Source organism: Kogia breviceps, chromosome 7 (assembly GCF_026419965.1).
Source record: "Kogia breviceps isolate mKogBre1 chromosome 7, mKogBre1 haplotype 1, whole genome shotgun sequence".
In the NCBI taxonomy this organism is placed as follows: Eukaryota; Metazoa; Chordata; class Mammalia; order Artiodactyla; family Physeteridae; genus Kogia; species Kogia breviceps.
Window position 1 is genome coordinate 65,309,930 of NC_081316.1, and position 121,568 is coordinate 65,431,497.

At 52.0% G+C, this 121,568-nt stretch overlaps 2 protein-coding genes across 5 annotated transcripts; one reads left to right on the forward strand and one right to left on the reverse strand.

The window, feature by feature from the left end:
• The first annotated feature begins 6,287 nt into the window (after positions 1-6,287).
• Positions 6,288-84,522, forward strand: ARRB1 (arrestin beta 1). 4 transcript variants are annotated; one of them, XM_067038483.1, is made up of 16 exons: positions 6,288-6,446; positions 58,577-58,607; positions 60,324-60,384; positions 62,365-62,409; positions 63,160-63,356; positions 64,702-64,761; positions 65,565-65,632; positions 67,837-67,972; positions 68,842-68,926; positions 69,356-69,428; positions 70,422-70,559; positions 71,742-71,825; positions 73,046-73,069; positions 75,737-75,807; positions 76,586-76,637; positions 78,198-84,522. In XM_067038483.1, exons 1-16 carry the CDS (start codon positions 6,427-6,429, stop codon positions 78,307-78,309), a joined length of 1,257 nt encoding a protein of 418 aa, XP_066894584.1. In that variant the 5' UTR covers positions 6,288-6,426; the 3' UTR covers positions 78,310-84,522. The 4 variants fall into 4 exon arrangements, with proteins under 4 accessions (XP_066894584.1, XP_066894583.1, XP_058926848.1 ...); XM_067038481.1 differs by lacking the exon at positions 6,288-6,446 and adding an exon at positions 55,366-55,629; XM_067038482.1 differs by lacking the exon at positions 73,046-73,069 and having other exon boundaries at positions 6,330-6,446.
• Positions 84,523-93,044: 8,522 nt separating this feature from the next.
• On the reverse strand, positions 93,045-95,755 carry TPBGL (trophoblast glycoprotein like). The gene has a single exon (XM_059070843.2). It carries the CDS (start codon positions 95,752-95,754, stop codon positions 94,576-94,578), a length of 1,179 nt encoding a protein of 392 aa, XP_058926826.1. The 5' UTR covers position 95,755; the 3' UTR covers positions 93,045-94,575.
• Between the last annotated feature and the right edge of the window lie 25,813 nt (positions 95,756-121,568).

A 121,568-nucleotide genomic window follows, 5' to 3' on the forward strand; every position in this document is an offset into this window, starting at 1 on the left:
TGGCTAGGATCTCTTGTATCAAATTAAATATAAGTGTCGGGGCTTCCCTGGCGGCGCAGTGGTTAAGAATCCACCTGCCATTGCAGGGGACACAGGTTCGATCCCTGGTCCAGGAAGATCCCACATGCCATGGAGCAACTAAGCCCATGTGCCACAGCTACTGAGCCTGTGCTCAGGAGCCCGCAAGCCACAACTACTGAGCCCACGTGCCACAACTACTGAAGTCTACGTGCCTAGAGCCCGTGCTCTGCAACAAGAGAAGCCACCACAATGAGAAGCCCACACACCACAGTGAAGAGTAGCCCCCACTCACCTCAACTAAAGAAAGCCTGCACACAGCAATGATGACCCAACACAGCCAAAAAACAAAACAAATAAATAAATTTATTAAAAATAAATAAATAAAATAAATTTAAATGGTGAGGACTGAAAGCCTGGCCTTATTCCTGATCTTATGGGGAAATCATTCAGTACTTTAAGTGTCATGTTAGCTGTAGTCTTTTTATAGGTTCTCTTTATTAAGTTGAGGAAGTTCCCTTTTACTGCATTTCACAGTAAAGGGGATATTTGTCTTTTTTTTTTTTTTTTTTTTGCCACTCAGCCTTTAAACTCCTTACTCATGTTTGGGGAATCCTCCACCCTTTGAGTCTTGGAGTAAGTTAAAGCCTGCCTTGCAGTATAGAATCACAAATGCCAACCACAGATTCTCAGTGTCCTTGCAGCATGGGTAGGATCACACGACCTAGTGCAAGGGGACATGGCTAGGCTCAGCCAATCAGATGCATAGGGGACTTTGACTGAAAGATGTAGGGCCAGCAAAGAAACCATTCTGGTGACAGAGGTGACAGTGGCCATATCCTGTTTCTGGGGCAGCAATAGGGCTAGGTTTGGTTCTGGCAATAGTGGGGGTATGAGTTGTGGTATCCATCGTTCAGCAGTAGTAGCTACATGACTATCTTGCCAATACATTCTTTGTATGATTAAGTCAGCCAGAATTGGTTTCTGTTGATTACAAATAAGAACCTTGAATTGTCCAAGTAGTTAAATACCAGTAAGCCCACCATAAAGAAATCTTGTTAGACAAACTGGAGATCTTGTTAGACAAATGTAAAACAGCCCGGGCCATACTGGGGAGCTGACCCATCTGTGAGCTTTCTTCCTCAGGATATGGCCCTCATTCTCCTTTCCAGCTCCTCCCCTCCCCTCTCTGTGCTTTGGCTACAGATCCATCTGAATCCTTCCAAAGTGTCATGCCCTTTCCTTCCTCCGTGGCTTTGCAGCTGTTGAGTATCTTCTCCCTGGAATGCAGTTATCATCCCTCCCTAAACTGTTGACACTGCCTCCTAATTGGTCTCCCCCTCCACATCCCCTCAGGCCCACGTCCAGTCCATATTTCATACAATGGCCAGAGCCATCTTCTCAAAATGTATGTCTGAGCATGTCACCACTCTGTTTAAAATCTTTCAAAGCTTCTTTATTGATCTTTGGAGAAAGACTAAATTCCTTAACACGACCCTCCAGGCTCAGCATGGTCTGGCTCCTACCTACCTCTCCAGCTTACTGGAAGACACTTAGAGGTAGAAGCAGGGGACTGGATTGATATGAAATGAGGGAGGCAAAGGAGGAGTCAAGGATGACACCCAGATTTCTGGTTGGGGCAGAGGTAGGGAAGCTCCTTAGTTTATTCACCTTTAAGATCTCAAAAGTGTGTACTAGTCAGCCTCACATCTTTTGCTGAACAGGGAGCTGGAAATCCATCCACCCACCCACCCACTCACTCACACTTCAGTCTGACAGTCAACTACCTGACCAGCCAAGCAGAGGCTTTAGGAGTGAGCTGAAGCTCTTTTATTTTTCTGTCTTTGGCTTAGGCACTTTCCCTCCGAGTGTCTTCATTTTCTCATCTATAAAGCAGGAATAACATCAATACTTTCTCTCTTCCCTTCCCTTCCCTTCTCTCTCCCTTCCTCCCTCTCTCCTTGATAAAAAATTATTGTAGGTGGTAAATTGCAGGCATGTGACTGGCCCAGGTAGGGACATAGCTGGAGATGACCATTTCCTATGAGCCTCAGTAATAGAATCTATTTGCCTTTTAGAAAAATCACTCTGGTTTTCGGGTGGAGGATGTATTGCAAATAAGTTGAGACAGGAAAGAAGAGGTCTCCAGTCTTCTCAACCCTTGGAGAAATGTGTGGGGAGGTGGGCTACATGGAGGGTGGAACAAACAGACCTGCCCCCAAACTCAGGGTAATCCTGGATCCTCCACTGTCCACAGTCCGTCCCTCAGTACGTGCTGTCGGCTCTACCTCCAAATATAGATGAAACCCTTTACTTTTCTTTTTTTTTTTTTGGCCATGCCACATGGCTTGTGGGATCTTAGTTCCCCGACCAGGGATCGAACCTGGGCTTCCTGCAGTGGAAGTGTGGAATCCTAACCACTGGACCACCAGGGAAGTCCCACCCCTTTACTTCTCTTCATTTCTGCTGCCATCACCTTAGTCCAACCACCATCTGTTCTCTCTGACCTACTCCAATAACGGGATGCCCCGCCTCTGATCCTGTCTCGCTCCAAAACATCTCCATCCATCAAAAACTCTAGAAACAATAAATGCTGGAGAGGGTGTGGAGAAAAGGGAACACTCTTGCACTGCTGGTGGGAATGTAAAATGATACAGCCACTATGGAGAACAGTATGGAGGTTCCTTAAAAACTACAGATAGAACTACCATATGACCCAGCAATCCCACTACTGGGCATATACCCTGAGAAAACCATAATTCAAAAAGAGTCATGTACCAAAATGTTTATTGCAGCTCTATTTACGATAGCCAGGACATGGAAGCAACCTAAGTGTCCATCAACAGATGAATGGATAAAGAAGATGTGGCACATATATACAATGGAATATTACTCAGCCATAAACTGAATTATTTGTAATGAGGTGGATAGACCTGGAGTCTGTCATACAGAGTGAAGTAAGTCAGAAGGAGAAAAACAAATACTGTATGCTAACACATGTATATGGAATCTAAAAAAAAAAATGTCATGAAGAGATTAGTGGTAGGACGGGAATAAAACACAGACCTACTAGAGCATGGACTTGAGGATATGGGGAGGGGGAAGGGTAAGCTGTGACGATGTGAGAGAGTGGCAGGGACATATACACACTACCAAATGTAAATTAGATAGCTAGTGGGAAGCTGCTGCCTAGCACAGGGAGTTCACCTCTGTGCTTTGTGACCACCTAGAGGGGTGGGATAGGGAGGATGGGAGGGAGGGTGACACAAGAGGGGAGAGATATGGGAACATATGTATATGTATAACTGATTCACTTTGTTGTAAAGGTGAAACTAACACACTATTGTAAAACAGTTATACTGAAATAAAGATGTTAAACAAACAAACAAACAAACAAACAAACAAACATCTCCATCCAAAAGCCAGTGACCTTTAAAAATGTAAAGCAGGTACTGTTACTCATTTCCTAAGTCCTCTGCTGGCTCCCCAAACTCCTCAGCCCTAGCCACAAGCCTGCATCATCCGCACCACTCCTTCCCTGTTCACCCAAACCCAGGCACCCTGTCCTTGCTTGCTCCTGCACTTCAGGAAGGCCCAGCTTCTGTCCTTGCTACTCCCTCTGCCTGGGTGGCTCTTCCCCTGGCTCTCCCGGCACACCGCACATCGCTGAGTCCTCCCCTGCAGGTCTCTGCCCAGAGGTCATCTCCTTGAAGAGCCTCTTTCTAAGTACACTTGCCCCCATCACTCTTTGTTCCATCACTTTTATTTCCTTCATAACACTTATCACTGCTTGAAATTAGACTTTTTATATTTATAGAGGTCTCCTCAACATTACTACTTTTACATTTTTATTAATTTTAATTCTACTAGGAATACATAACTATGTTTTCCAAAGAGCCTGACAGGTAAACTCTTCTCCCAGTGAGATACCTCACTGAAATGACAGCTCCATTTGTCCTATTGACCATGATTTGTGAGTTCCTAGAACCATGCATGCATGGCACATTCCACAAACAGTTAATGAATGAAGAGTGAATCAAGGGCCACACTCTGGCTCTACCACATATTAGCTTCCCTTTGGGGAGGGCTGGAGGAGGAGGAATCAGAGGCCAAAGTCCAGAGGAGGCAACGGATTTGGGCAAACTACTTAGTTTTTCCAACTATCAGCTTGCTCATTTATTTTTTTAAAAAGGGAAAAGAGCATTTATCTCATAGAATTGTGAGCATCAAGTGGTGCCAGGCACACCATACACCCCCTCATGAAGTTTATAGTCTAGTGGGGGGGCAGTGGGGATGTACTTGAAATGCTGCATGTTGATTCCATAGTTTATCAATCTGTTCAGTGGCCCTAGAATGTTAGAGCCACACTTTCCAAACTGGGCTGGAAAGAGCTATGTGGGAACAGGGGTTACCGTGAAAGCATCCGATGCATCTTCCTGGACTGTTTGTTTTACATGCAAGTAATTTTTAGCATTATGTTGTATAGTAAACTAAACACAAAGACGTATTGAGCCAAATGCAGAATTTGCCTGAATTTTAAAATCCAGGTGCTTTGGGCATCATCATGAGGAGAGGCACTGGAGATCATATAGGAGGGCTGAACCCGTGTTTTCTAGGTGGGGAAGTGGATGCAGAGAGTGGCCAGACCTGGCCTCTCCATCCTAGTTAGGGTCTTCTCTGGCTCACTTGGTAAGCCTCCTGTCATCATGCAGGACTCTGGTGTGCTCCTCTCAAGTCCCTGACCTCAGCAGAAACAGCAGGTAGCTTCCTCTCCTTCCCCTGTGGGAGTGAGGGTGAAGCCCAGAGGCCAAGGCCAGGAGGAAGGTTCTGGGCCCTAATCCAACTCTCCTAATTCCTAACATTGCCCAGACCCTGGACCACCCTGCCTCCCCATGAACACTTCCTCTTCTCAACCATCCACCGATCTGGACATAATTATAGTAATTATACTAGGATATCCTTTCCCAATTATGTAAAAAACCAGCATAGGTAACTGCTTCTGAACATAATTACAGGAGATGTTTACAGACTCACAATCACATCAGAGTAAATGATAGCTTCTTTTCCTCCCATTAATACACCAATATTAGGGCTCTATCAGGGCCAATTAGTCAAATCCCAGCAGTGAGGGGGTGGGAAAGATCTCACACTCCCACCACCTGCAAAGCAGGAAGGGATCTCAGGGTCTCAGCCAGGATTTTACAGGACACCCAGAAGCCTGCAGAAGTATGGGCTAACATTCACTGGACACCTACTGTGTGTCAGGCACTCAGAGTAGGCCAGCAAACACCTAGGAACAATTCTGCACGCTGGTGTTAATATCCCACTTTACCTGTTTGTTTGTAGACTGGTTCTGAGAGGGCTGGTGTCCAGGGTCACCCACAACAGACCATGAGCTAGGAGGGGGCTTTTCCATTATGCAACTCAACAGGCCAGACTCCCAGGCCACAGCGCCGCCAGCTCTATGCCCCCTTCCTTATCTCCTCTTTTCAATGCTTCCTCTTCCGTGGCAGTCACCAAAGCTACCCCTGCTCGCCTCCGGTCCCCCTCCCACCCTCATCAGTTCCCCAGCGTTGACACTGCCTTCTCTGGCCCCCTCCGCCCCTTCTTCCTGTCCCTGCGGGGCTGTAGAGTGTTATCTCTCCAGAAGGGCGGGGAGGTGGGGTGGGGATAGGGTGAGGCATAGTGCGAAAGCCACCACAGGAACCCGAAGTTTCTCACCGACCCTCACCAGGGGCTCCGCCCAGAGCTCGGTGCTGGGGTCGCGGGCACACCTTCGGCGTCCACGCTCCCGCACACGCAAAGGCCGCCCCCCGGCGTGCGCAGGGGAGCGCGCCTGCACACACGCACAGCGCACAAAGACGTGCACCCCGCTCCAGCCAAGCAAACTCACCCCCAATCGGTAGAGCACGCAACAGTGCACACGCACCCGCACCCTCGCGTGCACACACGCGCACGTATACCCACCCCAGCGTGCGCCCTCACGTAGACACACACGCACGCACAGACAGACAGACAGACAGACACACACACACACACACACACACACACACACACACGCCGGACAGCATCCTTGTGGACCCCTAATGCCGACCTCAGGGCCCTGACGCGTCCGGGCCCTGCCCAGCGGCTGGCTCGGCGGCGCGCACACACGCGCACACGGGCCTCTGCGCGCCCTCCCAGCTCGGCTGCTTGGCTCTCCAGCTCCCCGGCTCCCCGCCCCGGCCGCGGCGGTCGCTGTGCGGCGGTCGCTGTGCGGCGCGGCGGGACCGGGCGGGGGCGGCGGCCGGGAGCGCGGAGGAGGCGGAGCAGGAGCCGGGAACCGGCTGGCCCGCGCCCCTCCTGGCGGCCGGGGATTTTCCAGCCTGGGCGCTGACGCCGCGGACCTCTCTGCGGCCGCCACGGACCATGGGCGACAAAGGGACGCGGTGAGTGCGGGCGGCGGCCGGCGGCCGGTCCGGGGCGCGTGGGACGACCCGGGCGAGGGCGCGGGCAGGGGTTCTAGTCCGTGACCCGACTGTGCGTGCGCAGCCACCCCGGCACCGCCAGCGCCTTCTCCGCGGCGGCTCTCGGCTCTCCTCCACCCGAGGTCTCCGGTGTGGTCGCCAGCAGGGCCAGGGGCGCGGGGATGGAGCGACGAGGACCTGGCCGTGGAGACACACTCACACGCACTCATTCGCTGACACCCAGCACTGGCCAGCCGGCGCAGGGACGCAGGGGGCAGATTGACACACAAAGGCACACGCTTATGTGGACACACGGGCACACTCATGCATGGGCGCGCTCATGCTGGCACACACACTGACATTCACTGCCACATGTCAGCACATACAGTGACACACTGTCACACACTCACTGGTACACACTCATCAACACGTTCTTGCTGACAGTCATGTTGGCATACACAGGTCACACTTCAACACATACCAGTGCTAACACACCTTCATGCTGGCGCACACATGTTGGCCGACCCTGATACATGCACTATCACTTGCACTGACCTTAACAAACACTCACTGAGACACAACGTTCTTACGCTTACCAACAGGAACACTTGTGTTGGCATGTCTGTCACCAACACAGTGTTCAACAGGCTACGCCAACGCTGACCCCCACAGACACACATCAGACTAATGCCCACATAGACACCCCAGGTCACATGCCAACAGCCCCTGGCCGCTGATACACTCCAGGTCCCTGCAGGTGGAGAAGTGGAAACACACGCACCACACAGGGTGGGAGGCCCCCTGGAGCCTGGGAAAATGCCTCCCATCCACATTTCCTTTCCCTCTTGACCTCCCCAAGGCCTGCAGTGGTGGCCAGGATCTGCTTGAGCTGGAGGTGCGGAGGGCCCTCCTGTCTCCTCAGGAGCCTGCCCTGCTCAGAAAGGGAGAGGGATGCCTCTGAAATGGGAAACTGGGACAGAAAGGGGAGGGGGCTGGGGCCCAAGACAAACCCTGGTCAGGCAGTCAGCTTTGTCACCCTAGTTCTACCCCTTCCCTCAGCCAGCTCCCCTTAAGTTCTGATACGAGCTTCTCCCTTAGCTCCTCTTACCCCTTCTGCAACCCCCTTATTCATTCTTTTATTTCTTTACCCTCTTCTGTCCTTGTGCCCCACTTCTCCCTCCTCTCTTCCCTCCCTCCACCCTCCCTTACTCTCTCCTTGCTTCCAGTGATTATTTCTTGAGTGCCTGGGGTGTACAAGGCATAATGTGGGGATCAAAGATGTCCAAAACCTGTTCCTTCCCCAAAGGAGCTAATAGACTAGAGAGAAATGGCCCCCGTGGTATCATGTTTTGGGACCACTGACAAAGCAATGTACCACTCACTGCCATTTGACACTGCCTCTCAACAACCTGAGAAAAGTATTTTTTTAAACACATTTAAAAATTTTATTTATTTATTTTTGGCTGTGTTGGGCTGTGTTGCTGTGTGCGGACTTTCTTTAGTTGTGGCTAGTGGGGTCTACTCTTCGTTGTGGTGCACGGGCTTCTCATGGCTGTGGCTTCTTTTGTTGCAGAGCACGGGCTCTAGGCGGGTGGGCTTCAGTAGTTGTGGCTCGTAGGCTCTAGAGCACAGGCTCAGTAGTTGTGGTGCCTGGGCTTAGTTGCTCCGCGACATGGGGGATCTTCCCGGACCAGGGCTCGAACCTGTGTCCCCTGCATTGGCAGTGGATTCTTAGCCACTGTGCCACCAGGGAAGCCCCAACCTGAGAAAAGTCTTTCAGATTATTTCCATTTTCCAGAAGAAGAAACTGAGACTCAGAGATAACTTGTGCTCCAAAGTTTTAGAAACTGCTTCCCAGCCATCCTCCTGATGGCTCTGCAAGGAGGTTAGCTTTCCTCTTCCTGTTTTCCAGAGGAGGAACCAGAGCTTAGAGAGGTTACCTGACTTGCTTAAGGTCAAGAGGGGTCAGAGACAGGACAGAGGCTGGAGTCTGCTTGGTCCATTTCTCTGTGGCTCACCCTTGGGCACTGTCAAGCCCCTCGTGGGCCCTGGTTTGAGGCCCAGGAGGGATGGCCTGCTCTGTGTGTGGAGGCCTAGCTGGTGGTGGAGGCTGCACAAGATCGTGAGGCATCTGCATTCACCTTGATGGCTAGTCCCCATTGCTGAACTGGTGACTCATGTCTCTGTCCTCAGGAGGAGCATGTGTGACCCTCTCCTCCACCACATCCATGTCCTCCATTGCCAAGATCCTCCTGACCGCTGAGGTCAGACTCTTCTCCCTGCAGGGAGTCAGGAGCCCTTCTTCTTCTCTCATTCCTCACGTGCTACTTCACCATCAGGGTGACTCAGCCCCTCCTGGGCCTTGGTTAGCCTCACTGTGACTTGGGGGAAAGTGTCATTGTTCTCCTGCTGGCATAGGTTGTCAGCAGGATGGGAACACCATGAGTAGCCAGGCACCTGTTGGAGACCCAATCTTTGGGGACAAGCATTTTCCACGACTCCCCCCCTTCTCTGCCTCTAACTCACTGGGGGAGATTGAGGACCTTGGACAATGGTCCTCACCTCTCTGGACCTTAGTGTTCCTGTCTGTAAATTGTAGCTATCAATACCTAACATTTTCAGGGCTCTCCCTGTGTTTTCTGAATATACTGGGCAGGGGAGGAGGTGCTGCCAGAAGCCTGGTGCCCAGGCCTGGCTATCGTCCATGTGATGGTGGCCCTGCTGTCTCTTCCGGTCTCCCCTGTAGTCCCAGGAGGCCTCCCTCTCCCTTCCAGACAGGTTTCCTGAGTAATTTGGAAGAGAAAGACAAAATCAATACTGGGCTGTACCTTGCCTTGTTCTGTAAACCATGGGATTCTACTTTATCTCTGACTTAGAAGAAGAGGTTTGTAAGTATCCAGTACTCTAAGGATCAGGAGTCATTGCATCCATCCTGCACCTAGATTTTCAACCCTCATGTGAAAGTGACAATGAGAATTAATCAGAAACTGTCACTGCCCTCTAGGGAGTCCCAGGGTCAAGGGAGAAAGAAGGCATGAGACGAGTACCTGGATAGGACTAATTACATGTAGTGTGATGACTGCTCTAACAAGTGCTCTAGGAGCAATCATACAGCCATTCAACAAATGTTGACCAAGTGCTGGGGCTGGCGGTTCAGAGATGAATGATGGCTCTACTCTGTTTCCAAAAGACTGAGAGCAGAGCAGATGATTATAATGCAGGGTGACATGTGCTGTGGGAGGCCGAAGGAGGAGTTCCCCGCCCAGTCTTGGCAGGGGGCATGGTGAGGGAAGCTTTCCTGGGAAGGAGGTGGCATTGGAGCAAGGGGGTGGGACTGGGGACGTCATTCCTGGACAGGGGTGCAGAATGTGACAAGGCTTGGAGGCATGAAGCAGCCTGCGGGTTGGGCTGGGGTGAGGGGTGAGAGTGAACATGGGCCAGTTATCAACAGGCTGGGATGTCAAGCTAAGGAGAGAAGATTTTCTCCCAGAAGTCCCTGGTGACTCAGAGAGGACTGTGGGGAGGGGAGGGATGCCTTTGGCAGTGGCAAGGAGGGGCAGGCCTGGATGCAGGGAGACCAGTGAGGAGCCTGAGGAGGAGCCTGAGAGAAGGCAAGATCCAAACTAAGGCTTTGGCAAGGATGGAACTGAGAAAGATGAACAAGGAGCTGGAGCCCATTAGCCTTACTGCCTGGATGCCTGGTATGTGTCAGGTTTACATGCATGATCTCATTTGGTTCTCCCTATGATCCTATTAGTGTTAGGACTGTTGTTCCCATTTTACAGACCAGGCAACAGACTAGGAGAGATTAAGTAATTTGTCCACTGCCATTCAGCCAACGAGCTTCTGAACCCAGGCCCGTCTGTCCTGCTGCTCCTTGCTTTCACCCAGAGGGACAGGGTTGTCTGGCTCATAGGTGGCCTCCCCTGTCTCCCTGGCAGCCTCATTCTCAAGTTGTGCATCCCTTCTGGTTCTTGCTGTTCCCACTAATTCAACTGGCAATATACAGGATCAAAGTTAAACAACAGGAGGGACTTCCTGAGAGGTGATGGGATGGAGTGGCATTTTGTTTCCTACAGATGTTTATGAACTCTTCTTTTTTGGCAGAGAAGGAGGGTGGGTGTGATGGGGACACGTAATCACCAGCTCTCTGTGAACCTTGGTTGTTGTCTCTCTTGGTGGTTAAGCTCTGTGTGATCCATCTTGGCTGGAACATGGGGGAAGTCCTGTGGCTTTGGCCAGGGGTGCTTATGGGGCTGCTGGGAGTGGAAGCATTGAGCTTGACCCATCTTCTCTGATCCTTGACTCCTGGCTGGCCTCTGGGCTTCACACGTCTCCCCGGCTCTCTTCCTTCTGAGTTTGGGCCTCCTTGCCCAGGGTTGAAACCTCCCACTGGCATGGGTTCAGGGGTCCTGAGTCATGGGTGTGCCATACCTCAGGGCTGTGGCAATGGAAGAAAAATAGCCTGGGGGTCAGCACGCCCCGAGTGGCCTCCTGGCCTCTGCCAGGCCATCCTCCACAGTGACCATGCTGACCATCTATTGAGGCCTGCAGGGAGTGGCAGCTTGACAAGGAGTCAGGCTGGAAGTTGAGGAAGAGGTAGGGAGGCTTCTGCATAGATGGGTCCAGATCTTGGGGCAGGGATGGATGTGGGAGGCAGGGATTTGAAAGTCTTCGGGTTAGAGGTGGTGTTTGACTTGGGCATTATGGGTGACATGGTACAGGGAGAGGGAGAAGATAGAGCGTATGAAGAGAGGATGGCTGGGGGCATTTGACGCTTTGGAGAGCACCCATGCCTGGGGGTGGAGAGAGGAGGAGGGAGAGAATAGGGGAGGCTGTGTCCTGGGAGCCAAAGGTCAGGGAAGGACCAACAGAGGATGAGCTTGGAAAGACCCCTGGGATTTAGGCAGAAGGCAGTGGCTGGTGACTTGGTGAGAGGGGTTTTGATGGAGCCATGAGGGCAAAGTTGGGCTACAGCAGGCAGAGGAGAGAAGAGAAGGACCTTGCTTTTCTCCATGCCTGGAGCTGGGGGGGAGCCTCTTGGAAGAAGGGTGTGAGGCCCTGGGCTGGGGGTGGTGGGGTTTCCAGGTGTGGGGACCTGGGGGTTGAGGCTCAGCTGGGGACTGGGGGGAACATTGCAGAGGCGTCAGCTGGTCACAGGGGAGCATGTCTGTGCTGGCTCCTGAAAGAGGGGCCGCTGACTCAAGCAGGGGGTCTTGAGAAAGGCTTCCTGGAGAAGGTGACCCCCTGAGCTGGCTCCTGGGGCACAAGGAAGGCTTAGGTGTTCTAGACAGAAGGAAGAGCCTAGGCCAACGTGCAGGTGCCGGAGTGTGAGGGGTGAGGCTGCCGAGGGAGGTGGCAGCCCTGGAAAGCAGGCTTTGGGTGCTGGGGTGGGTGGGTTTTGAGGTACTTTCTACCCAGGTATTCACACCTCAGGTGTCTTTGTTCCCCAGGTGGTGAGCTCCTTGTGATTTGGGGCTCTTTCTGTTTCCTGTTTGCTGGTCTATTACCCAACTCTGGGTCTGGTTCACAGGAGATGCCTGTCGGGGATTTGTTGATGGAACTGAACTCCTTCCTCCCTTTTTGCCTCTGCTGTCAGCCCAGGGGCTCCCTGAGTGCTGAAATTAGCTCTTTCCCATTAGGGAATCCTAAGGATGGAAGCCATGCCTCCCACATTAGACCGGTTGTTGGGGGGTCTCCTCCATCAGACTGGGAAGTCACGAGGGAGAAGATTACCACCCCTATCAGAACGGGCTTCCTGCAAGTGAAACCTGTTTCTCCCCCATCAGATAGGCTTCTGCAGTTGGGAGCCATGTCTCCTACATCAGGCGGGGGGCTCCTGGGGGTGTGGCATGTCTCCAGGACAAGCTCTGGAATTAGAACAGGGCACCCTTATGGTTCCTAGGCACCCTCCTTCCCTCCTGTGTGCAGGATGGGTCCTGCCCCAGGGGTGGCTTGAGTCCTAGTAGGGGGATATAGATCAGAGGGGGTGGGACAGGGCAGGGTGGCTGCTTTTGAGAGGGGAACAAAGGACACTGTTGTCCCAGCCCCCTCCCTCCCTCCCTCCTTCCCAAGGGGCCCTGGCAGGGTCATCTCTCTGGAGACGCACCTCCTCCTTCCTGGGCCTGGCCCCATCTGTAGTCCCACTCGAGAGGAACTGCTTGTTCCTTCCCAAGAGACCCAGTGCCAGATGAGGCCCCCAGGGACCGGACCAGACTCCATGTCCCTGGAGTTCTGTGTGATTGAAGTCACCGCAGCCACTGAGCTGCTTTACCTCTGCCTGGGGCTGGGCCTGGCCTGGCTGAGACCATAGCCAGTGGGTCCTTCTGTAACTGGAGAGGGATCTGGAGCAGGTAGGGTTTGGTGGTCCATGTCAGGCCAGCGGGAGGCAGGACTCCTCGCTCAAGGTTGGAGGGGTTCAGTGGCCATGCAGGGTGCAGCCTCTCTCCAGGGTGTACTCAGAGGCCCAGAAGCTGAATGAGTATGGACCTGCACAAGGCAGCGGCTCCCTTGCATCCTGGCCCTGAACCCCTGGCCCCACAACTGGTCCTTCTGGTCCTTTTGCAGCCTCACCCCCTTCCCCCAGCCTGTGCAGTCAGTGGGCGTGGATGCATTTTGGCAGAGGACCAGGGAGGGGGTGGGGAGTGGACTGCTGGGATGTGCCATCCCAGGAGGGTCCCAGAGATACGCTCTAATGCTTGCTCAGTACTGGAGGGAAGAAATGGGGGATTGGGCAGCTCAGGCCTCTGCCACACACCAGTGGGACTGAGACTGCTGGGTGGCTGAGGGTTGTGTTCTTTCCTGGGAGACCAGGTCCTCGCCTGAGCAGCTTTCTGCCTCTTAAAGCACCTGCAGGAACCAGCAGGCAGGCAGGCAGGTCCTGGAAAGTTTCATTTTCTCTGCCCAGGCTGTGCTCACAGTCCTCTCTGTGATCTGATTAGCATGTATTAGAGGCTTATTGGTATAGTGGTTAGGCTCTAGGAAGAACCAGGTTTCCTGGTTTCAAATGCCAGCACTGCCACGTACCAGCCTGGCAACCTCTGCTGATTATTTAACCCATTCTCTGCTGCAGCTCCCTCATCTGTAAAATGGGCTAGCAGTAGTGCCTGCATGATACATTGTTTTGAGGATTAAATGAGTTAAAATAGGTATACAGCTCGGGGACAAGTCCCTGGAACAAGTGCTGTGTTATATGCGGTTAGTTCACAACACCCTTCCTGTCCTTCAGGGCCTGGATCACACATGGCCTCCTTCTCTGGGAAGCCTTCACTGATTTCCAAGTGCCTTGTGACTTTCTTTTTTTTTTTTGCCATATAGTCATTCTCTCTCTCTTCTCTTTCTGTTCGTACTCATCCCTCCGTCTCTTCGTGGGTCCTGGTTATTTGCATACTTGTGATGTCCTCTGTGTGAAGCCAAGGGCACCTGTCCTGGGTCTATTGTCCTTTTGCACCTGTGCAGACCTGGCATGGCACTGAGCTCCATAAATATTTGTTCAGTGAAGGAGGCTATTGTAGGTGTTTCACTGGGAAAAAATATACTTGGGGATGGGCAGTGTGGTGGGTGAGGACAGTGGGACACCATTGCTGATTCTGAAATGTATAAAAGTCACCCTGAGCCACAGGCATTAGATTATTCTCTGTGATCCAAAGGGCGGAGGTCACAGGATGACTCGCTTTACCTTTGCTAGGAGAATGTGTTTTCAGACAACCAGAGCTACCTGGCAAGGGGCTTGGTGGCTCATTCCAGCCTCTGTGTCTTTGTTCTTCCTGCTCCCACCATCCAGAATGCCATCCTTTCCTCTCTCTGCCTGTCCAAATTCTATGTCCTAAATACGTGCCCAGCCATGGTGCCATCACTTCCTGGCCCCCAGAGGGTGGGCTCCATTCATCACGCCCATCCTCAGACATTTACTGAGCCTTTCCTGGGTCTGGGCGGTGACATGGGAAAGTAGGGAGTTCCCCTTTGGGATGGACACATGGATCTGGCTATAGTATATCCAGTGTGGTTTGACCTGACCCGAGGAGGGGACCATGGCTTCCGATGATCCACCGGTGATCAGGGAGCTCTTTATGCAGCTGGAGAGCCCTCCCTTGGCCTGCTGGCAGAGCACAGAACTCCCCAGTGGCTTCCCACTGGGCAAGTACTCAGAACCCACCTAATTACTGGGGACAGAGTTCTGGGCACTGCATCCAGCAGGCTGCGGTCCAGTAATAATCAGCTAATTAAACCACCCAAGAATTGCTCCTTGGCCCAGAGGAGTGGAGGGAAGGGGGTGGTGAGGCTCAGAAGAGTCATGGGAAGGAGCGGGCTGCTCTATGCAGGGAGAGTTCAGACACTGGGCCTGCTGAGCAGAGCTGGGAAAGGGAAGCAGGAAATGGGGAGAGAGGGTGGGGGTGGGCAGGGCAGGGAGAGGGACAGCTGGATGAGAGAGGGTGTTATCTGAGGACAGCACTCAAGTGAGATGAATCAGGGCAGGGATCTGGTCTGGGAGGCAGGGACCCCGTTTGTTCACAGTCCCTGTGACATCATGGATGAACTGCTTTTCCTCTGTGGACCTCAGTTTCTCCACGTGTCAAGCAGCACAGGGGAAAGGGGTTGGCCTGGGAGGTCTCTAGGACCCTTTGCTTTGGTTCAGCTGCTAGCAGGGGAGGGGGGCGTGAACAGCAGGCTGTGTTTCTGCCCGATAGCTTGGCATCTAGCAGCCCTGTCTTCTGGAAGCGGCAGACGGTGCTCGGGTCTGATCCAGCCTGAAATTGAGTTGCGTAGGTTAATCAGAGGGAAGACGGTAGGTGGCAGCGGGCACGCCCTCAGCCTCTGGTGTGCCCTTAGCCCTGCCCTGTCCTCGTGACTGTCCTGTGGTTCCCAAACCAAGTGTCCTCAGCGAGTGACCGCTTAAGGCTCTGCAGTGTCTTTTCCACCAGTCTGGAAATTTCCCAAGTAGCATCCCCAGGTGTGTGGGGATGGGGTTCCCCGAAGGTAAAGCCTCAGGGTTTGGAGTTTGGATTTCAGAATCACACAGACTCGGCTTTGCTGTCCAGCAATATTGAGCACTAGCTCCATGCCCTTGGCTGAGGGTCTTAAACTCTCTGGACATCAATTTTTGCATTTATGAACTAAGGATAATAATATCGCCTATTGTGTGTGGTTGCTATGGGCAGAGAGGGTAGGGATTTTTTTTTTTTTTTTTTTTTTGCGGTACGCGGGCCTCTCACCGCTGTGGCCTCTCCCGTTGCGGAGCACAGGCTCCGGACGCGCAGGCTCAGCGGCCATGGCTCACAGGCCCAGCTGCTCCGTGGCATGTGGGATCTTCCTGGACCGAGTCACGAACCCGTGTCCCCTGCATTGGCAGGCGGACTCTCAACCACTGCGCCACCAGGGAAGCCCGAGGGTAGGGATTTGATAACAGTCACTTTTACTCTTCGGGACTGGCAGTGGACCTCAGCTTTTCTCTCCGCCCCCTCTCTCCTGCATCCTCCCCCCTCCTCCCGTCCTGCCCAGGACCGTGTGCCCCGCTGGGTGTGTTGGGGTGGGAGCTGTGCTGGGCTGGAGGAGAAGGTCAGATGGTGGCTGGAAAGGGAAGTGAGATTAACCGGGGAGGGGTGGGGCAGTTGGGGCTGGAGCAGCCGTGGCCCCCTCCCTTTGGGCCCCCCACTTATTGTGGGTTCTCTAGGAGGAAGTGGGGAGAGCATGGGGGGCAGGAAGCTGGGGACAGGGCTGGGCTTTATGGAGCGTGCCAGGCCTCTCTCCTTTAGCCCCCGCCCCCAGGTGCTGGGTGTGGAGCCCAGAGCCTGGTTTTCTGCCAGGGAAGCCAGCAGGCCGCTGTTTCACACACTCAGACAACAAACAGCCCTTCCTGGTTCTCAACCCCTAGTGGGAGGTGCCTGCTTGAAGCTGGGGCACTTGGAAGGCAGTGCCTGCCTGCCCAGGAGGTCGGCCGAGGTCTGGAGGAGAGGCCGCAAAGGAGGGGACAAAAGCCGCCTCCCCCTCCCCCAGCCTCTCTCCGAAGTGCCCGGCTGTGGCATGCCAGGGCCTCTGACTCCAAGGAAGCTGATTACATAACGCAGCCGGACTCCCTGCTGGCTTCTTCCATTCCTCCCCAGAGCAGCCTCGAAAGAGGTGCTGCTGTGCTTTGATTCCCAGGCCCAAGAGGTCATTGTGACCATCCCCCTGCCTAGGGCACTGGTATGTGCTGCCCACACCATCTCGGGAGGAGAGCTGCATGCCCTGTGCTGCCTTCGTGCAGGCACTGGGGTTGCCTCTGCGCACTGCCCCCCTTCCCACGCTCCTGGGTGCAGGGCTCCAAAGGGGAGAAGCCTCATTAGAGGAAACAGGCTATGTCCTGAGATAATTTGCCTGCAAAGTGCCCCAGAGGGAAGCTGGCCTCTCTGCAGCCAGAGGGACGGATAACCAGCATCTTCCAGTTTGTTCAACTCAGTTCCACAGACGTTTCTTGAGCACCTGCTGAGTGCCTGGCCCAGACCTCCATTCAAGGCACGTCGCCAAAGCCGGCTGGCTCACCCCTGTGGCGTCTCTCTCCTGGTGGGAAGCTGACTTAAGGAACAGCTCTGCCATCTAAGGCAATAGCCTTTCTCACAGGCCGGGACCTGGCTGTCCTGTGTTCTGGGGTGGCAGGGACATCACGACAAGGAAGCATGGGGTTTCCTCTGGGCTAGGCATTTTCAGGGTTGGCTTATACCCTTTCTATTCAGCCGCCCTGCCCTCCCAAGGAGGTTCCTGTGATCAAATGCACGAGTGTCTGCTCCATTGCAGGCCCTGGGCCGGGCACTTGAGGTGTGAAGAGGAAACAGGCAAGTCTCGGCCCTCGTGCTGCTTGTATCTTCTGGGGGAGAGGAAACAGATCATCCCAACATGCTGTAAGAAGGTGGGTAGTGGGAAATCATTTATACGGGGCACAGAGCAAGCCCAGTAGATATGTGTCACAGGCACACCCCCAGAAGCAGGGGGCAGGGGGGTCATTGCAGCAAGCTTTGGAAGGTGAGTTTGACATGAACCAGAGGTGACGCTTGTCTTGGTAGCTGCCTGTGACCGAGTTCTCAGCGGGGACTGACCTCCTTGATCGGATACTTGAGAACCCACTATGTGCCAGGCACAGAGTCAGACACTCACTTCATCTGCTGTGAGTAAGGTGTGTCCTGGGACTGTTGGAGGACATAAAATCGAGGATGAAAAGTGAAGGTTCTGCCACGTGGCATCACAGTGAGTGATTGGGCCTGAACAGAAGAAATGGGGCAGCAGGTGTAAGAGGAGACACCGGGCTCAGCAGCCACTCCGTGGAAACCAGGGGCTGCCTGGGTCTCCCCTGGTGGAGGACAGCTGGAGCAAAGGCTTCCCTCCAGCCGGGAAGACCTTGCAGAGGTCTGATGACTGTTCCCAGAAACGTGATGGACATGAAAGAGCTGGGAAACCACGTCTTACGAGAAACAGCTCTAGGCTTGGGGCCGTGGGGCGGGGGTGGGATGAGGGCACACGTCTGCAGCTCCGAGAGCTGGGAACACCGAGGCCAGGCAGTGGCGTGGTAGAAAGAGAGAGCTCATCTGGGGTTCTCACCTCCCCTCTATCAATAGTTTCGTGTCTGTGGGCTGAGTTTGTCAGCTTCTGGGCATAAGGTTTCCATCCTTTCTGTGTAGTATCTGTGCTAATGAAAGCACTCAGCACATTAGCACGTTGATTTTATTATAGGACTCTATAGCTCCAGGGCAGTGGAAGAAACCTGGAAGCATTTTTAAACTCAGTAAGGAGAACTTGCTTTTTTCCGCAACAGATTTTAATATCCTAAAAAGGACAAAGATGATCACACAGCATAATGGAGTGGTTAATATACACATATTCATTTCTCATATTATTTAGAGCGATCACTTCAGCAGCAGCGACTCCCTATGCATACTTGAAACAATCCAGCCATCTCTGATGTTTGCAACTTTGCAGAGTCGACTTTGCCAAAAAACTAAAAAGGAAGAAAGAAAGAAAAATTTTTTAGTAGAACTTTCAAACAAAAAACCACGACCCAGTCTTAGGCTGAGCCCTGACCCGGATCAGCTTCCGTCGGATTGTAGAGCTGGGATGGGGGTGGGAGAGGTCCCAAACTCCAGGGAGAAAAGAAACCCTCACCTGACCCTCGGGGGGCATTTAACCTGATGGTGATGGATACGTGTCCCCATCACCAAAGTGCTTTTCTTCTCCCTATTCCACAGCCACCAGCTCAGTCCAGGCCCCACTTCTGGCCTGGACTTATTGCAGTAGTCTTCTGGCTGCTCAGTCTAAACCCCCCAAATCCTCCTCTTACTCTGAAATTCTCATCTGACCCTGTCCTTCTGCAGCTTAAAAACTGATCAGTTTCCCCTGTTTCCTATGAGACAGTTCACATTCTTCTGGTGGCACTGGAGGCCCTTCCCTCCCACGCTCCTTTCCCAGTTCTCCCCACCACACAGCCAACATTCTGGCTCCACTGACTTTTTTGGATGTTCCTCCACAGTCTTTGTACTTTCCACACGTCTGTGTCTGTTCAAGCCGGTCTCTTTTTCTGGAATGCCTTCCTCCTCTGCCTGGTGAAATCTCCCTTGTATTTTAAGGTTGAACCTAAAAGCTCAGTGCAGTTCAACTGAACGCCATGCGGTTGAACTGCATTAGGCACGTACTATGTGCTTGGGCATGACGCCTTCCCTTGACTCTGTGTTCCCTGCCCAGGCAGAGTCGATGCCCTCCTCCATGCTCCCTTTGCACCTTGCAGGCTTCCACGATGGCACATTGTATCAGAATTGGCTGCTGACATGTCAGTTTCCTGTGCTAGAGGGCAGGTGTGTGTCTGGTACCTCTTGGATCCCCAGTTCCTGATAGGGGCTGGCCGAGCTGGGTGAGGTCCAGGTTTGCAGAAGTGCACTGAAGCAGATGTACAGCAGCACGCACACACACACACACACACACACACACACACACACACACACACACACACACACACACACACACACACACAGCTGTTGTACTCAAATAAGCAGGGGCCAGAATTGGGTATTGTGTTGGATAGTAAGTCAGGGAAGGTTCTCTGGAGGAAGTGAGGCCTGAGCTGCTGACCCAAAAGAGAAGCACTCTTTCCTTCTTCTCACTTGCTTCCTGCCCCTGGCTGAAAGAAAACAGCTGAAACTGACTGTGAAAAGGGAAATGTATACATTTTGAACTAGGGGTTGAGATCTTCTAGCCTGGAGATGATTAAATAAGGCATATACCTCCTCCCTCCCTTCCTTCCACACACATTTTCTGGACCTCTAGGACATGCCAAACACTGGGGCTACAAAAATTGATTAAATAAAACAGGTCCTAACATATTTTTCTGTCTTAATGTTCATGCTGGAACCTGCCCTTTCCTTTATTTGTCTCTTTGGCGTCTAAGTCTTGGCATGTCACTTACAGCTCTGTGACTTGGGACGAGTCATATATACCATGGAGGTGATAATATGCTCCTCATACGGTTGTGCTTGATAATGTGTGTGAGGTGCTGCGCAGGTGCCTTTGGTGCCTTTGACAGTGGGTCCCTCATGGAGTGAGAGCTCCTCTCAGACTGCAAGCTTCCTGAGGGGGTGCGGGGACCATGTCCATTGTGTCCTCAGTGCCCAGTGCAGGGCCAGGCACACAGTACACTAGGGTGGTCAAGCATCCCAGTTTTCCTGGTCTGTCTCAGTCTCACATTTTGGGAGAACCCTCCGTCCTGGGTGAATGGGGACAGTTAGTTGGTCACCCTATACCATGTTCTCCATAAGGGTTTATAGAATGGATATATGGATGAATGAATCATGAGGGACTTGGACGAGCAAGAGCCAGCGCTGGGCGGCTGGCTTGTGGGGTGAGAAGTGATCTTGTGAAGGGTCTGGGAGGCCCAGCAGGTAGAAGGCGGGAGGCAGGCATGGGGCCCTCTTCTCCTCGGCAGGGAAGACACGAGGCCCTGAGTCTTTTAGACTGTTGCTTTCAAGCAGGTTTCAGGTTTCCAAGGCCCATGTGCTCTTCCTCGGACTCATCCAGAGAGAAGGCAGTCATTGAGGGCCACTTTTGCTGGGAGGGCCTGTAATGAGCCCCCAGTTGCTCCTCTGCCTCGGAAGTTGGACGCCTCTGGCCCCTCTACCTGCTATGTTCCGGCAAGCCTGCCCACTGCCTTCTGAGCTGTGCACTCCAGATGTGGTGGAGGCCTGGGCCGCGAGGTGGGAGAGCAGGGCTGCAGCCCCATTCTTCAGCCCAGGCCCAGAGACTGAGTGGAGCCTCTGTTTCCCCACCTGTTCCGTGGGGATACGGCCCCTCCTGCCAGGGCATCTGTGAGATGCCACTTGTGGAAGTCTCCTTGGCATGTCTAGCACTAGTATGTGCATAACTAGTGTCATTTGTTGTCTGCTTCTGTAAATGGGGACAATAAAACTTGCTCGGCATAGCTCCAGGGGCTGTTGTATGGGCCCAATGGGATGTGGGATGTGGGAACACATGGTCTGCTACGTCATAGCCTTCAAATATTTGGGGAGGGGGCCTCAGAAGAGCTGCTCAGGCTGGCCCAGGGTTCCAGGTGCAGGTAGGAGTGGACCCTGCCCACCAGGCGTGAAGGATCCTGTGGTGTGGGCTCCAGCACTGCAGTCCGTGAGAGCACTCAGACCCTGTGAGCAGGCCCTGTGCTCAGGTGAGCTCTGCTGCTTCTGAAACCATGGCAAGAGAGAGACGTGGGAGGGTTTAGTAGCAGCAGGACACGTGACAAGAAGAAGGAATGTTCCAGAGCCTCGTCTGTCTGTTGGGCCGGAGGCAGGGCCTTTGTGAAGGCGGGTTGTGCTCAGATCGCCTCTGGGCCCTTCCTCCAGCCCAGAGGCGGATTCACCTGGAGGCTGGTGCCGCTTCAGCTTCAGGCCTTCACACTCCAGGGCCGTTTCCAAGGCCTAGCAGTGTGTCCACAGGCTCCCGGGGGGGGGGGGGGGGGGTGTGAAATGTGCAAAAGGAAGAAGATATTTTTGTACTTTTTTTTTTTTTTTTTAAAGAGGGCTTGCAAACTACATGAGTTTCAGGCCCATCCAAGCCTGGATCTGCCTCTGCTCTAACCAGGAGTGCTTTGTGCCAGGAGGTTGGTGCCACGTTGCTGCATGTCCTCAGGGAGTTCTCATCCCATCGTGGACCTAGTCATCAGTTAGAACCCTCCCTGCTGAGGCAGGACCTGAAAGGTGTCTAGGGGAGCGTTCTGGGCCAGGCCAAGCCCACAGTTCCTGCTTGCTGTGTCAGTAAGAGACTGGAAAGGCGTCTCTGCCCTCAATCTTACTCATCCATGAAAGGGACATAAAACCTACCTTAGAGGCTGTGGAAAGGTTTAAAAAATGTACCACTGCCTGGTGCTGCAGGTACCCAGTATCTGATGAAACTGCCTGGGAGAGCTCAGTAAATGGTGGTGAAAGCTGGATGGACGTGTGCAGGGAGCCCACCCCTTTTTTTTCTTTTTTAAAAAATTCGTTTATTTATTTATTTTTGGCTGTGTTGGGTCTTTGTTGCTGCGCGCAGGCTTTCTCTAGTTGCGGCAAGCAGGGGCTAATCTTCGTTGCGGTGCGCGGGCTTTTTATTGCGGTGGCTTCTCTTGTTGCAGAGCACGGGCTCTAGGCGCGTGGGCTTCAGTAGTTGTGGCTCGCAGGCTCAGCAGCTGTGGCTCGTGGGCTCCAGAGTGCAGGCTCAGTAGTTGTGGCACACAGGCTTAGCTGCTCCACGGCATGTGGGATCTTCCCAGACCAGGGCTCGATCCCATGTCCCTTGCATTGGGAGGCGGATTCTTAACCACTGAGCCACCAGGGAAGTCCGGGGCGCACCCCTTCTGTTGGGATGGAGCCAGTTCTGCTGACTCTGCTTCACCTGCACTGTGCTGTGCCTGGTGCTGGGTGCTAGGGATGCGGGCTGCTGGGGTGGGGTGGCGGCTGTTGGATGAGCTAAGAGGGTGAAAGTGTTTATCAGCTGTCAAGTACAGCTCCCCAGGAAGAGGCCGTTGTCAACGGAGTAGCCCTTTTGTGGGGAGGGGCAGGGTGGAAGTCTGGACTGTCCTTTCCTGCTCGTGCAGGGGAGGTGGTGGTGGTGGTGAGGAGCTTGGCCGGCTTTGTGTCTGAGACGAGTGGCCTGTGTGGGCTGGGCTGACCTTTCCTGCTCAGAAAGGAAGCCAGGCCGGCAGGGTGCGCTGCTTCCTCCTGCACCTTCGGGGAAGGGTGGCTTAGTGGTGGTTGCCTCCTGTGCCTCCCAGCTTCAAACCACAGTGCCCACTTCAGGGAGGGGAGGGAGGAGGAGACAAGGGCCGGGACTATGAGGAAAGAACATGGCTTTGGTGTCAGGCCAGGTTTCAGATCCCACCTCCATTGCTTGTTAATGTCTGTGACCTTGAGGCAGTTATACCTAATCTATCTTTTTTGTTGTTTGTTTTTTTTTTTGGCCTGGGCAGTGAAAGCGTGGAGTCCTAACCTGGACCTCCAGGGAATTCCCTTTATATATATATATATATATATATATATATATATACATATGCATATGCATTATATATATGTGTGTATATATAGTCTCTCTGAACCTCAGTTTTCTCATCTTCAAAATGGGGGTTTATCCAGGGAATTACCTGGAGGTCCAGTGGTTGGGACTCTGTACTTTCACTGCTGGGGGCCGGGTTTGATCCCTGATTGGCAAACTAAGATCCCACAAGTGGTGCAATGCAGCCAAAAAAAGAAAATGGGGGTGATATTATCTTCCCCCAACACCCCAGTGTTGTGGTAAGGCTTAAATGAGATAATGTAGGGCTTAGCATAGTTCCTGGCACACAGTAGGTGCTCAATAAATGCTGATTGTCCATCTCTCCTGCCCCATGACCCTCATCAACCTGTCTTCCACTCCATCCTTTACCCATTTGTGAGTGCCCTCGGTGGGACTGCAAGCTCCCTGGCAGCAGGGGTTGTGTTTTGTTTGTCCATCATTATACTCCAGCCCTGGCACAGTACTTTCAATACACCTTGAATTGGTTGGCGAGAAGTTGCACTGACCCAAAGAAAAGAGCACTAAGTTTTAGCCAGAAACTCACTGCAAACCTACTATGTGCTCCTGCCTGAGGCCTACTGTGTGGTCTCTGCCCTGCAGAGCTTGAGTAGCCACTTATAACTTGCTGGGACCCTCTGCACCAGCGACTTTGTTTTCTTTTCTTCTGAGCACTTAGCACTCATGTAATCAAATCACTCTTTGCTCAGCCTTTAAGATCCACCTCTCCCCACTGGAACGCAAGGGCCACAGGAGCTGTGTCCCCAGGTCCCAATGCCTGGCACAGGGGACATGCATACATTTTTGTTGGCTTTACTTTTTTTCCCCCTTCTCTGAGGTCAGGCCTGGTGTCCCTCCCAGCTCAGCCCCTTTCTAGCTGGGACGAATCACCCTGCCTCTGTCAGGTTCAGTTTCCTCATCTTTAAAGTGGGTATAATGTTAGTCCCAAATAATCAAGTGCTCAGCTGTGCCTGGAGCAAGGTAAGCAGCCCATCATGTCAGCTCCTGTTTTTTAAATGATCTTCAAGGGTCCTTCTGGTTCTGACCTTCAGTGACCTCACTGCCTCTGGCTGGGAGGAGACCAGGGAGAACATTCCATTCCTAGCAGACCCTCTCTGCTGGTCTCACAATGGATTTGGAGCTCTGTGCAAAGTGTTTATGTTTCCCTGCAGAGTTTATTACCCAACTGGGCCTTCTGCAATTAATTACGAGCAGAGCAAATAACTTGTCCCTGGGAGGCTGGGCTGAGGCATAAACATTTACATCCAGCAAGGGGCTGGCCCAGGGGCTAGGCTCTTTCTTCCAGATTTTGGAACAGAGAAGGATTAGAGCATTAGGGCTGGGAGGGGTGGAATGGGGTGGGGGCCCAAAGAGAGAACTTTGCATCAGCATCTTTTCCTGGACCCCTCCTTAGCCCCTGAGATGCTGGGCGTATCCTTTCTCTTTTACTCCTCCTCGGTACCCTGCCAGTAGAGTCCCTGTTTGCAGATGAGGAAATTGAGGCTCATCTAAATTAAGGAATTTGCCCAAGGACGCACAGCTTGCAGGAGTGGCAGGATCTTAGGGTTCACATGGCAGCTGTGTAGAGCAAGAGACTAGAAAAGGGAGGACAGACATTAGGAAATCACCGAGGGAGTGTTTGTTTGATCGTTCATTCATTCATCACGTATGTGTCAGGGCCCTGTTGTGTGAAGGGATGGTGAGGAGACAGTGATGACTGTTAGTGGCCGGGCTTAGACTGTTTGTCTCCACACTGAATGCTGGAAACTCCCTCAGGATAGTCCCATTTACAGGCCAACGTTGGCTGAAAGAGGTTTCCTGGAGAACTAGGAAGGGGGCAGCTTTCTCTGGGTCTCTCGTGGTCAATAACCGTCTCATCTTACGCAAAGAGATGGCTCCAATGGAAGTAGTCTTCAACAGGAAGGGGCCTCTACAGTCAGCCTACTCATGGCAACCTGGAAATCTGGAATTCTAGGTCCTCGGGCCCCTGCCTTTGCGCTGAGAAGCCTCAGAGAAGGTTTGGCTCCAGGCTATGCAGCAGGAGGGCATAGGGGGGCCCCTGGCAAAGTGCTTCCTCTAATGCATTTATGTCTGAGAGGGAGATGGCTGGCAGGGGGAACCCTCACTGCTGTCCCGATGCCCCGCCCCTGCCCCGCTGTGGGTCTGTAAGTTTTCTGAAGGCCCTTCCAGCCCAGCAGTTCCTGCTCTCCTCCACAGTCCCGCTGTGCACATCTCTGGAGCCTTCTGCTGGGGGCCATCTTCCATCTTTGCAGAGAGAAAAGCTGAGACCAGGGAGGAAAGGGTAACTGTTTTGGACATGGTGTGCCTGGATCCTGGAACGCCTGGGCGAGGCAGGAGCTCAGGCTTGAGGCTTCAGGCCTTCCGGCTTCAGGCCCCGGGAGACTGGGGCTTAGCCTGAGCTGTCCACTCCGTGTTGCCAGCTCCCAGCCCAGAGCCTGGAGTGTGATAACTGATGCCCCGGAAAAGTGTGACCTGGGGGGAGGAGTGACTGGCTGATGGGACACATAGGAAGGACACTCTAGTCTGGGAGGCAGGGGACTTCAGTCCAAGTCACTGTCTCTACCGTGAATGGACCTTACTTAGTGTTGCCTTCTGGGAACCGAGACAGAACAATAGTCCTCACCCATAGGGTCATGGTGAGGATCAAAAGGCAGCAAGTGACTATTCACAATGGACAAAAAGTGGAAACAAATGGCCCAAATGTCCATCAGTGGATGCATGGGTAAACAAATTGTGGTCTATCTATACCATGGAGTATTATTCAATCATAAAAAGGAATGAAGTACTGACGCATGCTATGACATGGATGAACCTTGGGAACATTGTGTTAAGTGTAAGAAGCCAGACACACAGGTCATGTATTGTATGATTCCATTTATATGAAATGTCCAGAATAGATATGTCCATAGACCCAGAAAGCTGACACTGATGGTTGCTGGGGGCTGGAAGGGAGGGGAGGGAGGGAGAAGAAAATGCTTAGGAGGGATGGATTTTATTATTTTTTTAAATTTAAATTTAATTTATTTATTTGGTTGCGTTGGGTCTTCATTGCTACACGTGGGCTTTCTCTAGTTGCATCCAGCGGGGGCTACTCTTCGTTGTGGTGCACAGGCTTCTCACTGCCGTGGTTTCTCTTGTTGCAGAGCTCGGGCTTTAGGCACGCGGGCTTCAGTAGTTGTGGCACGTGGGCTCAGTAGTTGTGGCTCACGGGCTCTAGAGTGCAGGCTCTGTAGTTGTGGTGCACGGGCTTAGTTGCTCCGTGGCATGTGGGATCTTCCCAGACCAGGGCTCGAACCTGTGTCCCCTGCATTGGCAGGTGGATCCTTAACCACTATGCCACCAGGGAAGTCCTGAGGGACGGATTTTACTGTGGGGTGATGGAACTGTTTTGGATCTAGATAGACGTGGTGGTTTTGCTCAACACTCTGAATGTAATAAATGCTAATTGTTCACTTTAAACTGGTAAATTTTATGTTATGTGAATTTCACCTCAATAAATTATTTTTTTAATTGCTAATAAAAGAGGGCAGCATCGTGAGGAGGAGGTACTGGAAATGAGATACAGGTGTTGGGGTGAGGCTACTGGAGAAAGAATGAGCGGAGCAAGCAGCTCTGACAGGGTAGAGGTGTCCAGTGGGTGGCACTTTGGAAACCTGGTTAAGACCAGGGGTTCTAGAAAAGTAATGCCTAGGGGGCAAAGCTGTGTGGCCTTGGGTAGATTATTCAACCCCTCTTTGTTTCAGTTTCCTCATCTGTAAAATGGGAATAGTTAAAGTTTTTTATTATGGGAACCTAAATCTTTTGTGATGGAAATCTTAAAAGTTTTCCTGAGGATTAAGCGAGTTAATATTTGTAAAGGGCTTAGAATAGTGCTTAGCACAAAGTAAGTACTGCATTAAGTGTTAGCTACTGTTATTATCGCTCATTCACATTTTAATTTATTTGTTCATTTACTGAGCACCTCCTCTGAGCCAGGCCGCAGACTACATTCTGGGGACACAGCTGTGAGCTTGAGTCAGGGCCGGCTCTCAGGAGCTCCCTCACATCCTGGTACCCCCCCCTCCCCTTGCTGCCCCTGCAGCTTCAGCTGTTAATGAAAATTGTTCATCACCTCCTGCTTCTCCAGAGCTGCCTGAGCAGGCACCGTCTCCCCTGGGATCAGACAGGCCTCCTTTTGAAAACTCCCTGGGTTTGTGGGCTGGTGCCTTGGGCTTGGAGGGAGGGCATGCCTGGGTCTCAGTTTCCCTACCTGTCAAGGGAGAGGGCAGGCTGGCTGTGCCCTGGGGTCCTTCTCAGCCTTTTCTGGCCTCCAGACCTCTGAGCCACATAGTTCACTAGCCTATGTTTGGGATGGGCCTGAGGAGTCACATCTGCTGAGATTTAATGTATAAAGAGTAGGAAGTTAAAAAAAAAAAAAAAAAAAAGAGTAAGAAGTTGGGCTTCCCTAGTGGCGCAGTGGTTAAGAATCCGCCTGCCAATTCAGGGGACACAGGTTCGATCCCTGGCCCAGGAGGATCCCACATGCCACGGAGCAACTAAGCCTGTGCGCCACAACTACTGAGCCTGCGCTCTAGATCCCACGAGCCACAGTTACTGAGCCTGTGTGCCACAACTACTGAAGCCCGCGTGCCTAGAGCCCGTTCTCTGCAGCAAGAGAAGCCACCACAATGAGAAGCCTGTGCACGGCAACGAAGAGTAGCCCCCGCTCGCCACAGCTAGATAAAGCCCGCGTGCAGCACTGAAGACCCAACACAGTGGTGGGGGGCGGGGGGAGAAAGTAGGCAGTCTTTTGGGGGCTGGCATTTGGGACAGTAGGGGTTGTGGGGGATCCTGCCTGAGTTCCAGGCTTTAAGGACTGGGCTTCTTCCCTCTTTCGAGCACAGCCGGCCCCTGTCAGTCTCCCCGCCGACCAATAATCATTCAGGCTGAGTCTGACTGCAGTTCTCCTAGACTGAAACAATCAGATCCTAGCTGCTGCCCCTGCCCACTCTGTAACCCCCTCCATGTGAGCACCTGTTCCACTGCCATCCTCAGTCTGTCACCTCTGCACGGTCATATGCCCCACCCTGTCACTGTGACAACCAGCACACACACACACACACAATCACCTGGCCACTTTCACTCCCATTCACACCCTATCGAAGTCTTGCTGAGCTCTTGTACCCTCCTCCCACCCTCCAGCACCTGCATTCCCCACATCACACTCCAGCCACCTGCCCATCTCCCTGCCCTGCTCCCCCCCCCAACCCCCACCCCGATCCCAGCAGGCTTCCCTCCCAGATGCTTGTTACAGAGGTTGTCCCAGGGCGAAAGGGCAGAAAAGTCCTTCCAGGAAGGAGCTTGCTCTCTCTCATCTCCTTTTAAAAACAAACCTATGTCTTGAGTAGCTTGAGTCAGGCCTTCCAGAACTCCTCCCCAGTGTTGGTAGAAGGAGGGACCAAAGGGGCAGCTGAACAGGGAGGGCCTGAGGAGGCAGGGAGGGGCAGAGTCAGGCCAGCACAAGCTCTCTGGGTTCTCAGAAAACCCTGATATATTCACATCCCCGTTCTTTCTTGTAGACGCAGGCATCTCTCTCTCACAGACATGGATCTTGGCCCTGGAGAGCTCGGCACACTGTGATCAGGGAGGGTTTCTTTGCCAGATATTCATTTATTCAGCCCTTCATTCATTCATCAGTCTTGGCTCTGTGCCAGGCCTTGTGCTGAACCCTCGGGACACAGAGTGGAGCGGGACCGGGTCCCTGCACGAGGACTGATGAGGGAGGTTGCCATGTATTCACAGGGACGCAGTACATCTGATATGCGCCATTCATTCATTCCCTCGTTCAGCACATGCTGGCTGAGCACCTGCCTTGTCCCAGACACCATTCTAGCATCGGGCACCAGCTGTGACCAAAGCAGGTGACAAACCTTACCCTTGCCGGGCTGAATTCTAGTGCTGTCATCCTAGAGACGGGAGTGACCGTCTGAGGGGTTCTGAGGGCACATTTGAAAGAACTGACATTTATCGTTCAATAATTATTTTAAAAACACAAAAGCCTTCACATTTGGACAGGAGAAGATAGCAATCATCCATAATCTTACCACTTAGAAAGAAAATTAAAAAAAATTTTTTTTGGTCTTTGCGCTCCTTGCTATTGTATGTGGATGTGGATGTGTGTGCATGCATGTGCCTGTGTATTCAAGCACAATTGTGCTTAAACTGTTCATGACATTTGGTTAACTGCTTTTTTCCTTCAGCATTTCCCATGTCGTTAACTTATCCTAGTATCCATGTTTGTTAATGACACATAAGAGTTCCTCGTGTGACTGCTCGGCAGTTTATTGAACCATCCCCTTATTTGGCATTTACATTATTTCCAGTTTTTTGCTATTGTAAATCATGCTGGCATGATTAGCTTTGAAGCCATCTGATCACTTCTGGAGGGCAGAATCCCAGAGGTCGCAGAGGTCCCAGGCTCGCCCCCCCCCCCCGCCCCGCCGCACCTTCTTCCCTGTTGAGGAGAGGAGCTTCCCTCCAGGTAACTCTCAATATGAGCTGTTCCGGTTACCTTTTGGTGCATAACCAATCACCTGATAACTTAGTAGCTCAAAACAACAAACATTCATCTCCTTATCTCCCGGTTTCCATAGGTCAGGAATGTGGGAGGAGGTCAGCTGGGCAGTTCTGGCTAAGGGCCTCTCCTGTGGTTGCAGCTGGCATGGGGCTGCAGCAGCTGGGTGCTTCCAGCAAGCCCTGGTGATATTATCCCTGACATCTGGACTCGTCCCTCTCTTTCTCTCTCATGGCTACCTCTCTAATCTGGACCACCTTCATTTCTCACCTGGGTGAATAATATCAGCCAAGCACACCGCACTCTCCACGGGCCAGGTATCGTCCCAGGCTCTTTACACACAAGACGTTGCTCATTTAATCCTCACAACAACCCAAGATGGCAGGTGCCATCATGATTTCTCTTCTAGCAAATAAATGGCAGATCCTGGTTCTGAATCCCAGGCAGCCTTGTTGTTAATCCTGCCCCCTAACTGGTCTCCCTGTGTCCTCTGTAGCCTCTCTGCCCACCCATTCTCCAGCCAGCGGCCGAAGTGAGCATATTAAAGTACAGCTACAGGGCTTTCCTGGTGGCGCAGTGGTTAAGAATCTGCCTGCCAATGCAGGGGACATGGGTTCGAGCCCTTGTCCGGGAAGATCCCACATGCCATGGAGCAACTAAGCCCGTGGGCCACAACTACTGAAGCCCGTGCACCACAACTACTGAAGCCCACGCGCCTAGAGCCCGTGCTCCGCAACAAGAGAAGCCACCGCAATGAGAAGCCCACGCACTGCAATGCAGAGCAGCCCCCGCTCGCCACAACTAGAGAAAAACCCGCACGCAGCAACGAAGACCCAGTGCGGCCAAAAATTAAATAAATGAATAAATAAATTTAAAATTTTAAAAAGATATATAAAGTACAGCTACCTCTCATCCATTCCCCACTGTAACCCTGCCACCATCTCATCACGGCGACAGTAAGATCTCATCACAGTGACAGTAAAATCCAACTCCTGACCAAGGCTGCCTGGTGACTGGCCCCTGCTGGCCTCGCCTACCCATCTCTCTCAGCACCTTCCTCCCCCAGAGCCTCCCCACTGCAGGTTTTGTTTCATTTTGCTTCAATGCAGCATCCCCATCCCAGCCACCTTCAGAGTCACATCACTACCTCTTCTTCAGCTCCTGGCTCAGATGTCACTTCCTGGGGAAGCCTCGACTTTCTCAGGCTGGTCAGTCACCTACCCTGTGCTCGTGGAGCACTACCCTTGACAGCCTGTAGCCTGAGAGTCACTGTGTGCTGTTTGCTCACTTGTTTGCTGTCTGTCTTGCAGGGCTGTTGTGTTGCACACGTGCAGGGGACATGGTGGTGCCAGTGGGCACTGTGGTCTGTGCCATGCACCCGCCAGAGTTGGGCAATGCAAGGCCCTGCTGTCTTCCCCACCGGAAGGGAAACTTCAGACAGGCAGGGGCCATCGCATGGATCTGCTCTGGTTGCCGTGTGTCCTTGGTGGCCAACAGCATCAGACACACGATAGGCACTTGATAAATATTCGTTGACTATTATAGAGCTAGTGTGTGTTCCTGGGTGGCCAGCACCACGCACATTTATCCCTCAGAACAACCCTTTGGGGTAGGCTCTATTGTGGTCCCCTCTTTTTAGAAGAGGAAGCAGGCTGAGGGAGGGAGAGTCCCTTGACTGGTGTCCTCTGGTGAGTGGAGGTTTCATCTGAGGCAGACTGGTTCGCTGTGATAAAAAAAAATGAATGAAAGAAGGACCCCTGTATTGCAGCAGCTTAGAGCCAGTCATATGAGGGGAAGCTCAGAAAAAGGTCATCGCAGTGCTGGCAAGGATGTGCGTGGGGAGGGGGTTTCTCCTCCAGTCGGGAGAGAGGAAGGAGAGAAAGGGCTGCCAGACAGGAAGTGGATCTGCTCTGGGGCCACTCTCCCCTTTGGGTGCCAGGGCTGGCTGCCTTCTCTCCTGACTGCAGCTTCTGTCTCCCAGGCTCTGTACAGTGATGGAGGCCTGAGGAAAGAGGGTGCCCGCGGGGCAGGGATTGGGTTGGGCATGGGAGTGGCGGTGAGATTCTCTCCCGTGTGTGGAAGCCATACCAGAGGACTCCGTTCTCACCTACTTGGAGGTCTGTCCTTCCTGTCATGCCTCCACTGGGAAGAAGGTGGGCACAGGAGAGCCCCCACTGTACAGGTGAGGGAATGGAGATACCAGGAGACATCAAGGGATTTGTCCAAGTCCCAGAGCCCAGGTCCCTGGAAGCCCTTCAGCCCCCAGCGCTGAGAGTGTGTGTGTGTGTGTGTGTGTGTGTGTGTAAGTAATGGGGGTGGGGATGCCCCCAGGAGAAGATGCCTCCCTCTTCCTCAATCCTGACTCCTATCCCAGCAGTGTGTTCTGTTGAAACTGTGCACCTCAGATTGGGACTCGAACCCATGTGCTGGGATTCGAACCTGGCCAAAACCCTGATTGGGACTCGAACCCACACTGCCAGGACTCATACCCGGCCAAAATCCACAGTCTTCCAACTGAGATCACACCCCTGGTTTCAGAACTTAATGAAGCTCAGGTTCTTGATGGCTCATCTCAGAAAGAATTCAGTGAGAGACAAAGTGATAGGTAAGAAGTGGATTTATTTAAGGAGAAACACACTCCACAGACAGAGCATGGGCCATCTCAGAGGTGAGAAAGGCACCAGGGTATGGGGTTGTCAGTTTTTATAGGGGTGGGTAATTTCATAGGCTAATGAGTGGGAGGGGTATTCCAGCCATTTGGGGGAGGGGTGGGGATTTCCAGGAATTGGGCCACTGCCCACTTTTTGATCCTTATGGTTGGCCTTGGAACTGTCATGGCACCTGTGGGTGTTATCATTTAGCTTGCTGTTGTGTTACAGTGAGCGTATACTGAGGCTCAAGGTCTAGTGGAAGTGGACTTGTCCGCCATCTTGGACCCATTTGGTTCTAATCAGTTTATGTTGTGTCCTTGGGCTATGTCATTCTTTCAGAGGTCGTGACCTGCCTCCTTCCCTCCTGTTTCACTATCAGAGGAAAAGGCCTCTCGCCAGGCTTTGTGGACTGGCCCCAAGTGCCTGCCAGTCCCTGGTTGTCAGGGAGTCCAGAGCCACCTCAGTGCCTGTGCTGCCTCCTTTGAATTCCTTGGGTTTCCCACCAGCCTGTGGGCTTTCTAAGGGCTAGGCCTGGACTCCGCCGTCAGATCAGTTTTGCTGCACAGTATTTTCTGAGTTTGTGCTAACTCTGGTGTTGGAGCCCAGCCCAGCCCAGAGGTTGGGCCCAGGGGCTTAGGGAAGAGTTGGTACCTGAGTGGGTCTTGGAGGAGCTGTAGGAGTGACCATATGGAGTCCACATCCCCTTCTTCTCTGAGCCTTGGCCCCCATGGGACAGAGCTGGGCAGGCCCCGGTGATGGATGGGGCCTCCCCACCACCCCCATGCCTGGCAGGGCTACCAGCTTCCAGAGGCTCCAGCCCTGGGCTCCTTCCCAGCCACCCGCCCCTCTGAGGCCCCGACTTCATTCCCTGTCTCCTTCCCCACAGGTCTCAGTCTGCTGGGGATTCTGTTTTGGTTGGAAAGAGGAGGCGGAGGTGTTTGCATGTCTGGCTGTTTCCTCCTTTCTCATTCCTCCTCCCTGCCTCCCTCCTGCCTCTCAAGATGTTTCCTCTGCCAGCCTGGCTCCACTCCAGCCTCTCCCCTCCCAGGGCAGACATCAGCCATCCTCTCCCGCCTGGGGCTTCTACAGGCTGTGGCTTTCCAGAGTGCGCGGTTAATGCCTTCCACCCCCAGGAGGGGTCCACAGAACATGTACTTCAGGGTAGGGGCACACTGCCTCCCCCTTCCTACACTGTTTAAATCTTCTGGGAGAGGAGGCCAAGGGCCCACTCCAGGGCTGCCTCCTGCTTGGGGTTCATCCCTTTCCCCCTCTGGGCCTCGGTTTCCTGGGGAGCCTACAGCCAACACGGCCCCTTGGCACAGAGACACATAGCATGTCTTGTGTTCATTTGGTAGAAGTTTTGTGTTGCTTTGCCAAAGGCGTTGGGGGGCTGCTCCCCACAACTTGGCAGGGCCCTGGAATGTAGAATTTGTACTACTACTCCTCACATCCCCACCTTCTCAAATATCAAGCTGAGGTCTCATCACTTCCTGAGGACCCTCCCTGGCCCCCCCCCCCTCTGTCTGCCCTCCTGGCAGAGGCTCATAGGGTGAAGCAGACCCATACCCTGGCCTGATGTAGCTCGGTCTGGGTTTTGCCTCCCCATCACCTGCACTGTGCCTGCAGCAGGGCAGATGCTCGGTAAATATTTGTAGAATGAATGGCTGGAGAGCAGCTAGGGAAGCAGAGGTTGGCATGATGGAGCAGTGAGGACAGACAAGGTGCTGAGGGAGGACTTCTCAGAGGAGGTAAAACTGACCTGGGGTTTTGAAGGATGGAAAAGAGTTGGACAAATAGGCAGGGTAGGAAGGGCATTCCAGGAGGGAGGAACAGCCTGTGCGAACCCTGAAACAGATGGTGTGTGATCTGGGGCTTAGGGTATGTGTGAGTAAGTGGCTGGAGGGGAGGCTGTAGAGAAGGGCCAGGATATGGGAGGAACCTCCAGTTTGGGGGTGGGCACTCTGGCCTGCTGGAATGATGCCAGCAATTAGCCCCTTCAGTTGGGTCCCAGGTCTCTGTGCTGCAGGCCTGGCCTTGGAGGGCACTCAGGCGGAGTTGGGAGGGCACGCAGGCGGAGTGGGGAGGGCCCGCAGGCGGAGTGGGGAGGGCCCTGGAGGTTTGCCAAGGCTTGTCAGAGCTTGTCAGGGTTTGGGACTATGTGAATCCAACCCAAGGCTATGGCTCTGCTCCCCTGGGCCGAGCAGGTCGTGGGATTAGAACCTATCAGGGCCAGCTGGTTGAAGCAGCCTTTGTGACAGCACATAAGATAGAACCAGGTTCAGTTGTGGTCTCTGTAATTTCCTGGCTGTGATCCTGGGCAAATCATTGATTTCTTTATGCTGTGTTCTCCTTTATAGTAAAGATAGTAGAAGCTACCTCTCAAGATTGTTACCAAAATTAACAAGGTAACTTGTTGTAAAGTTGTCCTTTTTCCTCCTTGCTTCTTCTCCCTGTCCTCCCCCACCCTCCTTTCCTTCTTAGCAGAGCTGGCCTTTCGGACTGAGGCCTGAGTATGATTTGAAGAATGTTGGCATCCTCAGCCCTGATAGCCCACCTGAAATCTCTCCTTCCTGGACGCCCTGGATTCAGAATGCCCCTGTTAAATATGCATTCCTTAGGGCAGTGGTTGTGTGTCTCAGCCCACAGCACCAGTGTCAGCATCACCTCTAGAAATGCAGCAGTTAGAAATACAAATTCCCTGGCCCACCTCTCACCTACTGAGTGGGAATTCTGGGGGTGGGTGCCCAGCAAACTGGGTTTTAACAGGCCTCCCAGGTGATTCTGACCCAGGCTTAAGTGTGAAAACCACTGCCTGAGGGGACCGATGCTCAAGGTCCTCTCAGTGGGAGAAGCCTGGCTTTGGGCCTGGAATCAGAGCACATGGGTGCCCAGTGGGCCAGCTTCAGGGGTGTGTAACCTGTGCAGTCACTCAGGGCCCCAAGTTCAGAAGGATCTGGTTTAATGCCCGTCTTCTCTGTCTTGAAATCTGAACAAGGGGCCCCACATTTACATTTTGCACTTGGGTGCACCAATTATTATAGCCGGTCCTGGGTGCTGGTCCCAGCGTGTTCCCGGTTAGCTGGGCATCCTTGGGGAAGTCACTTTCTCCTTGAGTCTGACTGTCCTCATCTGTGCAGGGGGGTGATAATCCCCACCTCCTAGAGGGATCGTGAAGATTAAATGTGATGAGTGGGTTCAGCAATTGGAGTGGGGCCTGGCCCAGGCAAGTGTATAGTGGCTTCCAGAGGCCATGTGCCAGCACTGGGTGCACCTCTGGGGATGCCATGGCAGCAAACAGACACTGTCCTTGGCTTAATGGGGCTTCTGGTCTGGAACGGGGACACAGATGGCAAGAGATGCACACTGTGAGAAGTGCTCTGAGGGTGCCTAATGGAGGGATTGCCCTAGTTGGGGGTCACCAAAGGCTTTCTGAGAAAGTGCCAAATGAGCAAAACTCTGAGCTGGAGTAGATGTCAACTTGGTGTGGGGCTGGACAGCATTGTCCAGATGGAGGCAACAGCATTATGGGTGGTATTTTCATAGTTATTTACTTTTTAATTTTTAAATAAATTTATTTATTTATTTTATTTATTTTTGGCTGTGTTGGGTCTTTGTTGCTGCTTGCAGGCTTTTTCTAGTTGCAGCGAGCAGGGGCTACCATTCGTTGCAGTGCACAGGGTTCTCATTGTGGTGGCTTCTCTTGCTGCGGAACACGGGCTGTAGGCACGTGGGCTCAGTAGTTGTGGCTCGTGGGCTCTAGAGTGCAGGCTCAGTAGTTGTGGCCCACGGGCTTAGTTGCTCCGTGGCATGTGGGATCTTCCCAGACCAGGGCTCGAACCTGTGACCCCTGCATTGGCAGGCAGATTCTTAACCACTGCACCACCAGGGAAGTCCCTTCATAGTTATTAACAACAGATCTCTGGGAAGGCTGAAGTGAGGTGAAGTGAGGTGAGAGGGCCTGGAGGGAGGAAATGGGCCACAGTGGCCGCAGGCGGGTCAGGAGGCTGCGTTGGGGCCTCAGCGTTCAGTCTGGGTTCCTTCCCTTCAAAAAGGCCTTAGACTGCAAGAATTTGGAATAGGAATGGACCCTTGTCCAGAGGCCTTCTGGAGCAGGATAGGAACATGGCTTTGACAGCTGGTGCCACAGGCAAGTTCTTCACCCTCTGGAAACCTTGGACTTCTCTTCAGCAAATGGGCCTCCTAATCCCCTCTGGGTGGGCAGTGGTGACCGTTCAAGTGAGATGAGTGCGTGGAAGCCCCCAGCACAGAGCCACCTGCAGGAAGTGCTCGGTGCGAAGGGTCGATTCCTGTTTCCCTCTGTTGGTGTGGAAGTGGGAGCCCAGGTTTTGATCAGGAGTCCCTCTAGCCCAGGCTAGCTCCCTTGGGGGAATCCTTTCTTTAACTGTAAGGCAAATGAGGCTGACAAGCCCCTTCCTAGAGATGATCAAGGACTGACCAGCATTGGGGGCTCAGAAGCAGTGGCTTTGGAGACAGCTGAGTGCCCACCTCTCCGGGTGCTTCCCCAGGTTCAATTAAACCCACCAGCTATGTCACAGAGAAGGGGTGAACTGCCCCATGGGCGTCCTGAGTCCAGCCCCTGCTCTCTCAATGGTGAGAACAACTTCTATTTATTGCAGGCCTCACTGTACCGGGTGCTTCTCATGCATTCATGGAGAAAGGCACTATTATTCCCATTTTAGAGGTGAGGGTCAGAACAACTCTCTCCTTGCCCAGGGTCACCCAGCTAGTGACTGGCAGACCCCCAAACCTTACCTACTACCCCAAATTGACTCCCATAGGGACACACTGTGGAGCCGGGGGCAAGTCCAGACCTTTCGGGGCCTCAGTATCACCATGTGTGCCCTGAGGGGTGGGACCCGACTTTCTTCAAGGCCCCTTCAGCTCCAGTGTTCTAGGGTCTGTGTGTCTGGGAGGGCCTGTCCCCTGGGGAGTTCTGCCACCATACCTCTAGGCTGCTGTTGTCTTTACTGTGTAGTAAATGACCAGCTTACCCAGGCCCTCTCAGCTCCAGCCTCCCAGGCCTGCTATCTAGGGCTGACCCCTGGCCCTGCTCCCCCTCTCTTAACCCCCAAGTAGGAGCAGGAATGCCCAGGACCCGTGGTTTCTGCACCACAGTGGCCTGGGGCTGGGGTGGGGGGCAGTGGGGGCAGAACCCTGTGGAAGATTCCAAAGTGGGAAAGAGTTTGATGGCTCCAGGGAACTGACCAAGGTCCGTGTGGCTGGAAGATATGGAGGTGCAGGAGACCGTGGTGGAGGGGAGGTTGGAGGGGTGAGTAGGAGCCAGATTGCGAAGGGCTTGTGGGCAGCAGTTAAAGAGCTTGAGGCAGAGAAAGGACTTGATCAGGTCTGTCTAGAATGACTGAGAAAATACCAGCGACAGTTAGCACAGTGTCAGGCACGTAGCATTCAAAGCCGTTCATTATGGTTTGATGCTTTTCATTATATCGATCATTATGAATACCCAGATTCCACTCTTACCAGCTGTGAGAACTTGGGTCAGTCACTAACCCCTGGGACCTCGTGTTTCGCACCAGTAATGCAGGAAGAAGGATAAGGAGCCTTCCTCCCAGGGATTTTATCAGGGTCAAAGAGAGAGAATGGGGGGATTTCACCTCATCTCCGTTAATCCTGAAAACACTCAGCCCCCTGAGCCCAGCCGCACAGTCAGTGCCCTTTCTCTGTGTCACATGCGTCCCTGCTTCACAGTTTGGGGCAGAGTAAGACTCAGCCACTGGCTCCAGAAGCCCCCAGCCACAATACAGCCCCTTTCAGGCAGGACTTTACCTTCCCCAGATCCCTCCTCTGTCCTCGACCTCAGTCCTACAAGCAGCAGACCTCTTCCTCCTCCTCAGACTCCCCGCTAGCCTTGAAGCCCTGGCCAAGGGGCTCCCAGCCTTAAGAGCTTGTGGAGATTCCCAGTAAGCCAGTGTGCTGTGGAGGGGAGTGTGCAGAACCTGAGAACATCATGTGCCTTCTCTGAGCCTCACTTTCCTCATCTGCAAATGGGAATGGGAATACCTACTTTATTAGTCTCCTATTGCTCCTGTAACAGATTACCACAAATTTAGTGGCCAAATACAGCACACAATAAATTCCCTTATAGTTCTGGATGTCAGAGTCCAAACATAGGTTGGCAGGGCTGCGTTCCTTCTGGAGGCTGTAAGGGAGAATCCATTCCTTTGCCTTTTCTAGCTTCTGGAAGTTGCCTGCATTTCTTGGCTCCTGGCCCCATCCTCCATCTTAAAGCCGTCAGCACAGCATCTTCCAATGTCTCTCTCAGTGCTTCCGTCGTCCTCACATTGCCTTTTCTCTCTCTGACCCTCCTGCCTCCTGCTTATAAGGACCTTCGTGATTGCACTGGGTCCACCCAGATAATGCAGGGTTGGTTAGCTCCCCATTTCCAGATCCGTAACTAACATCGCATCTGCAAAGTTCCTTTTACCACGTAAGATAACAGATTCACCATTCCAGGGATTAGGATGTGAGCATCTCAGGGGGTCACACACTTTCAGCCTGTCACACACTCCTTGCAGGGTGGTTGTGAGGATTAAATGAGACAAGAAATGTGAAAGGCTCAAACAGTACCTGGGACGTGGCAGGCAGTCCCTCGGCACATTTTCTTTTTGTCCTCTCTCTGGGCCTTTGTCTCCGCATCCATAAAAAGAGGCCTATTCTAGCTCTAGCAGTTGGATCCCACCGTATCTAGAGCGTGTCATATGGTCAGGCAGACCATGCCCTTAGCACGGAATTCATAGGAAGCAGCAGAATTGAGCCTAGGATGCCCCCAGCGGCCCTCGGAAAAGCCCCCCTTCTCCTCCTCCCTCTTGGGGGTAGGCCTCCTGTTAGTTCCTGGCCAGCCAAGCATTTCCCATCATTCCCAGGGATGGCTGATGGGAAAGACTGAGCTCACTGCTCCCTGGGGAGGGCGAGGGGTGGAGGGAGGAGAGGGAAAGGCTGGCGGCAGCTGTTTCAAGAGGCAAGAGGCGGGGAGAGGAGAGGCCAGGAGAGGAGATTTACAGTGGGAGAGGTGGAGGTTATCGCTCCACCTCAGGATGAGTGGGAGAGGGTGAGGCAGGGCCTCTAAGCTGGGCCTTGGAGAATGGTCAGCTCTTCCTTGGCCTCGTCAGCCCAGCCCTGGCCATGCTGCTCTGTCCCTCTGTCCCTTCTAAGAGGCCCTGGGGTCTGGAGGAGTGTGTATGTGTGCTGGGGATGGGAGGAGGGTGTCACAGGCCAGCCAGCAGACATGGCCCGCCCAGAAATCAGTCACCATGTGCCCTTTGGCTCATCATCTGCCTTCACTGTACCCTACTTCTCTTATTTGCATGTGTGTGTGGGGGAGGCAGGGGGTAGGTAATAACACCATTACCGGATTTGAGAGAATCAAGTGAGAGAGTGACTTTGCAGTGTATACTCTGCTATATAAGGATGTGTAAGTCCATGCTTATGCACGTCACTTTGATGTTCTCTCTTCTGCACCTTGACTACCTGGCAAACTGAATCACCCTTCAAGTCCCAGCTCAGATGTCGCCTGCTCTGTGTAACTTCCTCGGCAGCCCGTTGTCCATCTGGGAAGAACGGAGCTGCTCCCGCCCCCGAGTTATGCTCTTTATAACCCTCTCTCGGTGCCTTTTGCGGATAGCGGTTGGTTTGTGCATCTGCCTCCCCAGCCATATGTGGGCAGTGCATTCACCTCAGACCCCTGTGCTTCTCCAGGTCCCAGTGGTTGTGGTAGAACAGAGGCAGGATGATAAAGGCCCGGGGGAGCTGGCCTCCTGGCCTGGGCAAGGTCCCCACTTGGCAGTCCAGCCCTTAGAACCGAGCAGACACCCATGATGGACTCAGTCAGATTCAGAGACCCCACTCAAAGCAGGTGGGCAGTCAGTCATCCAGGTACAAGAACCCTTCACTTTCTGTGATGCAAATGCTCATGCCTGCTGCCCAGGACCTCCTGCACATAGTCAGGACACCAAAGGGGACACGTTGGTAATGAGGTTTCCTGATGAGGGTGAAACCTGAGCCAAGGGACGGGGAGAGTGTTTCGGGAGAGGCCGTCTAGGCCCTAAAGAGTGTATTCCATAAGCTCATCCACCACACTCCAGGGACCCCCAGGAGGCCCATATCCCAGTGCCTCAGGCCCCCTAGATACACAGAGAGGGCCAAATAAATGTTGGGGGATTTGGCCTCCCGCTCCTCGCTGTGTGTTCTCACCTGTGATTATTTGTCTCTCACGCATTTCTCCAGCCTTGTTTATCCTGGCACTTCTGGGCCTCTCAGTGCCCTAATCCTACTGTATATTGAACTTGGATTATGTTCCAGGCCTAGGCAGACATCAGCCCATTCATTCCCCTCCACAGCCTGGAGGTGGTCATATGATCCCACTATCCAGGTGAGGACAGGTGAGGTGAGGAGCCGTTAAGTGCCAGGGTAGAGATCTGGACCCTGTTCCCAGTTGCTCTTTTCCATTTCCTTCACCGTTTGCATGGTCTCCCTGAGGTTTGAGGAAAGATGGCCTGAGCATCTAGGTTGGGGCAGGTGGAGCTGGTACTGAGTTGTCCCTTCAGACAGTTTGGTAGCTAAGGCCCAGCGCTGTGCCTCCTGGCGGGTTTCTCACACCCCACCCCTGCCCCCAAATCCGTGTGAGGAGCAGGGGGAAGGTAGATTGCCAAGCCCCAGGGTGTGCTCTGAGGTGAGGTTCAGAGATGCCCCGGAATGCCCTTCCCTGCTCGCTGTCTCACTGAAGGCAGCTGCTCTTGGCTGGCTGCACTATGCTCACCTCATCTGCAAGCCTGTATGGTTTGGGAAGTAATGGAAATGCATTTCTTAAAAATGCTCGATAATTCAGCCTTGTCCTGATAACAGGCCTTGGTCCCTGCCCAGCACTCAGGCCTCCCAGGAACTCCTAATACCCATCACCTCCTCTCAGCGGCCCAGGCCCCTACGAGGTGACGTGACCCTCACGGAGAGCTGGTGAACCAGCTGAACGCTGTTCATCAGGGACCTGCCCAGCGCCACCCAGCGAGTCTGTTTCTTGTGGGGATGGTGGTGCCCGTTAGTATTTTCACCACTTACAGAGTTCTGTGTGCCAGCGCCTCACTTAACACTCTAGAGGGCTGAAGTGCAGGCTGATGAAGCAGCAGACCTGCCTCTCCCCAGCCCTTAACTCCTTTATGTTGCACCTTGTCTGAGCTGGAGCACAGTCCCTGCCCTGGGGCAGCTCCCATCCTGGGGGGCAAACCCCCCCGCTGGATTACGCCCACCAAGGAGGTGTATTAGATAGGTACCCTCAGCCTGGAGGCTCAGTAAAGCCCCCTGAGGGAATAATGCCTCTTTTTTCCCCTTCAGTTGTCCTCAAGATTAAACAGGAGGAATAGGTCAAATACTTAGCATATGACAAATAAAGGATAAATCTTAAAATAATTGTTATTGTGGTTGGGGGTTTGTTTTCTAAAGTTTAATAAAACTACTCAAAGTTTCAGAAGAAAACTATGATTTTGAGATGACTGACAAGCACATATTGTATATTTGTAATATTCCTCTTTCAGAGAACCTTTTACATTGGAACTATACCACAGGATGTCCAATAATGAAAGTATTTGGTTTAGAACACACTTAGGATAAATTGTATCTTGCAACAGTATCTCATTCTTTTAAAACCCAGAAGCATTGTTACTATATTTTTACTTCCTAATTTATCAAGCATTTGGTTTGAACTGCTTACATTTCTTATTTCTAGTCTGTGACTTTGAGCAAGTTACTTAATTTCTCTGTGTTTCCTCATATATAGAGTGGCGATAATAAGAGTATCTACCTTACAGGGTTCTTGTGGGGATTAAATGAGTTAAATACAGTGTTTAGAATAGTGCCTGACACTTAATAAACATCAGTTATAATAATATTATTATTACTATTTCTTAATAAGAAAATACACCCAGATTTAGTTACCAAATCCGGTCAGGTTGCCTTTCAGTGACTATGCATTCAGGTAACATTTACTGAGTGCTGATCTTGGGCTTGTCTGGGTCTTGATCTTGGGGCTCAGCTGCCTTCTGGCTCTGCCCAGGGGCCTGGGCTTCCTGCTCAGTTTCTGCCTTGTGCAACTAGTCCCCAGGGCCCCGGGTGAGGCTGAGCTCATAAAAAGTGTCGGCAAAGCACTTTGTGGATCAATGCTAACTAATAGCTCCCTGGAGCTGGTGCATATAGGGAAGACTATCGTGAAGGCAGCTTGAACCAGGCTCAGGGGCAGCCCCTGGGGAAGGCCAGTGATGTCCTCAAGGTGGGACCTGGGAAGGGCCCTGCCATCCCTCCTCCCTGTTGCCTCCTGCCACTTTAACAAGCAGTGGGTGCTGACAAAGTTTGGAGATGGGAGGGGGTGTTAGTGGCCACACGGGGAAGAGGTTTGCCCATTTAGTGACAGAGTCAGGAGCAGAGACCCATCTAGCCCACACACCTGGTCACTTCCAGGCCAGAGCTGGGCGCACAGCCTGTCCTGGGCATCCTCTTCTCAGGGATCTCCCAGTCATCCCCATTGCTGTCTCTCAAGAAGTCAACATTCCTGGCTGAAATAGACAGCTGCTGGCCTTTGCCCAGACACATGCCTGTATTAAGGATGGCAAAGCAGCTTCTGTTCAGTTTTGGGCATGAATGGGAAGTTGGCATGGGACCTTGTGCAAGGGAGGTTGTGGGCAAGACTTCCCCTAGTTCTGCCCCATGGGGAAGTCCTTCTCTGAGTCTCAGACGGAACTGAAGTCTGTTTTGGGAACTGCTGAGGAGGCAGCAGACAGGAATGTGCCTTCTGGGAGCTCATGGTCTGATGGAGGGGGCATGGTCCTGTTCTCCAGGAGAGAGACTCTGGTCTGCTGGTGGGGGCAGGGAGGGGGGATGTGGCTCCTGTTTCCTGGGACTTCCGATCCAATGGAGGGGACATAGCTCTCTTGTCCTCTAGTAGCTCCTTGTCTGAGGAAGGAAGCATGCATTTTGTCTGCAGCAGCCTCCTATCTGATGGAGGAGTCATGGCCACTTCCCTCAGGGAATTCTTATCTGATAGAGGAGATATGACCTCTGCCCTCAGGAAGGCCCCCTGTCTCCCTGTTTGATGGAGGAGGCTCATCTCCTTCTCTCACTTGAGAAGCCCCATTTGATGATGGCCTCTGCCTTTGCTCTCTGCCTCCCTGGCCTGATTCATGGGGAGCTCTGGTCTATAGGCAATAGCCACAGAGAGCTGGGCAGAGTAAGGGCTCGGCTGCTGTGGGGCAGGGCGGAAGGGAAGAAGGGGGAGCTTTAGAGGGGCTCTTGTAGCGAGTAAGGGTGACAGGAAAGGCTTCCCAGTCGAGATGCCTTTATGGAACAGTCTGATGGAAGAAGGTGCCTGGCTGTGATGAGTACCCATTGGGGATCAGGGGGTGCTCCTCCAGGCTGGGAAGGGTAGCTTGAGGGTCACTCGGGAGCCTGTCTCCACGCAGGCCAAACCGCTGGAGTGGAAAGGGCCCCTGGAGACGCTCACCTCTGCCTGCCCGTGCACAGGCCGAGTACTGCCAGCCCAGAGACCTCCGCCCTCCAAGGCCTGAGAAGCCCAGAGGAGGAGAGGAAACAGGACGCGTATCAGGAACGCCTTTTCCTTTTGTTTGTAACTAACCCCCTCACTCAGGGCTGGGGAGAGCTCATTCTGCAGGGCCTGCCCTGGCATGACTGCTGCTGCCTGCAGCCCCCAGCACTGGGCCTTCCACAGCCTCCCTCCTTCCCACACAGCACCCCCCCACCCCCCCACCCCCACCCCCCGCCTCAGCTACTGCTCCTGGCTGGTCCCTTAATTTCACGGAGACTCAGGGCTCTCATCTGTAAAATGGGGTAAGACTTCCTTTCTGCCTCATAAGGAAGTTTGTTTTTTCCTTTCTTTATAGGATTTACATAATTTATTCCTTTATCCATGAGATGTGCCTGGAGCACTTCCTGTGTGCTGACCTCTGGGGTGGGCAGGGGCAGAGAGTGTCGGTGAGGAACAGGTGCGGGCAGACAGGAAGTCTGTTTGGGACTTGTGTGAGGAGTCTGGGGACATCCGAGTACACATGTCCCAAGGCTAGTGGGTATGGGGTCAGAGAGGGTCTGGCTGGAGATGGAGGTTTGGCTTACCAGCATCTGGTGGCAGCTAAAGGGGCCAGGTGGGTGAGGTCACCAAGGGAACTGCTTGTCATGGGTCCTGGGAAGGGGTGGAGGCCAGGCCCTGGAGGCCACAGGCAGCCGGGCTCTGCTCTGGAGCCTATAGACAGCTGGGCACAGAGCAGGGATGGGGGACCACCGAGTCAGGGCTCCAGTGGCTAAGAGGAACGGGCCTGGGATGGAGTCACAGGATGGTGCTCCTGGGGGGTGTCAAGACCTTCGCTTTGGCAAGCTGGGTGTGGGGGTGTGTGGGAAGGATGGTCTTTGGGTTGAGGAGACAGTAAATTATGGCAGAGGTGCTCAGACATCAAAAGAAGGTGGTCAGGCAGATTGGTGTTCTCTTTCTTTGTGGCCACACCGTGTGGCATGCAGGATCTTAGTTCCCCAACCAGGGATTGAACCCATGCCCCCTGCAGTGGAAGCTCGGAGTCTTAACCACTGGGCTGCCAGGGAAGTCCCGGATTGGCATTCTCTTATTCTCATGATTTCAGTTAGTCTTCTGCTGGCTAGAGGGCTGCTGTGGGAGCACGTGTGTTTACGTGGTGTGTGTTTGGTGTACGTCGGGGGAGTTGTAGGTGAGATGTGTGTGGGGTGTGTGATGCAGGTGTGCGCATGGAATGTGCTTAGTATTTGTGTGTGTGGTCTGTGTATGTGGTGTGGATAAGTGGAAGTGGTATATATGTGGTGTGAGATGTGAAGCATACGTGGTATGTGTGTGGTGCAAGTGTGCACGATGTGTGTGGTGTGTTTTGTACATGTGTGGTGTGTGGTGTGCCTGTAGGTACATGTGTATGGCGTGTAGGGTATGTGTGTTGTGTGGTGTGTGTATGTGGTGTTTGTGGGTATGTGTCAGGTGTGTATGTCTCTGTGTGTATGCATGGTGTGTGTGTGTGTGTGTGTGTGAGGTGTGTAGAGTTTGTGACTGCATACACAAGGTTGGTGCTGAGCCATTTGCCTGGGCTGGAAACTTAGAAGCATCCACCAGGCTTCCGAATTTCCCTTCTCTATTTAGGGTCACATCCAATGGTCCACTGGTAACAGCTGGCTATCCATAAAAAAAAGGGGGGGTGGGGTTGTAATATTTGCCGATTTCTGTGGTGTAAATTCTTCCACCAAGGATTTCACCCTACTAATGTCATGTCATTGAACATGAAGTTGGGAAGAGATACACAGTAGGGCACCATCTTTATAGTGAAATTTAGTAAAAAAAATAGTAAGTGATAAGTTTTGAGTATGTATTCCCTTTTTTTAAAAAATGAGTGTTGATAGTTTTTTAAAAATAAATTTATTTGTTTTATTTTATTTTTGACTGCGTCGGGTCTTAATTGCTGTGTGCGGTCTTTCTCTAGTTGTGGCGAGCGGGGGCTACTCTTCGTTGCGGTGCGCGGGCTTCTCATTGCGGTGGCTTCTCTTGTTGTGGAGCATGGGCTGTAGGCGCACGGGCTTCAGTAGTTGTGGCTCATGGGCTCTAGAGTGCAGGCTTAGTAGTTGTGGTGCATGGGCTTAGTTGATCCGTGGCATGTGGGATCTTCCTGGACCAGGGCTTGAACCCGTGTCCCCTGCATTGGCAGGTGGATTCTTAACCACTGCACCACCAGGGAAGCCCTCCTTTTGTTGTTTTTTTTTTTAACTTTTTTTAAAAAATTATTTATTTATTTATTTATTTACTTATTTTGGGCTGTGTTGGGTCTTTTTTGCTGCATGAGGGCTTTCTCTAGTTGCGGCGAGTGGTGGCTACTCTTTATTGTGGTGGCTTCTCTTGTTGTGGGGCACAAGCTCTAGGCGTGTGGGCTTCAGTAGTTGTGGTACGAGGGCTCAGTAGTTGCGGCTCACAGGCTCTAGAGCACAGGCTCAGTAGTTGAGGCGCATGGGCTTAGTTGCTCTGTGGCATGTGGGATCTTCCTGGACCAGGGCTCGAACCTGTGTCCACTGCATTGGCAGGTGGATTCTTAACCGCTGCACCACCAGGGAAGTCCACCTCCCTTTGTTTTTCTTGTTTTTTTTTTTTTTTTTTTTTTGCCTCTCACTGTTGTGGCATCTCCCATTGCGTAGCACAGGCTCTGGATGCGCAGGCTCAGCAGCCATGGCTCATGGGCCCAGCTGCTCCACGGCATGTGGGATCTTCCTGGACCGGGGCACGAACCTGCGTCCCCTGCATCGGCAGGTGGACTCTCAACCACTGCGCCACCAGGGAAGCACCCTCCCTTTGTTTTTTTTTTTTTTTTTCGGTATGCGGGCCTCTCACTGCTGTGGCCTCTCCCGCTGCGGAGCACAGGCTCCGGACGCGCAGGCCCAGCGGCCATGGCTCACGGGCCCAGCCGCTCCGCGGCACGTGAGATCCTCCCGGACCAGGGCACGAACCCGTGTCCCCTGCATCGGCAGGCGGATTCTCAACCACTGCGCCACCAGGGAAGCCCCCTCCCTTTGTTTTTAATATAATTTATTTAATTGTAATTTTGGATCAGGATTTCTCACCATCAGCACTGTTAACATTTGGGCTCGAGGTTTTTTGTTGGGAGCAGGGAAGGGGCTGGCCTACACATTGTGTAGGCAGCACCCGTGACGTCTGCCCACTAGATGCCAGTAGCACCCCTCCCCCAAGTTGTGATCACCCAAGTGTCTCTTGACATTGCCAAATGTCCCCCACGGGGCTGATTTACCCCAGTAGACAGCCATTTCACCCCCAATAGAGAACCATTGGCAACGGCTGTGTTTAACAACTAGCTCACAAAATTCCTACAAGTGTGACAGTCGGCTCTATGAGCCTGTACAAACCAGCTCCAGCCCATCATGGGCACTGTATCTAGCTAAATACAAGACGTGGGTTTTTCTCCCCAAAATTCTTTCTCAAGAAAAAGCCACTACCCTAGGCCATACCTTTCAATCTGGACAGATCTCCTGACCACAGAGGGCTCTCAGCCCCTGACTGGTCCCCAGAGTGGTTGAAGCAGAGTTGGAGATGCCCTGCCCTACTGATCTGTTCTGATATTTTATGAAATGTGGCAATGGAGAAAAAAGTAACACTTCTGAATTAATATCTTATTTTATTATATGTTCTTCTGTATCCCTAAAAGTTTATATGTGCAAATTGGCAAAAACAAAAACCAAAAAACCATACACACAGACACAGACACACACACAGACAGACACACACACACACATACCCAAGCAAGTAGAACTTTAAATAAAGTCTTCCCACTGGGAAAACCATGGCTGCTGTGTGTCTGGGGCTGCCCTGTATGTAACATGCTCCTGCCGAGGCTGCACACACCCGTGTCTTATCCTGGCAGCCAGGCGGCCGGCCTCTGATTCGCCTCTTGGCCCAAGTCCTATTTTTCCCCATCTTCAAGCTCAGGGTTTGGCCCTTGTTTATTCACTCATTCGAAATATTTACTAAGCACCCACTATATACCAAGGAAGATGACTGAAGGAAGACAGGGTTCCTGTGCACATCATACATCGTATCATCCCACCCTCCTGCTGTGCTTCTGAGGGAGGATTTTGTTTATTTGTGGAGTATCTCTCTCTCTCCCTGCTCCAGAGTGCAGGTGTCCTGGTGACAGGGCACAGGGGCCTGTATCTTCTGGAGGTAAGAACCGTGTCAAGCCCAGAGATTGGAAAGAAAGGAAGAAAAGCAAGGAGCGGAGTAGAAAAGATGGATGGAGAGAGGGAAGGAGGAAGGGGTCAGGGCAAGGACACTTTAAGCTGAAGCAGTCAGGGAAGGCTTCTTGGATGAGGTGACATTGGGAAGGAAGGATGGGAGGGATTGCAGTGGGAGAACCGATAGAAAGGCTATTACAGAAAGAGGGAATAACAGGGCATGTCCCTGGAGATTTCTGGAATGTGAGGGTCTAAACTAGGAAGAGCATATCATAAACTGCTGTTTTCTGCCCAAGACTGAGAGAGAGACAGACAGCTAAAAAAACTTGTTTGTCTCCAGTGGAGTTAATATAACCATCCCCTCCCACCTGAGGGACAGCTGGCCAAGAACTCTCCCCTGGGCGCTGGAGGGAAGGCAGAGTGTTGGCTCAGGGAATGAGGATAATAACAATAATAATTACAGTACCAATGATGTCCACTTCCCTTTATCATTCCCTAGTAGGTATCAAGGCTGTATATATGCCTTCACCTATGGGGTAGATATCAACCCCACTTTCCAGATAATGAAAAGTACGCCTCAGAGAGGAAGCAAAACTCAAGGTTACGCAGGACTCAGGCGGGGTCTGCTTGCTTCAGCGTCTGCACTGTTTCCTCTGCCAGCACCCTTCCCTTCCTGCCTCTCAACCCTTGAGAAGGCTGGAGAGCATTCAGGTGCAGTCTGTGGGCTCTTTGGGATCCAGCTGCCAGCCTGCTTGGTGAAATTATTAGCTTTCGATTTCAGATCTCGTTTCGTGGGTTACTGGAAAATGGGCCAGGCTCCTTTAAGAAACTCTCCCCTCTGTCCATGGCCACCTGGTGGCTCCCCTCCTCGCTCACTCCGCACCCCCTGGAAATCTTCACATATATGGGTCATGGCTAGAAAAGTGAACACATGAATGTGGACAAGAGGCTGGAGCAATTGCTGTCTGCCTAGACGCCTGTGAGAAGTCTGGAGCCCTGGGGCTTGACTTGGCCAGACCCCCATCCAGCACCCCTCACCCCTCAGGCCTGTGCCCAGGGAAGCCATGCAGGATTCTGAGCAGGGGTGTGACAAGAGCACCAGAAGCCTGGGGCTCTCCTCCCAGTCTGTGACTGGACACACCCCAGAGTCTCTCTGGGCCTTAGTTTCCTGGCCTGGGTGCAAGATTCTTCTCTCCCTTGGGCGTTGATTTCTCCATCTGGGAAATAAAGCAGGCTGCACTGTGAACCCTCATGCTCCCCAACTGTATGAAACCGGGGTGACATCTCCTGTCTTCTTGCCTCCTCCCCCTGTCCTGGGCTGTCCTGAGAAGCAGGTGCACTAATGGTGGGTAAACAGGCAGGCAATGTTCTGACACAAGGAGGGCTGTTCAGTTCTGGCAGAGCAGACAAGCCTGCACACAAAGAACTCTGCTACCAGGGAGGGTGTGATAAGGGCTCTAGAAACCTCTTTGCTGCCACAGCTACCTGCTCCTCACACCTCCCGGCTCCCTGATGGCTGTTCTCACACCCAGGTAAGTGGGTCAGAATGTAGGGCAGGTGTACCTGAGGGTGAATGCCCCCCCCCTTGCAGGTCCCCACCCTACCCAGCTGAGCTATGACTGCTATCAGGGGCAGGGACAGGGGAAAGATATGGGGTGACAGCATCTCTGTGTCCAAGGTACAGTCCTGGCCATTCTCCTTCCCTCTAAGTGCCTATGGCTCCCCATTGCCTTCTGGATATGGTCTGAGGTCCTTAGTCTGGCATTTGAGACCCTTTATACCTAGCCTAGGGCCTGGTGCATGGAGGTGCTCCGTGACTATCAGGGAAGTGAGTGGACCCTTCTCTGGCCCATCCTCCTCCCTGGTGCTCCTCCCAGGCACCTGGGACATACTGCAGATTGCCGACTGTCTCCCAAACGCACAGTGGCCTCAGTTGTGAGACCCCCACCTGCAGTGCTGTCACCTCTTCCGCACCTCTGTGTGTTCTTCAAGATACCCCTCGTTGCGACTTCCTCCCTTGAAGCCTTTCCTGAGCCCCTCAGACGGAACCACACAATCCTACCTATAAGGTAGTATTGTGAGTGGTGAAAAGTGTCACCCCTGCAGCTAGACTGCCTGGGTTCCAATATCAAGCTGAGCACCTTACTAGCTGTGTGACCTTGGGCAAATGACTTAGACTCTCTGTGCCTCAGTTTCCTCATCTGCAAAAGTGGGATAGTAGTACCTCCTCATATGTTGTTGGAGGAACAAATGAGTAAATATTTATGACACACTTAGAGCAGTAACTGGCACCTGTTTTCTCTCCTGGATGAGTTTTCTGTTGTTGATTGAGCTTAACATCTGAAGGTCTCGCCACATTCACTGTATTCATAGCATTTTTATCTAACATGAATTTTCTGATGCTCACAAAGGATTGAATTGTTGCCAGTGCTCTCTCAATTCACTGGTAGTGAATCACAACTTTTGTGGATAAGCTCTACAAGATGAGTTTTCTGATGCTAAGTAAGACAAGTTTGGCTAAATGATTTCCCATAGGCATCCCATTCATGGGCTTCCTCTCCTGTATGAGTTTTCTGATGCTGGCTTTGAGACTTTGATTAAGTTATTCACGGTTTCTGAATCTCAGGTTTCTCCTTTGAAAAATGGGACTGTTTCGATGGCATAATATACTATCTTAATGTGTGTGAAGTTCTTAGCACAGCACCTGGATTATAGGGAAAGCTTAATGCACGGTGGCTGACGTGATTGGTGGGTTTATCTCACTTGGCTATACCGTGGTTTTTTGTCAGCAGGAACTATGAATTATTCATCTTAGTGCCCGCAGAGCCTGGTAGTGGTAGGAGTGTGTGAATGTTTACTGGGTAAGTGAATGATAAATGGGAGAGTAATTGGTCAAAGCTGAGCAGAGGCCCGTGTGGGTGTATCAGTTGTATACCTGGCTCAGCCTGATGGTGGCTTGGACTGACACAGCAGAGGCTTGGGGAAGGGTCTGAGGAATCACAGAGATGTGGACTCTGGATTGTAAAACTGCAGTATCAGAGATTCTAGCCTCAAAGGATCTGAATGACAGGATCCATATTTCCTCTACTGTGCTTACTATAATTTTTTCACTAAGACTTGAGACATACGTTGTTAGGGAAGCCCAGGCGTCTTTATGAAGTAATTTGTGCTCGTTGTACAACATGGAAAAATAAGGGATATGCAGGAATGAGTGGGTGGGTGGATGGAATTTCCTTTAACCCCTGTTAACATTTAGGCACATTTCCTTTCCTTTCATTCATTTTTTGGGGTTGTTTTTAGTTTTAGTTTTTAAAACTGACATATCATTTACATACCATAATATTAGCAGTTTTAGTGTTTTTTAGTATTCTCACAAGGTTGTATAACCATCACCACTATCTAATTCCAGAATATTTTCATCAGCCCATTAACAATCACTTCCCATTTCCCCCTCCCACCAGCCCCTGGCAACCACTGATCTGCTTTCTGTTTCTATGTAGTTGCCTATTCTGGACATTTTTAATAAGTGGAATCACACAATATATGGCTTTTTGTGTCTGGCTTCTTTCACTTAACAAAATACTTTCGAGGTTCATCCATGTTGTAGCATGAATCAGTGCTTCATCCCTTTTTATGGTTGAATAATATTCCACTGAATGTATATGCCGCATTTAAAAAAATAGATTCATCAATTGATGGACTTTTTTTTCACTTTTTGTGACTGTTATGAATAATGCCACTATGAACATTTATGTACAAGTTTTTGTGTGGACATCGTTTTCAGTTCTCGTGGGTATCTACCTAGGAATGGAATTGCTGGGTCATATGTTAACTCTATGTTTGATGTTTAGAGGGACTGCCAGACTGTTTGCCAAAGTGACTGAACTGCTTTACATTACCACCAGCAATGTATGAGGGTTCTTGTTTCTCCACATCCTTGATAACACTTGTTATTGTTCTTTTTAAAAAAAAATTTTATTTACTTATTTGTTTATTTTTGTCTGTGTGGGATCTTTGTTGCTGCGCGCGGGCGTTCTCTAGTTGTGGCGAATGGGGGCTACTGTTCGTTGCGGCACGCGGGCTTCTCATTGAGGTGGCTTCTCTTGTTGTGGAGCATGGGCTCTAGGCGCCCAGGCTTCAGTAGTTGTGGCACACGGGTTCTAGTTGTGGCTCGCGGGCTCTAGAGCACCACAACGCGCACGGGCTTAGTTGCTCCGCAGCATGTGGAATCTTGTGGACCACGGCTCGAACCCGTGTCCCCTGCATTGGCAGGCAGATTCTTAACCACTGCGCCACCAGGGAAGTCCCTGTCCTTCTTTTTCACTATAGCTATCCTAGTGGGTGTGAAATATCTCACTGTGGCTCCCCCTGCCCCGCCACACCAAGCGGCTTGTGGGATCTTAGTTCCCCGACCAGGGATTGAACGCAGGCCCCTGGCAGTGAAGGCAGAGTCCTAACCACTGGATGGCCAGGGAATTCCCCTCATTGTGGCTTTAATTTGCATTTCCCCCATGACTAGTGATCTTTTCATGTGCTTATTGGCCACTTGTGTATCTTCTTTGAAGAAATGGCTATTCAAATTCATTGCTTGTTTTTAATTGAGTTATTTGCCTGTTTGTTGTTGAATCGTAATAGGGTCTTTATATATCCTGGATACTAGACTCTTATTAGATACATGATTTGAAAATATTTGCTCCATTTTGTGGATTGTCTTTTTACTTTCTTGATAATGACTTTTTTAAAAAAATAAATTTACTTTTACTTATTTATTATTTTTGGCTGTATTCGGTCTTTGTTGCTGTGCATGGGCTTTCTCTAGTTGCAGCGAGCGGGGGCTACTCTTCGTTGTGGTGCGCGGGCTTCTCATTGTGGCGGCTTCTCTTGTTACAGAGCACAGGCTCTAGAGCCCATGGGCCTCAGTAGATGTGGCGCGTGGGCTCAGTAGTTGTGGCTCGTGGGCTCTAGAGCGCAGGCTCAGTAGTTGTGGCTCATGGGCTTAGTTGCTCCGCGGCATGTGGGATCTTCCTGGATCAGGGCTTGAACCCGTGTCCCCTGCATTGGCAGGTGGATTCTTAACCACTGCGCCACCAGGGAAGCCCTGATAGTGACTTTTGAAGCTCCAAAGTTTTTAATTTTGATAAAATGCAATTTATCTACTTTTTCCTTTAGTTGCCTGTGCTTTTGGTGTCATATCTAAGAAACCATTGCCTTATCCAAGGTCATGTAGATTTACACTTATGTTTTCTTCTAAGAGTTTTATAATTGTAGCTCTTACATTTAGATCTTTGGTACATTTTGAGTTAATTTTTGTATATGGTGTGAGGTGGAGGGGCTCTGACTTCATTCTTCTGCATATGGATATCCAGTTGTCCAAGATTCATTTGCTGAAAAGACTATTTCCAAAGACTTGTCTTGGTTCTCTTGCTAAAAATCAATTGACCGTAAATATATGGGTTTATTTCTGGACTCTCAATTTTGTTCCATTGATCTCTATGTCTATCTTTATGCCAGGTTCACACATTCTTGATTACTATAGCTTTGTAGTAAGTTTTGAATTTGGGAAGTCTGAGTCCTCCAACTTTGTTCCTTTTTTGTTTTTTCAAGATTGTTTTGGCTGTTATATTTCCATATGAATTTTATGATCAGCCTGTCAATTAATGCAGAAAATCAGGCTGCGAGTTTTGATAGGGATTGCATTGAATTCATACAGTTTGAGGAGTACTGCCATCTTAACAACCTTGTCTTCTCCTTTCTTTTGGGTGTTTATTGAGTATAAAGTTGAGCTCATGCCAAAAATACTGTTTTGATTCCTGATTTATTCTGCTTAATATTCTATCATAGGCATCTCCCTGTGTTATGAAAGATGCAAGCATAATTTCAATGCTATGTAGTATTATTCCATTGTTTGGCTGTACTATACAAAATTATAAACTCTTGGTTGTTGGATAATCTATCTAGGAAGGTACTTTGTTCTGGGTCCCTCATGATATAGGCCTCTCCCTATAGGCACAAAGGGACATTAGGAGGACTGGTGGCACACAGAAAAGCAGCAGAATCAGAAAATAGGATCCCACAGGCTGCACAGACACTGATACAGCATGTTTGTTTTAGGCATGTTCTCTAGAGCAGTGGATTTTAAACAGTTAAAAATTTGTAGCATGATACTCATTTTACATTGTAACTCGTTTCATCTGAAACAAAAGTTTTACTAAATAATATTTACTTTTCCTATTAGCCAGGAGAAGCTGGTCTGCTGCAGTTACAAACAACCCCCAAATCTCAGTGGCTCAAGAGCTTTCTTTCTCTCTCATGCTGCATGTCTATCATCTAGCAGGAGAGCCCTGGGATTTCGGTCTCTGAAGGCTTTCCCATCCAGATCATTGATGGTTTCATTGATAGAGGAAAGTGGGTGTGGTAAGCAGAAGAATGGCCCCCCAACAATGTCTACGTCCTAATCCTTGGAACCTTTGAATATGTTATATCACATGGCAAAGGGGAATTATAGTTGCAGATGGAATTAAGTTTCCTAAAATCAGTTGATCTTAAAATAGGGAGCTACATGTATTCATAAGAGTCTTTAAAAGTGGAATAGGGAGGCAGAAGAGGAGGTCAGAGCGATGCAATGTGATAAGAACCCAACCTGCTGTTGCTGGCTTTGAAGATGGAGGAAGAGGCCTTGAGACATGGAATGTGGGTGGAAAGGGCAAGGAAACAGATTTACCCCTAGAGCCTCTGGAAAGGAATGCAGCCCTGCTAACATCTTGATTTTAACCTAGTGAGGTACATTTTGAACTTCTGAACTACAGAACTGCCAGATAATACATTTATGTTGTTTTAAGCCACTAAGTTTGCGACCCTTTGTTATAGCCTCCATAGAAGACTAATATAAACAGCATGGGGAATCATGCACCAGCCCTTAAATGCTTCTGCCCGGAAGTGACATATGGCACATCTACTCATGTTTCCTTGGCCAGAGCAAGCTGCATGGGCACGACTAACTTCATAGGACTGGAGAAATTTGATCCACCCATATCCCCAGCCTTAGAGGGCAATAGAATATTGGTAAATATAGTAGTATCTACTATACCTTTGCCATCTGCACCTGATGCTTGTATCTTTTATTCTATTGCATTAAAAAAAAACAACAACAAAGTGCTGCTGGCAACTCTGTAAGTTGATTTCCTTGTCAACTAATGGGTTGTGACCCCTGGGTTGAAAAACACTGCTCTACAGACCCTCCTCTGCCCATGCCTGATGGACCACATGACACACCCTAAGCCTAACTGATTGGCCCAGGCACCGGACACCTGACCAAAACTGACCAATGAAATTCCTCTCCTGGGGATTTGGAATTGGGCCATTCAGCCAGTTAACCGTGGGAAGCTGAGCAGAGGCAGAGTAGAAATAGGGTCGAAGTGAGAGCCACATGCAAGCCAAAATGATGGAGGGGCAGAAAAGCCCTGAGTAAGCAGAGAGTTGGTCCACAGAGACAATGTAGCAGCCGCACAGAGAGCAGTGCCTCCGGGAGAACATGCAACCCCAGGGAGAGAGGTGGAGAGAGAGAGCAGCCGCCTGAGAGGCTGATGGCTTCCCCGTTCCTGGCTCCAGCCCCCGTGCGTCCTGCCTGCATATCCTTCCCGTGAGATTTTTGCCTCCTTATCATACCCTCTCCTTTTCTTGAGCTCTGCTAGGTGGGTTTCTGTTCCTTATCTCCAGAGAGTCTTAATCAGCTAGAACACCACCGGTATTTCTTGCATGGACCCAGCTTTGGCTCTGAGGATCAGGCTTATGGGGTACAAATAGGACTTGGGAATGAACTAAACCCAGCCATCCCACAGTCTGGAAGCTTGGCTTTTACCTCAGTTTTGTGTGTTTGTGCTTGCTCTTCAAAGTGGACAGGCAGAAGCCATCTCTGAGGTCCTGCACCAGGTGGGGGTCCCGGTGAACTGGAAGCACCCCTACAGGGGCCTTTTTTTCTGACAGCATTGTGGTCAGGAAGCCAGTGGAGTTGTTTCAGGGACCGTTTGGCTGTGGGACAGAGTGGAAAGGACATGGGCTCTGGAGACAGGCAGCCATAATTCACCTCTTTGAGCCTCAGTTTTCTCATCTCTGAAATGGGATTGTGGAAGGATCAACAACAGTGTTCTGGGAAAAATACTGAGACATGCTGAGGGCGTACAAGCCTGGAGGGCGCTGGCAGCTGTTGTTGTCTGAGGAAGCCATCAGCGTCCAGTTTCCTGAGGAGGTGGCCCGGCGGCTGGTTGAGTTAGCAGCAGGCCATGTCCCACTGCTGGGCTGGCCATGCTTCCTGCCCCTCGTCATGCTTACTCTCCTTCTCCCTCCTTCCTCACCCTTTCATTTCTCCCCCCAACACCTGTCCTCATTTCCCCTCTTTTCTGTTATTCCTGATGTTGATAAAAACACCTGCTTTAGGAAAGCAGCAGGGTTGGACAGAAAATAACCAGCCTCTGGAGGCAGATGGACAGAACTGGGTCTGAATCCTGACTTATTAGCCCCTTGCTTGCTGTATGTTTCTGAGAAAATTACTACATCTTTTTGAACCTCAAGTTCATTGTCTGTAAAATGAGGGTTATAATGCTCATTTCACAGTGCTGTTATGAGAAATAATTAATTGGGAACTCAACAAATGCTAGTTCCTACTTTTTAAAAATGTTAGTTGCTTCTTCCCTCCTTCCCTCCCTCCCTCTCTCTCTATCGCTACTCCCAGCTGGCCCCCTGCACCAGCTTCCTGTGGTCAGGGTAACGCTAGTCCCTCTCGGGGGTCACTGGGATGGCCTCAGGCATTTGTGGCCTCTCCTTTCCATCAGACCCAGGGCTCCTGAGGGGTGGACTGAGGCTTCTGGAAGCAGCTGGGATCTCTGTGGCCTGTCACTTGTCTGGTCTCCTCTGCAGGTCCGGCCTTAGCTTGGGAGCTGCTAGATCAAACTGTGTGATCTGTATTTTTTTCTCACTTTAGCAATTATTATACCCCAGCTGACTGTGGCATCTTCACACTCCAAACACTGATAAATATTTATTAGGAGGAGAAGAACCCAGAACTCCTAGGGGAGGTGGGGGAGGGATGTGCTAGGCTCTTATTTGCCAGCCAAGCTCAGACCCATCAGTGGTCCCTTGGGCCCCAAAAGTAAGGGGTGGGAATGATGGGCGGGGGGCTACGGAGGCAGCACAGAGCCACCACCCCACTCCCCTTCTGGGAGGACCTGCTGTCGCTGGGACACTGTGGGCCTCACCCCGCCTTGCCCTGGATGCCTGCTGGACCTCCTGCCCCTCCAGGATTTGGGCTGCCTGCCTCGCTCTCAGCTCATGCAGGTCTGCTCTGTTGGCTCTGTGTCTGCTCCATCTCTCTCTGTTTGTGACTGTCTCTCTCTCCCTCTCTTGTTTGTTTGTTTTATCATCTCTCATTCCATCCTTCATTGTCACATCTCCAGAGCCAGCATCCTCCTCCTTTCCCTCCCTCCCTCCCCTCCCTCCTCCAATACCTTCTCTGCCTCTGGGTCTCCGTCTCTACCTTTCTTCTCTCCCTCCCAACATTGCTCTGAGCAGTTCTGGGGCTGGATGATGGGGGATAGGTGAGGGGCCTCAGACTCCCAGACCAGCTGCAGGGAGACAGCAGGAGGAGCTGCTGGGGACCAGGGTGTGCTCTGGAAGGCAGAGTACGGGAGTCAGGGACCATGCCTCTGCCCGACCCTACATCTGGGCTCTGCTGTGTGGCCATGGGCGCATCCCCGCCCTTCCTGGCCTCAGTTGCTTCCTTCACTCATTCATTCATTCACCCTCTCAACTAATATTTATTAAGTGCTGGCTGCTTACCATTCATTAACACAGATGTATTAAACACCTACTGGATGTGCCGTTCTAGGTGCTTGGGACGCATCAGTGGACGAGAGAGACAAAGATCCCTGCCCTCGTGGAGATGACATTAGCAGAGTAGACAGGCATAAATGTAATCCAAGAGTCAGTTATGTAGTGGGTTAGGAAGTGGTGAGTGCTGTGGAAAAAGGGAAAGTACAGTGAGAGGATTGGGAACACTGGGTTGGCACAGGGTGAAGCTTCATCGTATAAAGCGCGGGGCTGGGCAAGCGTATCTGTGCGGGGAGAACGTCCCAGGGAAGGGATTGTTGAGGCAGGGACCACCCTGGTGTGTTGGAGGAAAGGCAAGCAGGCTTGCGGCTGGAGGATGGAGGAGAGTAGGGGGAGGTGAAGCTGGGAGGTAAAGGGGGAGGGCAAACCACACACACAAGGCCGTGCCTCTGCGTGAGCTCGGAGGACTTTGAGCTAACGAGTGGCAAGGTCTGACCTATCTTGGAAGACTCCTTCCGCCTTCTGGGTGAGGAACAGACCGAGGGGGCTGTCAAGGGAGCCCAGGGGACCTATAAAGGCAAGCATGGCGTCTCGGGTGGGGATGGCAGTGGAAGACAGTGAGATCTGTTCCGGCTCCCAGCGCTTGGATGGTGCCTGCAAGTGACTCCAGGCCCCTTGTTCTGGTCCTGCTGAGGCATGGCCTGCAGGAACCTACCCATGGGCGGGATATGCTAACCTGCCCTTCCCGCTCTTTCTCTCCCCAGGGTGTTCAAGAAGGCGAGCCCCAATGGAAAGGTGAGTCTGTAGCAGCCGCACCCCGGCTCCTCTCTGTCCTCAAACTCTCATCCTCTCTTCCGGCATCTTTACTGCCGCGAAGGACCTGCACACCCTGTCTGAGGGTGAGACACCGCCCTGTCCTTAGGAGCCCTCGACTACAAGGAGAGGGGCCCTGTCAGCAAACTTGTTGTCTCAGGGGGGCAGTGCAACTCTCCTAGACTTTAGGGGGCCCCTGCCCTGGTGTGGGGAGGCACGGCCTATCACGGAGAGGCTGCACTGTGAGTGCAATCATTAGAGCAAGTGCCAAGGGCCTCAGGGGAGGGGAGTCCACCTGCATGAGCGGCCCCTGGAGCCTCTCTGCTGAACCCTGTTATCTGGGGCAGCCCCCATTACGGCCCCAGGCTCCAACCTGCTTTCCTCTCAGTTTAGCACATATTACTGACATCATTCCATGTCAGGTATAGGCTGAGCCAGTGGGAATAGGGGTAGGATGTACTGAGATAAATAAGGCACAGCCCGTGCCCCTCACAGCCAGATGCAGGAGGTAGACACAGAAACTGGTAATTTCAATATAAAGTGACAAGTATAGCTGCAGACCCAGCCTGGGTGGTCAGGGATGGCTTCCGTGAGGAAAGATGCATTCCCAGGCAAGGCAGGGTGGAAAAGGGCATGCAAGGCATGAACACAAGTTGTAGGGGGTCTGGGTGCCAAGAGGGAGCGGGAGCTGAGAGGGGGAGGTGGCCGGGCTTAGGAGCTTGGACTCCTGGCCTGGGCTGGCAGATAGCACCACGTGTGCACCCACGTCTCCCTTCTGAGCCCACAGCAGACATCACCAATCACTGTCCACCCTGTCCTGCTGAGCCAATATTCCATCTTGGATTCTTCTCAACCCGGGGCCCCAGGCAGGCCCTACCAATCAATCAGAGTTTGTATTTGGAATGAAACTCATTTTTCATTTTACCTTGGGCACTGAGGAACCATAAGAGGGTTTTCAGACCAGACTACCATGGTTAGATTTGCATTTTAGGATGACCAGTCTGGCTAAGGAGGGGAGAAGTGTCCGAAGTATGGGAGGCTCCAGGCAGCAGACCATCGAGGGGCTGGTGTGTGGTCCAGCCAAGGGTAGCTGCGAGGATGGAGAAATCTGATGGAGGGGAGACTCGTCAGGATTTAGGGATTGGGGAGGAGTAGGAAGCATCCAGGATGGCACTCTGGATTCTAGCTCTGGGGTTCTTCCCTGAAGACTGGTTACCGAGTGGGGCACTCACTGCCTCGGAAAACAAGTCCTCCTTCGAGTGGATCTCTGCAGGCTGCACAGAGGCCGGGAGCAGTGAGGGGCACAGAGCTCAGTGTTCAGAGCACCCTCTCGGCGCTGCTGGCCCTGCTCTGGGTCCCCCCATACTTGCAGAGATGCACCCAGCACCCCCTCTCAGACTCCTTTCCTGCTGCCACTCCACCCTCAGTGGTGCTTGGCATGAAGATCCCTGCAGGCCTCAGTGTCCTCATCTGCAAAATGGGAACAATAACGACTTCTTCACAGGGTTTTGGGATGAATGGGTGCTTTAAAAATTATACAAGGGCTTGCTAGTATTAGGACTGGGGCTCAGGTCCAAGTCGAGTTAGGATTTTGATGAGGGCTAGCGTTGGGTCCAGGGGTTTCAGGGGCAGCTCCCAGGGTTTCCTCCAAGGCGGGGGCCCACAGCTGCTAACACCCTCTATGCCTCTCCTCCCCAGCTCACCGTCTATCTGGGAAAGCGGGACTTTGTGGACCACATCGACCTCGTGGACCCCGTGGGTGAGTCCCTGGAGGCCAGAGAGGGAGGGGACGGGGGAGGCAGGGCTGGCCTGGCTCCTTCCAGAGAAGAGCGTGTTGAAGCTGCCCAGGAATAGCCTTCAGGTCTCCGGAGCGGCCTGGTACCAAGAACAGGACGTGCGTTCAGTCAGCAAAAGCTTACCAAGCAGCTACTTTCCTCTTCAACTGAGGGACCTGTGAGAGGAAATTGTGGGAAGGATTGAGGTAAGAAGCAGCGCAGGTGTCCTGATGAGGAGGAGGAGGAGGAGGATGACAACAGCCACCACTTATCGTGAGCCTTATTATGTACCCAACACTGAGGGTAACTACTGTTATTATCATCCCTGCTTTACCGAGGAGAACAAGGCACAGGGAGGTTAAGTGACTTCCTCCAGGTCACAGAGCTAGTAGATCGAGGAGCCTGGATTCAAACCATGGCAGTCTGGCTTCGCAGATCCTTTGTTCTGCTCCCTCCTAATGGCAGAGGGTGGGAGGTGGAAGGAAAACCTAGGGGCTTGTGAAATGGAGGCTGTCCTCGCTGACATGGGGTTCTTACCGGAGGTTGGGCTGTGGCTGAAGGCACCTTCCAAGGACTTTTTCTTGTTCAGGGTTTCTCAACCTCAGCACTCTTGACATTTTGGATTGGATAATTCTTTGCTGGCGGGGGCCATCCTCTCTGTTGAAGGATGCTTAGCAGCATTCCTGGCCTCTACCCTTTAGACACCAGCAGTCCCCCCCATCCCAGTATGACAATCAAAAAAGTTGTTAGACCTTGCGAATATCCCCTTGTGGGGCAGAATCACCCCAGTTAGGATTCTAAGAACCAAAGCTCTCCTTAAAGAACCTCAGTCTCATTGCCTCTTCCCACAACTGTTTGAGGGAGAGAGGCCCAGGATGACCCCTATTTTATAAATGTGGACAGTGAGGCCCAGAGAGGTTAAATGATTAAAGAGGGACATGAACAAACCCGAGTGAGGCCAAAGAAGGTGACAGTTTGGGAGGACGGGCCCTGGAAACTGCATGAGGCCAAGTCCAGGTGAAGAAAGTAGGATGTGTTGCTTGGGGAAAAATTCACAGAGAACGTGTCCTGTCATCACATCTCTGCGGGCTTTGCTGGGGCCAAGACGGCAGGAGTGACTTGTGGTTCCAGAGCCCAGGTGGGAGCAGAGTGGCAGGTTTCAGCTTGCTGAGAGGAAGGCCTTTGCGACGTTAGGGAAGGAGACCTGGGGAATCCCTGGGGTCCCTGAGCAGGCTGTGGGCTGCAGAGTCCAGCTCTACTGCAGGCCCCTCCCTTCCTGGCCTGGAGCACTATGACCCCACCCTACTTCTTCTCCCCAGCCCTGTCTGGTGTCCTCTGAAGCTCACTGCCCCCTCTGCCATTTCCATCTCCTCCCTGAACTTGGAGGCAGGGAGCAAACATCCCTGTGTTCACCTGTGGCCTGCTCCAAGGCAAAGTTTCCTATGGGCTGTCTGAGGCCAGGGCTGGTCACACCCCTTGGCCTTTAAGGATAGCAGTGGGGTCACGGGGACTGGGGAGAGGGGCAGGAGGGATCTGGCTCCCCTAACACACACAGGCACCCTGAGAACTGTTGGACAAGTGTTCATAGGGCACCTGCTTCATGCCAGGCCCTGTGCTGGTACCCTGCAGATCCCAGAGAGTGCTGGGGCATCATCCAGAGTTGCTCAAATGACCCACAGTGAGAAAATCTTTTTCCCTCACAACGTTGAGCTGATTATGTCTTCCTGATGTTTAACTATACCTCTGGTTACCCTGCAAACTCAGGGGCAAGTCCGAGCCCCCTGACCTCACAGACAGGACTTTTAAGGTCAGGCCCAGCCCTCCTTTCTCCTACGCCTCCGGGATCTCCCCATTTTGCTCATGATGCTTTTGGACAGACAAATGGTTGAGTTTAAATTTAACTTGGTGTTTGGGGCTCAGAAGTTGGAGTGGTCAAGTCTACTCACCCTCTGTCCTTCCTCCAGATGGTGTGGTCCTGGTGGATCCTGAGTATCTCAAGGAGAGGAGAGGTGAGCTGTGACCCTTACCCCCCAGCCTGTCACGGGGCCTCCTTTTCCTCCATGACCTCCAGCCGAGGGCCTTCCTGACTCGGAGGCAGAACGTCAGCAATAAGAGAGGCAACAAGCTTGTCCCTGCCCCTCCCCGCTGGTACTTGCCTCGACAGCTCCAGTCAACGTCAGAGCAGGTGCCTTGGCCTCCCCTGGCCTGGGGCGGCCCTGCCCGTGCCCATTTTGGGAGAACCTTTTAATGCCCTGAGCCCTTTTACATCAGTCCATCCTGACTGTTGCAAGGCTGGGGATGCAAACAGAGCAGGAGTTAGGGTCTCATTGTACAGAAGAGAAGATTGATTCCTGGGGAGGTCAAGGGATTGTCTAAGGTCAGCAGGAGGACAGGAGGCAGGAGGTGAGTGGGACAGGACTCTGAGCCTTCCGGACACCACCCAGCACTTGTTTCCCCTCCCACTACTCTTTCCCACTGTGCTCCTTCCCAGTCCCTATCAACCCTGTCAGACCCTCTCCACACATGCTCTGGGCTGCAGTGGGGTGGAGAAGAACAGAACTGATCCAGCAGTCAGCCCTACTTCCTCCCAGGGGCCAGGCACCCGACACCCCATCCCAAGGGCAGCGCAGCCCTCCCCGCAGGAGCTCTGGGACAGACCTGTGCCTCCAGTGGGGCCAGTCCCAGGGCTGCGGCTCACACTCTGGGGGGCGTGTTTGCTGCCCTCCCAGACCCCTCCTTAGTGCCCCCTGCTCCCACAGTCTATGTGACACTGACCTGCGCCTTCCGCTACGGCCGGGAGGACCTGGATGTCCTGGGCCTGACCTTTCGCAAGGACCTGTTTGTGGCCAACGTGCAGTCCTTCCCGCCAGCCCCTGAGGACAAGAAACCCCTGACTCGGCTGCAGGAGCGCCTCATCAAGAAGCTGGGCGAGCACGCCTACCCTTTCACCTTTGAGGTCAGGGACTGCCAGCCCCTGGGGCCCCATTCCAGAAGCATCACCTCTAGCAAGCCCTCTGGGAAGGCATATGGGGGCAGCTGGGGCAGCAGCTCCATGCCATCCAGTTTCCCAGTGTACGCTGGGACCAGGGCATTGGCACTTATGTTGCCTGGTAAGTGTCTCTGGCCACTGCCAGGGGCATCACCCTTACCTCTGCGCTACTCCCCAGACCCTCCTGAGTCTGGGTCATTGGTGGGAGAAAGGGGGGTCGAGGGGGCTGCTGCAGAGAAAGAAGGAGCCCTTTCTGGCCCCTGGGTCACCACAACGCTGTCTCCTCCCTCAGACCAGCTGCCCACTAGCCCTGCTTCAACCCAGCTCATAAACGAGGATGGCAAGTAGTGGATTTCCCTGCTCAGCCATCTTTCCACTCCAAGACCCCAAGATCCTGGATTTTCAAATTAACTGTTTCTCAGACTCTGATTCTATGATTCAGTGAAATCCCCTGGCTTTCTGTGAGGGTCAGAGAAGGGGAGAGGATACAGAGCCATCCTCTCTGTTATAGATGTATTAGCTTCTTGTGGCTGCTATAACGAATCATTGCAGACCTGGTAGTAATTAAACCTGCTAATTAAAACATGAATGTGTTATCTTACACTTCTGGAGGTCAGAAATCAAAATCAGGTCTCACGGGGCTAAAATCAAGTGCCAGCAGGGCTGCATTCTTTCTGGAGGCTCTAGGAGGGAAACTGTTTCCTTGCCTTTTCCTGCTTCTGGAAACCACTCACACTCTTCGGTCCCTAGCCTACCCCTCCTCCATCTTCAAAGCCAGCAATGGCTGGTCCAGGCTTTCTCGAATCCCATCACTCTGACGCTGTCTTTTCTGCTTCCTGCTTTCACTGTTAAGGACCCCTGTGATAAGGCCCATCTGGATAATCCAGGGTAATCTCCCCATCTCAGGATCCTTAACTGAATCACACTGTAAATTTCCTTTTGCCATTTAAGGTAACATTATCACAGGTTTTGGAGATTAGGATGTGGACATCTTAGGGCGGCCATTATTCTGCCTACCACAGTAGACATGATGGAAAGACCTTTTCAACTCTTGTTCTTTGGGGACTGTGCTGGGTTAAACCCTTAGATAAAGAAAAACACTGAAATCCTTGGCTTTACTGAAGGGGCCTCTGGTCTAACATGGGGCGTGGCTTGGCATGGTCTGATGGGGGAAACATGGTCTGTCCCCTGAATTCCCTAGTCTGATGGGAGGGACATGGCCTGGTCTGATGAATGTGTGTATGGGTGCCTGGGGTGAGAGACACAGAGAGGTCAGTGGCGAATGTGACAGGTCTGTCCATCCTCTTAACAGATCCCTCCGAACCTCCCGTGTTCTGTGACGTTGCAGCCGGGGCCTGAAGACACAGGGAAGGTGGGTCACCCCCAAGGGAGCATCTCTCTGGGTCCAGGACACTGAGTCTCCAGTTCCCTGGCTTTTTCTCTGGGAGGGTGCTGGAACCCTCCCTGTAGAAGCCTCCTTGCCTCTAGGCCGGGCAGATCCCACCTCAGATAAGCAGTCTTTTCAGACAGGGCAGCAGATATGGTATCACTCAGTTATGTGCCCAGGGTCACTCTTGCTGGCCTCGGTGTTGTCTGCAGAATGTTCTCTGGAAAACCAGCTGGCCTCACAACACAGTGTGGAGGTGCAGTCATCACTGTTTCACAGGTGGGGAAACTGAGGCTCAGAGAGGCGTGACACCATGAGTGGCCCAGGCTTCAGATCTCTGAGCCCGTTTCCTCATCTGCAAAATGGAGGTGGTAGGATGTGCCTCGTCGTGTGATCGGGAGGGTGGAGTGAGACGCTGCAGGGACGCGCCCAGTGCAGGGTCTGTGCACCGGAGGTCGTGGGGAGCTCTCTAAACAGGGCTGCTGAGGTGCCTGTTGTTTCTGGGCGGCTGCCTCGCTGAGTGATGAGGACAGCCCCCCCACCCCCACCCCCCGACAGGCAGGAGTCTGGAAAGGAGCCCGGTCAGGGAGCAGCTCTGCGGGAAGATCGAATGGGGGAGGCAGCCCCGCGGCTGGCTGAGCGCAGGGCTCCGAGTCAGATGAGGGGGGTCAGGCCGTGGGAACGTGGTGCTCCCATCCAGCGGCCTCATTAAATGAGAGGGTGGGCAGGCTATGCTCACGGGAGCCGGTCCTCTCCAAGGCTCTGCGGTCAGTGACCCTTCCCCACAGGCCTGCGGTGTGGACTATGAAGTGAAAGCCTTCTGCGCCGAGAACCTGGAGGAGAAGATCCACAAGCGGTGAGAAGGGCGCAGCTTCCGCCTGCCTGGTCGTGGGCTGCCTGCTGGCGGAGGGAGGGAGACAGGATGGGCAAAGTCCGAAGAAGACAGAAGTCACAATACCTGGAAGTGTGCGAGGAGGGGCCTCATGTTCCAGCCTTGGGAGCTCTGCAAAGGGCACTCGGAAAGGCTGGCAGGCAGGTTGTGAGGGCTTCCTGGGGGAGGTGGCTCAGTTGCCTTGGCTCAGGCCTCAGCGCTTTTTCCTTTGCACCACTGTACCCACTTCCTTTATGTCCTTGCCTCTAATCTCTTCCTCTCCAGACAGCGAGTCCTTTAATTTTGTTTTGGAAAAAAAACGAAAAATGAAAATCAGATTGTTTTAAACAGTGAGCAAGATGTTTCCCGCCAGCTTGGACCCCCATCTCCTAGTTCTCCTGGGAGGCCATCAGCAGGAGGTTGTGGCAGCGGGTTAAGGGGGTGTCAATGGAGGCTTCTAAACAAGGCAGGGAAGGGGAGAACGTGAACCCTTCCAGAGCAGAGGGAGGAGGTCAGCCGTATGTCAGAGAGGGGAAGCCTTTTCCTGGAGAGACACAGCCCTGGGCAGACAGAGAGCCCAAGCTAGCAGCCAGAAATAGCTGGCCCTGACTTCTGGGGTGAGCTGCCCAGCCCCGCGCTCACACCTGCCCCTCCTGGGGTCGGGCTCTGCTCTGGCTCCTGGCGAGGCTGGCCTCAGCCCCCAGCTCTGATGCACCCTCCTTCCACCCTCCTTTCTCCACCCTCCTTCCTGCTGCCTCTTAGGGAGCGGTCTGAGTTTGCCACCTGGTGGTCGCAGGATGCATTGCATATCTCCAGCTCCAGCCTGGCAGTTTATGTGTGTGGGGAGATGGGATCCTTCTCCCTTGCTTCTCTGTCTCCCTTTTCTTCTTAAGCTCTGAGATCAGGAGAAAGGAAGGATGTTGTAGGCTGTGGTAGGTGAACTAACCAGAGCAGCGAAGAGGAGGCAGCATTGAGAGCCAGCACTCTCAACCTATCACCAATGGGATATTTTAAGTCCACGCTGGAGTTACTAATAATGATATAGCAACTGTCACTTATCAAGAGCTTATTAGACACAAGACACAGTTCAAAGTGACAGACATGTATGAACTAATTCAGTCCTCACAGCAACCCTAAGAAGTGGGTCCTGCTGTTGTCACCATTTTATAGATGAGGAGACTGAGGCACGGAGGTTAATTTACTCAAGGTCATATAGTTAGTATGGGGAGAGCTAGGACTTTAACCCTGGCTATCCAGCTCAGGGAATGGTGGTGGCTTATCTGAGAAAGAGGGATGCCGGGATACCTAGCACACCTGACAGTCAGGAGACTGCCTGACTGAGTCCCCATCCCCTCACCAAATCTTCATGTCCTTGTTTCCTCCCTGAGCCCATCACCTGCATTGAGCCCCATCCCATCTCTGGGCCTCCATCCTCTCACTGAGTCTTTATCCTCCTTACTCCCCCTGACTGAATCCACACCTCCTCACTGAACTCTTATCACCTCTCTGAGCCCCGTTTCTTCATGGGGCCCTTGTCCCCTGTGTATGTTTTTCTTTAATAGATATTTAGCAGGTATTTATTATATGGCAGCAGGCACTGTCATAAATACTGAGAATACAGTAGTGAACAATTTAGACAAAAACTTCTGTCCTTAAAGAGCTCACACCATTAGGTGACCTAAGGGATGCAGGAAGTGAAACAATAGTCCCTTTCTTAGCATCCCGCTGGCTACCAACACACAGATCCACATAAAGTGCTGCCATGGGATGGTTCGGCCTCCGATGTGGTGGGAGTTCAGACCAGGACACGATCAGAGTGGGCGGATCTAGGGAGTTTCCTAGTAGAGCAGGTGTTTGGTTGGGCCTTGAGGAAGGAAGCAAATGAGGGCAGAAGCTGGAAGAGAGTGTTTTAGGCTGGGACCCAGTATAAGCAGAGCTTCAGAAATAGGACTGAATAGACCATCAAGAATGTTAGTGAGGAAGTGGAGGAGGCTGGGGACAGGAGGGAGGAGGTTGGAGCATGACCAGATGGTGACAAGGCCCTATGCCAAACTCTGCAGTTTGGACTGGAGTCCAAGGTCATGGGAACCATGGCAGTCTCTTGAGCAAGAGAAGGATGTGAGGGTCGCAAGGAAAGAGGATGGAGGGAGGTGACTCTGGTCATCTTTTGCCTTACCCATCTCCATTAGGAATTCTGTGCGTCTGGTCATCCGCAAGGTGCAATACGCCCCGGAGAGGCCCGGCCCCCAGCCCACAGCCGAGACCACCAGGCAGTTCCTCATGTCGGATAAGCCTTTGCATCTGGAGGCCTCCCTGGATAAGGAGGTAGGAGGCTCGGGCTTGGCAGGGGGTGGGGGCCGCTCCCCCAGGGTTGGAGCCTCAGATCCCAGCTCTCTCATACCCTCCGGGCCTCCTCGGCTGGGAGCTTCTGCCTCCAGCCCAAGGATCACAGGGCTCAGGGAATCTGAGACCTCCGGTGGAGGATTTGGAGAAGCCTCTTGGGGACTAAAGGCGTGGCAGAGGTGGGGCATGAGCTCGAAGGGTGCGACTGACTTCAGAAGTCAGCATACCTCCTGAAGGGTCCTGGGTCCTGGCCATCTCCCTGCACCCCTGTCCCCCTTTGAAGTGTGAGCACCTCCTTTCCCTCTTGGGGGGCAGCTGAAGGCAAGTGCTTGGGCCAAGATGCAAGTTGAGGCTCTTCAATGAGGATTCAGAGCAGGTTCCCTCAGTGAGTGCATCAGCCCTTCCCCACCTTTCTCCTGCTTCTTCCAGACCCTCCTGGGTCTAAATTCCAGGCAGCCAGAGCCGGCAGGGACTTGATATATCACCTACTCCAGTCCCTCCATTGTACAGAGGGGGTAACTGAGGCTTAGATAACCTGTTCAAGGTCACACCGCTCTCACCCTCATTACCGTTATTATTACTGTTATCGTTACTTCTGGTGACCAACCCCGGAGTCAAACACAGGAGTATCACCTTCTAACTTAATTATCTTTCAAGGTCCCACAAAGGACTTAAGTTTAACATGCCCAGTGGCATCAGTGGGAAGTGGCTGATGAACTTGGGGCCAATGTCAGAGTGGCCAAGGCCTGGGGAACCCCAGGAGATGTGTGTGGGGCCTCTTCTCCCTCCCCCCCGTCACCTAAAACTTTGGAGTCTTCCCATCCATCCCTCTCCCTTCTTACACCTCCCAGATCTACTACCACGGAGAACCCATCAGTGTCAACGTCCACGTCACCAACAACACCAACAAGACAGTGAAGAAGATCAAGATCTCGGGTACTCGGGCAGAGGGCCAGCCCAGGGGGCGGCAAGGGGGCTCCTCCCAGGGGTTGGGGTAGCTGAAGGCTCTTCCCTCACTAACAGCCTTGTAAATTAACTACTGGCCCACAGAGAAGCCCAAGGCCTGCTAAGCCAAAGGGTAAGGCTTTTGAGGCTGGTGACACAGGCTGCTTATTGGCGGGGTAATGAGTTTACTATTGAAGCCCCCTCTTCTCTTAGGTTCCCTGGGTTCTGGCCAGGGCTGTCCTTCAGGGGGAGATTTTTCTTTATGGAAGGAGTGGGCATGTTTGAGCTGCCATGTAGAGGATGGGTCCATCTCCTGCAGAAGCTTCTGGTGGACTGGCTGTTGCCTGGGGCTGAACATCCGCAGCTCAGGGAGCCTGGGACCCCTGGCTCACCCCACCTTGTTTCCCTCTTCCTCCCCAGTGCGCCAGTATGCAGACATCTGCCTTTTCAACACAGCGCAGTACAAGTGCCCCGTGGCCATGGAAGAGGCTGAGTAAGTGAGCACAAGGCCAGCTTTGGACATGTGGGATCCGGTGGGGAAAAGAGAAGCCCTAGGTCTGGTCACAGGTCCAGGTGGCTCTTCTCCACCTGGCAGAGGGCCTGGCCTCAGATTTCCTTGCCACTCAGTGTAAATGACCCTGAACAGCCTTTTAGAAACCATCCACTTGGTTTAGCTATAAGGAAATGCATGCTACAGTCAGGGAAAAGACCCACTAAAACTGGAATGACAAAATAAGAGCTAGTGAATCTAAGAGGACTGGGGTTATGGAGGGAAGAGAATCATTACACTGTACTGGAAACCTAGATTGCACAAAGCCCTCTGAGTTGGGGTTGCTGCTGACCCCAGTACGTAGGGAAGGAAATGGGGCCAGAGAGATGTGACGTGCTCAGCCTCACAAGGCTGGCCAGTGGCAGAGCTGGGGCTCTTCTGCGAGGCTTGCTGTGCCCCAGCTCGCTCATTGTTGAGAAGGGGGATGGCACATAGAGCAAAAGCAGGTCAAAACTGAACGCGCCAAACACTTTACACATGATAGATGGAGAGGAGAGAAAGCAAATAAGGTCTTCATTGTAGAACCTAGCGGGTGGGTATATGGGTGTTCACTGCACAACTCTTTCAGTTTTCCTGTATGTTTGAAATTCTTTCCTAATAATATGTTAGGAAAAAAAAAAGTCCATGCAGTCTCCACTAAAAACTTCTCCTAGCCCAACAGCACAGGGCCAAGCAGTACATTGAATTTTTAAAACCTTGCAGCTGCTTACAAACCAAGAATGAAGTTGTTGGATCACCCCCAGAGTCATTGCTGTTTGCATGTGGAGCAGAGATGCGCCCCTTTTGGGTGGCAGTGGTCTCCCTGCCAGAGCTGGGCCTGGCCCATGTGGCCCCTTCATGGGGGAGGGGGACTTGGAGCAGGGCCGGGCTCTGTGACTTGGCTGGGCTGGGGTTGGCCCTGGGGGGCATCTCCACATCGGTCCCCCTTCTTCCCAGTGACACAGTGGCGCCCAGCTCGACATTCTGCAAGGTCTACACGCTGACCCCCTTCCTGGCCAACAACCGAGAGAAGCGGGGCCTCGCCCTGGACGGGAAGCTCAAACATGAGGACACGAACCTGGCCTCCAGCACCCTGTGAGGACCTACCCTCCCTAGTCCCAGGCTCTTGGATGTCCCCCCTCCCCCGGCTCCCCTACCCTTCTCCCAAACGGGTCCACACCCACCTTGGCCCCCCCAGTGCCAGCGTGGGCTCAGGCTACCCTCTCCCCAAGTGTTGTCCAGGGCCTGTCCTCAATGAGCTTGAACTGCGAGGGAAGCTGTCCCCCAATCCCACCCCTATACAGGGGCGCCCCAGAGAGCAAGATGGACCACTCGACCAGCCTCTCGTAGTCAGTGCTGGGCTCTGCTGGCTTGCCTAGGGGAGGGCAACCTGGAAAGGCTTCATGCAAGAGGCAGGAGCTTCTGACATCATGTCTTCTGTTGGAATGTGACCCTGAGGCAGAGCAAGGCTGGAAGGAAGGAAGGAAGGAAGGGAGGGAGGGAGGGAGTGGCTTCTGGAAGGGTCCTAGCAGGAGAGGATGAATCAGGACAGGCCTGGGGAGTCTGGAGAGTTGAGGGTGGTGAGCTGGGCTAAACCACACGTGGGGGTGTCCCTGGAGGGCAGAGATCCCAGGGCCATAACATAGGGTCACTCCTGTCCCATGATCACCACTGACTCCCTGAGGCCACCCTCCTCTAGTGGAGACCTGGGGGTGTGGGGACCCATCTTGCCCTGTCTGCTGAGGTCTGGCCCTTCCTGGGGGTTTGACCCACCTCTGCAGCACCGCTGCCCGCCACTCCAGCCCAAACGCTGTCTCACCCGCCCCTTCGTATGCTGCCACCTCCCCTCAGAGTGTTTGCTCTCTTCTTCCCTGGCTCAAATCCTACCTGCTTTCAAGACTTAATTAAAGCATCGCCTCCTGCAGGGTCTTCCCTGGTACCCACTCCCCTCCTCTCCCCCGACAACTGCCCTCTCCTCTCTGGCCCAGGAGTGAGAGAAAGGGAAACCACCTGAGAGCAGGAAGAGCTGCTCCGCACAGCACTGCCGGGACTCAGGCCCCTGGAGGGAGGAGCGGTTCCCAGGACCGCAAAGCCAGACTCTGAGTTCCCTCTCCCTGAGAGCAGGCCTCGCCTTTCTCACACACTGGGCTCTGCCTGTACCTGGCGGCTGAGTGGCCAGGAAAGGGACCGATGGCCGCTGCCCACACCACACCACACCCTGCCAGGTCTTGTCCACCAGCAAGCCCTGTGAACCGACTTCCCTGTGTCGCCTCACAGGTTGAGGGAAGGAGCCAACCGGGAGATCCTGGGCATCATTGTTTCCTACAAAGTGAAGGTGAAGCTGGTGGTATCTCGGGGCGGGTAAGTGCTCCAGCCCAGCCCAGCCCAGACCCAGACCCCGAAGTGCAGCAGGGAGGTCCCTGATGGCCACACCCGCTGCCCCATTCTGCCTGTTTGCTGGACCTTTTAGCTGAATCCTGTTCCTTCTCTTTCTCCTCCTCCACCCCTTTCCCTCTTCTACTTCAGAGGCCTTTGGACCCTCTCTGGCCCCTCCCCTCTTTCTCTCCTCCCGCTTTCTCCTCTTCTTCCTCTTTTTCCTCCTCCTCCTCTTCCCCATCGCTAGTCTGGGGACGTGGGAGGTGGGGAGAAGCTTCCCCAGAGTCTGTGCTGTGGGATCTACAAGGGGTGCCGTGTCCATCATCACATCTCAGGGCACAGCGCCACCCCGACTCATACCCAGGCTGATCTGCTAGGGAAATGGCTCAAGGAGCTCAGAATTCCAGAGTTGGATTGGGGATGCTCTGATTCTCCCATTTTACAGATGGGGAAACAGAGGCCCAGACAATTCCCCACACATTTCCTGAAATCTCCTCCCTTAATCTCAGGTCACGGGCTGGGTGCTGGGGTCATGGCAGTAGACCAAACGTATTCTCTTACCTGGAGCATAGTCTGATGGAAGCTCAGAAAGAACTCCCACTTTTCTCCATATGTTGGGCCTACATGTTGTTATAAACCTAGAATTAGGATTTCTAATTTGTCAGAGGGATTTTTTTTAATTCCTAAATTTCTATGAAAAGATTGGAAAGCTAATAGCATTAGACATTGAGTCTTCTTTATTCTTAGAATAATGCCTTGTGCAGGTGACAGTGTGTAATACGGATGATATATTATAGGACATCTCAAATCCCGTGTCCTGTGACTCTTGCAGGACCCACAGTCTGCCTCAGGCTCCTCCTTGAGGAGCCCTTGGGGAATCCTAAAGTGCTTCCTCCTGCCATTGGATAGTTCCAGCCTCCCCAGGGCAGGCAGCACAAGGGTTAACTTTTATGTGTCCTTTACAGATAATGACCCTGGGGCTCCCCTTGAAGGGAGTTTGGCTTAGCCGGGCCTGGGTTTCAGTTCCCCACACAGGGCTCACATCGCTGTATGTCCCTGAACGAACAGTTACAACTGGGGTGGGTAGAGTGTGTCCCAGGATCCAATCCAAAGGGGAACAGAGGTGGTAAATGAACATGCTTTCTGTTTTCTTCCTCTCTGAACTCTCTCCTGACCACTTCTCCCGCCTCCTCTGATCCACCCAGCCTGTTGGGAGATCTTGCATCCAGGTAAAGTCCCTTCCTTCGACCTGATCAACTCAACCCTTCCTGAAGGGCCCAGAGACCATTGTCCTGATTGTCTAGAATCACGGGCACTGGGTTGGAAGGAATCTTAGCAGTCACTTGATTGCCAGGCTCAGGCCTGTGCCGGGACTAGGACCCTCTCCAGAGGGACTGGGGAAGTGCAGTTTCTCCTTTCAAACCTCGCCCTGCTCTTCCATCCTACCCAAGTGACAAGGACCTTTGCAGACAGCAAAGTTGGCTCCATGTATCTGGGGAGTGGCCACCAATCATTCTGATTTACAGGATGTTTTGGAGAAATGCAGGCTTTGTGGCTTTCAAACTTCTACACTAATGAGAACTAACTGCTGGCTGAGTGTTCTTAAGGAGAGCTCCTGAGATCTGCCTTTGTAGACAAGGCTTGGAGCCAACTGGATCCACGTGCATTCCAAAAATACCTGTTCCCCAAACCCAGTGCTTTTGCTTCCTCCTGTCACAAGATGCCGCTATTGCTCATCCCAAGAAAACAGTCCATTTGGAGAGGTGAAATTCAATTCAATGTAATTCAGTAAGAATTTCCTGAACCCATACTTGAGCCCAGCCTTGTGAGGGGGACTGAGGTCCCGGAGAGGAATCAGATACACCCCCTGCCCTTGATTGCTCATAGCCTGGTGGAAGGTTAAGGTCCGGATTCTTCCATCTGTATTCTGGATGGCTTTAGTGAAGGTTGGCAGTCTGTCTTCCACCAGCTTCCATTTTGATAGCTCACTTTTCCAAGTGAACCTGGAGAAGCAATCCCCTTTGGAAGCAAAAAGCAAAAAAAAAGCCACATTGTTTCAATAGCTTTATGAAACCCCGTGTTCCTATTGAGGGGAAGTAATAATTCTGGCAGGCACAAGCTTCACGGTTTAACCAAGCCTTTTACCTACATCACCTCCTGCAAGTGGCTCTAGAAGGGTATAGTTAACCTCGTTTTCCAGATAAGCTCAGTGAGACTTAAAGATGTGAAGTGTTCCTCAGTGAGTGGTGGGGCTGGCAGAACAGCCCTTTCTGGTTGTGTAGTTTATACCCCGACCCCTCCGTCCCCTGCCCCATTCTCCTCTCAACCAGCCCCTGGCAGCAAAGTCAGTAAGATGATGTGTCAGTAAGATGTAGTCGTTCACAGTTTGACAGGGCCTTGTAGGGTGATACCACCTAAGTGGAGTGGAGGAGCTTTCTGGGCTGCTTTTGCCTGGAATGGAGAAAGGGTGGGTGGAATCACCTTCTCAATTCTGAGATGTTATCACACAGGGTTAAGGGTGTGAATTAGGGAGTCAGAATCCTCAGTCTGTAACTTTCTTTAAAAAAAAAATAATTTAATTTTTGGCTGCTTTGGGTCTTTGTTGCCGCGCGGGCTTTTCTCTAGTTGCGGCGAGCGGGGTCCACACTTCGTTGCGGTGCGTGGACTTCTCATTGGGTGGCTTCTCTTGTTGCAGAGCACGGGCTCTAGGCACGCGGGCTTCAGTAGTTGTGGCACTCGGGCTCAGTAGTTGTGGTTCACGGGCTCTAGAGCACAGGCTCAGTAGTTGTGGCGCACAGGCTTAGTTGCTCCGCGGCATGTGGGATCTTCCCAGACCAGGGCTTGAACTGTGTCCCCTGCATTGGCAGGTGGATTCTTAACCACTGTGCCACCAGGGAAGCCCTGTCACTTTCTTTTAATAGCTGTACGGCCTTGGATAAGCTGCGTTTTCTCCTTGGTCTCAATTTCCCAGCCTGTACGTTGGGTTGTTGTGAAGGTTAAATGAGTGACTCTAGACTACTCCTTGGTGGAATGCCCTGGCGGTCCAGTGGTTAGGACTCTACGCTTCCACTGCAGGGAGCACAGGTTCGATCCCTTGTCAAGGAACTAAGATCCTGCAAGCTGAGCAGCAAGGCCGAAAAAAAAAAAAAAAGTAGACTCCTCCTTGGCACAGAGTCAGTACCATGTGAGTGTCTGCTCTTGTTATTATTCTGTCCATCAGGGCTAAGGGGAGAGAAGGCCCAGTCAGAAGCATTAGCCAGTAGCAGCACCGCTCCCATCCTTCCATCCCCACATGGCTTCAAGGCTGTGTGCACAATGTAGACAGTGCTGAGGCCTGGGTCCCATCTAGCTTGAATTTGATTAAGCCAACCTCAGCAGTGCATCCTCTAGATTGCAGGGGGCTAGGGCCACCGGAGCACTTTCACAGGAGCCCCCTAGAGATGTTGGGAGATAAGACAGAGTGAGGGTGGGAGGAGTTCCAACCAGGAAGTTGGGAAGGGCAGTGTCAGGGGAGGCTGGGCTGGCTGTGGCCATTTGAGGCCAGCAGGGACTCGGGGCACCTCTGGAGCCACTCAGTGAGCAAGATGCACACTCACTGCCCTGGGCAATCCTTTTGCCACCCCTGTGCCTCCTCCCACCTCCTAGGAATCCAGGGATCCTTCTCAGGAAAGGGGAAGAAGTTTCCATGTTTTATGGAGCCAGGAGAAGAAATCTGCCAGTTCATCTCCCAGATAGACTGATGCTCAGAGAGTGGTGGAACTGGGTCTTGGGGCCAGATTTCCTGCCTCTTGGCCCAGAGCTACCGTAAAACCCTCCCGAGTCCTCACAGTAACAGGGCACTGAGACTCACAGCCTGGGACTGGATTCAAGGCTCAACTGGTCTGGGTCTCTTTCAGTGACGTGGCTGTGGAGCTGCCCTTCACCCTAATGCACCCCAAGCCCAAAGAGGAACCCCCGCATCGGGAAGGTGAGCAGAATCTGTGGGTCACTGGGATGGGGTTTCCCTATCACCCCACCTACCTCTGGGTCAGCCTTGAGCCCAGGGTCACGCCTCTTCCCCAGCTCACAGGATCTTTTGTGAGGCCCACACTCCTATTTGCATCTGACTCCTCAGGAGACAAAGAGGTCTGGCTCTGTTCTCTCTGGGCTGGGGGTGGTGGTGGGAGCAGCGCGGCCCATGCTTGGACCCCGTGTCTGGCATCCAGGCATAGCGGAAGGGGCTGCATGGATAAGATGATCCCTGGACACACCATCCCCATAATTTTTCCAAGTGATACCGGATTAAACCTAAGACTGTTTCAGTTGAAAGAAACACTGTAGTATGTACCACAAAGAAAGAAAAGTGTTCCCACAATTAAACTTCGAAACGCCATTGATTGTAAACATACCCCAAGTTCAGAGGTGTGAAAATGTGAATAAATGGTTGTATTAGAGTTAGTGACAGTCATGCATGCAACAGATGAATCTAAGTCGTGTTGGAGACATGCCAAGAGGAGCAGGGTCTAGAGATTTTTCTGTTCCCCTGGGCCTGCTGTGGGCCTCCCTGGCCCTCCCTGGACCCTCCTCCCTGCATTTAAGGTTATTTGAGGTGTTTCCAAGACCAAGGACCAGCCCCGCCTTCTCCACTCCCCTTCCTCCTCTCCCTCCCCATCTTAGCTTAGTTGTCCCGGGGTGGGGACCTGTGCCCACCCGCCCGCTTGTCCACTCACCAATAACCCATGGGCGCTCGTCTCTCCTGTGTTTAGTTCCAGAGAACGAGGCTCCAGTAGATACCAATCTCATAGAACTTGACACCACGTAAGCTGAACCCTGCCTGCAGACATATGGTGGGGGGGCAGGGGCGGGCCTTGGGAGGTGGGTGGTGCTACCTGGTTATTTGCATTTATGCTAATTAACCCCCTGAGGAGCAGCTGGTCTAACCCGTCTGCTGAGAGCTGCCTCTGCTCGCTTCTTCAGCAACCCGCTTGCCTGCATGTGACTTGAAGGACCCTCGGTGCCTGTTCCTCTTCCTCCTGCCTTGGTGGGGTCTGTCTTCCTCCCTCGTCCTTGCACGTCCGTCAGTCCGTCAGTCCGTTCGTCCATCCACAGCACCTGCTCGGCTGTCACAGGGCTGGTTTGTGGCCCTGGGCTGGGGCTCTCTTGCCTGGCCTTCACGCAACCAGTGGAATCAGGCTGTAGGGTGGGGAAGTTTCTGGGGATCTTGTTGCTTCTGACTCCGGAGGACCAATGTGAATTCCCCTGCGGTCGAAGGCTGTCATGTCACCGGACAGTGGCCAGAGGGGGAGGACCTGGGCGAACATCACGAAATACCTCCAGGGCCAAGCAGCTCTCGTTCCAGCTCCAAATCTACGCTTCCTTTGTCCCCCAGGAGATATTTGGGATATGGGGTTTTAAGTCACCCTATGAGGACACCCCATGCAGCTGGCTGAATTCTGTGGGGCTGGAGACTTGGGTGGGCCTATGTGGACATGTTTTTTTTGTTTTTTTTTTTGCGGGCCTCTCACTCACTGTTGTGGCCTCTTCCGTTGCGGAGCACAGGCTCCAGACGCGCAGGCCTAGCGGCCATGGCTCACGGGCTTAGTTGCTCCTCGGCATGTGAGACCTTCCTGGACCGGGGCACGAACCCGTGTCTCCTGCATCAGCAGGCGGATTCTCAACCATTGCGCCACCAGGGAAGCCCAGACATGTTTTATAGTAGAAGGGAACTTACTGTTCTTAGAAGCAGCCCTTAGCCCTGAAACCCCCTCAGGCACCCTCTTTTCCCACCCACATTTTCTCTGCCCCCCTATTTAGATTGGCCTAGCCCCCTCCCTGCCCCCCATAGACCCTGTCTTATCCAAGATCCCTCAGGGTAGAATGTGAGCTGACACTTCCCTGGAGAAAAGGGGTTTTCTCTTCCAAGCCAAGCCCACTGCTTCGTGTGCAGAAAACAGGAACGCTTTCTTTGGGTGGTTGAATGGGGTTTCTTGGGCCTGTTCTCGGGTGATTCAGAATATGATGTGAAACTACTGGTGGCCTGGCCTGTTTGTGGGAATAACTTCCTCCTCTGGCCCTAACCCAGCCACACTGACCACCCCACTCCCAATTTTATGTGTCCCTTGACCCAACTCCTCAAGAACCAGGTCAATTTCCAGCCCTTAGGCAAACTCTTGCCTCCCTCTGGTATTTCCACAACTGGCTGGTCCCACTGTCATTGATGGGCATCCAGATGTGCCAGCCTGGCAGGCCTTTCTATCCGAGGCCAGTCCCAGAGGCCAGCCTCTGGGTCCCACCTGACTGTGCAGGCTCTCCAACCCCTGGATAAGCCTACTCTCCCTGCCCTGCAAACCCACCCGTTTTCCTTGTCTTTCCCACCAGCGATGACGACATTGTGTTTGAGGACTTTGCTCGCCAGAGACTGAAAGGCATGAAGGATGACAAAGAGGAAGAGGAGGATGGTACCGGCTCTCCACAGCTCAACGACAGATAGACTGGGGCCAGCCCTCCCTCCGGGCAGCTCCAGGTCCACTCTCATGCACTAGGATGCTTGTTTGTCTTCTTCCTGCCCTGGTTCCCCCTCCCCTTTGTTCTTCTAGCTTCTACCGGGGGCCCCAGTGGTCTTTCAGGTCACGGTGGTGAACCTCTGGCCTCAGGATTGGCCCCGTCACCATGCCGACAGGGCCACGTGCACCACCCTCACCACTCTCACTGCAGTCACCTCTCCAACCCCACCTCTTTTCCTGTTGACCCCCAGAAAAGCCAACATGGCTCTGGTCTTGGAATTTGACTTGGGATGGGGAGCTGAAAGGGGAAGATGGGGCACGAGGGCTTGGAGGGGTGGGGATGGGGGCTCCAGACACGTGAGAGGATGTCCACCGTCCCAGGTGATTAACACAGTTCTGGCAGCTAAAACATGACTGAATCGAAGGCCAACCTCTGGCTGGGAGGGGCAGACCGGTGGATAGGTTCTCCATGCAGTTCTTTTTGCAGTTTGGACCCACCAAACACCTCTCCCCTTCCTCCCCCATCCCCCCCATGTCCCTCTGTGACTGACAGTGACATTGGTGAAGGTTTGTGGACCCCAAGAATGGAGCAAAGTAGCTGGACTGACTTTCTTACCAGCAGTTACCTAGTGTAAGGCAAGTTGTGTGAAGTAGCCCAAGTCTATTTCAGTATCGTCAGGATGTAATATCCTAACTGCCTTGTATCTTGTGTGTGTGTCCTATCTACAAATATGCACAGAGAAAGAGAGAGAAAAGGGAGGGGTCTTCAGAAAGCACCAAAGTCCTGAGGAGGTTTCCTGAAGGGTGACTCTGAGAGATGGGGCAGGGTGGGAAGATGAGAGTCTGCCCAGCTCCCTTCCTTTGTAGACCTAAGAGTGATCAGTGATCCCTGAAGTGATCACTGGTGTGGGAAGTGAGGGCCATCGGTGTCCTCCTGCCCTTGCAGTTCTCCAGGGCCGGGCTGCGCTGCCCCTGCAGGCTAGGAGAGAGCACCTGAGGTCACTGCCCACAGTCAAAGAGGATCCTTCCTCAGAAGGTGGCAGGGTCCATCAGGATGCCCTCACCTAAAAGGAAGCGGGGGACTCCTTTGTTTCCTTGGGGAGTTGATGACCCCCCCCCCAGTAGTTCCCAGTGTCATGGGTACCCAGTACCCATTGGCTAGTGTTGATGTAATTGGGACATGAGGCATTTCCAGGGCAACAGGGCAGGTAGACAATGAGGCAGAAAGTGTTAAAAGGTATCTGTTTTTGTCTGACCTTTGCTGCTCACTTACTGTGTGACCTTGGGCAAGATCCTTTCCATCTCTGGGCCTCAGTTCTTCACCTAGAAAACCAAGGGGTTTGACCAGATGATCACAAAGGGCCCTCCCAGCTCTGCCTCCAAGAATTCATGAACATTAGAGCTTCTGGTCTGGTGGGTGGAGCCAGAGCCACTGACTCTGATCTGTGTGCCACCAACGAGGATTCATTGGACCCCAGAGGTGGCAGGGCCATGGAGAGCACCTAGCACCACCACCCCACACCCACTCCAGGCCTGAGAAAGGCCCTTCTTGGGCTCCTGAGTGGTTGCATGATGTCAAGCTGTGGCCATAGCTAGCATGAGCTGCTTGGCCCTAGGGCCCAAGTGTTACAGAAGGTCGGAGCTTGTATTTGCTGAGGTGGGTGGGGGAAGAGCTTGTGATAAGCCCTCCAGTACTTCACACCCACTTTGGATGTCCTGAAGTTTACCTTATACCCAAGCAAATATATTGATTAGAAGGGCAAGGCGATCTCTTGCTCCTTTCTATCCCTGTCCCATACTTGTGAAAAGGGAGATGGCAAAAATTTATTGTACAAGTTGCATCTCAACCCTTTTCAGTCCAGCCTCTCCTGGGGTGGACTGAGCAACCATTTTCCATGGTGAAATTACCCAGTTCCCATGCCTGGCACTGTACCCCAGCCCTTCCCTTTTGAATCTCATGAAGACTCAACCCTAGGGACCCCTACTCCAGGTCAGAACCAAGTCAGCTTGGTACAGTCACACACCCATGGCCAGTTCTGGGGTCCCAGCTGCATCCAGCCCCTCCCAGAACTTGCTGGGCAGTCTGTACCTCATTTGGGCAGCTGGAGAGTTCATGAGTTGTTGGAACAATGCATGGCAAGCATATGCTCTTCAGGGTTGTCTTCTGGAATCTTTGGGGCTGGTATAAGACCCTTTAGGATTTGGGGTGATCACTTGCCTACAAATAGACCTCTTCCCCCATCCCTAACCCAGTCACACAAAAGCTTTGTCAGGCTGGTTTCTTGACCTCCTTCCACCTCAAAATCACACCATTTTGGGTTTATCCCAGTGTTGAACTGAAATTTCTCCAGCTGCAAGAAGCATCATGGGCCCATTTAGCCTTTTATTTACTTTGGGGCCCAGGGCTGCAGAAGGGCAGTGGTCAAGTTCATTTGAATTTGGCTTAACCATCCTTGGTTGACGACTTCTCCACTTGATGCTGAGCACTGGAGACACAGAGTTGGGTCAGTCTCAGCCCCTGTCCTCAGGAAGCTCATGGTCAAGGGAAAGTTTTATGGGAAGTAGTGAGGGGACCATTGCATTCAGGGCTCAATGATTGCTGCTAGTCTGTATAGTGCCTTGATGTGAATTAGAAATGGTGTCCCTTCCAGGTGGATTCAACCCACATTTGGAATGCACAGCTTCTTGAGTGGTCACAGGCTGGAGTTTAGCCCCACTTGCCCCTGGCCTGGGCGCCCTCCTGCACAGTCATGCACTGCAGGCCAGTGGCACACCCAGGCTTCTTCCTGAGAGAAAGAATATCCAGATCATCTTTCCAAGTTTCTGGTTGGCTCCAGACCCAGCTCTTGATGCAGCCCCCAAGCATGACTGAGTTCTTCTCTGCAGGGCCCCTCTCTATCTGGAATCAGCCTGTCCAGGGGAACCCTTGGAGTGAAACTGGGGGTGGGGGAGCCCCACTGGGCTCCAGGCACCAGCCCACAGTACTGGCGCTCTCTGTCCACACATTTGGAGCCTGTGCTGACCGTGCCTCTCCGCACTGAGACTTTGCAGTGGGCCATGCGGGTGGCATGTAGATAGCAGTCTGGGCAGGAAGGGAGAGCGTGGCCCAGGGTGAAAGTCTGCAGGCAGAGTGCCAGCTGGACTTCCTCAGCCTTCCAACCGAGAGAAGAGTTCAGTCCCCGTGAAGATAAGGACAGAGTTCTTTGGCTGGACTCCACGGGCCTTCTCAGTCTCAGAGCCCAGACAAACTGCAAGTGGGCTCACTTGAGGTCTTGGTTCAGCTGGGGGAGTTGCTGACAAGCTGGTCCCACACGGTGCAGTGAAGAGCACCCTGGCCTGCAAGTCCACGATGCCTCTCCGTGTTGGCTGTTACCACCCAGCTGAGGAGCTTGAGCAACTCATTCAACCTCTTGGGATTGGTTTCCAGTTTAACTGTAAAATGAGACAGCCATCCTTTTACCGCCCAACTCAAGGAACTTGTGAGGCCCAGAGGAGATGAAAGTCAGCTCTGTAAGTTGCACATGGCTGCCCAGGCTGTGGCCCTGCCGCTGCGGGGGAGTGGCCCCGGGTCACACGGGAAGTTTGCCCTTGGCTGAACCCTGCCACCATCTTCATCTCTTGCTCCCATCTCACTTAGGCAGAGGTCAAGCAGGATGAGACAAGGCCAGTTTGGCTTTGGTGACCCAGCCGCGAGGGAAATCGATACTATTCAGGAATGCTGTGTCTCCAGGCAGTGGTCCCAGCAATCCAGACAGAGAGACTGGACATGGATTGTGTCAGTGATTGGGGGGGGGGGGGCACACCTTGGTGTCAGAGGCCAGGAAGCGTTGGATCTGATCCCAGGTTAGGGAGAGCCTCGTCCTCCAGGCCCAGGGGTGCTAACCCCCCCCCCCCATTACTCTACTAGAGAACCCAAGGGTGAAGTGGAATAGAAATTGCCTGCCCCTTCCCTTCAAAGTGTAAGACCCCCTCCAGGATCAACCAGAGCTGCCAATTGTCGCTTCTTGGTGACACTTGGGGGGGATTTGGGTCTGGGGATAACCCAGACCTCTTACGCTGAGATCTGAGCCCCAGCTGACGCATCCCCGGTGGTTTCAGCAGCCCACAAAGGCAGCTTCCCTCCTGCCAGCGACTGGGGGCTGGACATCCTCCACCCATCCCAGAGGAAGGCATTAGGCCCCAATCTTGAACTCTTATAGGGTCTCATGGACATAGGCCTATACCTGTTCTGGTTTTTAAAGTCAACAAGGACCAAAACAGACTCCCCTGACTCTCATGCATAAGCCTGCGTTGGGCCTGGCATTTTGCTTTCCTGGCCCAGGCAGCTCCATCACTTTTGTTCTTCTTCCAGGGCTGGAATGGCCTACCCATGGGGCAGGATCCCCACCTCTACCACTCCCCTGCAGGCTCACTGCACAGTGGCTTCAAAGAGAGGCCTGTTGAAGGGGGAGCATCCTCCCCCCATCACTCTCCCCCAACTCTTCACCCCGAAAGGGAAGTCAAAGCACAGATACCCAGGACCCATGACCTGTAGACTCTGACACACTGGTTTTCAAACCAGGCACTGTGGAACCCCTGGTGTGCCACAGAGCTTTGTCAGGGGCTGCTAAGGTGGGAGAATGGGGGTGGAGGCAAAGGATAGGTCTCCAGCCCTCCCCCCAGTTCCCACTTCCACCAGAACAACTCTGCTTTTATCTGTCTTGCCTATTGAGGTTTCACCTTTAAACTTTCTTTTGAAGAAAAACTTCTTCAAACCACCGTTCTGAGGTTTGATCTTAGACCAGCAAGCCCAGCTTCTATTCTTGGTTTTCCTGTTGGAATGACTCTAGCATTCCAATACAAAGTATCATTGTATTGGAACTTGGGTCACAGACCCAGGCCCAAGCATTTGCTTATTCACACGCACATGTGCATGTGTACACGCATATGCACTCTCTCTCTCTCTCTCTCTCTCTCTCTCTCTCTCTCTCTCTCTCTCGATGGTTTTCTAGCCCACCCCCACTGAAGCTCTGGCATGGGTTTCATTTGGGCGGGGGCCTGGTGCTGTGAGGATGGGTCTTGGCCCTGATATTGGCCCAGGCATTGTGGGGGACCATGGAGGAAGCAAAGAGGCCCAGCCCCACCCCAGGACTTGTGTCTGTGCCCCAGTGTGACACACCACTTCCCTGGCCCAGGCCCATGGGATGGCAGAGGGACAGCATGGTGGGAAGAGAAACTAGAGTTTGGTTCCTCTTTATATACAGCCAACTTTAGTAAAAGAAATGCCAAGGGAGGACTTTATGACAAAAGTCCCTCCTATGAAGGCAGGATTCCTCCAGAGACCCTTTAAGCAGCAAATTTCCCTCGAGCAATTCTAATAGGATTACATTCCCACATCTGCAGTCAGCTGAATGTGTGGGCAACAGGTGGGTGTCTGAAGAGAGGCTGGTTCCCTACCTCCAGTCCCCCCAATTCTCTTCCTGCTGGTCTGCCCCTCTGCCCAGGTCCCTCACTGGGGCTGACTAAGAGGTGGGCACTTCGGGGAGACCTGGACCAGCCCTTGGCACAGCATCCTGCCTGGCCCCTACCCAGGGCATCCAGGTGGAAATGTGAGACTTGGGGCACAACAAGCCACGTGGCATGGGAGAAAGAGCGCCCAATGCTATTCTGTGTTCAGTCCGAGTGTGCCCTTGGGAACCTGACCTCAGTTTCCCCTTGTGTAAGATGGAGATAGTGCCCGGCTCTGCCCACCTCAATGGGATTACTGCAAGGGTCAGGGGAGAGGTGGGTATGAAGGGGGGCTCACAAATTCGGGGTGTGGTCATGGCCTGCCCTGGAGATCCAGGAGCACTCGGGGGATGATGGTTGGATGAACCGCCTTCCTGGGACATCTCTGCTCAGTGTTAGGGTCTAGCCACAGATGCCGGGGGAGAGGGCTGCGTCTTCCTTTCCAATGGGAGCCAGCACTTAGCCTGGTACTGTGTGTGGATCCTGGGTGTGAGGAGTGACAGGTGGCGGAGACTGGTCTCCAGGTCTGTGGCCCTTCTGTTAAGTGATTCTTTTGTGACACCCTTATTCCTGCGCCACCTGCCAGGTTTATCTGTTGTACCTGTGGCATTCCTTATTATGTCAGATAAGTTATTACGGTTTATTCAACTCTAACAGGACAATTGAAAAAAAGAACCATAAATAGGAGACCATTAAAGGTCTTTTATGACAGATGCTGGCTGTGCTTTTATTTCTGTCTCATAAGCCCATGGCAGGACAGAGACCAGCAGAAGCTGTCCCTGCTGCCCTGGACTAGCTGGGTCAGGTGGTGACCCCAACTCCAACCTGGCTGCTCACCCCATTCTCCTCCCCTCGCTGCCATTTACCAGCCTTTGGGCCTGGGGAAGTTGCCAAACCTCTGATTCCCCCTCAGACACCACTGGATCCCATGACCCCTGGTTTGCTCCTGGGGTGAAGCCATCCCATCTTCTCTTTGGCACCACTGACCACTTCAGCTGGAGTCCTGTCCCAGTCCCAGCCCTCATTCTTACTCAGTTCTCATCTCCTGCTCTGCTGGGTCTCCCCGAAGTCACTTCAGTTTTCCATGACTTACCCACTGCCTGTTCCAAAAGAACACATGGGAGCAGTGGGGATATAGGTGAGGAAGATTCAGAGTCCTAAATGACAGTGTATCGTATTAACACAAAAGGAAGATGTTGCTGAATGTAAGATGGCTTTCCTAGAAAATTGGTCATATGTGTGAAACCATTTTTTTTTTTTTACATTCCTGTAAATAATGTGCAACTTAGATCAGTGCATTGCCCTCCTGGTTGGCCAGAAGGTGGTCTCTTACGGAAAAAGAGATCAGATTTGTGGTTACCAGAGGCAGGAGGTGGTGGGAAAGGGAATTGGATGATGACAGTCAAAAGGTATAAAGTTCCAGGGCTTCCCTGGTGGCGCAGTGGTTGAGAGTCCGCCTGCCGATGCAGGGGACACGGGTTCGTGCCCCGGTCCGGGAGGATCCCACTTGCGGCGGAGCGGCTGGGCCCGTGAGCCATGGCCGCTGAGCCTGCGCGTCCGGAGCCTGTGCCTTGTAACGGGAGAGGCCACGACAGTGAGGGGCCCGCGTACCGCAAAAAAAAAAAAAAAAAAAAAATCAATTATACTTCTGTATAGTAACATCAAACAACTGGATCTTGAAATTTAAAAGACAATGCCAAACAAAAAGATAATACCACCTACAATAGCACCAAAAAGGAAATATACTTAGGTATAAATAGCAAAATATGTGCATAATCTCTATGTACATCTCTAAAGCACAAACTACTGATGAAAGAAATCAAAGAAGACCCAAACAAATTGAGACATGTACTATGTTCATGGTTTGGAAGATTCAATATTGAATATGGATTCAATATGGATTAGAAGATGTCAATTCTCTACAAACTAACTATAGATTCAGTGCGGTCCAAATCAAGGTCTCTGCAGGATTTTTTCTTTTCTTTTGTACGTGTAGACAAGCTGATCCTAAACATTATATGGAAAGGTAAAGGAACTAGAATAGCCAAGCAACTTTTTAAAGGAAGAACAACATTGGAGTTGCCTACTAACTGATCTCAAGCCTTACCATGAAGCTACAGTAATGAAGACAGTGTGGTAGTGGTGAAAGAGTAGACACCTATATCAATGGAATGAACTCCAGAATCCAGAAATAGACCTGTTTATATCAACTGATTTTCCAAAAAGGTGCAAAGGCTATCCAATTGTTCTTCCCAATAAATAGTGCTGGTGAGGGTGTGGAGGAACTGGAACACTCACACACTGCTGGTGGGCATACCAAATGGTACAGACACTTTGGAAAACAGTCTGGCAGGTTCTTATAAGTTTAAAGGTACTTACTATAAGACTTAGAAGTTCCACTCCCAAAAGAAATAAAAAGTTATGTCCCCACAAAAACCTGTATGTGAACGTTAATAATGGATGCGTTCATAACTCAAAAACTGGAAACAACCCAAATGCTCTTCAACTAGTGTGAATGGATAAACTATTGTACAGCCATACAATGGAATACTACTCAGCAATAAAAATGAACAAACCAGTGGTACCTACAACAACAAGGATGAATCTCAAATGCATCGTGCTAAGTGAAAGAAGCTAGACTTAAAAGGATAAATACGTATGCATCTATTTATAGGACATTCTGGAAAAGGCAAAACTATGGGGATGGAAAACAGACCACTGGTTGCCAGTGGCTGGAGTTGAGGAAGGGTTGGCTACAGAGGGGCAGCAGGAGGTATTTTGGGGGGTGATGGAACTGTTCCATATCTTGGTTGTCAAAATAAACTGTATGCCAAAAAAGAGTGGGTTTTTACTCTGTGCAAATATGTATCTCAATAAAAATCAACAAAAAAGGTAAAAAAGAAACTAAATAATCTATAGCTCACAAACTGCACACTATTTACTGGGCATGTACGATTTGCTGGGGTTTATGCTGGACCTTGAAGACACGAAGATTAATAAGACAATCCCTTCCTTCAAGGAGCTCACGAATTCACAGGAATGTAAGGCATGACGAAAAAGATTTGGACTTGATGTTGAGGGATATTGGCGATGGGGGCTGACACATATCATGGCATGCCATGGGAGCACTAAAGAGGGGCAGGTGGGGTAGGAAATAAGGCAAGCTTCCTAGAAAGGGAATTGCTTCAACTGAGTTTCGAAGGATGAGAAGCAGTTAAGCAGGTGAGGAGAGGCTATGGGCATTCCAGATAGAGGGGTGGCCCATGGGAAGCCCCAGGTGGTGAGACAACCTGGGACCTTCAAGGAATTGTAAGGACTTCGGTTTGGCTAGAAGGAAGGGAACCAGAAGAGCTCACAGGAGATGGGAGCAGACCATAGCCGTGGGGAGGAAGGTTAAAGATAATCAGTCCAAAGAGCTTTTTATCCAGAAGACGGTGGGACAGGTTTTAAGCAGGGAAGTGAGATGGATCAGATTCATGCATTTTTAGGATCACTCTGGCTGCACTGCAGAGGATGGACCGGAGGGGAAGGCTGGAGGCAAAAGGATCAAGAAGGAAGCTGGGACAGGGATCCGGCTGAGAGATGTAGAGGTTGGGACCAGGTGGGGAAGCAGAAGAAGGACTGATTGGAGAGGCATTTAGGGGCAGAATGGTTGTAACTGGCCTCCCACTCAATATTTGAATATTCAGTCTCAGAACCTTTGCACTCACTGTTTCTTCTGCCTGGATTGATCTTTCCTAGGTGGTTTGCAGAGCTCCTCCTTCCCATTCTTCAGGGTAAGCCACCTTCTCAGAGGAGCCTGCCTGACTACCCCATTCAAAGGACAACCTTTCCCATCACTCTTACAACACTCTGTTTATTTCCCTCATAAGAGGTATCTTACTTGTTTATTTACTTGTTCTTGGTGCAAGCACATGGGATCTGAGTTCTAACCCCAACTTGACCCCTTTATTAACAGTGAGCAAATTATTCATCTTTGTCTTAGTTTGTCCATTTGTAAAGTAGGAATAATAACACCTACTTCATAGAATTGTCATCAGGCTAAAATAGGTTAACATATGTAAAGTGACTAGAACAACTGCCAGCTTCTTCCTAGCATAGTGCTTGGCACATAGTAGGCACTTTATAAAATATTTGCTGAATGGATTTGACTAAATGAAAGAAGGAATATTCCCATGTTCACCAGCAGATGGCGTGCGTATGGAAAAAAAAAAAAAAAAAAAAAAAAAAAAAGTTAAAACTGGTTCCACTCACACAACTTGGCCAATAGATGTCTCTATAGCTCCCTGGGTCAAGGAACCAAGGCTGAGGCAGGCTGAGCCAGTGGCAGATGTTGCCCAGATAGGACGCTGGACAAGAATCCCAAATGGAGGGCCAGAAAGCTATAACTGTATGAAAAAGTCAAAGTCTAAAAGCCAAAGCTAAGTTATGTTTTACATGATTACATATTCTAAAGCTGCATTTTCTTTCTGTTCTCTCACTTTATTGAATAGTAACAAGGAGCTGACCATGCAGGCATCTTCTATAACTGCAGCCTCAGTCCAACAAGGTGAGAGGTTGTGGGACTTAAAGGGAGTGGGCACCAGACGTGCAGCAGAGGGAGGCCACGAGCCCTGTGTAATGCCTCTTCCTCTGCGCTTTGGATTTCTGTGGGGTGCGGTGCTCAGAAATCTCTGTGCACCAGGGTCAGGCACCCAAAAGGGAACTGGGCCCAGCCCCTGCAGGGAGTGTCTTGTCTGGTGCAGACAATGGCCCAGAAAACAAATCAGTCCAAATGAAGGTCTGGGGGGGTCCAGCGACAGGAGGAAGAGGGTGAGGTCAGGAAAGCAGAGGGGACCATTGAGCTGTCCTGCTGCTCTCTGTTGGGGGTAAGGCATCCCAGGCAGAGGTTACTGTGTGAACAAAGGTATGGGGCCTGGAATAGCTAGCTGGGCTCTGTTACTAAAATCTGAGTAGTCTGGTGTGGCTAGAGAATAGCATTCAGGAAGTTGTTTAGCATGGCTGGAGGACAGGGGCAAGGACAGGGAGTGTATTAGTTATCTAGAGCTGGCAGACCAGCTAGTATAGCAGTCTGGCACTTTTTCTTTTCCCCTCCAAGTCTTGTCAAAAGTCATTGTAGTCCAGGGCCCAACAGCCTGGTACAGTCCTAGTTTATTCTTGTCCCAGTGTAATTATTAATAGAGGTCCCTTTCACTCTCCAAAGTTTCCTAGTTTGGATGGTCACCTTAGTTAGGGGCCCCCATGCCTCCATTATCACAGTGACCCCATCTTTACTGAGCACAGGAGCCGGGTATGGTCCATCTCAGCATGTGCTCAGCAGAGAGGAGAGGCTCAGGAAGGATGAGTTTCATGCAGGGGGACCTCAGAGCCTGCAGGTCCAGAACGAGCCCCTTTCTCCTCTGGGACAGGGGTAGAGATGCTCCTTCCCTTGAGAAGGAGCCCCTATCAGAGTTTCTGCCTGAAAGAGGCTGGAGCAGGTTTCTGAGGCCTCCTGGAAGCTGCTGATGGAGGCTGAAGAGAGCTCTCCACCCCTTCCTTGCTGGCTTTTTGCTTATCTCCAGGTCACCACAGGCCTGGCCGCAGGACGCAATGACCACAGGGTTGGAGATACAGAGTTTGGAGATGGGGCGGCACTGCCAGATACTCAGACCCAGAGCAGGGCAGGGATGGCCCCAGGGGGCACCCTGAACTCTGGATCTGCTCTGCTCCTGACACCCTGTCCTGGATGGGCTCCTGCACTCACTGGGCCTCAACTTCCCCACCAGTACACTGAAGGGTTAGTTGAGGGGGTCTCCATGGGACTGGCCATCCCCGGGAAAATCGCTGTGAGGCAGGGCTGAGGGAAGAGGGTGGAGGCGGAGAGGAAGGGGTGGGGGGCAAAGGCGGGGACTCTGAAGGCAGCCAAGTTCATTACCACAGGAATATTAACTGCCCCTGTCACTTCTCCCAGTCCGGGAAAGGCCATGCCTGTAAATTAGGGCCATGAGTCTGCCAGGCACAGACTTAATGAAGAAGGAGATGGACTTCAGTGAGAGCAGGCAGTGCCTCTGGAGGTCACAAGTCCAGCCCTGGCCTGACAGAAGGAACCTGGAGCCAGGGAGGGGCAGGGGGTGTCCACAGTTGGGGTTGGACTGAACCAGAAAGGCACAAGCCGGATCTGCTGTGTTCACTGCTGAATCCCCAGCACCCGGCACACAGTAGGGCCTAACCAATGTTTCTGACTGACTAGGGTCCAGACGACGTGGCAAGTCATGCTGAGCTCAGACTGAAACCCAGTCCTCTGGACTCCAGCTGGGCCCTCACTTATTCCCACCCCAGACCTGAGGGGCCTGGGTAGATAGCGGGTCGCAGAAGTAAAAGGCTTCTCAAGGAGATGGTGATCGTGGCTTCCCTTTGTGTTTGAGAGGAAATTTCAGTTTTTACAGGGTCACAGAACCCCAGGAAGTCTGACGTGTTTCTCGGTGCAGAGCTGCCTTGATGCGTATCACATTTCTGACAGTCACACACCTTTTCTCTCCTTCTCTACCTGCTCTCTATCCCACCTGCTCTTTTTTTTTTGTTTTGTTTTGTTTTGTTTTTGTTTTGTTTTTTGTGGTACGCGGGCCTCTCACCATTGTGGCCTGTCCCGTTGCGGAGCACAGGCTCCGGACGCGCAGGCTCAGCAGCCATGGCTCACAGGCCCAGTCGCTCCGCGGCATGTGGGATCTTCCCGGACCGGGGCACGAACCCGCGTCCCCTGCATCGGCAGGTGGACTCTCAACCACTGCGCCACCAGGGAAGCCCCCAGACCTAGTTTTTTTTAATTTTTGTTTTTGAATCCCACCTGCTCTTTAAGGGCACATCCTGGATGGAGCTTTCCCTCCTGGCACTTGGCCCCTGCAGTCACCTGCCTACCTCAAACTTCCAGCAGCATTCACAGCATCTGATTAGAGGGGGAGGTTAACCATTCTGTGGGTCCCTGGCACTGCTGAGAGAGGGTCTGCAGTGAGTGGGTGACATCAGGGTGTCAGGGGAGGGCCAGCCAGACCCCTTCATCTCACCTTTTCCTGCAAGACCTCTTTGTGGCCCCTTCCCTTACCCCCCTACCCCTCTGGCTTCCCATGGGCACGGCTTAGCTGACTCCTCTCTCTGCCTCCTGTGCCCAGCATGAGGCCTGGCACAAAAAGGATGGGCAGAAGGAAGGAACAAGTAAGAGAACCACGCAGTTCTCCTGGCCCACAGAGCACACCTCCCCACTTCCCTGACTTCTCCTCTGAGGGCGGAAGTCCCTCTAGTTTCTCCCAGTGGAGCATGAAGGGAACACAGAACCATCTTACCCACACACATCATCCTAGCTACCCCCCAGCCATTAATGGTCTTCTTGAATTATCAGACTAACAGATCTTCCTGCATCTAGGCCTTTGGACAAGCTGATACTTCTGATCTTTCTGTGTTCTGCAAACTCCTACTCATCCCTCAAAACCCTGCTCAAATGTGACTTTAAGAAATTTCCCTATGCTGGCTACAGGGGCCCTTACTCTGAGTTCTCATGGTTTCCTGGGACTTCTTTTCTCTAGAACTTGATTGAATAGAATTTCTCCCCTGGGCCATTAGCTTTTCTAGGGCTGGCAAAGTTGTATTTAGTAGAGACTAAGAAAATGGCTGGATTTGAAGAGGAGGCTGGGGCCCTGGGGCCCTGCTGATAGTTCCATAAAGCCAAAGGCCACTGTCAGGCTACAAGAAGGGAAGCTGCTCAGAGACAACATTTAATGGGAATCAGTGAATGGCACTAAGGTTAAATGTCAATTGGCATACATTAGGTACTCAATTAGTTGATTTTTGACAACTATTGATTTGATATTTAGCTTAGCATCAGCTCTCATCTAAAGCCCTCAAAGATTTTTGCTGACAGTGTACCACAGCTATCAGCATGTTTTATTTGCCAGGACTTACTGCAGTCTTAGGCTACATTACATTACGTCTTTGGAACTGGGCGGCGGGGGCAGGGGGTGGGGTAGGGGGACAGGCAGGGTGACCTGTTAGAGACACAGTTCTCTGACCTGTGTTAGAGAGAACATCACTTTCCCCTATGGGACTGGCAAAGCACCCTTTGAAGGTCACTGACGGATGGGAATGCTTCAAGAGAATTTAACCCCTTCTCACGAGGAATGACTGGGAGAAGGGGTAGGGAATTTGCTGGGAGAAGATGAGGAGGCTTGTGCACTGCCAACCACTCTGTGAAGAGCTGTCCTGGGGTGAGGTGTGATCCTGGCCTCAGGGCAAAGTTGGAACTGTCAGGGAGTCCCAGGCAGATTTCTCTGGCACTGAAAGGGATGCTCCCAGGAGGGGAGGGAGTAAGTTCCTCGAGAGAGGGTGCTCCTTGTTGACACAGTTTATGAGGCTATCCACGTTACCTCTGAGGTCCCTTTCAATGTTTAGAAGACACAAATTCTAGAATTACACAACCCTAAGATTCTAAAATGCCAGAATTCTAGGCTTCTGCCATGTGGTTCTAGGGCTCTGAGACCCTGAATGTAAAATAATCCAGCCTGGGGACCTTGAGGTAGGAGACAGCCTCTTATCCTGGCCCTACTGGCCCAGGACCCACCTGTCTCCTTGTTCCACAGATCTCAAGGGGCTATTTTATCCATGCCCCCCACTGCTAGGCTATCTCTCTTCTCAGCCTCTCACATATCCAAGGTGCAGGTCTTAACCCTCTAGCCAGGAGAGCGTGGCGTAACACAGTACATAAGGGAGTAAGTAGCAGGTAGTTCAACAGAGGGGATGATGCCAAAGCAGCAAATAATGATTCCTCCTCTTTTCTGTATGAATTAACTGCCTCTGATTCTCTACAGCTGGATTTTTTCCGATAGCCCCGTCTGATGCTAGTGTTTGTCAGTCCAACTACATCTCCCCCGTGACCCTCCACCCCACCGCAGTCATGAGGAACCGAAGGGTAAGAGGATGTAGAGGAAGTGCAGGACCCTACCCTGGCTGCGGATAACACTGTCTCAGCATAAAAAGCGAACTGGTTTGGAGAGCAATGCCATCCCAATGGGAAGTCCCTCCATGTATCTAGCCTCAAGCTTACTATGTACAGTCAGAGCCCTTTTCTTCTCCCACAGTCCAGGAGAAGACATCAAGAGTCACTGCTTCACCTCAGGAAGGCCTAAACTGCTCTGTGTCCCCTCCCACTCCCTTTAACGACCCAAGGTCAGCAGGAATGACATGGCACCGTTTACAAGAGCAGAGTATCTGAGATTATTGCAGACTTTATAGAAAACTGCCCAAGGGAGATCCAGATTTCCAGGATGGGGTGGGAAGGCAGGCCTCAAGGCAATATGTTGAGGGAGGGTGACTTCCTGTGTGCAGAGGCAGCACAGGACAGCCATTCTGCCTGACCCAGGGGGTGGGAGTCAGGGAGAGGCGGCCCCCTCCCACTCACCAGTTGTGCTTTGGGATCATGCAGAAGGCAGGGCGCTGAGGCTCTGACCCTGGACCGGAGGGCTTTTCCCTTCCTCTTCCAGAAGGCATACGGGGGGGACAGGGGTGGGGAGGTGGCAGAGAGGACTCTCCAAGGGAGAAGAGTCATATGGGTGGAAAAGAGCATGTGTCCAGCAGCTCCCAGCCCTTCAGAGTCCCTCCCCCACCCCTCTCTGTGGCACAATGGTCAGGTGACCCTGGTTGTGAGGCCAGACCATCTACTTTGCACCCCCAGGACTCTCTCCTCCAGGATCTCCCATGGGGATCTGCTAGTATGGCTGCGGGGTGCTTCGCATCTGCGCCTGTTTTGCAGGGCTAGAGAGCTCATCCTAAGAGGAAAGGGGGCTGGGCATATCCCAGGGATGGATTCCTCACTGGACCCTGAGCCAGTGAGTGGCAGTGTGGGTACTGAGTGCAAGCGACGGATGTAGGAGGAATTGAGGGCCTAAGACTTGGGCAAGGGGAAGAAACTCAGACCGGGCTGAAGAGCTGAGAGTTTGAGACTGGGGACAAGGACTGAGTATTAGGGTATCAGAGCCAAAAGTGGGAAAGGCTGAGGATCAGCTCCACGCTAAGGCTATAAAGGGGTGTGCCTGTTCCTGGGATGGGAGAGATAGAGAAGAGCTGAACCCCAAGCCTGGGCCAAGGAAGGGAGGGGCCTGAGCAAGAGCTGGGGTGGTGAGTGGTATGAAATACATCCTCAGATTAGGGGAGGATGCCCAACTCTCAGACTCCCGGGATGTAGGTCTCTATGCAGGATGGAGAGTTAAGAGCTCCGAAACGAGAAAAAAGGCTCAAAGTCCTCAGAAACCTTCTGGTGGGGTTGCTCTGCTTCTAAGACCAGAATGGGATGTGAGGGTCCCCGAGCCCTCGAAGGGACCTGAGGGCTGCAAGCTGGAGTGTAGTCTAGGGGGATGTTTCCTGCTGAGAGGTCTGGGTTCAAAGCACAGGGTAGTGGAAGCAGTCCCAGGGCCTTCGATTGAAGGACAGGGTCTCTGGGTGAGTGTTGAAAGGGGGAGGGGGCTTCTGGTGGTTCAGGAGGGCTGTCAGAGCTTGGGATGGGTGGACGGGGTTTCTGGAATCAGAAGAAAGTGTCTCTGAGTCTTTGATAGTGACAGCTCTCAGAGGCTGGGGAGGGTGGGTACAGCTTGGGGCCTCCAGGTAGGGGAGATGCCGTAATCCAAAGATCTCAGATGGGTCAGGGGTAGGTCTCAAAGCCCCAAGCTCGCGGGTGTCTCATACCCACGGCCTCGGGACAGGTCATCAGCTGGCAGGGGTAGCTCCCAAGTCCCAACAAGCGAAGCTCAGAGACCCGAACCGGGGGAAGTGGCCCCAGAACCGGCGGGGGCGGCCGGGGCGGGCGCTCGGCGCGGGTCTGCGTCCTGCTCGTAGCGGTAGTGGTAGCCCTCCATCTGGTCCCGGCACGCCTCGCGCAAGTTGCGCATCCAGCGCTGGATGCCACGGCGGTTTAGGTAGAGCACCATTAGGAAGATGAGGCCGATGAGCGCCAGAACCAGCCCGAAGAAGACGTAGGAGGCTTCCAGCTCCGGGCCGGCAAGTTCCACTTCTTCCCCGCGACCTTCGGCGTCGCCTTCGGCGCAGCGCAGCCCCGCCTCGTCCAGGTCCAGGAAAGGCCGGTCGTACAGCGCCCGCGGGGAGGCGCAGCGCAGGCGCCGCGCGTCGGGTACGCGCTCCGTGGCGTTGTGCAGCCAGGCCAGCAGGGGGCGCGCAGCGCAGCCGCAACGCAGGGGGTTGTCGGCGAGCAGCAGGCGCGGCGCGGGGAGGCCGCCATCGCGCTCGAGTGCGCGCAGCTCGTCGGGGCCCAGGCCGGCCAGCGCGTTGAGGCGCGCGTCCAGCTGCTCCAGGCGCGGCCGGCGCAGCGCAGCGGACGGCAGGCGGCTAAGCGCGTTGCCCGACAGGCCCAGGAGGCGCAGCTCGTCGAGCGGGGCGAGCGCGGCGTCCAGCGCGGCCAGCAGCGTGGGGCCGCCCCGCGCCAGCGCGTGGTTGAGCTGCAGGGAGCGCAGCGCGGGCAGCCCGCGGAAGGCGTCGCCGCCCAGGGCGCGCAGCGGGTTGTGGCTCAGGTCGAGCGCCGCCAGGCTGGGCAGCCCGTCGAAGGCGCCGTCCTCCACCATCTCGATGTTGTTGTGCGTGAGGCGCAGAGCGGTCAGGAGCGGCAGGCGCACGCCGCCCGCCGCCTCCGCCTCCGCCTCCTCCCCGTCCGCGTCCCCGCCGGCGAAGGCGGCCGCGCGCAGCACAGTCAGGTTGGCGCCCACGATGGTGAGGTTGCGCGCGTCGGGTGGCACGTCCCGCGGCGGCTGCCGGAGCTCGGCGCCCGACGCGCAGCGCAACATCAGCTTAGGGCCGCCGAAGCAGTAGCACTGGAAGGGACAGGGCGCGGCGGGTCGGCTCAGCGCCGCCGCCACGAGCAGCAGCCCCGGCAGCAGCGGGCCCCTGTGCTCCGGCTGTCCCGCGCGCGGGGCCATCACGGCTGCCCCCGCATCCAGCGCCCGGGCCGCCGCTCTCACCAGTGAGTTCGGAGCCCCTTGGGGGCGGGGAGGGGGGCGGGTGGGGCAAGTCCTCGATCGGGAGCGCCCGGCGGTTGTGGTCGGTCCTTCCGCTGGCTCTATAGTCCGAGGAGCCTTCACTTTCCTGGCTGGGGCGAGAGGGGTCAGGCGGGGAGCGGAGCCCCCCGCCCCCAGTGCCCTCTTCGCCCTGCGCACCGGCCTCCGACTTCTGCGGCCGTTCTGGGCTCAGAGCCGAGTGGGCAGGGTTTGCCTCCCCCCTCCCCGCCTCCCGGCCTCCTCCTCCGCCCCCGGTGGTGTCTCCGTGCCCTCCTTGCGGAGAGGCGGGGTGGGAGGCTCCCGAGAACCAGGGCTTTCAGCTGCTGCTCTTCCTCTTCCCCCCTCTGGGCTCCCGGACTGCTGAGAAGTTTGGCTCTCCGAGGTTCTGACTTATTTCCCCCTCATCTCCCCGTAGCCCCCGCGTTTAGGTTGGTACCTCCCCCCTCCCTTTCTGGAATGTGTGAGGTGGGGTGGGGCCGGGCTAGGGAGAGCAGGCAGGTGGGTCAGCATCACCGGCCGAGAATTTGCGGGGAGGACTTTAGCGCTCCTCCTACCAGCGCAGGCAGGGATGAGGGGTGGGCTGGGAAAGTTCCTCATTTTTCAGCCTCTACCTTATCCTTGTGATCAAGGAGAGGGCTGTGCTAGGAGTGAGGGAAATCCCTAGCCTCAGCCCCCTTCTGTGCCACCCCAGTTACATCAGGCCTGGCTCGGTCAGCACCCCTGCGAGTCCCGGGAGACCAACGTCTTCTCCACGTCCACCCCACCCCATCCAGCCCAAGGAAGTCAGCGACATCCCCTCCTCCCCCCAAGTCACTGGCTGCTCTGCCGGGAGTTCTTCCATCTGATTTCCTCCACCAGGCTGGACTCTTCCCCCAAGTACTCTCCTAGGCCCCGGGGACCCGGTGGGTGTGGTGATTCAGCTCTTTGCTGTCCCCTCCCTGCCCCAGCACCTTGGTTACCCCCCGCTAGGCTGTTCTGGGTCTCAGGACCTTAGGGTTGTAGGATACCATCAGCTGCCCCTCCTCCCCTCCAGGGTACCTCACCTGTAAATGTTGAATGGGTAGGAGGGTTTGTGAGACCAGGAGCAGATTTTGCAGCAGGGAGTGGGGGCCTCAGAAGGGGCCAGGGCTGAGCTGTTTATAGGTTTGTTTTGTTCTGGATTTTTTTTTTTTTTTCCAGAACTGGGAAGCTCCAGACCTGATTTAAAGGGACAGACTCCTGAGAAGGAGCACTCCTTGCCTTGGCATGAATTATTCAGTCTGGAGAGGCTGACACTTGATCCGAAAGCCCTTCTGGTATCAGCAGAGCTGGTTGGGATAGAGGCTCCCCCCAACCTAAGAGTCATTCTCTTTCACCTGAATTAGGGATTGTTGGATTGACTCCTTCCCTGAGGTTATATTTAACTGATCAACCAACAGATCAACACCACTTAAGGAGAAGAGGTAGGAGAAGATGTAGACCCTGCAGTGGCCTGGGTCTCAGACAAGGGCCATTGTTAAGGCCCAGGGCTGTTGATGCTGGGGGTGGGGGGGTGGCCTCCCCTTCCCCTTCCCCTTTCTCTACCCTTTCCCCATTGTCGCTCCCAAGTATTGGCAGATGAGAATAGTAACTTGCACAACCATGTTGGACATGTCTGTACAGATGTACATGTGCGATTGTACATGCACATGTACACATAGAAGCAAGCTTAGCACATAAACAGACCTAGGTGTGTTCACGTGTAAGCACACACACACACACACACTCATGCTCACTTGGGTGTGCATACACATGCATAGGAAGGCTTGCATAAGCCACAGTTCCAGGCAGCCTCAGATGTATGTGCCTCTTGCAAGTTCATGCAGGCTCATTCATACGTGTGCACATATAAACATAGATTTGAGTGTATCCTGGCATGTGTCTGTAGATTCATAAGCACATACATATTTGAACCTTCCTACCTCTGGGGCCATTGCAAGTGTCGGTGTGTTCTCAGAGGGGCAAGCTTACAGACTCATGCATGCAAGCACATGTATCCAGAGGTTGGCCAACACACCCTGAGCCCACACCTGCCCTCCACCATGCCCTCGGTCTGTGGAATTAACAGGGTGTGGTGTCTTTTCTCATACGGGCACAAGAGCTCAAACAGATGCCACTGAGGCTGGGCCCTCAGCTCTTGCACTCACCCCAGTGCTGGTCCACGTCAGCTTCAAGCCCCAGCCATGACATCTCCCCCAGTGGGAGACACTTGCTCTTCTTCACTATTGTGTTTCCGGTACAGGGACTAGCACAGGAGACTGTGCACTAAATGTTTGTAAATGAATGAAAAGGTCTTTGCTTTTCTGTCCTGCTGCATAGAGCCCCTTCTGCCTCCAGCCACTAAGACATCACAGACCAACTGCCAAGGCCAGACCTCCCTCCCCAGGTCCCATGGCGGCTGGTTTCTGATGGGCTGTTGCCTGCTGAGTAGCAGGCAGCTTTGGTGGTAGGGGATTGGGGTGTGTGTGCAGGTGCTAGACACCTCAGTTGGGGAAAGGAGGACCAGAGGGAACCTAGGACCATCAGGTGGCAGAGAACAAGGCAATGACTGTGTTTTATAAATGGGGAGGTGAGGCCAGAGGGCCAGGGACTTGCCATAAAGCCTGTGGTCCTCAGGGCTTTGCCTAGAAACCTGGCCCCAGGGTCCTTGCCCAGGACTTTGTCCAAGGTAGTAGCTGCATCTGAGAGGGGCCAGCACCACAGGGAAATTTCATCCTGACTCCAGGAATCTGAGGCCAAGAACAGATGGCAGGGTGGGTCTGGTGTCACCTTGGACCTCTCTCCACCTCTGGGCTGTCAGCTTCTACTTCTGCAAAGTAGGTGGGCTTTTGAATTCCTGTCGTTCCTGGTCCTTTCAGAGCTATTGTGATAACGTGAAGGGAAAAGGTTTTGAAACAAAAAAAGCCATATCATTAGGGTCTGGGCACCTAGCATCCATGTGACTCTAGATGAGGCATTGCCCTTTTCTGGGACTAATTAGTTCCCATGTCATTTTGCTCTGTTCCATGTTCCTTCATCTCCCAATACCTCAAATTCATGGTAGACAGTAAAAGGAGTGAGTCTCCACTTGCTGTCTCCGTATATGCCTCTACCCTGCCTTCTCCCCACCCTCCTCTTTGTGCAGGTGTTCCTTTTCTATGTCCAGGTTCCCCCAGAACCAAGTCTGTGAGCCATTTGGGGGTCTCTGTTCTCTGGAGGAACAGCCCTCTCCGTCTTGGGGTTGTCAGTGTTCAGTATGCAGTAGGTGTTCAATAAATGTATGTCCAGTTGTGTCTGAGGCTGTGTGTTTATTCTCTGATGCATCGAGTGGATTGCTCATTGTTTGCCCTACATGAGGTGCTCTCTCCCCTTGATTCTATTTCTCCAGTCCAGCCTACTGTCCCTCAGGGCTCAGCTTGAGTTCTGTCCCCTCCAGGAAGCCTTCATGGCTTCCTTCTCTCTCCTTTGAACTTCACTGAGTGATCAGAGGGCTAGAGCTCTCCTGAGCCCCCTGACTGTCAGCAACTGGGGCTCAGAACTGTCTGATTTCTTGTGTTGTCAGCACACAGCTCAGAGTTTCAGCATGGAGAAGGCACCAGGGAACATTTACTAAATGAAATAATGATTTAAAAATCTCTGGCCCGATCCACCCTTGTGAAGCAAGCTAGGTGAAGATCCTTCATCTACACTTTACACCAGGATACAGCCTCCCAGAAAGGTCAAGTGCTTTCCTCAAGGTTGCACAGCTAACTGGGACCCGAGCCTGACAGGAGCTCAGGTTTCCTGCTCATCTCCTTTGCAGGCACTCAGGGTTTCCTTAGGACTCAGCAAATGAATCACCCCAGCCCCACCCAGGCAGAATGATCCTGTCTGCCTGCCGTGTGCCAGGTTGAGAATCCCCCGTGTCAGCCACGCTGGACCCCAATTCTTGAGTTTATTACCCCACTAGTTCCCAGAGCCCCTCTCGGCCTTTCAAGGAGCTGTTCCCTTTCCCAAACACCAGCTCCTATACCCTTTTCTCCCTGCAAAGGCCCTACCCTCTATAAGCTCCACTAAGCCTTGGTAGGGAGCCTGGAGAGGTTTTCAACTTCCCTGAGGTCACCCAGCAGGTAGCCCTTCCCCATCTGCCTCCAGCTCCATTTTGTCCATTAGGGGCAACTCAGTGTTACTGGAGCCTGTAGACAAGTCTGCCTTTCCAGCTCTGTTTCCCTCTCTTCAAAGGTGTGTGTGTGCACGGGCTGATCTCGGAGGGCTTTTGAATCCTGTGCCCCTTGGCCTTTTAGGGATGAGGGTCATGGAGGGGAAGGTAATGCTGTGACTTGCCCAAGTTGGTGCCCCCACCTTCTTAACATGCGACCTTGAACTTGCCCCCCCCCCAGTTATAAAGCAGTGGTAGGATAGTCTGGGGGTCCTCCTAAGTCTGATGCTGTAGCAGCCTGCAATCCAGGCTCCCTTTATCCTGGCGGCCCTCATGCTGACCTCCCTTTCCCTCTACCCGCCTTTCTCTGAGGCAAGTGGAGGAGCAGCCCAGCAGGCCTGACATGATGAAGCTCAGTCATTAGGTAGTGGGGGAGGCCCCAGGTTCTCTGGTGTAGCATCTGCGCTGGTGGGGAGGGGAAAACTCCACTGCAGGCTTTGCTGTTCCCATTTCTCATTCCCCCTCCCCCCCACCGCTATGAGACACAGGAAAATCCATAGACCCAAGATTCATTTTCTCCATTGAGTCAGCAGAGGCCACACTCTGCTTCTGAGGGGCGGGCAACCAGCTTTTAAATAACTCTCCGATATTTAATACCCTCCTCCTCCACTCTGTGGCCTGGGCCTCTGGGGAAAGGCTAGAATAAATGAGTTGGATGAATCCTCTGAAAGTCATAAGTGCTCCTGCCTGCGCCTCAAGCCACCCTCCACCCAGACTTCCAGGCCATGGGGAAAAATACCAATTTCTTACTACCTTTGCACTGTGCTTTACAGTTTCTAAGTGGTGCCTCAGGTTGGGTTTGTCATCCCCAGTTTAGAATTGGAAACAGAAGTTTAGAAAAGAGGATGACCCCATCTGGCTTTTGGTCTTCGTCTGCTCCTGGCTGGCTGTGGGATATTGAGCAGGTCCCTATCCCTCTCTGGGCTTCTGTTTCCTCACCAGTGCTACAAGGTGGTTCAGCCTGTGGGTTGCCACTAGTCCCTCTAGCTGCTACATTTCATGAGCTGCTGCCCTGGTCTAGGTCTAGGTCTCCTCTCATGGAGCTACTTTTTGCCTCCATCCTCTTGTTGGCGAAGCTAATGGGCAGAGCAGACAGAGGCTCAAGGCCAGGCAGGGTCTGGCCCCAGGATTCCAGTGTAAGTCAGGGACAGGAGTGGGTGGGGGAAAGGGAAAGGAGCAGAGCTGGATTCCTTTTTCGCCTCCTCCCCAACCCCCTTCCTTTCTTTTGCAGGTAGAGGTTAGGACAGACAAAGGGCGATAACATATTTAAAGCTTGGCTTCCTTAAAACTCAGGGTCTCAGCAGCTGCAGATATAATTTGAGAAGTTGGGAGCAAAACTCTCTTCCCAAGCTGTGTCAGGGTCAGGCTCCTGATAATGGAAGTTAGTGGGCCCAGTTCTCCTGGCTTCACCACTGTTCTGTGTCATTTGGAAGACAGGGATTGATATCTCCATTGGCTATATGAGAACATTGGGGGGTTAAGAGCTGTGCTTGGGGTCTTCTCAGACTAATGATGGAACAATATCTATAATCTAGGATTTCTGGTTCCCAGCTCATCCGACTGCCTGCTCTAGCAGGAAATTGGGGGCTGAGGGACAGGAATGGAAGAGGCATGTGGGTTCCTGCTTAGTCTGGGAGTGACCTTACTTTGCTCGACTTCCCTAGCATCCTATTGGATTCTCATGAGCCTCCTGAGCTGTACCAAGCCTTCTACTTCTAAAATTACAGAATCTTAGAATCAAAACATTGAATTCTAAGAACCACAGACTCTGAGAGCCATAGAGCCATGGTCTGTTTGAATCAGAACATAAGACTCTTAAGGTGTTGGTAATATGAATGGTGGTGAAGCACTTAGAGCCTGCGGTAGGTAGGTTGTTATATTAATGTTCCCCAATGAAACCTGCCTATCTGTATCCATACTTTTATGCTGTCCCTTCCCACACTGACTTTGGTTTGGTCATGTGAATTCCTTTGGCTATGGAGACATCAGCAAATGTAATGCAAGCAGAGGGTTAAAAAGTGATTGTGCCTGGGGGCTCCCCTCTTCCTGCTCCCCTGAGATGTCCATGTATAGAAACCAAAGTAAGCCTCTTAGAGGAAGAGACCAGCAATGAGCCATCCTGCTGAAGCCCTCTAGACCAACCAGCTCCCAGATGATCTTCCAGCTGATTCCAGCTGCCTGAGTGACCCTAGATAAGACCAAGAGAACTAGCTGGCCCGAGCCCAAATTGCTGACTTACAGAATTGTGAACAGATAAAGTGGTTGCTACTTTACACCATTAAGTTTTGGGGGGGTGGTTTGTTACACAGCAGTAGATAACTGACTCAGAGCCTTAGAATTAGAATTGTAGAATCTTAATCATAGATTCCACATACCCCTCAATCACAGTATTATAGATTTCTCAGACCAGAAACTGGAATCTTTGATGCAGTACCTGAGGAATCGAAGGGTCCTGAGAACTCACTTCTTTAACTCTCACCCAATGCTGAACTCTCCTTTAATTCACAGAACAATTGACCCACTCACTCTCTTCCAACCTGGAACCCCCTGCTCGAGGGTCCTCGATCCTTCAGTATCTGTCCATCCTGTCATGCAGTCTTCTTGTTTCCCTCAACTGGTTTCTCAGTTCTTCCTCCTTTTTTTTTTTTTTTTTTTTTTTGTGGTACTCGAGCCTCTCACTGTTGTGGCCTCTCCCGTTGCGGAGCCTGCCAGGCTCCGGACGCGCAGGCTCAGCGGCCATGGCTCACGGGCCCAGCCGCTCTGCGGCATGTGGGATCTTCCTGGACCGGGGCACGAACCCGTGACCCCTGCATCGGCAGGCGGATTCTCAACCACTGCGCCATCAGGGAAGCCCAGTTCTTCCTTCTTTAGCAAGCCTTCCCTTGTTGATTTACTTGCTCTGGTCTGGGGAGCTAAATGTGGCCTTGGTGGAAATTTGTCCTGGAACAGTTCTTGGCACAGTGCCTTGTGCAGAGTGGGTGTTAATGAACATACCTTGAGGGAAAACAACCATTACCATCACCACAAAACTCTTCTCATCTTTTGCTGCTCTGTCCCCTCATTACTGAGTTCCGTGATCTGTCCATGGTGCTGAATGCCCGTCCTTACTTCTGTGTGCCTCAGAATGGCTACTTCCCGAGGGTAGGAATCACTCCCATGTCCGGGAATTCACTCAGTCTCCCTCTCTCCCTCCCTCCCTCCCTCCCTCTCTTCCTCCTCTCTCCCTCTTTCTTCCTTTCTCCTTCTCTCTCTTTGCCCCACCCCTCACGGCCTAGCTCCCTCACCCCCCACCCCATCCTCCATATACAGATCATTGGCCTGAAATATTTAATGCAAACTGATATGAGGTGATGTGTACTAATTAGGACTAGGTTTAGCTGTATGCATCAGAATGCCCAAAACAATAATCTCTTAAATGATACAGAAGTAGAAGTTCATTTTTTTTTCTTTCATAAAAGAAAGTCCAGACATAGCAGTCCAGAGTCTGAATGGTTTCTCCACAGTTATAGAAAACCAACACTCCTTCCAGCCTCCCACATTGCCTTCCCCAGGGTGTAGTCCTCATTCTAGTGGTACAAAATAGCTGCTAGGGTACCAGTCATCACATCAGGTAGCAGATGGAGGCAAAAGAGAAATAAGGGTGCCCCTTCCCTTTATGGGCACTTCCCGTAATTTCATCCAATGTGTTCACTTGCATGGCCACATCTAACTAGCTTCAAGGGGCCTGGTCTTTTAACTGGGGACAATTTTTCCAACAAAAAGTTGTGGTCCTTACTGCTGAGGAAGAAGGAGAAATAGTTATTGAAATGTAACTAGAAATCTCTGACATTAGTAATGGAACAGTGTTGTTGATGGTGACAGTGACTGTTGTATACTACTTGTGTGGATGATGGCAGCAATGATAATGGTGGTGGTGATAGTAGTGGTGGTGATGAAGAAGGAGGTAATGGAGAGGAGGGTGATGCTAAAGCTGGTGGTCAATATCAGCTCTGGTCCAGGAGCACAGACTCACTCAAGCATCAGCCTGGACCAGGAGAATACCAGAAGATAGACCCAGTGACTACAAGGTGTCTGGAGCTTGGGGCCTGCTCCAAGCCACAGGGGAGTGATTTCTGGCACTCTTGCTGCTTTGCAGTTCATCAGTCATGAGCCTCTTACCTTCCTGAGTCCAAATAACCCCCAGAAGAGCATGAATCAGATTTCCCCCCACACCCCATTTAGGCTGGAAATAACTCTGGAATGAAAATTTAAGGCCTTAGGGAGGTGAAGCAGGAAGGATGATATTGGACTTCCATTTATTAGACAATAAATGTTGATGGAATTTATTTCACTCAAGGAAATCTTTGCTGTGAAACACACAGAGAAACACACAGACACAGCCTCAGACATAGAGACAAATGGTTACAAAGACAGACATGCAAAGAGAGTTACAGATGTGCAGAAACAGGCCCATAGTCATGGAGACCCATAGGCACAGACACATTTAGTCTCACAGGGAGGCACCAGGCCAACCACTCTCCCCAAAGAGATGCAGCCCATGCAGCCGTCTTATTCCATAGGACCACTTTCATGTTACCCCTGGGTCCCATGCACTGAAGGCACCAAGGAGCCAGAAGTGACAATGAAGAGGGGGGCTCAGAAATCAGTAGCCAATCAGAGAAAGAGGCAGTCTGACCTTTGATACCCCTCCCACCTGGGGTGAGATTGCACCAGTGCACCGTGGCCTGCCCCAGGCCAGCCCAGGTTCTGTGGCTGAAGGTGACCAGAGGGGTGGGAATTGGGTAGCAGGGGGTGTGTCCTCCACGATGTCTCCCCCCAGGGGCCCAAGGACACACCTGGAGGCCATTAGCAGAGGAGCCATCAGGCAGCAGGCTCCGGCTCCAGGTGAGAAGGCGTGATGAGAACACCTGGCAGCCTCCACCAGCTGGAGCTGGAGCGTGGAGGACACCTTGGTCTGAGCGGCTCCAGCATCACTCCCCCAGCACCCACCTGGGATGCAGAGGTAACCACAGCACAGGCTCTGACACTCTAGATTGTTGGTGAGCCCACCTCCAGTTTACCTTCCAAACTTCTTTGACATCAGATTTCCTGACCTTCATAGTGACCTTCTTCTTCTAGGAAAGCTTCCTGATGACTCCACTGCCCCCCTTACCCATCACCCCACCCCTGTCTCTTTCTCTCTCTGCTTCTGCTCAGAGCTCCTATATGGCATTGTCCTGACCTGCCTACCCTTTCCATTGATCTGTGCTTCTTGCTAAGTGACAGCCCTTCCTGGCTCCAGCCCCTAGCCACCCTCCTCCTCTCTAACCAGCTGGAGCAGGTTTATTTCACTGCAGTTTCAGTTCTTTCTTAGTGACTGAAGACGTTTGGGTCCCACCTTGGCTCTCAGTCCCCTTTGCTGCCGATCCTTCGCCCTGGGACTCATGGCTGACTCATTTCTCACCACTGGAGTGCTGGAGCTCCCAGCTCACGAAGGAGCCCCCAGGGAGCACTGCTCTTTGCAGACAGGTCATCAATTGCCATACCAGCCTAGGCCTGGTTGTTTCCTGCTGCCCCAGAGCCTCTGCTACCTTTCCAGCTTCATGTTGGCCACTTACCAGGATGACTTAGTGCAAGTTTCCCCCAGTGGGTCACATTCAAGGTCCCTGGACTTCCCCAACTGTATCCCAAAATGGTAGAGAAAGCATTCAGCCTCAGGTGTGGTTGCGGTAGTTTTCCCCAACCCTAATAAAGGCCTGATTTCCCTGGGGATCTCTATGAGCTCATCACTTTATAGAAGACTGCAGGTGGGCAGGAAGACCTTGAAGGCTGGCCGGAACATTGATAATTGGCTGCCCCACATGTACCTGGACTTAGGACAGGAACCACGGGACAATGGACAGCAGCCCGAGCAGTCAAGAAGCTGTTCCCTGTTGAGGCAACCCCGCACTCTGTACCTTGGCAGCCCCCATGGCACACCCACGGTAGACATCTCTCCCCCCTCCTTAGCACAGGGCCCGGCTGTGGCGGGGATTCAGCTTGGCCCTGCCAGTGTGTCTCCAGCCCTGCCCTGGGGAAGGAAAAAAGAAGCCACTTGGAAGTTCAGAAAAAGAAAGGCTAAAAAGGAGCCCACAATCGGCCCTAATTAGCCACTGGGAGAGAGAAAAGGAGGTCAGAGGACTGAGTCTACTTCTGAAAGAAAGAACCTGGCAGGCAGAGCTCTGGCTGGTCTGTGCTCCAAACCACCCAGCACGGGGCTGGGCCCTGCATGCAGGGGCCCATCTGACCCTGGAGTCTTCGGTTCCCCAGCTGGGGAAGGGCTCCACATCTACGCACAGGCTCCATCGTGGCCCTCTCCTCTGGAAGAGGCAGCTGGGTTGAGGGAGGGAGGGAGGGAAGGCAGGCTGACTTGACTGAGGGCCCCCTGTACCCAGTGCACTAAGTTGAGAGCTTTACATACATGGTTGTATTTAATTCTCACAGTGGCCCTGAAATGGAGGTACTTTGGTCCCAATTGTTAAATAAACAAGTGGACACTCAAGTTAAGTAGTTGACCCAAGATCACACAACTTAAAAGGGGCCGAGGGGAGAGTCCAGCTCAGGCTGTGGGCTCTGCAGCCTGTGCTCTGGGTGCTATAAAATGAGCACCCAGAGGGCAGAGCACTGGTCTGGGTCATCTCTGTGCCCCCAGCGCCCAGCCTGGGGAGGGGCAGGCAAGTGGCAAGTGCTGAGAAGAGCTGTTGAACTCAACAGGCAGGACAGGCTGAACCAGGGAAGGACATAACAAGAGAGGGACAGATGGAGGGATGGTGGAGGCGCTGCAGAGACAGAGAGGCAGATGGCTTCCGTGCCCTGGGATACCATGCAGGGGACCCTCCGGGTGGGGGGCTTTCCTGGGGCTGAGGAAAGTGCTGGACTGAGCGCAGCTTGTACCCTGCCAAGGTGGAGACGGGGAGGAAGAAGTGCATTTCTTCTCCCCACTTCGCCACTCCTCCTACCCCGCAACCCACCCCAGATGGTTAAGCTAAAGCAGGAAACAAGATGAGGAACCTTTAGCCCTTGTTGGAGCCAAGCCACCCCTGCTTAGCCTGGGCAGATCACCAGCAGGCCAACCCGGCCAGGGCCAGGCCGTGGTCCAGAGTTGGGGGTAGGGGGAGCATTGGGCCTCGGGGCAGGGCCACTGTGGGCGTGGCGCCCCTCCATGCAGGCTGCTTCTTCTGGCAGGGGCCGAGAGAGGTGGCAGGATGGGGAAGGGGATGGGGATCCTCCTTTGGCACTGCCTCTGAGCACCCCAGTAGCAACTGTGGAATAGGAGAGATATATTTTGGGTCAGGCTGACTTCACATAGCAGCTGGTTCAGTCTTCACAACCACCACTCTGAAAGGTAGTGATTCTCAATCCTGATTTTAAAGATGAGGAGTTGAGGCACAGAGAGGGCAAGTAACTTGCCTAAGGTCACAGAGTGAGTAGGAGAAGGGCTGGGATTCCACCCCAGGCTCTTTGGCTCCAGGCCTGCTCTTAATCATCATGATCTCCTGAGAGGAGCAGCAAGAAGCTTGTCTGCACCCACCAGCAATTAGGGGCCCCTCGGTATTGTGAAAAGTGTCAGTGGAGTGTGTCTGATTAGCCTCATCAGTGCCCAGCATGGGACACATGTGTTTTCAAGATGGATCACCATTATCCTTGGCTGAAGAATTGCGTGGGGTTTTCTAATTACAAATTATTCCTGCTGGATTTCATTATGCTCCCTCTTGTACTGGCTTTTTGTGTTCTCAATAATCTTACAAAACTTTGAAAACCATAGTCAGCCCAGCTTTTTTTCTAGGACTTAAAATATACAGCTAAGCTTTTATTAAGGCACAAACAAGTGAATGTTTGACTCCATATTACAAGAAGACGGTGATTATTTGAATTTTACCATTCCACATTTATAATGAGTCAGAAGATCAGGACGGAAATTTACCTTCCTATAGAAATCCTTCATTCATTCAGAAAGCAAATTTCCCGTGGTAGAGGGAAGTTCTCATTTAAGTGTTTTGAGCAGTTTTCAGCCAATAGTCAACTGTTGTAGGCAAGTAGCCTGGGTTAATTTGGTCATTTCTAAGTGAGACTTTTCACTGAGGACTGAAAATTCTTCAGATTTAACAACACTAACAGAGACAGCAGAAAAAGAATGCTTTATATCATTAAAAAATGGAGAAGAAAATGCAGTTGTCATCAGGACCCAGCACAGGTTTACTTAAAGGAAGTCAGGCTAATCTCCTATCTCCTCCTTTGGGAGAACCTGAGATCAGGGGTCGGTCAGAGTCTTGAAAATCTTGATTTCAAAAAGGCATTTGACTATATGATGTCACTTATATGTGGAGTCTGAAATATGACACAAATGAACCTACCTATGAAACAGAAAGAGAATCACGGACATAGAGAACAGACCGGTGGTTACCAAAGGGGAAGGGGCTGGGGGAGGGATGGAGTGGGAGATTGGGGTCAGCAGATGTGAGCTTTTATATATAGAGTGGATAAACAACAAGGTCCTACTGTATAGCACAGAGAACCAGATTCAATACCCTATGATAAAACATATAGAAAAGAGTATATTAAAAAGCATGTATATATATATATGCATAACTGAATTACTTTGCTGTACAGCAGAAATTGACACAACTTTGCACATCAGCTAGACTTCAATAAAAAAAACATTAAAACTGACAAAACAAAACAAAACAAAAACACCCCAAAAGGCATTTGGAACATCTCCCAAGGTATTTTTATGGCAAGATGAGGGGCAGGATCAAATAGTGATTCTCTAGGGGAATGCCTAGCTGCCTGGCTAGCTGGTGGAGGAGAATGGATTAGTGGATCACCGGCAGCCTGCAGGGCAGACTAGAGCCGTGCTCGGGCTCTGTCCTCCATTGCTGACTTGTGGGTCTGCTATATTCTTGGAAGGACTTGGATGAGGCCAAATAAAATGTGTATCTAATCTGGGGCGGGAGAGTGACTGTGTCAGATGGCCAGACTGGGTTTCAAAATGATCTGAATTGACTTGACCTATAGGAGACAACCATAGGTTCAAGTTCATCCAGGTAAACACCAAGTCGCTATCGGGGAAAAGTTTGAGGGAGGGAGAGGGGAAGGAATTGTTGAGCACACATTATCTGCCGTACCCTCTGCATAAGGTCACTCACTTAATTATGAACCCCCTAAGAGGGGGATGTTGCTCTCATTTTATAGGGGGAGCCACAGAGGCCCTGAGAAGCTAAGCACTTGCTCTAGGTCATGGCTAGAAACAGGTGGAGCTGGCATCAAAACCAAGGCTGGTCAGACACCTAGGTCCACCTTCTCACAAAGTGTTTAGGAGAGTTAACAGCAGTTTATGTGAGAAGAAGACAAAAACACACATTTATGTGATGTTCGTCCCAAATTCGAATGCTGAGGCTTTTCTGAGCCTCTCTTTTGAGACCACCCTGGAGTTAGGCTCAGGGTGCAGAGATGAAAACACCCAGCCCCTGAGCAAGCTGAGCACCTGGTCTGGGCAGAGAAACCAACACAACCACAGGCGAATTGACAGTCCTGCGCGTACTGAGTGCTGCGGGAGCCCAGTGAAGACAGGCGCCCTGCCTTGGGAAGTCCTGGCCAACTGCACAGGAGGCGGTACGTGGCCTGAGGCCTGAGTACGGCTGGCTGATCTGGGACACACAGGGCGCAGGTCCAGGCAGAGGGCACCAGCCCAGGCACTTCATTTCTGCCCCTCTGGGCTCACTATAAGGCCCAGGAAGTGTCTGGGCTGAGAGGATGGGGAGGTTTGCCAACCTTCCACTCCCAGCCCCCAGCCCAGAAATGAAAGAAGAGATCAGGGGCAGAATCGGGGTTCTGGAAGGCATCTGGGAGCCAGAGTCAGGGCTGCGCTTCTGGGAATGCTGTGAGGTTCTGAGGCCTTGGGCTCCAAATCTGCCGGTTACTTTGTAACCATCTGCTATGTCCTGAAGCTGTTCTTTCAAGTGAGAAGGGACAGAGACTGGTATTCAGGGGCAGTGAACATGCAAAGAACAGACATCCTGGGAGTCAATTTGGAAGAGGAGAGGAGGGCAGACCACGTCTTTGTGCTCAGTGGGGAGACAGTGTGAATAACATGTACAGAGGTCTCTGTGGTGGAGGGATAAGCTAGGTGGGCCAGAGACAAGAGGTCAAGAGATGGAGGAGGGCGTTGCTGAGACACAACTGGCGAGGTCTGCAAGGGCCAGGCCAGGTGGGCCTTGCGGGCCTTGTTCAAGGTCTTAAACTTTATCCCAAAGGCAAGGAGAAGCCACTGAAGGCTTTTAAGCAGAGAGGTGACAATTTTATGTGCTTTTTGGAACGATTGCTGTCACTGCAGGATTGAAGGGGGCTGAGTGCAAGAAGACAGCTGAGGAGATGCTGGAAGGAGGAGTGCAGGTAGAAGAGGCCAGCGCTTGGGCTGGGTGGTGGTGTGGAGGTGGGGAGAAGTGGTGGGTTTGTCGCTCAGGGCCTGGTGATAGACTGGATATGGGGTGAGGGTGAGGGATGGCTCTGGGGTGTCTGGCTTGTGGATGATGGGATCATTGATTGAGAGAGAGAAGACCAGGTCTGGGGTGGGCAGAGAGGGTGAACTCTGCCTCGATCCTAGTGAGTTTGAGATGCCAAGAGATCCAGGTGGAAAGGCTGAATGGGCAGTTGGATATTTAAGTCTGGAATTCAGGAGCTGTGTCAAGGCTGGAGCTGCAGAGCTGAGACTTGTTGGCATTTAGGTGGTAATTGAAGCTGCTTATTCAAGGCCCCCGGGATCCATTGCCTGCGCTGGGAAGCAGTTTGTGACCCCCACCCTGCCCTGACGCTGGCTCTGGGCTGCCTCTGGGCTCCCTCAGCTCCCCCATCACTGTGTGTGGTCAGTGTCTGTCTCCCTCCTCATATGGAGAGCTCCTTGAAGGCAGGGACCACATTCATCTCTGCATCCTTAGGGTCCAGCCCAGGTCCTGGCACAGAGGAGTCATTGGTGGCAGTTTGATAACTGGGCATGAACCAGCTCTCAATGGAATGGGCTGCCGTAGAAGGGAGGGAGTGAGCTTCCCACCCCAGAAGGCTCGTTGATAAGGCTCTACAGCCCATCAGGGAGTAGAGGAGATTCCTATACCCAGCATGTGTCCTCTGGGGACGCTCTCAGCCCTGGATTCTAGATTTCCAGGACCTAAGTCACATTCCCTAGGGAGGAGGAAGAGTCATTTCCTCTCATCCCTGAGTCCAGAGTTTGGGCTGGGACTCTCTGTGGCCTCGTCATCCTCTGGAGAGGTTTCTGGAGGCCGTGCCGTCCTCAGCAGATGCTCCCCTCCCCCACGAGCCTCTCAGCTCTGGGGCTGCAACCCAAGCGTAGATGCCTTGCTAGAGTTTAGCTGAAGCTGCTGAGCTAGCTTTGGCCTGGGCTGCTAGGGCTGGCTGCCTGACCTGCCCAGCCTCTTTGACCTCAGCCTTGGCCTGGTCCCTTCTCTCTCCCAGCCACCTCCACTCTACCCCACTGCATCCCTTACTGCAGCAGCCAAAGTGGGCCTCCACCTGGAGATACTGGGGACTTGGCAGGAAGGGGGTATACATGGGCAGAGGAGGAGAGGGAGCAGACTGGTGAAGAAGCTGAGAAAGAAGAAGGAATGGGAGGGGTCTGGGAAGGGGCAATGAGATACAGAATGTCCCCACTGAGAGGGAGGACCTGTAAGATTATCTAGCTCCCTTGCTTTGCCTGGGGAGAAACTGAGGAGCAGGAAGGGAGAAGTGGGAGTGGAGGGGAGTGGGGGGGGGTGGAGGATACCAGAGCATGCACTGGGCACAAGAAACTTCCCTGTGCTTGGGGAGGTGGAGGAGGGGAGTGCCCAGAGGGCCCAGGAGGCTATGAACGTGACTGTCCCACCTGGAGGAGTGGGTAGGGAGGTAGCGATGTCCTAGGGCAGAAGATTTAGGAGTCAGGGTTGGCTGAGACGGATGTCTTCCCATATGAATCAACCCCTGCTCTCTCCTGTCTTGTCACCACGTTACACTGGGAACTCCTGGAAAATAGGAACTGCATCTTCCATCTGATTGGGACATTCTTAAGGCAGTGAATAATCTAGAGTCTCCCTGAGATTGGAAGACTGACTCCTCCACCAGACAGGGGCCAGACAGGACCAAACCTCCATCCTCTGTCCATCCACAGCACTTGGCATTGGGCAGGGCAGGGAGGAGAGGTGATGGGGGACCTGCAGCTTGGACAAGAAGACACAGAAGGCACCTCAGAGGGGCCTAAACTTCACAGGACTGAGCAGCCCTGCCCCATTTGTAGGCGGGAAGGTGAACCTTGAAGCCTGGGAAATGAGAGATAAAACCAGCAGAGAGGAAGATTCCAGCCCCCGGAGCTGAATCCTCACAGTTTAGCAGAGCCTGATAACATGTACATTGTTACAAGAGGTGGGAATACTGGGTTATTCCCACCCTGGCTCAGAGTGTTCAGCCTGAGATAACTGGTGACTGTGATGCAAAACAGCTATGCCAGCTGTGGTAGCAAACACTGCAAGGGACTGCCAGGCTGCCCCAGAAAACCCAGAACCACCTTGGTTTCCAAACCACTATAGGACGTGACTATGGGAACTTAAAAGGACTAAGACATGCATCTCTTTGTTAATATCATTTCTATGTTTGGCTTTAAAAATAAAACTTATTTTACATTGGTTTCAGAGTGCTCACTATAGAAAATTTGGAAAGTAGAAGTTGAAAGAAAAATAAGCAGACCCATAATCCCACTATCCTGAGACTTTTTGGACAAATTTCCTTCCAGTCTTTTTTCTATGTATATTTTCTCCATGATTGGGTTAACATTGTCATAATCTTTAAAACTGTTTTTTATTTTTTTTCTTATAATTATTAAGGTAAAGCATACTCTTTTTTAAAAGGAAAGTACAGAAGAACATTAAAAAGCAGGAAAAAATTACTCATAATCCCATTATCCCATCAATCATCGTGTGAAGATATTGGAACATTTACTTCTAGCCATTTTTCTGTGCCCCATACTTTAAATAAAATGTTAGCAATGGTAAGTACAAATTCTCTGTGTTTACAATTTGGGAGACAGCATAATGTATTTGTAACAACAAAACCACCCACCTGTATTGGAATCCTGGCTCCATCACTTACCAGCCGAGTGACTTTGGGAAACTTACTTCACTGCTGGAATCTCAATTTCCTCAGCTATAAAATGGAATCAACCATTATCCAGTTAAAAAAGAGAGTCTGCTTTGCTGATTTGTTTATATAAAACTCCTGGAATGCATCCAGCATTTAGTGACTCCTCAGTAAAGGTGTAGTGGACATTTGTCACAGTTTTTGCTGCCTAAAACCAGTCTGTTGCTTTGTATTTTGAGTAAATCCCCCACTAGGTGTGTCCTTATGGAAACGAGGACCCAATCTTCCATTTCAAAGCTGAAAGGGGCCAGATACTCTACCACTACCAACCTATGCCAATTTGGCCAGTTGTACCTGGCTCAGGACCTTGATGTGACCATTAGTGAGGAGGCTGGGAAGAGGATTCGTTAGCATTCATTTGTGCTTACATCATGTAGCAGTGCCATGTCTGGGTGGGCAGTATGGTGGAGATGTTCAAAGGTCGGGCTAGTGGAGGCATTGGGGCCAGCTGTTTCTATGGTATGACCTTGGCTGTGAATCCAGCTATCCACTCAGTGGGTTCTCCAGCTTTCTCATCCATTCCGAGCTGCCCAGTGGAACTGCTAATAATTTTTTTTTTTTTTCCGTTTTACTTAGTCTGTGTCAGTTTCTGTTGCTTGCATTCACAAAGGTTACTTCCTAAATCTTTCCAACAGTAGAATACACTTCAGGCCCTAGCTTCAATTCCCAGCCAACATTTTAATGCAGACAAGTCCAGGATATGCTAGAATGTTGTGCTTAATGCTGGCCCTTGGGACAAAGAACAGGGTGACCCTAGATCTGTGCCTCGTTGCTCAGCCCAGAGCCTGCTTGGATAGAAGAGGTACTGAGAGCTGCTGAAGGAAAGTATGAAGGAAGGGAGAGAACAGGTGAGGGAGGGATTTCCACATGCCTGCTTCCTACAAGCAGCTTGTGTGTGGTCCACTTGAATTCCTAAGTTTCCATGGGCCTCCACCTGACGAATCCTATAACTTGAGGAGCCTGAAACCATTGCAACTCCTCTTGTTCTCCTGACCTTACATCCTCCTGTTTCCCATAGGATGGCATGACCCGAGATAACAACGCTGAGTGTCTCCCAAGACCCTTCCAGTACAACTCCTAAGCATTTCTCGACCCATGCCTTGCCTCCCTCGCTAGCATACCAGCTCGGGGCGTCACTTTCTCCCATCTATCTGGACTTGCTCAGGGGGACCTTGTTTACCACAGGAATTATCTTCAGGAGTTAGGTGACAGGAGCAGGCCCCCAGAGGCCAGGCCACTTTTTTTTTTTTTAATTTTTATTTATTTATTTAGGCTGCACCAGGTCTTTGTTGTGGCACAAGGGCTCTCTAGTTGCCATATGTGGGATCTCCATTCCTGATCAGGGATCGAACCTGTGGACCCTGCATTGGAAGCTCAGAGTCTTAACCTCTGGACCACCAGGGAAGTCCCAAGGCCAGGTCACGTTTGACCAGCAAGACTGCTTGCCTGGGCATCTCAGTCCTTAGGCAAGGGGCTGCGGGTAGACCCAGCCAATAAGCAGAGCTCCAGAGACACCAGCCAGGCCTGAATCCCACCTGGAGCCAAGCTGGGACTATCAGCTTGGTAATGGAAAATATTTGTGTGTCCTTCTAGAACTCCTGGAGGACAGGGCCTGAGTATCATTCATCTCTTTATCCCGCACTTCCATCCTCCCCCAGTCCCAGCACAGGGCCTGGCATATTGTCAGTGCTCAGGAAGCATAGATAGATCAGAGACTCTGGGGTCATTGCCTCAGTGCCTTCTTGGCACGCCATCAGAAGCGAGACCTGGACTGACCACCTCTCCTGCTCATTTCCCCCATTCCTAACTCATGCTCTAAGCTCCAGCCACATCAACTAGTTCCCTGAATGTGTGCCAAGCTGTTTTACTGCCATGCTTTTGTACATGCTGTTCCCTCCACCCAAGGCCCTCCCTCAACCAGGTCAGCCCAATGAACTCCCACTAAGCCATCCTTCCTTTAAGGCTCAGTGAGACTGCCTTCCCTGGGGAGCCTTCTCGAACTGGCCCCAGGAGTCCTCCCTTTTTTGTGACCCCTCTGGGTCCTGCCCATGCAGGCCTCTGTTTTACCACTTGGCACACAGCGTGGTGGGTATGTGTCCCCCCACTAGGCCATGCTTCTGAGGGAACTAGGTCTGTTTCTCTCTGGACTTCCAGTGCCTAGCCAGGACCTGGCACAGAGGGAAAACGAGGAGGTGTTTATTGCCTCTCTACCCACCGCACCCCTTGGAGGCAGGAAATGCCCCAGGAAAGTTTGCAGGGCCTTGAATGCCAAGCTAAGGAGAGAGGCTTGGTCAGATTTTCATTTATAAATAATCTTGGTGGCTGGGACCCCCTCACTTGGGGGAAGGAAGAGTGATTTTTCAATTTGTCCCTCTCTCAGCCCAGAGAACAGGGGATTTGTTCTCAGCAAGAAGATGGAATATGGGCTTCCGCCTGGGGTCATGGCTGCCCATTCCTCTGGACCCCCTTTATTTCCCTCTGCCTTTACTCCCGACTCCTGAAGTCTCTTCCCAAAAGCTGGGCTCTGGGATCCACTGCCACTACTCAAAGGCCACGTCCAAACCTCAATACTCTGTTATGTAAGTGAATTATCCGCTGTTCCCAACCAGCGCCAGCCAGATCTCCTCCTCCTCCTAATTGATTTAATCTTCTCATACCAGAGAGCTGGGCGGGACTGGGGAGACAGTGTTGATCAGAAGCCAACATGTCAGTGACGTAAGCTCATTAATTACAGAGAATCTAGGTCACGGATTGGCTCTGAGTGGCTCTGACTCTCTCCCTCCTCTGTCATTTGGGCCTCTGAAAGGACATTTTCAATTTCTCTTCATACCTCAATCCCAGACCTCCACAGAAAGTTGAGGGTCCCATTAGACCCCATTTCTGTCTCCCAAATCTCTCCAAACCCTCAGCTCTGGATGGAAATTCCCTACACTCCAATATGAACTCACCACACAGCTGAACCTAATTGTTGAGGATCGATGAGATGAACAGATGTTTTAACTTGGGGGTGGGAAGAGATTTCAGAGTTGCCCTTATTTACTTTCCACATCAAGCAAGTGTCAACTTTGTAGCTTCTGTCATAGAAGATGTCCAGATCCTACTTGTGCAGCCCCAGAGATGGGAAGTTCACTCCCCCAAGAAAGTCTTTCTCTTGTATGATGGCCTTTCTCACATGAGGCTGAGACCTCAGCCTTGTGACTTCCTCTGGGAGCTAGATTTGCCTCTGGGGCCACATGGCATGCCCCAGGATAGCCAGCCAGATCCTGAGCCATGATGATTATCACCCCTGACTTTTCTCTTCTCCAGGCTGAACACTCCTGGTTCTTTCACCAGTTCCTCATTTGGTAGGCTTTACAGATTACTCCTCGCTGTATTGCCTATGTGGACAAGCCATGGCTGCTGTCATCCCTCCAGATGCACAGAGCAGAACACAGGCTCCAGGGCAGTGTGAACAGCTCAGGTCAAGGCAGGACCGCTACCTTTTTTGATCGTGATATTAGACTTTCATTGATACCAGGCTGAGATCTTTTGCAACCTTAGCACACTTTTGACTCAGCTTAAGCACAGAGTCAGCTCACCCCCACAGTCATTTTTCTGACATTAGCAATGGAAAGTCTCCATGAAAGTGATCTTTGTGATATTAGGAATACCTCCATGTTTCCCCTAATTCTTCTTTCTACATATCCTGACATTTATCTTTCCATATAATCATGTAATTATACATCCACTCATTCACCCACACAACTATCTAACTATATATTAATCCATCTATTCACCAACCACATTATCCACCTACATACATTTGCATCCAGCTGTCCATAGAATCATTCTTATATTCATTCACCTTTCCATCTTCCCACCTACCTACCAACCCAGTTGCCCATTTATCCAGTTTCTTCCCACCTATATGGTTATGTACTTATCTGTCCATCCATACACTCACCCACCATCCACCTGTATACCCACTCACCCATCCACACATCCATCCCTTCATCTTCTCTCTCTCTCTGAATCACCCATACATCTATATTCATCATCCATCCATCTATCTATTCAGCCATCCAATACTTACTGAGATTCTATTACATTTCAAATCTTGTGTTGAGTATTCTGAGTGATTCAAAGCTGAATAAAATGCAGGCTCTCTCTCTCTTCAATCATTATGGGAGAGGATGGGAGCAGATAAGGCAGATGATGCTGAGTACTATAAAACAGGAACAAAGAAAATGCTTTGGGGATTCAGAGGAGAGAGAAGTGGCATCTGGATAAAGTTATGGATGCTTTCCCACCAGGGGAGACTTTTGGTTTGAGCCTTGATGGAACAGCAGTACTTGGACATACATAGATGCATTGGAAGTATTTCCAAGTAGAAGAAGCAGCACATCAAAGATGGAGAAAGCAGAATTCATGTCTTATTCTGTATGTTCTTGCCAAGGTGTTTAGTGCAGATCTGGGCACACTTTAGTACCTAATACCTACTTCCTGATTTATATTTTTCTTCTCTTCTCTGACATGGGTACCTCCCAATACTTGATCAAGAAAAGAGTTCACTCTTTCTCTTTGAGAGGATTCTACAGTTTCCTTGCTGGATGGCCTTGGGCAAGTCCCAAAACCTTTCCAGGGTTTCTCTGAGTTTAGGGTTGAATTTCTGTCTCTATGAGGTGATCCTTTCCCCCTAATCTTAGTTATTTCTACTATGCTCTCTGCATAGAGATCAGCATTTCCACATATCTTAAAATTTTATTTCCTTTTGTTGGCACCAATGAACTCTATCCCACCTGTCTTCAACTTCTTCAGCTCTGACCCCAGGCAAAAAGTCTGCGACATGGACTAAGGGGGAAGTACTGTGCAAGTGAAATAACACTGAAGTAGAAACCAGGAGCCATGAATTCAGACCCACATTTGCCATGAGCTTGCCATATGACCTTGGGCAAATCTCTTTCCTTATCTGTTTTAAATGTTCCTATAGAATTTTAGCACTGAACACAACATTTGAGATTGTCTAATCCAACATCTTCATTTTACAGATGGAAAAACAGGCTCATAAAGGGTGTGCCACTTGCTCTAGATCATATCTAGATTAGTGGCAAAGCTTATCCAGAATTAAGCTTCAAATTTCCTGAGTTTCAGTTCAGGATTTTCTTTACCCAAACACATTTCACGTCCATTCACAGCCCCTATACATCTCAGGGAGAGCTTCCTCTCCCACCTTATTCTCCAGGAAAAAACGTGTGAGTATTCCAAGTGTTTTGGCAGTGTGTCCCTGATTCACGCCTAGGCCAGGGCTGGGTAGGTAGTATTTAAGAGCAAGTATTTCCAGCCTGATGGAGTTGATTATGTTCACCAGGAAGAGAAAAGAGAAAGGAACAAGGGGCTCTGGTTATCTACTGGGCTTTAATCAAATTGAGAAACGAGGAAATTCATCACCCAGAGGCTAAGGGAGTTGGAGAGCTTGGCTTCCGCTGGCTCCAAGTCCTGTTAATGGGTTGGGCGCTGTCCAAGGTGCTGACATCTTCACTTGCTGCTCGAGTGGCTGAGAGGGGCCCAGTTTGGGCAGAGGTGTGGCAGCTCTTAGGAGATGGCCCAGGATAGAGCAAGAAAGGGTCTGGACTTGTTGGGAGAGAGGCTTGAGTTCTTAATCTTCTCTTTTTCATTATCTGATTTAGATAAAATATCTCCTTCAGGCTAGAGTCCTGAGCTAGGATTAAAGAAATAGAAAGAGAAGGGAGAACCCTAGACCCTTTGATCTCTGGGAGATGCTCCCAGCATGAGTGGAAGCTCAGCCCTTGGCCTTTGGAGATTCTCCATATTAAAGGGAGGTGTAGCTTCTGCTTTTATAAAATCCTCAGTCCATTGGCAGAGAAATGAACTTACCATTGGGTATTTATTAATCTGGTGGAGAAACATCACTCTGCTTTTAACTCTAGCTCAAGTATGATATAAGGGAGGCATGGACCATGTCTCCATGGAGCCTCCAGTCTGATGGGGAAGACATGGTCTTCCTCTAAAAAACTCTCAGTTTGGTTGAAGAGACATGCTCTTAATTTATGGGGGAATCTCAGTTATAATCTGGAAAACATGATAAACAGATAAATTAAAATGTGCACTATAATCGACCAAAGAAGTCAGATCTTCACATTTGTGATTAAGGTTATTGGTTCTGGATATTTAGTGTCAGTCAAGGAAGGTTTCCTGGTAGAGGTAAGTTTGAGTTGAACTTAAACAAAAGCAAGGGACTTGAGTCCTTAGATCCTAGGCCCCCTGAGAATTACAACCATACCTTCTCATTCTCTTATATCCCTTTTGGAATAAGCACAAGCCTGGACACAGAGAATGTTCTTAGTTAATGAAAAATCACCAGCAGATAGAGAGTGAATATACCTACATTGTAGGTGCGGAGTGAAGACGGGGTAGGAATCAGGGAGGAGGGTTTTTTGGTATGGAGAGCCTGAGGCTGGGGTGGGGCAAGGCAGTGGAATGATAACATGAACAGAGGTAGTAGCCCAATGTGTGTCCAGGCCAGTGAAGCACAGCATAGAGCCACTCCCTCATATTTCTAGAGCTGGTGAGAGACACTTTATTGAATCTTGGATTGTTAAAGCTAGAGACTATTAAATTACAAAATCATAGACTGCTCAGCTTCCAGAGCCACACAATCATGGAAGGTTAGAGTATTAAAATCATAGCGTCTTAGCAGGGCAGAATCACAATGTGTTGAAATTATAGAACTGTGGCATATTAGAGCCAAAGGGCCAAAAATCCATATTAGAGGATCTTAAAATCCAAGAATCTCAGTGTCAAAAAGGAAAAGAAACAGCAATTTATTGACTCCCTCTATTTGTATCAGTTATGGTGCTAGGAGTATTAGAATGTACTAGAGTATATTATCCTCTTTAATTCCTACCACAAGTTTTAAGCTGTTCAATCCTGTTCCTACTTAATGCAATACTTCTGACAAATGTTTATCTAACACAGGCTTGTGTAAATGTCATGACAGGGGAGCCATTGCCTTTGTGCATACCCCTACCCCTGCTGAATGGAAGCTAGAAATCTCTCCCTTATATAAGCTGCATTCTGTCTCCTGGTAGTGTCCCCGCACTTGTCCAGTTCATGTCTTCTGAGCTACACTGAGTATGTCTAATCTCCCACTCATATGACAGCTTTTCAGATGGCTAAAGACAGTCCTTATTTCATTCTTCTCTAGGATAAGCTGGTTTGTTCATCATGTAGCTAGAAATGGGACAGCAAGTCAAAGAATATTTGAGCTGGAAAGGCCCTTAGAGGTCATTTTGTCCAGAGACATCCTTTTACCACCAAGCAGTATAGCATTATGGTCAGGAGCCTGGGCTTTGGAGAAAGATGAGCATGAATTCAGAATCCAGAGATCCAGCACTAACTTGCTATGTAACCTTGGGCAAATTACCTCATATCTCTGGGCCTCAGTTTCCTTATCTATAAAATAAAGAAAATAATAATATTGACATAGCGGAGTTGACATGAGGATTGAATGAGATAATGCAAGGGAAGGTCTTAGCAGAGTGCTTGTCACATAGCAAGCAGTCAATAAATATTATCTATGATTATTGGAGGCCCAGAGGGGCAGGGAGTTGCTCAAGATCACAGAGCAACTCAGAGGCAGAGCTGGGGTTATTTAGACCAAGGACTCCTGCCTCCCAGCCAAGGGCCCTTTCCTATTCCACAGTTTCACTCTACCTTCCTGAGGAAAAGGAAAAAACCCCAGAGGGAACTGGAATGCTTTGCTCACTGAATCAGTTAGAATGCAAGTAAGAAAAAACCTGATGGCTTAAACCCTTTATTTCCTTAACAAGAAAGCCAGAGGAAGGTAGAGCCAGGGTTGGTCTGGTTATTCAACCAGAATATGTCTGGTTATGCCTCTGATGACCCAGGTTCCCATTCTAAGCCTTGAGAGAGACTCCCCTTGTGATCACAAAATGGCTGATGTGGCACCAAGTACCATGTCCTCCCAAGCAGGAAGAAAGGGCATGGGAGACAAAGGATCTTCTCACATGCCTCTCTTATCCAAGAGGGGAGCTTTCCAAGAAGACCATTCCCTTATATCTCACTGACCAAAATAAAGTCACATGTCTACTCTTAGACTATTCACTGGCAAAGAGGAAGGCTTTTCCATGAAGGGCTTGGATCATCCTTGTGACTGGGCACCTTGCTACTGGAAAGAGGAAAAGGAGATTGGCTGCGGGAAGGCAACAGATAGTGTGTGCCACACTCATCCTCTGTCTCCTCGCTGAATTGGCCTCCACTCTCAGCTCCACCTCTGCCAGGCGGCCTTCCCTTATTTCCAACCCTTGGTCCTGCAGACCCTCTTCCA

Excerpts from the sequence above, each read along its gene's own strand:
- ARRB1 (XM_067038481.1), top strand. The coding sequence starts at position 55,574 with ATGGCTTCCCCGTTCCTGGCTCCAGCCCCCGTGCGTCCTGCCTGCATA. Across the intron at positions 55,630-58,576 it reads CCTGCCTGCATATCCTTCCC|GGTGTTCAAGAAGGCGAGCC; the intron begins GTGAGATTTTTG and ends TTCTCTCCCCAG. Across the intron at positions 68,927-69,355 it reads GAAGAAGATCAAGATCTCGG|TGCGCCAGTATGCAGACATC; the intron begins GTACTCGGGCAG and ends CTTCCTCCCCAG.
- TPBGL (XM_059070843.2), bottom strand. The coding sequence starts at position 95,754 with ATGGCCCCGCGCGCGGGACAGCCGGAGCACAGGGGCCCGCTGCTGCCG.